Source organism: Manis javanica, chromosome 14 (assembly GCF_040802235.1).
Source record: "Manis javanica isolate MJ-LG chromosome 14, MJ_LKY, whole genome shotgun sequence".
In the NCBI taxonomy this organism is placed as follows: Eukaryota; Metazoa; Chordata; class Mammalia; order Pholidota; family Manidae; genus Manis; species Manis javanica.
The window spans coordinates 2,602,364-2,724,259 of NC_133169.1; the positions used below are offsets into that span (position 1 = coordinate 2,602,364).

Genomic DNA, 121,896 nt, shown 5'->3' on the forward strand with positions numbered 1-121,896 from the left:
ATACACAGAGAATTACTGCAGTTCCTGATAAGCTTACTGTCCTTGTCCACTCACATTCCAGAAACATGTTTCAAGTTGAAAACCTAAATGTCACTTTCCCTGCCACCCATTTCATTCGATTTAGCTTTGTTGCTAAAGGACTGAGCCTATATTCTATTTATATTTAATTTGTCTATTAAATGGTATTCAGATGAAAGCCAGCTATTCAAAATAAAGGTTTTGTTTACTGGTCTTCACACAAAAGAAGTCTTTAAAGAATTCCACTGCATAAAAATAAAAAACAGGTATGAAAGGAATCCACAATTTTCAGTGAGAATCCTATGGGCCAAAAATTTAAGTCATTTTTTCAGCAGCAGAACAAATAACTTCCTAGATAGGAACTACGAACACAGTAAAGTTCCAAGGTTCCTATTGTCCAGATAGATAGATGCCTTTCTACTCTGGGGCCTTCGGTGCATTGAGAGCCACAGGCTGAAGACTCCAAGCAGTAATCCTGAAATGCAACAAGTAAACCATTCAGTGCTCCCGAATCATTTGTAAATAAAGCTTGTGGAAACTGGATGGCTAGACCTCTACCATATCAGAAACTTAAGAGGGAGGCCTGGGCCTTTGGGCGCTAAACAAGTTCCATGGCAAGTCTTACCCCAGCAAAGATTGAGAACTAATTTAATCAATTGAGCATTACTTGCTAAATGTCTATTCTGTCCCTAGCAGGGTGTTACTGCTCTCAAGGCTCTTAGAAGACATGATTTACTTACATAACTCAATTAGAGAAGAAAATAAGACTGTGTATAATGAACTGATGAAATGAACTTAAATTAAGGGCTAAATTCAGAGAAAGTAGGACAAGACCAAGGTTTGAGATGAGGTATTTGTGGAGATTGAGTATGGATAGACGGGTCCTTTATGATAAACAAGGCTAACAGTTTTCACAAGTGCGCCCAGCAGGAGGGCTACGGAGCCTGTGAAAGGGCCTTGGGGGCGGAGGTGAAGAGCGGAGGAGGCAGCTTTCCCACCCACACCCATTTCAATCACAATCGCTACACTCTCACTGTTTATACATTAAGCTTCTGCCTAATACTCATTTTAAAAAGAATTCCAGTGGCTCTGAAAAGTCTGAAAACTCCTTATTTACAAATGCAAAACAAAAATCAGTGAAGTAATTTGTCCAGAAGTCACAAAGCTATTTACTGATGGAGAATCCAGGTCTCTACCAGTGTCTTTTCACTGTACCATGTCACATACCGTGACATCCCAAAGGAGGGTGTAAATCCGGGGAGAGGAAATCCTGGGGCAAAATACCTCTAAAAACCGTAATCAGTCAAAGGGAGAAATAAAGTTTAAAACCCATTTATTGCTTACAAAACTGCAGCCCAGCCCACCTCTCTCTCCTGCTCCAGCAGCAGCAAAACCAGCCCTCCCCTCACCTCTCAGGCACAGATAAGCCCTCCCAGCCCAGGCAATTACCCATTGATACAGAGGTGAACTTCTCTCCACCTGAGGAATGATGCAACTGCACTAAAGCCACATTTCTTCCGCCTCCGAACACCTACTGATATGCAGATGTACTGAAGCCAGGCGAGATATTCTGGAAATGTTACAATTTTACCCACAGAGGGCACCATGTGAGCACGTGAGCAAAGGTTCCCACAGGGCATCCCTGATGCCTGCTGGACCACAGCACAGGTTCACTTTCGGGTCCCTTGTCTCACACTGGGGTAGGGCTGTGGAGGAGGAGAGGAGAGTCCAGGAATAAAATACAGCCACCCTCCCACATCAGCTCTTTAACACAAAGTTCAGGGAGATTTAAAAAAAAAAATTAAAGCCTGTTAAAAGAAACACTATGTTTATGGTGGTCCTATTAAGGGGACTTCCTGGGTGGATTGTGGAGTCATGCTCTTTAAGGAAGTACAGTAAAAGATAAGAATGCACAGGCAAGGGTGGGGGCTAGACAAAGAATTTGAAGAAGTCTTGAAATTAAGAACAAGTAGGCATTTGCAAGCATGTATAAAGCTTCTGGAAGAGTACCAGGGGAGTAAACTCTCTTGCAAGGTGCTGGCTGCACGTGGAAACGTACAACCCGGAGCAAGGTGCCCCGCAGAAAATCCGAAGCTAAAGCTTCTCCTCCACTGCAGCACCAGCAATCACATTGCTGATTTTACTCGTATGCTCATGGAAGAAAAACTATTCCAGTACTTTAAACATGCTTCTGCTATTACTCTTTTACTCCCCACAGCATCCCTCTAACTAGAATTGGTATTGCCATCATCTGATTGTTGAAACAGCCACGGAAGTCAGCGTCAAAGTCAAAATGAGGTGTCCTGAATTTACAACGCTCAGACCACACACACAGTGGCATGAGCATAAATCTCAATCTCAGTATCTGTTTACCACACATTTAATCCAGTAAAACTTGTTTGATTTTCACAGTAATTTATAAACTAGTAAGATCCAGCCAATCAAGCCTCAAACTTCACGCCTAAGGTTGAATTCACTGCCTAGGCCCCAAATGGCTCCACCTTCCAACTTCCCTGCTTCTGTTCATGCCCCTCGTCTTGATCATCGAAGCTCAAAACCTCGGCATCCCCCGTAAGTCTGCCGAGCTGCTAAACACTTCAAGTTGAGGGCTTTGATCATGGCTTGCCCAGAACAAAAAAAATCCAACGGCAACCCACTGCAGAGCAGATGCGGCCTGAACTCCCTGCACACCGGGCCCTCAGAGCTCCCCATCCTGCCTTCCCCCGCTCCCCAGGGCACACGGAGCAAGAGCCAACCTGGAGATCTCGCTGTAAGCACATGACCTTGGGCAAGTCACTAATCTGGGCTTTATTTTACTGAACTACGGAATGGGTGTAATAATACTGCGTGAAAGGGCCATCTGAAGTAATGAAAATGAGAGGGCTGCTGTAAATTTCAAGGCATTATAAAAATGCAGACATTATCATTATGTCATGGTTGTGGTAATTTTACTTATACCTACCTTGCTCCAGGAAGGATATAAGGTAGCCCACATAAAACACAAAAGAACAGTAGTTTAAAGATGGAAGCAATAAAACAAATACAAAACAAAAGGTAAGGACATAAAATGGAACTGGGAATGAGTCTAAGAAAAATGTGTGCCATGATTGCCTACCTAACCTTTTCGTTTAATAATTTGGTCTAAACATTTAAGTTTGATTTGAAAAGGAACCTAATTCAATTAGACAATTCAGTGTCCAGAAGACTAAAAACAAAAACCACTAGTCAGAAATAAAACAGTTGCTACTGTAAAGATCAGGCAAGAATTTCTCCCAAAGGTCCTTATCCTATGTGATGTCTGACAACATCTTTATCATGGATTATCTGTTTCATGACATCACTACCTGACTGAAAGCCTCTTGAGGTCAGGTAATGGTCTTACTATGCTGTATCTCTAACAGAACTTGAAGCAGTCAGTCAACAAAACCACATGTTTCAATGTTTATATACTGGTTTCCACGGATCCAACCTCTCCCCCCCATTTCACACCATCTCGCACACCACCGTGTTAATCCTGAAACCTCCCCTTTATCACAGAATTCATTTCAAAAACCTCCAACAACCTCTCTACATGTGGAACAAAGGCCCCGCTTTTCCCCTCCAGCATGACCTTGAACAAGCTCCTGGGCAATACCTTTCCCTGTCTTCCCATCTCTCTAAATTCTTTTTGCCCTTCTAAACTCATCCTTAAATCACACTTTCTACTTAGTCTTCTCAGACTAGCAGCAATGTGGCAGAGGGAGAAACTGGGGACATGGGGAGGAGACTGAAAGTCAGAATTCCAGAGCTTTCATCCATTACTCCACAGTTAGGAGACCGTTGGTAAGTCACTACATTGCTGCGAGACTATTTTCTTACCTGTAATGGCTTTAGGATAGATTGTATCTCAATTACCTTCTACTGTATGTAATGGTTCTAGGGTGCTTTGGGTCCTACAAACTTGAACACACCCTGATCTCTATTCTGATCATCATTAGCAATTACATGTTTTAATATGTAGTTATGTACATTTTAAGAAACGTATATAACTGCTAAGTGAACATACCAACTCCTCCACAGCAGTCTTACATACCTTGGTTATCCCCAAAGGCAACTGGCATAGGATCAGGTACACAGGAGATATATTTTGTAAGCTAAGAAATGTGTTTAAATAACTACTTTTAAAAGATTGATCACAATAAACCTGCTTGTTGCAGTATCAGCCAGCCAACAAAAAAGCATTTTTTCATTAATCAGTACACAAAAACAATAAAATAAGCATACCAAAACAATAAAATAGGTAAGCCAATTTTCACTAAAAAATATATTCCCTTTGTAAGTTACAAAAGCCAGTCAGTACTCCATCTTAAGGTGACCCATGCTAAATAGGAACAAGCTGATTCACATACACAACACAATGTTCTGGTCCCAGCCATTCCTGCTTCCATCTTCTTTGGCAAAGAAAGGGCCCTAGTCCCCACCCTCCCACATACAAAAAACACCATAATTATTATTATTTTATTGATTTAACTTTATACATTATTGTTATAATTCCAACATAAACACCCATAAAGTTAGAGAATCATTAAATAAATCACACAAATTAAACTGTACTTGAAATGACTTCCAATACGGCAGACTAAGTAAAGCTACCAACACTCATGTTGAGCTTAGTTGTGTGCTTTCCATATTATCTCTTTTTAAATTAATATTTTGTATCCTTTTCTGGATGAATATCCTTTCCTGGACAGTACTTTAAAAGAGAATCTGAAAATCTAGAGGTTTGCTGATTCCTCTTTTGTTCATTACTAGTCCTGTCAGAAAAATTTAGGCAACACTGAAAACTTAATTAGTCGCTTAACTGGAAAAAAAAATTACGAAGAAGAAAAAAAGGAGCTATATCAGTCACTGAATATAAACAAGATATTCTATTAGTGCTCAATAAATTAACAACATACAGTAAAAACACACAGAACTCTAACTATGTGGATTATATGTAGAGAGGTTCTTCAAATCAGAGGTTCTGAAACTCAAAACAATACCCATATTTCAAATTCTAAATATATTGTGAATGGATCAGTAAGTCAGGCAATGGCTCCACTCATGCTATTTTTGTTTCCATTGCTATTACTGCTGGAAGGGTTTACAAGGGCTCACTGCCAGTTTAGAACACAGTTAAAAAATATTTCAGTACAAACCAATTTATTCCTAAGAAATACAAACCTACAAAGTTATTCAATTATCTTTATTCACAAAATGTCAATAATGTGCAAAAACATTCAGCAAAAGATGGATAAGGAGCAGCTATTCTCTGTGAATTGTAATTATGATCTCTTTCAACCTTGATTACACTTAAAAAATGTTTATCTTTTTTAAGCAATAAAGATAACAACTAAGCAAAATTCTGGCCCAAAGAATTTCCTAAAAAAAGGAAGAGGAAAGAATTCATAAAGGAGGGATACAGAAACTCTAGCAAGGCCTATGTGTAACAATCAAATCCACAATCTAAAAGCTAGTATTAGATTTCCTTGAAGATATAAATAAGTATTTTTGCTCAGGCATGTAACATTAAAGGAGGCAACGGACATAGAATGCAGGCGACCAGAAAGGGCCACGTTTTGTCTGTGACTTGTTCGGGTCTGCAAACAATAATTATTTGAACAGTCAATGTAGTTGCTTCGATTAGGAAAACGCGTCCCTGGTTAAAATCAGACTTCACAGTTAGGTCCTACTAATCACAAAAACTAACTGAACTGATACTGTTGTATAAAAGCAAATTAATGACAGTCACACACCAGTATTTTAAAAAAACTAATTTTAGTAGTTTTGAAAGAAGAAGCCTTGAAAGAAGAAGTTTTGAAAGAAGAGATGTGGGTTCTCAACATTTAAATAAAAAAACAAAAATAACCAATAATAAGGCAATCACCACTACATAATATATAGTCTTTCTAGTACAAAGGAAACAGATATTCATGAAAGTGACCCATTTTAAAAACACAATTTACACGCACACACACCCCTAAATTCAGAAATTTCAAATACGTCCTTTTTTAATGAAAACACTTATGAAAGATAGCATTCAAATTTCCAGTTGCATCATTGTAGGCCCACCTGCCTAAGATATTCAAGACTCCTTTAAACATCTTTGGTGGCTTGTTAAGAGAAATTTAACACTCCGAGCCTTAAACTTATTCCAAAATCTGCTGACCAGACAGACAAATAATAGATCAACCATTACCTTAGAGAAACACATTTTATTTATTCTGCTTTATACTGCCTGTGATGCAGACAACTAAAAATATGGCAGAGTACTGTACCATTTAAAACGTGAATAATAGTCACAACTTTTGTCCTTCAGTATTGGAATTTTTGACAGTGACCAAAATGAAAGGAATTAGAATTTAGTTTGAAAAGGAGATGAAAAATTATGTGTGTATTAATGGCTTGGCAGAAGAATGGCCCTTTCAAATATTAAAAAGATTTGGTGAGTTGTCACAAGAATTTTCAAGACCTAAATTCAAAAGTTAATAGATGGGGCAAGTTAAGGAAGTAACAATGGGTTTTCTCAAAAACTGTGGGAAGCCATCTGACAGAAGCAAATAGAGACAGACAGGTTATAATCTTAGGAAGGCTCAAAAGTAACCTAAAATACTCTATCAAGTTTGGCTCACAAGTTAGAGTTGAGAATAAAGCACAGCAATTCTACCACATTCCCAGGCATTTTAAGGGTCACTCTAAGATAGACTAGTTTAAAAATATGATGAAAATGTCTAACAGGAAGATCCACTAATATGTAGAAAATAATACATGGAATCACTACTTCACAATGGAACAATTTTAAAAATCACTAATCAGTCAAAATAAAAAGCACAAACTTGTCCAGACTAATTTAAGGCAGACCCAAAGAGAAATTCGGAATTATTTTTTAAAAAGCTGTTTGCAAAGAATATGTTTGCTTTAAGAATTCTATCTTCTTTTAAACACTACAATGCCAACCTAAAAGAACAGACAGCCCACATTCTCTTCGACTTTGCTTTATTCATTGAAATAGATTCCAAGGCAAATGATCTCTCCTTTAGCACGGGGCATGCTCTGATCAAGGCAAGACACACAGCTTCTTACTGGAGTTCAGGGAATCACAAAGACCCTATTTAAAAGAAGCATGCATATGGATCACTTCTGTGATTATATTTATTTAAAACCCATAGTCTCCAACTGAGAATTTGACAAAATGAATTTTTACAGCACGGAAAGCTAACCAAAATATAATGTCATGTAACACTATTCATTCTTTTCTGTATTACAAAAATTCTATCAGTGAAATTTTGTTTGTAAAATGCAATATACGTTTTATCATCTTAGATAAAATATCTACAGCCTCGGTAGTGGTTAAATTGCAGCTATAAAGGAAATTGTCCCGAGATAAATGGTTTCCCTATGAGAAGGTTTCACTGCTACACTTCACCTTAGGACAATAAATCAAATTAACTGCACCTTGTCCTCTGTCCAATGACATCATCAGGTTGACCACATCTTGGGAATTGGGTGCAAAAACATACGCTATTTAAGGCATGAAATCTTATTAGTGCTTTTTGTCCATCCGACCTCATGCTTCAGATCTTTGAAGCAGTCATTCACCTGAACGTTATCACGAAAGCTACAGATTTTTTTCCTGCTGCATTCAGGGCCTGCCAACTGGGGGCGAAAGAAAAATGGTGAGAACGGATTATGTGAAATTGGCTTACTTTTAGCCCATCAATCTAGAATTGTGTTACAAATTAAACTGCAGACTAATGTCTCACCAAACATGTAGCTAGCACCTGACCTCAATGGGCCATACCGTAATTTCAAAGGATTAATATATAGGTGTTAACATTTCTGTTATTTTCCTCAACTAGCAGACCAATGAGAAGCAACACTGTTTTTAAAATAACTGTACAAAATAAGACTGTAAAACTATACAAAATAAAAAAACTTAACCAAGGGAAAGACAAAAAATCAAAATCACTGTTTCGTCTCTACAGCAAAAGTCAGTCTGCCTTTAACAGACCAACTTTCCTAAATCTACATAATACATAAGATTAATTCTGCCAACTTAAATAAGAGGGGTGGGTGTGCTGGAAGAGGAGTAAGTTCCAAGGTCAGGGTAGACACATGCCTGTGTTTCTTCTTCCGTTTTCACTCATTTAACCATGGCACAAACACGCAAAGGAAACACAGCCCACTTCTGTTTTCAGGAGTGCCACAATTAAAATAAGCTCGCCTACGGCAGGGATAGCACGACCTTAATAATTATCATCTGCCCCATTTTAAATCAGAATGAAGACACAGAAAAGGGAACGCAGCACAGGCCTTCTGGAAGTGTTAACTAGAATTCCTAAAATGTACAAGTAGAAAAAACTACGGGTTTTACAAATACTGCAGATCTTTACAAATGTTTAACGGGGTGGGGGTGGAGGGTTAGAAGCCAATAGCCTGGGGAGAACCGTCCCCAAAACAAAGTAACTTAACGTGTACGAAACCAAAATAGGTGTCACTCGCCTCTGAAAACGAGCAGACTTTCTTTCCCTAGGCCTGACATTACTGCAAAGTGTCAGAAAGTCTTTTTATGAGAAAACAAAACACGACACAGTTGGTGCTTTAGCTAGGAACTGTCTAATGCCGGTGGGGCCCCAGGAGGGTTTGTTTGGCCCGCGGAGGGCCGGTCTGTGTGTGGACGCTGGTGGGGGGAGTCATTTTGGTTATTAGTAAATAAATCAAGCTGCAGAGAGCGTGAGGCCTAGGCAACTGCTGGAGCAGCCGAGGCCTCGCTCCCCCCCTTCCCCTCCCAGCACGGCCTGGGTTTGATCTCACAGCCCTGCGGATCGCCAAGGAAAAAAAAAAGAATCATATCGAACCACAAAAGCACATGGGGCGAATGTAAAATATAAACACGGCGTTGGGCTGTGAGTGGCTGTTATTAAAGGTCTGAATTACTAAACATGAGAGGCGGGGAAAGTCAGGCGGCCATTTCAATAATATAAACCTCCCCGAATTAGACATTATTCAAATGAGAGAGGTTCGGCTGAGCGGCGCGGAGGGGACCCGGCGCCCGGCGCGCACCGCCACCGGCCGGGAGGGGACCCCGCTCGAGCCGCTCCCGCCGGGGCGCGCACCCCGGAAGACCGGCGGCTCGTCGGCCGCCCTGGCGGGGCCCTCGCGCCGACCCCCGAGGCCTGGGAGCGCGGCCCCGATGAGCCTTCGCGGGCGCCTCCGCCGACGCCCGGGACCGCGGCCCGCGGGGCAGAGGCGCGTCCGGGCCAGGCAGCGCACGGGGGAGCCGCCCGCCCGCCCCGGGAACTTCCCCCGAGGCCGAGGCGGGGCCCCCGCGGCCGCGCACCCCTGCCCGCAGGGTCGGGCCGCCACACGGGCACCCGCAGGCGCGGCCGAGGTTCCGGGGCCGTGACCCGAGCGGCGGCGGGAGGCTCCCCGGGGCGGCGCCGGGCCCCCGCCCCCCGGGCACGCGTGCGGCTGGCCGGCGGGGCTCGGCGGCCCCCGCCCGGCTTTGTGCTCCCGCCGCCGCCGCACGCCCCCAGCCCGCGCCCGCCGCTATGAATATGTAACCCGCCCCCATTGTGCTTCCCGGCCCCGCGCGGCGCGACGGCGGGCCGGGGGCCTGGGCCCGGGGCGAGCGGCGGCCGCAGCCCCCTCGCCCGCTCTGCCCTCCGCCCGGCCGCCGCCAGCCTCCGTGCCCCTCCGCGCGGCGCCCGGCGGGGGCTCGGCGCCGCGCGGCCCCCGTCTGCCCGCCGTTAATTATAATAATCCTGAGTACTAATAAATTATGCTAAGTGGCGGGGGGGCCGCGGCAGCCGGGCTGGAGTATGAATATGAATATGTAAAATGCCGTAATGATTACCTGCTGCTGCGGCCGCCGCGGCCGAACTCTCATCTTGACTCGCTGCTCCTCCGTCCGCCATTTTGAATATTTTAACCAAAATCGCCCGGTCGATAAACCCTCCCTCGCTCCGGCTCCCCTCCCCCCGCCTGCCCTCCGCGCCTCCTCCCTCCTCGCCGCCCCTCCCGCTCCTTTCTCTCCCCGGGCGCGCGCCAGGGGGCGTGCGAGGCCGTCCCCTCGGAAGACCCCACCTTTTTGGGCGCCGTGCGCACGCGCCTCCCGGCCGCCGCGGCTCTTCCGTAGCTGAAGCGCCCTCAACCTGCCAGTCCTCCCATGGCTTCATGTTTTCCGCCTGGGCTCTGCACATGCGCGGTATGCTCCATGTGAAACGCAGTCGGCGCATGCGCCCCCCCCAACCCAGCGCTGGGGTTCCCCCAAGTGTCGCCCGGTCGTGAGGTGGAATGGGGGGCCCTCGTGCCTTCTCAGAGCCCCTGCTCCTCCCGCCTGCCCTGTGGCCGGCGGCGTTATGAGCAAGGGCAGGGGCTATGGCGGCCGGCGCGGGGGGCGCAGAGAGCCCGGGCAGAGCGGGCCCGCGCCGCGGAGACGGTCACACAAAGGAGGGGCCGCCCCGCCGGGAACTTCCGGCCGCGGGCAGGTGGAGGCAGTGCCCAGGCACCTGCGGAGCCCGCGCGCGCCGCCCGCTCTCGGTTTGGGTCAGAGCGGGGCCCGCCCCCAGCCCCGGAGGGCAGCGCTACCCACCTTGGGCCCCAGCCAGGCCTGCGCAGCGCCGCCCCTCCGCCCGCCCGGGGACGTCTTCCAAAACCCAGCGGAGCGCCGGACGCCGGTGACCTGATAACAGAAACGTCGAACCCGGCAGCAGCTTCATCATGAACTTGATCTCGCTGTTTCTCGGTGTCAATACGATAGTAGACGTTTTCCGTTGTTCAATACCTGTCTTTGTAACGAGTCCTCATGGCCTAAGAGTTCTGATTTTTAATGGTGAATTTCCCTGAGCAAGACCCAAGTCTATTTTACAAATTCTTAAATAGAGCCCTAAGATCCCAGTTTTTTGAGAGAGAAAGAGTAAAGAAAATAAGTTCAATGCTAGTGTGTCTGAAAGAGAGAAATTACGACTGTACAGTTTAAATTGGGGATAACTGCAGATTCTACACTAAAGAAAAACTGATGTCTAAGAGACAGTCATCGGTTATTAACCGCTAAAGTTTTCATCGCGGATCTTCGCTTTCTCACCGAATTCCTTACACTGCTAACAGGGTTAAAGCTGTTGTCAGTGGCAGCCTGTAAATTTGGGGTGGGATTGGTTTACTTACGGTAATTAAGCCCTAGGGTGTATGCATGACTGTGTAAACCAAATAATTGGGCTACCCTTAATCTAATTATTTCAAGGCATGCCAACCAATAGCCAGTTAAGAAAATGCAAATTTTAATCGCGTTACAATTAACCTGGAAATAACAGCCCAAGTTCTATTCACCAACATTACTATATTGGAAGACTCGGAATCAACCCATTGGCAATGAATTTGAAATTTGAAGCAAAAAGACTCAAAATACCCTTACTTTAAATTACTATCTTCTGTTTAATCCTTGTTTTGCTCTTTCTTTCAAAAAATAAACACCACTTTCAGGAAGTAATTGAAGCCATGTGCTATTCATTCTTTATTTTGTTTCCATGAAAAGAAATTTTCGTGGAATAAGTTTTTTTATTTAAGGAAGAAATACCTCCATAAGAGAAATAATTTAGAGAAAAATAAAATAGACTCTATCAATGATTAATTTTCCCCTTAATGAAAATATTTATGTTTCCAAATGAGTGCCAAGGGGCTAGCCCATTGCCTGGGCATGGCAGGTACTCATAAATATTTGTTGAATACAAAATAATGAATAATACAGTTATATATGTTAGGATTATTTTAAAAATTGATAATGTCATTTATTCAACAAATATTTATGAACATCTGCATTCTGCCGTAAGCTTTACTAAGTCAAAGGATAGATAGAAAATGTGTAAGATGTGTAAGAAAAGGTGTTTATTTTTTGAAAGAAAGAGCAAAACAAGGATTAAACAGAAGATAGTAATTTAAAGTAAGGGTATTTTGAGTCTTTTTGCTTCAAATTTCAAATTCATTGCCAATGGGTTGACCTCATTGCCAACTGCTTTGACCTCAGCAAACTCATGTGTATTAACTCCTTTTTTAATCCTTAACTCTGGGAGGTAGGAATTCTGTTTATCCGAATTTTCCAGGATAGGGAAATTGACATGTGGAAACATTACACAACTTGCCTGTATTGCCTGGAGTCAGGGTTCTCCAGAAAAACAAAATCAATAGGAGGTATGTATTTATGACTTTAACTGTATATATGAAAGAGTTTTTATAAGAAATTGGCTCACACAATTAAAGAGGCTAAGAAGTCCCAAGATCTGGAATCTAAAAGGCCTGAGAGCAAGGGGAGCCAGTGAACTCCTGGTCTGAGTCCAAAGGTCTGATCTAACTATATTCCTTCTATACCATTAATACCCATTCCCATACAGGTACCCTAGACATCTGTCTGTATAAATTAGAAAACTCAAGTAGTCCTTCTAGAGTGTAGTGTACCTGCTCATGAGTCATAGCCCACCCAGTCAGTTCATAATGGACAGCTCAGGTCTCAAGGTAATTTGGTGGCCCATGGTTAAGCATTCAGACTCTACTAAGGTCCAGTAGCTGGCCAAGAACTAGTTCTCAAAAGGAGCAGTTATCCTTAGAGAATGCAGGGCTTTACTCTAAAATCCTGTCTGAGCTGCAACACACCTGTTGGGACCTGCCAAAGGCTCTCAGCAGCATGTCTGTCAGCCACTGAGCAAACACCATTGCATCGGCTGGATCCTAGGGCCTGAGCAGCCGAGCTTGCAAGGCACCTGACCTAACGCAGAGCCTTCTCTCTCTCTGGGCCTCATTCAAAACGAACAGCTTTTTGGGTCACTTGTTAAATGGGTTGGAGTAACATCCAAATGAGGAACCTGTTGTCCCCCAGATCCAGAGAGGCCCAGTAGGCACTGTGCTTTTTGGTTGTGGAGGGGCCAGATGCAATGACTTATCCTCTACTTTAGGAATATCTTGACATGCCCCACATCACTGGACCCCCAGAAATTTCACTAAAGTAAAAGTCCCCTGAATTTGTGTCAGATTTATTTCCCACCCTTCCACATGCAAAAATCTTACCAATAAGATTTTAGTTGCTACTTCTTGCTCACAAGGTCCAATCAGCATAATGTCATCAATGAAATGGACAGGTGTGATAGTGGACCGCATCTCCAGAGAGAGGAGATCAAGATGCCTACAAACTGCATTATGACAGGTTTGGATAGTTGATACACCTCTAAGGTAAGATAGTGAAGGTACCCTGTTGGCCTTACCAGCTGAAAGCAAAAAGCTTCTGGTGGTATTTGCCAGATCAATAGCTGCGTACCCGTTTCCAGGGGATGTGTTAATTTACACAAGCAATGAAACCGCATCTGTGCAGCAGCTGCAAGTGGAGTCCCCACTTAGTTACACTTACAACTCGTTATCCGCTATCATTGTCCAAGATCCATCTGTCTTCTGTACAGGCCAAGAATGTGTTGGGAATGACCACCCCTGCATTGATGGATTTAGTGGATTTGAAATTCCCTTCAGGAATGCCTTGTTGCTTTTGGTTTTCTATTTTCTGAGACAAGGGCTTCTACTTGGCCTTTCCCACTGTAACAGCCCTCACCGCATAGGTCCGAGAACCAGTGTGGGGATCTACCAGCTGCTTCAATTTTCCAGGATGGGAGAAACTGAGGCGTAGAAGTGTTAAGTAGCTTGCCCAGTGTCATACCACTATTAAACAGTTCAAACACAGGTCAAGAACTGTGCTCTTAAACATAACACTATGCTGCTTGCTTTATTTTAATTGAAATATAGTTGATTTACAATACTATATCAGGTATACAACATAGTGATCTGATGATTATATACACTACTAAATACTCATCACAGAAAGCACTGGGACCTTCATCTCCTTTTCCTCCATGTCTTACACTATACCCAGAAGTTTTTCCAAGGAAGATTTTGACCCCACCTCAGATATTTCTATGGCCCTTCTTGAACAGGTGGAGAGGGCTTCTATTAAATTAGCGACTATATCCTGATCACACATCTTAATCATACAAGGATGTCAACCCCCCCTGACTGTAGCTGATGGCAGTACTTTATGTTCCTTAAGAGTATTTGTACTTCTCAGAGAATGTACACTGAAATCTTTACAAGTCAATATTGATCAGAAAGCTCAACATCATTGATGGAGAACTATTTGATGAATACACAGCCCATTTTCCCCTCTGGTTCAGGGTCAGCAAATTCATGACACATCTCTACCACCATCTGTTTCAAGCCTCTGGCCAACTTCTTTAATCCATAGCCCTTTCCTATGATGAGCCTGGACTTTTGCTCAAACATGATTCTTCCCAGCCAGTGCTTCAGGCAGTCATGGGCATCTTATCGGTGCTGGCATGCAGGATGAAATCCACTTGTAATTTCAACTCTAGACACTCTTAAAAGCCAAACTGTCAGAAAGCCATGCACTTGAAATACATCATTTTGTCCCCAGGTAAGATTCTTTCCTAGAATCGTGCTTTGGATTTATGTCATCAGCCTACATTACAATCATAAGGAAAAAAAAAACAACTGTGAGAAATGCATCATATTCACTGTAGGAGAGTTTTTGGAGTGTCTATGTTCTTTCTGAAGATTCTTTCTTAATATCTGAAGGGCAGAAATTAATTTGCCCAAGTTGACCCAGTAAGGGTCAGAGCCAGGAGTTAACCCGGTGGTTGCTGGATCCCCTGTTCTCTCTGCCTTTCTTCTCTAGACCCCCAGATTCGTTCCCTGCCTCGGCTGCCGTCTGCATCCCTAACTTGCCTTCCTCCTACACGTAGACATTCAGCCCTTTGCTTCGTTTCCAGGAGTTTTGGTGCCTATTCTTTCCCCCGCGCTCATTAATGCCATTTCTGCCCTTCCTCTCTTCTCCTGCTTCTCCTATCCTTCCTCATAAGCTTTTCCTAGATAAACTCTTTCCTGCATTGTCTCATCAACCCATTATAGGCTGACATCTGCTCCAATCATTTTCCTAAAATTACTTTATTGGAAGGCATTCATGACCTCCAGCTGCCGAATCTGATAACACCTCCACTCCTCACGTTGCCCCCTACCTCTCAGCAAGCTGACAATGCTCATCGTTCCTTCCTCCTTAAAACCATCTCTGACTCTGGCTTCAGTGACAAATTGCTCTCCAATTTCTCCTCTTGTCTCCCTGACCACGTCTCCATTTCCCTCATTGGCCCCTCTTCTTCCCATCTAATACCCTCTCCAAGCATCTGCCCTGGCCCCTCTCTTCATTGCAGCCAGCCTGTTCGATGTCGTTATCTATCCCCACAATTTCAACTGTTTTTTTCTCTGAAGACAGTCCCCAAATCTATAACCTTCAGTCCTGACCTTCCCCCAGCATCCGACTCTGTGTTCTGCTTGTCACTTTGACTGAACTATGACCTCTTCAAGGCCTGGGCTACATCATCCTCATTATCTTTTGTTATCTTTTTATGCTCCATGTTACAGCACAGGGCCTGGACACTGTCTATGCTTAGTGATTTTCTAAAACTGAGGTTTTTGCATACTTCCTCCTACATTTTAGTGTCCAACCAATGTCACGTAAGAAGCCTTTATTCTCTCACGAGCCTTCATGGAGTTCCTCCCATGTCATTGGCACGGCTATAAGCAAAGCATTTTCTTTTGGTTTTTGGAACATCTTGGTATCAGCACACATTTACTTCAGCTTTTGAATCTTCAAACTCTGTATCTCTAACTCTATATTTTTTCTACTGTGAAACGCATTTTTTTTTCACATTTCAATATCTTTGAGATCGAAGGTGCACCTAACAAGGAATGGATAAGAGAGCCTTGTGTTATAGATTAATTTGAAGACGTAAGGCACATCTTACAATTGACAGCATTTCAAATTCTATGAAATGTGGTATTTCATATTGAAAATTAAGGTTTAGAAACTTCATTCTAATGTGTTTCATCATCCAAGACATATTTAATGATTCTGAATATACCAGACTTTCTGAGGTGGGGAACGAAATATTTTCAAGGGATTTTCAGTAAGAGTGGCTAAAACAAGAGGAAAAGGACTTCCACGAGCACTGACACTCCTGTAAGTATACAGCAATGATGACATGCAAAGAGAGACAACTGAAGGGAAACGGGCTCAAGAGCAGTTATCATTTCCACGAGTCAGGAAGAGCCCAAAACACAAAGCATGGGTGGGTCTGCCGCTGGAGCCTGGTGGACGGCTGGCCGGGAGACAAGCAGAGGCCCTGGACCCGGAATCAGGCTCACGACCTGAAGCCTCCCTGCCCTCTCTCCCCTCACCCGCCCCCACCCCCCACATCTTTTGTAACTAGTGGGGTTTTGTCCTAACTTTATCTTATTTTATCTTATGTAAACTACCTCACACAGATCATCAGACAAAAAGCAAAAGGCAAAGCCACAGCATTTTGTGATACAGAGAATTTTCATGTTGCTCCATTCTCCACTTCCCCTCCTCTTTAGGAAATCATTTTTATTAATTTGTTGCTTATAAACGTCTCTTCTTGCCACTCTATATATTATTTCTCTCCCCTTCTTACATAAAAGACAGCATACCAGATACACTGTTCAGTACCATGCTTTTTTTCACTTAACTTTTCCCCTAGTGTCTATTCAGAAGATCGTACCATAGCAGGGGCACGGCGAGTCCGCTGTTTCATGGCTGCGTGCGCTTCATTCTGTGTGTGGACCATGGTTTACTCAACCAGTCCCCTCTTGCTGGACACAAGATATTCAGAGATGCTCCCTGTTACTCACAATACCACAATGGCAGCCTTCTACCCTGTGCCATTTCACACTCCCACATGCCTGTGTAAAAGGAGGCTAGTAAAATCAGCAAATTAGTAAAATGCCTGGGGGTACGGCTCTATAAGAAGTTGAGGAGTTAGCCAAGCAGGAATACCAAGACATGGCCTTGCAACCAGGGAGCGAATGGACCTGCTCCCTGGATTGTTCTAGTATTGCAGGAGCCCTAAGCACCATTGGAACACCTGGTTGTGACTAGAAGCTTGGGAGGTGGGATGGAGGTAATTACAAAACTATTAACAGCAAGAGAGAGAGAGAGAGAGAGAGAGAGAGACTTGACAACAAAAAAAATACATATATGTGCATATAAATACACAGATTTCAAAAATAAAATGCGTGCATGTATTAATATATAACATTATTTTTAAATATCAAATTTATATTAATTTATTATAAAATTAGATTTACCTTATATTAAAGCAATTTATCCAGTTTTTAAAATTGGGTCTGTACCTCAGACCTAGACCAGGAGCAGTTCCCACTGGCTCAAAGATTTAAATGTAAAAAATGAAAATAAAAGTTCTAGAAGAAAACATGAATGAATCCCTTTATAAGAAAGCTATTTAGAAATATTATTAACAGAAAAATGGAATTTAAGGCAAAAGGAATAAGTGCGTGATAAAAGACTAATCCATCAAGAAGCTATACTGATTATGGATTCGTATGCACCTAGCAAGCTACTTGGAAATGTACAAAACAAAACTGACTAACTTACAAAGAGAGGTTGGCAAGGTCACAAGGACAGCTGATTTCAATACCAAAGGAGTTTTTCCCTTATTATCTGGTTATTACTACTTGACCAGAAAGGTAAATTAGCCAGGACGGAGCACATTCCAGGGAGTCAGACTGAGCCCAGCTCTGGACCCTATTATGTCCGGCCGTGTCTGGATGTATCTAACAGAGGGAGGCGGATCAGCAGATGTCTGTTTCCTTGAAGGCCTAAGGAAGCTTCTGGGAGAAAAACCATCCTACATGATTCTGACCATATATCCAAATCCATCTTTAAAGGGGATAAGCAACTATGATTTGGTTAAACTCAGGTTGAACACCTGGCTCAGATTCCCATGAACACTTATCTACAGATTCCTGTGAAGGGGTAGCCCTGGAAGCAGAGGTGACATCCAAACTATTTAACACCCAGTTTGGTACCAGCATTGACTGAACAGAACCGACAATCAGCCCATCACAGTAGATTCCAGCTGCGTCCCAGGCCTCACCAGGACATACCTGACAACTTCAGCTCTGTCTATAAAGATCATTTCATGAAACTCTCTGTAGGACATTGAGACAGAAGGAGTTTTGATGCTCCTCTGATAGAGTTTAATGAACAAAGGAGAGAGAGAGAACTCTACCCAACTCTGGTAAATCAAGCGAAAGGGACCATCGGTGCCCCCCCCAACAGCAATAGCAGTGCTCGGAGAGGGGAGCTAAGTGGCCCAAAGGGCAGAAGATGGATCAGACGTGTTTGAGGAAGAGAGAGGATGTGATGGTCAGGTGGGTCCATGTCACTGCAGGTGGTAGAAGGATCATGAGACATACCCATAGGTCCCACCAGAAATATCTGCAGACACTCATCCTGCATGGGTGGGTGGGCAAGAGCCAGTGACACGAAGGCCACCCAAGTCAGCCTCCTGAGCACAAGCAGGGCAAGGAGAGAGCCTGCTGGGATTTATTGACCTTTTGCTCTTTTACTTCCATTCAGTTGCATACATACCATTTCCGGACATAAAAACTACAATTCCTTCCCTTAAGACAATGTTAGGTTACTGAGCATTCACCAGTGTGGGTTCAGTGCACTACTGTGAAGTATGTGTGGAGCCGGCAACACCATAGTAGATGCATCTGACTCCAAACTCAGACAGGAGTGGGGGCCAGGGGTCATCTAGCACTGGCGGGAGGCTGGGAGGGGCAGAGTGTCCCACAACTGTGAGCTTCCTGGTGAGGAGCCTGGGGGTGCTGTAAAGATAAAACAGGCAGGAGGGGAGCCGGGGCTGGAGGTGAGGACCAGCATGCTGTGAGCGCAGGACTACAGCTTCCAAAAAGAGGGGATGTGGTAGGAGGAAAATGCTAGATGTGCACATTACCTCATTTAAATATTATACCATCCTTGGGAAGAAAGGATCATTTCCCACTGCTTGATGGTCAGAGGGACTGAGGTCCAGAGAAATTTAGTAACTTGCCCTAAGTCACACAGTCACTGAAATCTGAATCCAGGACCCCATTCCATCAGCTTTTCTCACTGAGCTAGGCTGCCCCAACTCAGGAGATAGAAAACCTAGAATTTCTCATTGCCAGATAGCTCTGATTGCTATTTACTTTCTCATCTATTTCTTATTATGATAATGTTTTCCTGGAATTGGATGATATAATACTAGAAATTGAAGATGTTTATTTGCTACAAAGATTACATATGCAGGCTTCTTGTCATAGTCGAGGGAAGTTGCTCACATCATTTATGATTTCCAGTCTCCTCTGTATATGATAATGCTTATTTTAAGAATCTGTTTTTACTAAGCCTGCTGATCTTCAAACAGAAAACACGCAGAGGTGGGATGGTGATATACCCTTTTGATATTTATCAAGTCAGGAGTCTTTCTTAAATTAGTTTGCTGGGAAGCATTGCATGTGATGAATGGTCTAGTATTTCAGTGATGCCACAGATGCTCTCTCTTGTAATAAAGTGGATTACTCTAACAAAACTATTTTGTTTCAGTTCTTCATATAAAATTCATGTTTGAATTTCATCTAGGCCCTAAAAGTTTAAGTTTCCATAATAAGTTTTATGCATTATTTAAGTTTATACACCACTACATTATTCTTTTGAAACTGATTGTACGATCTAATTAATTTGGAATATTAACTGCAGTTTCCATAAAATAAATAGGGTAATGTTGATTGGGGTGAGACAGAGGACCACGATCATCTCTCCCCTTCTCCCAGATCTGCGTTATGTACTCTAGAAACCGCTGCTCTGGAAGGTCCCCATTCAGTAACTGCAATTTGGAGGAACACAGCCAAGACCAAAACTTGATTTAAAAGGCCTCCAAATAGACAAAATAACGATCTTAATGACTTACACTTCATTCCTAGGCAAACCTTCCTGACCCTCTGTTGGAAGTTAGAACCCAACCCTTTTAAAAATGTTTTTTTTTGCCTTTTTTAGGCAGTATTTTCCCAAAAGTCATGTAACTTCTAGATCCAAAACAGACTGAATATCAAATTAAAAGGATGCTAGGGGTAAATAGGTTTCTAGATACTGTCTCCCTGAGAGAAGCAATAAGTGTCTATTGACAGCCTAGTCAGAGCGGAAGAGAGAAAAAGCATCAGAAGTGGATACGAAACTTGGGAAAGCGTAGCAGTCTGGGCGTGATCGGTCTTAGCAGAGTTCGGCCTCACGTGTCAGATCCTGAGCACTATGGCACGGGATAGCTGATGTGTGATACATCACACACATATGAGACAGGAACCGTAGCACCTTACATACTGTGGTAACAAGTAGTTAGTGCCCATGATGAATTGGAGACACCAAGAAATGATTAAATTGATCTTTTTTCTCTATTTAAGAAAGTAGCAAATTGTGCAGTGTATTCTGTCAGGCTTTCCATCAGAAAGATTATAATGTTATAAATCTTAAAAGGGTTGTTTCAATCATTTGGAAAATTGACTTACTTGGCATATTGCCTTTACTAACAATGCGAAGTAAGTGAGGGTCTTATTATATATTATAATTGAGTCCTCTTTCAATTTCAACAAAAACCATGAAAACCCCATTGATATCATATACACCAGATGTCTCAAGACCCTACTGGCCTATGCATACAAACAAGGTCAAACAATCACCTCTAGTCCAGAGGCCCTGTTCACAGCACCCCTCCCCGTGACTGTGGAACAGCAGCGCCCCCAACCCAAGGTGTTCTCCCCTGTTCCTCTCTGCACAGAGCCTCCCCTGACCCCCACTGCTGCCAGCGCAAGAAGGCAGCCTCCTGGGGCCGTCCCAGCCACGAGCCCTGGGCACACCCACAGTACGGGCCCTGTGACCTTGCCATGCTGGTGTCTGGCTGACATGGAGAGAGGATGTCTGCCTCCAGCACTGTGTTGAAATCTGTTGCCTGGCCACTGTTTGCACCCCACGGGCCCCCTTAGGAAAACTGCTCCTTCCGCTTTGAATCATCCCTTGGGTCTGGCTGGGGAACAGACACCATTCTCAGCACCCTTTCTCCTGTCTTCTCTGGGTACTTACCCCAAACCTCCTTCTCAGATGCTGCACCCCAAAATGCATACAAGGAACATAGATTCCTGGGGGTGCCAGAGAGTGGGTTCAACAGACACACTCCAGTGGCAGCTGGACCTGGGGTTTGGCTAGAGTGTCATGCCCTAAAATGTGTGCTTGAAATTCTTAAACTGTTTTTTTAAAAAGGCATTACTGTGCATGGAGCACTATATTTTTTTAATCATGGCAACTTTCCCAGAAATCAAATCTCACTCCGGACCTGAGCATCATCTCCCCTTTCCCGGGAGCTGCCGTGTTTCTTCACCCAGCGGCAGCCTCCGGCCGAGGGCAGTGGTCCAGGGAAATCGGACTGTCTTTTCCCTCACTGTTATCTCATTTACCCTACTGGATTCTGAATTCAATCTTTGCTATTTCACTGGGCACCACTTCACTAAAATAATCTCTAATCACTATTAAATGGTAGTGTTGTGTTCTTCTCTAAAGGGTCGTGCCCAAGGGCTCCAGCCTCTCCCAGGTCCCTGGCAGACACGTTTGGTCCACACCTGGCAGGACGCGGCACCTGCTCAGGAGCGCACGCTGCACAGACGGAGATGCTCAGACATGGCTGAGGGCAACAGGCTCACTGCGGGCGTGAGACTCCTGGCTCCGTAAAGCTGAAGAACCTTCCTATTCATCTCTAACATACTGAGTTCTGTCTCAGGACTTAATGAAGGCAGCCAAATGGATTCATTGATAAAACCCTCATTGTGGCATAAACTGCAGATAGTTTTTGAAACGACTTACGCATAATTATGTCAACTGATTAAAAATAACATCCAATAAGTACAATAACGCGGTTCTATTGTTAGCTGTTTGGGAACTCCTCACGATGTGACAAAAAGGAGAATCTTTCCCCTGATCCTGCCTGGATCCTCCTTCGAGTCTGACAGAACCACGTTGATCTAGAAAGCACGGGGCAGTTTCCTGTCAGGGCTTTAGTTTGCGTGTTCCTCATGACTTACCAGGTGAGGGACTTGCAGTGCATTTGGTGGCTATTTTGTGAAATGCCTTTACGAGACTTTTGCTGCTTTTACTGTCTCTTGTCCTACTAATCTGCAGGAGAGCATTATATACACGACCCCGTTGCTGGCTGGATGCACTGCGATTATCCCCACCCAGCCCGGTGCCTCTGCATTCTCTTGATGATGTGTTTGAACAGAAGTTCTTAGTTTTAGCGTAATCCACTTGGTCAATCTTCCCTTGTGCTTTCTTAGGGTGACCAACCATCCCAGTTTGCCTGGAACTAGGGGCTTTCCCAGAACATGGGGTGTCAGTGTGAAAACAAGGGCAGTCCGAGTCCAGAACAGTCGGCCACCCTAGGCTAGGTGTTCTTGTTGTTTGGAGGAAAAGGTCCTATCATGCCACAAATACGTTTTTCATGTTGTTTTCCAGAAATTTTATTGTCTCCTCTTTCACATGACCTCGAACACCTATCTGGAGCTGACTTTTTGCTGTGGTATGAGGTTGACGTCAACATTCCTATTTGCCTCTTGAGGATGGACAGCAGGCAACCCAGCAGTGTTTATGGAAAAGACCAAACTTTCTTCATTGCTTTGCTGGGATACGTTATCACAAGATGCGGGTCATAAACTGGCTGTGTGGCTTTGTCTCTGTATTTTTTATTGTGTTCTAGTCATCTGTTTGTCTCTCCTGGTGCCACTATTACAGTATTTTATTTAGCTTTACAAAAAGTCACAATCTCTGATAGCATAAAAGTCCCCTTGCCTTCTTCTTTTTCTTTAATATTACTTTGGCTGTTCTTGGCCCACTGTATTTCCATATACACTTTAGAACCAGATTGTTGATTTCCTGAAAAAAATGTGCGGGGATTTTGATTGAAGTCACATTAAATTTTTAGACTACTTATGGGAGATTTGACATCTTTACCAAACTCAATATTCCAGTTTGTGAGCATCTTACAGACCTGTATATATTTAGGTATTTTGTTTCTCTCATCAATGTTCAGTACCTTTTCTGAATAAACTTTTAAATATACATATTCAGGGGCCCTGTTCCAAGCCTAATGAATTAGAATCTCTAGGACTGAGTTGTGGTTATGACCAGGAATCATTCGGTGCATACTCTCAGATGTGATTCACTGCTTAAACAAATATAAGTGAGTGTACTTGTCAGCAGAGGTTATTGTGTCCTTTGAGATTTAAATATTATTATCTTAAGACTCCAGCTCACATTTTGTGCTAAATCCAATGCCTTCCATTCCCTCAATGTAATATTGCAAATTCCTGGAAGCTGATGGTCTCGTGGTCGTTTCTGGCGCCGAGCCCCGCTCTCGCAGACCTCCGGATCTCACTTTCATCCCCCAGACAGCATCTCTTCTTCACAACAACCCAAATAATCCATGGACCAATCGGAGTCTCACATTTTAGCAACAAAGAGGAAGAAGATTTAAAGTTTCTGTTTTTCTTTTCTCCTTTCTTATCACTTCTGCTTCCAAAAGTCTCTTTAAGTAGACAGGACTTATTGGAGGTATAGAAGGCTCCCAGCTTAGATGGTTGGACTTAGGACTTTTCTGCTTTACAATGATGCAAAAGTGATATGCATTTAGTAGAAACCATCCTTTGAATTTCGAATTGCGATCATTTCCTGGGCTGCAATACACAGTCCAGTCCTCTCTTGTGATGCTGGGCAGCAGCCAAAGATGCTGGGCAGCAGCCAAAGCTCCCAGGCAGCTATGATCACGAGGGCAAAGAACCCGCACACTGGCAACCGTTTTGTATCCACGCGGCTGTGCTGTCTCCCTCCAGCACACGATTCCATCAGTCGCATGAGGTCGTTGGCACTTTATTATGAAATAAGCTTTGTGTTGCATGATTTTTTCCCAACTGTAGGTAATGTGGCATTCTGAGTGTTTCTAAGGTGGGTGAGTCTGAGCTACAATGCTTGGTAGGCTGGTGTATTAAATGCATTTTTGACTTACGATATTGTCAACTTATGATGGGCTTATCAGGATGTAACCTGGTTGTAAGTCATGGAAGATCTGTAGTCATTTCCTGATGCATAAAAATGACTTTAGAGTTATTCCAATTTTCAGAGGTATAAGACTTCTTATATTCATATAGGCACAATACACATACATATATATGTGTGTATATATAATGCATGTATATGCATATGAATATATATATATATGAACATGTATACACACACATTCAAATTTATTTTTAAACTAGTCTGCACACTGAATCCAGTTATGGTTATTTTTAAAGTGATTTTCTAATGCTATTCAGGTATACAATCATGTTATTTGCCCATAACAATAATATACAAGGGACAACAATTATAGGAAAACACTACAGACTTTTAGAAAAGTGATGAGTACTTTATGGATTTGGGGACTGCATGCTACCAGCCTGGCAGTGGGTCTAATTTCATAAAAAGCCAGAATAAGGTGTTCACTTTCCTTACTGGGTCTAGATATTCGTATTTATTGACTACAGAGCAGCCCTAACTTTATTCTGAGTTTATGCCATTCTTATGAGAAAAAAATAAAGGTATTTGCATTTAGGAAGAAAGTGAGAGCTGTTAATCTTTTACTTTATGTTTTTATATTGGTTCTTACATAAAAAGATTGCTTACCAAGGGTTTAGAATTCAGGGAACAGTTATATCCATTTGCATTTAAAAAAACACATTTGCCCAAGAAAATACTGAAGCACGTCTTCCCTCAACCCTTGGGAGACCCCACACGCGGGACAGATACTTCTGGCCCTCAGGGCTCTACATCAGCTGTTGCTCCCCAGCAGGACCATTGCTTTTGGAGAAAATGGAAAGTTTTGCTACCAAAATGGGCCCCCGCAGAAGCAAGGTCCGTGCATCAAGCGGCTCCAAGATGGATTTCAGACTAAGTTATATATTAGTAATTTTAACCTGCTTTATACAGCTTGCACCCTCAAATTTTCCTTCCAGTGTAATTTAATGGCTTGGCCTCCTCCAAAAATGAGGAAAAGTAGGTACTACTAATAAACTTGGCAGAGGGGAAGCGCAAGGATGAGAAACAGGGGTGGAGTCAGAAGAACGTTGCTAAGTGACAGTTTCAAACACAATCCTAATCTTTGGGGTGGAAATTGCAGGAGGATCCAGATCTTGAACATCCGAAGCCTTCTACTTGAGGTGCGCAGGGCCCTGACACAGATGCTCCGAGAGGGGGTGCGCAGGCATTCCCAGAGGCAGCTGTCGCGTCTCACCTACGCGATCCAGCGCCCTGCGTGCCTCCCATGACAGCGCGAGTCTCAGCACCGAGTTAGAAGCGTGGTATCGCAGGCCCCGGCGTTGGTCTTTTACGGATGTCATCCACCCTGCGTTTTCAGCTTTTGAGTTATCGCTCCCTTGGAATTTTCTAATTGTTTTAAATAAAAAGAAGTTGCAGCATCTCCTTCCTTGCAGGGGAGGGCTTGTGTTGCGGTTCCTACCTTTGTTTTGAAGGAAAATGCTGATCTGAGTGAGTGCAGGAGCTTATCTCTTGTACTAAAAAATAGAGTGTTCCTGACAGAAAGTGTTTTCTGACTCTTAAGGTTTATCAATCTTTTGCTAAAATAGCAAGTGAGTTAGAAGTCCTTGGCTGTTTGTCATAAACCAGATTTTCAGCCTCAGGAACAAGTATTTATAGAGCACAGCTTATGGATTGTGTTTTCTGCTTTTCGTTTTGTACCTGTCAGCTCATCTGAACTTTCCAATCACTGTGAGAAGTTATAGAGCCCACTTCAAAAACAAGAAACCTGAGGCTCAGGGAGGTTGTGTGGTAGCCCAGCATTCACACGGTAGCAAGTAAAGCCAGGCTCCGAATCCAAGTCATTTTGCCTCCCTGACAGCTTTCCAGGCAGTCCAAGGTGGTCCTTGCTCTGTCTTTTGAAACTGCTTTCATAGTACGTGCTCATTTAAACAGTGCCAGGAGCATTTAGTGTGTGCTTTTAGGATAATAACTGATGGTGGTGTTAGCAAGGTATGAATCACTGTCAGTGCCTGGATACCCTGAATGCAATCTGCACAGATTTTCTGTAACAACAGCTAATGTAACAGTAATAACGACAATCAAAACACCTTAAATTTGTACCACGCAAGAGTTTGCAAAGTGCTTTCATATACTGTAGATCAAAGTGATCTCCATATATTGTAGATAATCTAGGCCTAGACTTTGACATAGAGTTCAGATTAAAGGGCAGTTCCAAAGCCTGGTAGTGGCTGCATGGAGTTCGGTACTGAAAAGGATCCCGATAATCACTCCAGTATTAGCAGGAATCAGGGCCATGATCGATTAGTTATGCCTGCCACGGCCAAGTTGTTAGGAGTGGTGACATATTAGTCATAGGTCTGCTGACTCGTCTCTGGTCTTGTCCACTCTTTTACAAAGGAATCAATGACTTGTCTACGGACACATACTAAGTAGCTAAGCTGAAGCCAAAGCTCAGGTTTTCTTTAATCTCTGGTCGTTGCTATGAAACCATACTATATATGGTAAATACGTGAGGTTTGTTATTCATATGGACTGAAATTTATTATAAAGTTTTGAGCTCAATAATGTTTAATCTAGCACAAAATCAGATGCTTCCTTATAGAAGAATGAAAAAAAAAATCGCTACAACTTATAACTAGTCAAGTAGGAATGCAAGTGACGTGGCATGTACACACACACGGGTGAGGCTAAAACATGCCGGGCTGTCTTCAGCTGTGTGCTGTCGCCTAACAGGTGATCTCTGGAAAGTCCAAGAAGCTCAAAATCCCATTTCGAAGGCCACGAACCTTTTGGTAGTTGTGGGGTAGCACCAGCATTGAAGGCCTCACAGCAAGTCTCCAAGCGGACACAGCAGGAAGTGTGACCAGTCTTTCAGTCCATTTAGTTTCCCTCCGGCCTGTGACGGAAGCACACCCAGCTTCCTGAAGGATTTTACGGGTGCGGTGTTCATGTCACCTGACACGAACAGGACAGGAAGATTAGTCACTGCACACCTGCACGTGGTGACACACAGATGGCCTTTGGGAATGACGACACATCTCCCAGGCTCTTATGGCTTATTCAGAAAGTGGTACAGGCTGGAGAAGCTCTGACTGCGGTGCGACTTGTAAAGAAAAGCCACACAGCAGAAAGACTACCGTCCCCAGTCCCCAGGGTAGGTCACAGGTTTGGACAGTGTGGCCATATTGTCTGTCAGTGTTATCTGTGAATACAAAAGGCAAGGAGGTGCATGTTATGTAGTCAGCTGCGGCCATCAAAGGCCAAACCGCTTTTTCTTCCAGCTGGAGCAACCTGCCTGACTACACACACCCGAGACCCGGGGCGGCTGAGTGGCAGAACACCCCACCCCATGACTTAGCCCCCGGCCCCTCTGGGAGAGCAGACGGGGACTGCTTACAGCTTTGCACTCTGCCTTTGTTAGCTGTTTCCAAGGTGACACAGCGTTCTGTGCTTTGCTGTAAATAAAGACAGGAGCAAAGGGCTCCAGCCTCTCCTCTGTTAGCGTCTGTCACGTTCAGCTGCATGCTTCTTAACGAGGCCGTGTGTGGAAGCCCTGCTTCCCAGAGTCAGGCCTCCCTTGCTTTGTTGTTTCTGTTTGCTTGTTTGTTTATGTGCATACAGAACTTTGCTGTCAGTCATGGGGCCTCGTAGCTGGTATTCAAGGCCCTAGGATTCGCATTCCTACTACACCAGAAGGCTCTCTTCTCAGCGGCAGAATAGATTCAAATGCTATTGAAGATTGTATCATATGTTCCCAATTAGTCACTGACCCTCCCTGGGAAGGAATTATATTGTCCCAAAGGACTGACACAGGCTTGGCCTGTGACATGCGCTGGCCAAACGCACTTTCAGAGGAAGTAACGTACGTATGCCGGGTCTGAGCAAGGTAGCTCTGTCACTGCCCTTTCTCCCCCTGCCATGAGAACGGCACACCGAGGGGGCTGCTCCTTCAGCTTGGGTCCCAGAACGCTGGGGACACGCAGAGCACAGCCATAACCACCCACAGCTGGTACGACATAGGAGGGAGAAATGACACTCGGTAGTCGTGGGCCACTGAGCTTTGGGGAATATTTGTTACCAGCGCATAACCTGACAGACTGACTAAACAGATATTTGTAAGCTAAGACATAGAAAGTAAACAAGCAAATGGATCAGGCGAGGATGGCAGAGAAGTGGATCCCTGCTCAGGACCAAGGGGAAGGCAGCAATTCAGCTTCAAGTGATGGCTGCCTCCCAGGGACACAGGCCTATTGCCACCCAAATTTCCAGTTTTTAAGAGAGTATCAGGAGTCCAGATTCTGTGTGATGTCTACCAGTTTTTCAATCTTCAAACTCAATCCAGTAGTTCACAGGCTCCAGCCCCAAATCAGGCATCAGGCTCCAGTTTATAAATGCTGTTCTACGCTAACCTTGCACCAGCAAATCTGGTCTGTTCCTGCTCTCCTGCCCAACCCAGAGCGCCCCTCCCTGCTGTTACCTGGGCTGTGCCCTCCCTTCTCCCACCTCTCCCCTAAGTGCCCCTCTTCCAAGGATTTGTCAAGTTCCCCTTCTTCCATTTCCCCAACCGGACTATCCACCCTGAACTTACAGTCTATCTTGTACTTAGCATGTGTCACCAATGATACTTATTTTCTCATATGTATATTCTATGCTTGGAGAGTCTGCAAGCCCAGAGAAGAGAGACATCATAGCTTATATTTTGGGGCATCCTTAGTACTTTGCAGACACAATAGGTACAAAATTAATGTTTTTATATTGATAGCTTTTTGGTTCAGATAAGCACCCCTTGTCAATTTTTTGCTTCCGAGGTTCTTGAAAGCAAAGGAAGATGTCCAGAAGGAGCCAGGTCCCCGACACTTCATTGCCTTTTTTCTCACACTAAGGGGTACAACTCATGAACAAACAGACAAATCAACAATAACTCATATTTGGATGCTGCACAAATAAATCCTGTTAACGCCTGAGCTCCACTAAGTTCTGTCTGTAGCAATATATGAAATTAGGGATATAATATGGGGTTAATCCAATCTGTCTGGGATTGAGTTCAGCTTTATGCTGAACATCCTGCTAAGGTCCCCAGTTATAACATGTTTCATGCCTCAACAACCAAGATAAGGCATGACATTTAGGTGAGATTTTAAAGAAGGAAATTAAAATTTTCAAGCTGCTGGGACATGTTTTCAAGTATTTTTTAGGGGATCCTTCGGCATGCCATGGCCCCTGCAGCAATTTCGGTGAGCCTCAGTATAAGTCTGTTGAATGAACAAATGAATTAATGAAATGCTTTAATTCTGCAGGTGCTATTTCTCCAGGATAGAAAGATTAAATTCCTACAACTATCCCCTCTTCTTTCATAATCCAAATTGATTTAACCCCTATAATTTTCACTGCTTTCCAAGTCATTCTGCACTAATAGCCCCCTAATTTCCCTAAGAATCTAAACACTAGGAGAATCTAATTCTTTAATTAGCCAGTACTTATAACAAGTGTTTCCTTCTATTTTAAAAGTAAGTCTTTCAGTGTATATGCGTCAAAGGGCCAAATAACACCCAAAGGTATTAAAACAATTACTAGAAGACAGAGGAGCAGATCTGTGCTGGGAAAATGGTAAGAGGGTCAAAACAAATCACTTGGAAGTGAATGCTTCCCTTCGGCAACCGAAATGAAACAATCCCCCCACCACATCCCCATGCTTTTGCTGACATTTCTTTAAAATACCAATGAGCACCTCACGTTGTCAAATTAGATCAATCCAAGCTGCTGGTATTTTGTGACATAAAAGCCACATGACTCTAGGTCTAGGATGTTTCAGGATATTCTCATTATTTTAATCTTTTTAATAAAGGCAGTTTGTTAACTCTATAACTAAATATGCAATGATTTATGTAATTGTAAGACTTTGTGTAATTAAATTCACCAGAAGAAAACATTTTCCATTACCATTCGACTCAATTCAACCAATATTTACTATAGTATACCAGTCCTTAAATTAGGCCAAGGGGATCTAAAGGTAAATATGACATTATCGCTGCCCTCAAGGATCTTACAGAGTAAATAATAAATTAGAATTTGCTTATTCATGTGTAACAACCAAAAGTTGTTCCCACTACAGGGAGCATGGAACTAACTTCATTTTACTCTGGAGGTGGGACAGTTGCAGGGGAGGCTTCCCAGAAGAGGTGACTCCTTGGCTGGGTTTTGAAGGATGAATAGAAGTTCACTAGGTGCATCAGGGGACGGGCCCTGGCATTCCAAGCAGCGGCATAGTCTGTATGTATCCTGATTTCTTGTTTAGAAACCTAAGATCATCCTTATAGAGACACCTGAAACAAAATCCTAAAAGAGAGTTATTGGCCTGAAGATATTTATTGTACTTCAGGAATGTTTTTGGAATTTTAATTTTGGGTTAAAATATTCTCTAGCTAGTCTCATTTGGAGAAAAAAATTATTATTGGGTACAGCTTTCTTTGTTTAAAAACTATGTAAAAATCAGTTCTCAGATTTTTGTTTGTTAGCTGGGATCACTATTTTCTTAAACTACTTATCCTGAACAACAACCACTTCTACCCATTCAAAAGAGAAGCCACCTCTCCAGGCATCTTCAGTTACTCATATACCATGCATACCCTAGGCGCCCACTGGGCCAAGACACCAGTCGGGCATCGTGTTAAATGCCAAGTCTCATGTGACCTTTTTCTGTCCTTGAGCAACTTCTCATCCAGGGGAGAGGGGAAGATGCCCTGCAGAGGTGATCTGGATCCCTGTGCCCGGGGCGAAGACCTTTCAGAGGCCACAAGACGACTAGACACGCTTCTAGGCAGCCTTTGGAGATCTTGCATGAGGCTCTGCTCTCCCTGCTCTGCTCTCCCTGCTCTGTGCGAGGAGGAAGAATCTTTCCCCGTCTCGCTATGAAAGCTTCCTCAGAGCTGCCCTGATGCAACTCTGGCTACAGAGGACCAGGAGGAGCAGCCCAATTCCTGGCCCTTTCCCCTCTCCCCCCCTCCATCCCTGGCAGCCCGGCTCTCCCTGCCGCTCTGCCTGTCGCTGCCCCCTCCCCGCTGGGAGGCTCTTAGAGCCTGAACAGAGCCCAGGCTCAGGTCACTTCCACGGCACAAAGCAAGCGCCACAAGCAGCCTCCGAACTGATCTGAAACTTACCTGCACAGAAGGCAGAGCTTGGTCTGTTTACGTCTCGAGCTGGTAAAATCACAGCACATTTCCTCTCACCTGACACACCTGACATTTGCTCTTACCCTTTGTTAAAAGGGAAAGAACGGCCTGTCCAGGTGTTGATGGTGCTGGTGTTGGGGGCAGGGGGAGAGAGAATCCACTGAATCTAATCTGGAGTTTGCAACAGCCTGAGAGTCCATTAGGGGTCCATGATCTCAGACGCAAAGGAGAAGTTGAAAGTTTGGGGAAAGACATTTTCTTCCAGGCTAGAGGCGTATGACAAGCCCTCCTGACCCAAAGGAGAGTCCCCTGCTGTACAAACTCAAAGTAGTCACACCTACAAGGTTCTCTACCCAGTACAAATGCATCGGAGCAGTGCCTTAATGCAATGAGTCTTTGAGGACTGGAAAGGAGCAAATGAAGTGTGTCTGTCATTGAAAAGGACAATTAGGATGATCTGGTTATTTTAACCAAGCTACCTAGGCTTTAATACATGGATTTCCCCACCCCCACATAAACTATTCCTTAAAATCTGCCTGGAGAGTAGACATAAGACATATAATAGAGACCAAATGGACTTCTGTGCACAATGAAAGTTTCATTTTCAGAATGTTAAAAATATTCTAAAGACCATCATTTTATCCTGCCCTTTAGGCAGAATCTTTGATCACCTAGTTCAAGAAATTTATTCTGATGTTTTTGCTTTGTCTTTATAATTCGACACATTGAGTTGGGAGTTTGTTTTCCTTATTTTTTACTTTGCTTACATTAAGTTCAATAAACATCTGTTTCAGACTAAAGACAATGATTTTCATCTTTTTCTCAAGTCCATTAAATTAGTGAGAACCCTGCCTCCTTTAACTAACAATAACACTTTCATTCTCTATTCTCCAGTCATTAAAAAACTTGTTAGTGTCAAAGTAAGACATGTAGATGTGTATACTCAGTAGTATTATATCTCTTAGGATTTAAGCACATAACCACATGCCATCTCTCCCCATTCAAGGGCCTGTTCCTGGTGGCAACTATGTAAACATCTCTCAGCTGTTCCCTCTGCGCTTTACTCCAATATTTCTAAATATGCTTCTCTGCTAATTTCTTCGAAGTTTCTATTTAGACATTAGTTACTTCCAATCATAGGTGATGACTTAGTTTCCTTAAACTATCCCCCCCACCAAACACATAAATTCTCATTTTCTGTCTACTAGTAGAGCTATGTCACTATTATTTTTATTCAATCAACATTCAAAATTACACTAAACAATATAAAAACCAGACCTGACATTTTTATTGCTAGGCAAACATAGGTCAGAGCTGAACCATTTATGCAGATTATGTTTACTGTCAGAAACTACCTTTTTTTCCCCTAAAGTAAGTCATTGCCTTGTTTTCTTGGTTTGCTTGGGTTTCCACATACTTATGAATTTCTCCTCAAGCTTTCGAAGAGAAATATGAGAATTATGATATTCTTCTCAAAAGTACACATCAGCACATTTATTTGTTTTTTCCCTTGAAGCTACCCCTCCAGGGCCCCCAAGTCCTGTCTGACTTGCAGTGGGTGCTCTTGAAGCCCACTTGCCCTTGGACTTCTCGCCAGCGTCCTGCGAATCCCCTTCACTCGGCTCCGGGTTGTATGCCCCCCTCACTGAGCCCACGGTTCACTCTTTCCTCTTTCTTGGCTTAGCCCCTCATTCCTTTGGAACAAATCCCAGTAGCTTCTGGAGAAAAAGTACACAAGAAATACTTTTACAATTTTATTTTATCTATTTGAGATCTCAACTACTGTTAATCCTACCCTCCAACTTAAATGTTTAGGTGGGAATAAAAATCCTGGTTGGAAATAACGTTCTCTCAGCATTTTGGAGGTTTTGCTCCGGTGCCTTATAACTACCAGCTCGCTTTGCCCCATTCCTGATCCTTAGAATTATTCTTACTTTTCCACTCTGGAAATTTACCAAATATTCTCTTTCTCCCAATAGTGTGGGAAGTTTTCTTTGATTATTTTATTGATAATTTCCTCTCCTTTGTTCCTTCTTCTTTCTCTGCCTGGATTTTTTGTACTTCACAGATTATCTAGATTCTTGTCTTTTTTCTCCTATTTTCTATTTGTTTGACTTTTTTTTTGTTGTTCTGTTCTCTGGAATATTTCTCAATTTGCTCTCCTAGTCCTTCTATTGGACTTTGAACTTTCGATATCATATATCAGTCATTTTATTATTAAGAGCCCTTCCTCATTTCCTAAATGTTCATTTTCTGTAACACTGATACTTAATAGATGAACTATCCTTTTATCTGTCTGAGCATATGAACACGTTACTTATACCTGCTCTGACACTCCTGCTCCCTGCATTTTCTGTCTTTCTTCTTAGATCCTTTTCATGCCCTTTTTTTTTTTCCAGTCTTTAGAGTTGTAGGCTTTCCTTGAATGTCAGGTAGTCAATTCATATTTAAGAATGACGCACTAAAAATCAGGCTGAAAGTTCTATGTGCAGGTGCAGAGATCAGCTAATGAGCTGACCACAGGAAACTACTATTCATTAGGAGACCCCAAATCTTAGCATCATTAGGTCTTTTTTCTTGGGATGGTTAATTTCCCCAGAGGGGGATCTTTTCAACTTCTCCTGGGAGTGGTGGATAGGTGCAAGGTACATGTTTTGCTAAGAGCCTTCTGGGATTCAATCAAAGACTACGGGTTCTCACCATTCAAACGCTGTCCTTCAGTTAGTCCCTCTGACTTCAGGATGGCTGCCCCCTCCTCCCTCTAGTGACGCAGGCGTCCTTCAGCTCAGAGGCTCTCTGCTTCCACCTCTAGGCAGCAACCATGGCCCTGCTTTTGGGGTGGAGGGATGCCTCATAGTTGCTTAACTGTAGTTGCTTATGCATAGTTACTTACATAGCTGAAGTAGCACAGGGGTCTAACTGCTCTTCGTACAGAGTTTTAACCGGTGTTGTAGTTGGGAGTCCCATCTCACATTTAAGCCTTTAGAACTACCTCTTGTCTCGAATGCCTTAATTCCGTCTCTAGAATAAGTACGCTCTTTCAGCAGACCTCTGTTCTGCCAACTCAGCAACCGTTCATGTATTTACTGTGCCTCTCCCAAAAGTTGGTCTCTAAACTCTTGTCACATTCTCTTCCATTTTCCTTTTGTTTATACCTTTTTATTTCTTTAACTGTTATTTTAGTTGGGTTTTAGGAGGACACACCAATAGAAATATGTGCTCAAACACTCATGTTTGAGTGGAAGTCTGTAATGTTCTATTTGCTTATAAAATAACAAAAGATTTAAATAATTGCATGACCAAAACAATTGCAGAGCCAAAATGCTGTTGTTGAAACTGAACAAACTGGGTGACAGGCGCCCATCCCACGAGAGTTCAAAATGTCCTGTTAGCAGCCAACAAAAGTCTGAATTCCACATAAAAAAGACTGCAAGTATGAGTGCGTTAGCTCTAGGGAAGCCATCATGAAGTTGGGTCATAATGAGCAATTTATGCCAAAGCAATCTGAGTTATTTCCATGATTGAGTGATGGGTCATATAAATAAAATATAAGGTGCAAATAAATGATAAAAGTTGGAATTTTATTAAGTTTTTCTCATGGCTAAACTAGGAAGATATGGTCTATCCAAGTTATACTCAATATCTTTACATGCAGGAACCCTTAAAAATCATTTTCTTATTTTTGAAAAATTGTATCTCCATATTTAAAAAAATTTACACACATTAAAAAAGTAAAATAAAAAATAATAGTTCCACCCAGAAATGTTTGATACTTTTCATATTAATAAATATAAATAGAATCATTTTTAATAGTTGAAGGGTACAATAATACCATTGCATTATGTGCTGTGATTTACTTAATTTATAGCCAGGTTATTTCCAAATTTGGAGATATTATCATTTGGGGCATATACACTATTGCTCAAGGAGTTCCACAAAATAGCAAATGTACATTAGGATATCTATTGATTGAGAAAATGCATACTGACCAATTCTCATATGAAGTTAATAACAATCTTAAATGAATTGGTGATTTATTACTCATAACACCCTTAGGATACATTTTAAAAATAAAAATACACATATGCATGAAACACTATTTATAAAAATCTACAAACAATAAGAAATATACAGAAACCTAGAATTAGCTCATATCTCTGTGCCTAACCCCCCAAAACCTCCATGACCTACTGCTTTGGAATTATTAGGCGGTGTGTTGGATGGTACCCAATTGGTCTGAAGCCATCAACAGAAGTATATAATGTTGACTGTCGTACAGAACTTAATTCTAGGCATCTAATATCTTCAACAATTTAGACAACAGACTTTTAGAATGCTCATTACTTTTTCAGAGGACAGGTTGAATAGGGTTGTTTGCGAAGGTTTGAATAAAAGACAATATTATCTTCTCAAAATGGGGAGGAAAATGGATCTTGAGCAAAGAAGATCCTTCCCTTTATCAAAAGCAGACATGCATAAGAGAAAGACCTCCTGGCGTCAGTGCTCTGCAAGCTGGAAGAGGGGGGTGCTTTTTGAGCTAATCACGGTAACAGGATACAGTAACAGGAGAAACACTCAAAGCCAGGGTGCAATCTATCCAGTATATTTCCAGTGGCCCAACAGGGGCTGGTGGCATGAGTTTTTACCAGTATACCTGACTCCCAAACAAATACATAGTCTAGATAAATTAAAACTAATCATGTTATATATCTCCATATGCATAATTTCTTCAGTGATGGTTTGATGACAGCAGGTTATACTAACTGATTCTCACTCCACCCTACAAATGATACAAATCAGTATTTTTTGTTTGTTTGTTCGGTTGGCTTGTTGCTTTTCTCCTCTCCCAGCTGATGATCCAACTGGCTCTGGATGACCGCCCCCCCCCCCACAAACCCACAAACCCCTGGATGCGGGCAGTGCCAGCGTATGTGAAGCTCCCTTCACCAAACACATAGGTAAGTGACGCGGAAACGGCGCTGAGCTGCCAAATGGCCCCAGCCCGTGGATTTCGTGGCGACTTTAGGTTAGACCAGCAGGTGCCCAAACCAGCAGGTCCCTACCAGCCTGCCTCATTTGGGGACAAGATCTTCAATCAAATTTCAAATTCATCCAACCCTGGGGAAGATCAGCCCTTGTGTGGTCTGGGCGGATGCAGGCCCCTGGTGCCAGGAGCCCCCTTAGCCTCACAGCCTGACCTGAAGAAGCCAGAGGTGCCCCGATAGCTCCGGTGACTTCCTGGGACTGGAGAAGTTGGTGCGCGATTATCCTGTCCTGGTCAGCCCGAGCTAAGAGGAGGGGCTCTACCAGAAGGGGGGCCTGGGGTGGGGTAGAGTGCAGGGCCGCATCCTGCGGGTCTGGGCCCAAGCACTACGTGAACCAAGGACTCACTCTAGCTCGTGCTGTGCAGGTGCTGCCTCTGGGACCTTGGGTAGATTTTCTCTGGCAGGACAGCCAGAGCTGGCGGCTCAGGGCTCCCAAAGACCCAGGTGGACGCTGTCAGTCTTCTTAATGGTCAGGCTCCAGCTGGCCCAGCGTGACTCTGCTGCTCTCTGCTGCTCAAAGCAGCCAGGCCTTTCTTGATTCAAAGGGAAGAGGAAATAAGCCCCTTCTTTCAACAGAAGAGTGTGAAGCATTTGTAGCTGCCTCTGATCTTCCTCTGCAAGTCCCCTTTCATTGGCCAGGTCATTAATTTTGGTTGCTAAGGGAAACTCAAAACTCAGGACCCAGGTCCCTGATAATGACGAACAGCTGCATTTCCCAATGTATTTTGTTTTTAATATTGATGGCAATAGTTGACAGTCAGTAAGTGTTTATTGAGTACCTAGGAGAGACAGAGCTTTACAATAACAACTACAGAAATCAGCATTGCAATAACTAGAGAAATCGGTCTTGGCTTTGTTAAATGTGACTGGGCCGTTCTGAATGTGAATGGGACATGCATAGAAGGCGAGGTCAAGGGCAATGCTATTCTGAGATCTGAGATAGGAATTCATCTTAGAACGGGGGTGGGGGTTTCTGTGATGCTCTGAGACTGGTGCTTGATCCCCTTGACTCCTGACTCCCTGCCTTGACACGTGAACATTGCACTTACCATGACCTTCAAGGCCTGCAGCCTCCTCTTCGGTTTCGCATTCCACAGCACTCCTGGAGTGGCTCCTAAGCCCCCTGAGGACTGAGCAGGCCTAGGCTGTGCTGTCGGCAGAGGCAGGACCTTTGAGAAATACAGCAGGAGAAAGACAGCTCCTGGGTTAGTGACGTGAGCGGGAGAGAGATGTAGCTGGTGAGCTGTCAAAGTAGATGGTGTTCGGCTCCCTGCCCAGAGGAGGGCAAAGCATTGCCGCCCCACTCAGGTCCGGCTCGGCCACAAGACATCCTTTGGCCGAAGAGATATGAGTGAAGTGGCCTGGTGGCCCCCAGGGACCCTTGCGTGCTGGCATTCACGCCCTTGTATAACCCTCTTCTGTACTGAGTCAGGGCTGGCCCTTCCGATCAACAGGATATGGCAGAACTGACAATATACGCTTTCAGAGACTAGGCCATGAGAGGCATGGCAGCTATGGGATCACTTGATCTGGGAAAGGTCACCCACTCTGCTGTGAGGATGTCCACGCAGTCCCACGGAGGCGTGTGGAGGAGACCCAGCCAGCTGCCAGCACCACCTCGCCAGCCTTGTGAGTGACCCGCCTTGGAAGCTGCACCCTCCAGCCTTAGACGAACCTTCAGATAATGCAGCCTCAGCTGCAATCTTATGAGACCTTGAGAGAACCACATAGCCTGAGATCCTGATCCCCAGAAACTGTGAGACAACGATCAGTTAGTGACTTAAGCCACTCTATTTTGGAGTGACTTGTTATGCAGCAACAGGGGGCTAATCTAATGAGTGTAAGTGATGTGAGATGTTTCCCCCCACGTGGGCATGGTAAGAACCAGCTTGGTTTAGTCAAACTCCTTTTCTCCTACCACGGCCCCAGCCGTGCCCGACAAAGGATGATTCCTCAGTTTGGGTCCGAGAGCAAAGGCAGCTTGGCCACCCTGACCCAAGATGGATGTGATGCCTGAACAAGAAATAAGCCTGTGGTTGTAAGCCCTTGAGGTGTGGGGGTTTTGTTGCAGCATAAGCCAGCCCATCCGGCTGATACAGCTACAGATTGTCTTTATGACAAGCTAAATTCAAACTGTTGCTTTAAAGATGTAGATTAATGGAGGATTCCTGGAGGTAGGAGAGAGATCTGATGTATATTTGGATAGTAAGTTCGGGAAGAGAGCGCTGGAGATTGCACAGTCCTGTCCTCTCTCTGCCTCTGCCCTGGGGCCTGACGCACTGATCAGGAAGCACCCAGCGTGCCAGCCCGTCCTTCAGCAGCCCGTGTGTCAGCATGGCTGCGTGTATGATCTGAAGAGAGTTGGCAGTTGGTGTCCTGTGGTTCTGCCTTTAAACTAGGGACATAACTGGTACCTACAGTCGTCCTTCCAAGGCTGCCGAGATGAGAGAATGGAGAGCCTCCAGACAGCGTGTGGGCACTGCTCCATGAGTGCAATAGCCGGGTAACAGCTTATGGGCAACTTTGCAAAAATCCAGATTTCACTGACCTTACAGCTAATTATATTCTCGTAGGAAAGGAACCAGCTGGTGCAAGCAGAAGAGTCTAAACTCATTTGCAAAGTAATATGAGTTTTCCCAGCTTAGGATTCATTGCTTACATCATCTCCTGAGAGAACAGCCTAGAATACCACACATGCATCAGTTTCCTATGAGGGCAGGGGGAGCCCCTAACAGGTAGGCATTCCCGCCATGTTGGTCTCCAGCTGATTTGTAAGGCACAGCAGGCAGTGGAAGATCCAGGCTCCCAGTGTTCTGGAACCTTGAGGAAGGGCCAGACGATATTGCTCGGAGGGACAGAGAGAGAAGCAGAGGGCCATTTGTCCACTGATGTAACAAATCCTTGGGGAAGTGCGGGAGGAGCTCTCTGGCCTTCTGGAGAGAAGCACGATGCATCGGCCTTTCCTCTCTAGCCCTCCTGTCCCCAGAAGGGACCCGATCTTATACACCTCTGTCCAGGGCACCCCATTCTGAAGACTCTGTGGCCATTTTGACGCCCGTCTTTAAATCCTCTTTCCCACAGCTGACCCTTCTGAGTCCGGGGCCTGAACTTCCAGCTTCCTCTGGAGGTCTCCGTGTGACTGTCTCTCCTGCACGGACCTCAGGCTCCTGCACCCAGACCAGCTTGCTCCCAGTCCTTGGTTCCGGTTCCTTCAATTTACTGCTCTTGCAGCAGCCCAGGCTAGAAACACCGCAGTCCTCTCTGAGCATTTCTGCAGAGGCTGAGACACAAAAAGCCTGCCAAGCCCACAGCTATGCTCCAAAACCTCTCCTCTAAACAGGGTGCCCTGCTGGCACCACATGGCTGGGCTCCTCGGCCACAGCTTTTTGGACCTGAGGCTCTGGCAGCTGAGGAAGCTGCCTTGCGGAGACACGGATATAAGCTAATTGTTGAGACCTTCCCTCCCACCCTTTGAACCAGAGACTCAAAGAGCCAGGCACCTACCTAGTCAGGAGGGAGGAGAAGCTCAAAGACACAGAATAAAGCTGGGCAGATGTCATGAAGGCACATGGTCACAGGCTGAAAGCTAAGAGGAAGCAGGTCATGAGAAAAGGCAGTCCACGTAACAGGCTGTAGCCAGTAGGCGACCTGAGTGCCGGGGCTGAAGGGCAGCGGGGCAATTCAGTCTTCTCAACATTTACTTCCAGCGGCTTAACAATGTTTGTGGAAGGCTTGTCCCCTGTCCTCTTTGCCCCGGACCATCGTAACAATCCCTCTGGCCTGGTGTGGGTCTGTGAGCCTCCATTCTGCACCACCCAAGGGTCTAATAGCCTCTCCCTGGGCCCTTGTTCTCTTCACTCTCTCAGGCTGTTGTGTGACCCTCCTAACTTGTCACCCGTTCATCCCTCACACACATTTTAATACACCTGTCAATGCTCTGCACACCATTGTGTCCCATGCTTCCGCAGGGCCTGCAGGTTCTGAGCACGTCAGGTTCCTGACCCCAGGCTCACGTCCGCTCTCAGGCACTGGCCGCCAAGGGCGCAGGGCACGGCTTACCCGGGGCTGGGTGCAGTGTGGTGGGAAGAACTCGCACAGCTCTGGGAGTTCCTGGCTCTCACATTTACCAGCCGTGTGATCAGGAAAGTTCCTTAAACTTGAAGAGCCAGAGGCCACTAACTGTAAATTGAGCAACTTCCTACCTGCTACAAAGCTTTTGCACAAACGCCTGGTACATCATAATCATTCAGAAATGATGTCCCTGCTCCTTTGAGAGGAAACAAGATTTAACAGATGTCTCCTGCTATGGAGAGCACACACGTGTCCCCTCAAATTCAGGTGGTGAATCCTAGCCCTCAAAGCGATGATATTAGCAGGCAGGCCTTTGCGGAGTGAGTAGGTCAGGAAGGTGGAGCCTCATGAAGGGGATCGGTGCCCTCATAACGGGAGAGACAGGAGCCTTGACCTTGTGCTCTGTTCTCCACCGCATGAGGGTGCAGAGAAGGTGGCTGCCCGCTAACTGAGAAGCAGTCTTTCACCAGACATCAGATCTGCCATCACCTTGATCTTGGACTTCCCAGCCTCAGGACTGTGAGAAATGCTGTTGTTTAAACCACCCAGTCCATGGTAATTACTCTAGCAAGTAACTGACTCACACGGTTTTGCTGACCTCCCCTCTGGACTGCAGAATGTTCCTTGCTAGCCCTGGGTGGGCTGCTCTTCCTGGGCTTTTCATCAGCTCAGAGAACTCGCCTTCCAGCAAAGGCTAGGCCACTAGGGTGGAAGCCCTACCCTGTTCCCACCCCGCCTGCTGGCTGGTTTTGCCCTCTGCAGAACAGCCGTAAGTGGGCCAGAGGGGGAGGCAGCTCGCGGGGAGTGCAGCGCACAGTCTGGAGCTGGACTGCCCAGGGCCGGGCCGGCCCCAGGATCTCCTTATCCCGAGAATGCGGGGTGGTGACAGTGAGTGCCTACCTCCTAGGTCGGGCGAGAGGCTTAAAGGAGTTTAGCAGATGGAAAGTATACACCACAGTCCCTGGCACATAAGAAGCCTTCAGTATGTGGGGACCAGCTTATTCTGTGCTCTTCACGGCTTTAATTTAATTCTCAGAATAGCCCGAGGAGGTTCGGAGGGACTTGTTCAACTCCAGAGCTCAAACTCTCTTCTTAGGACATGCTCGCAGGCCAGCCTGGACCGACCCCGGCCGAGCTGGGCGTCCCCTCGCCTGTGTAGCCATCTCACTCTGGGCTGAGCTCTTCTCACTCACTGAGTCACAATGAGCGTATGATATGCAACTTACTTTAAATTGCTCTTTCACCACAAAAGCATCACATATTTATTACAGAAAATGTACTTGTTTGTCATACAGAAAGAAGAGAACAATAATGTGTATCTTAAATGTGGCCCTTCCAGAGGCAATGTCCTCATCTTTCAGTCCATTCGATCAGTGACTCACATATTTTTTTAGTGTTTTAGTTTAGAATAGTTGCAGATTTACAGAAAAGTTGCAAAGACGGTACAGGGAGCATGCCCCACGTCAGTTCCCCCGCCTACTCACTTGTTACATTCACAGTGAATGAACCAATAGCGATACATTATTATTAAGCCACACCCACATTTATTCAGATTTCTTCGGACACCTTTTTCTGTTCCAGACCCCCACACTGCCTTTAATTGTGGTGTCTCCTCTTGGCTGTGACCATTTCTCGGTCTTTTTATGTCTGAAAAACACCTCGTCCCTGTGTAGAGCAGGTCATTCTCCCTATACGGCTCTAGTTGAATGCACTTTCCTCGAAAGGGAATTTTAGATGAAGCCTCGGAGGCGAAGAGGGATTCATAGGACTGGCTTGGACTAGTTAAGCCCCAGGCCCCTCCACCTTCCAGTGGTGAACATGTCCAGCCAGCCCGGGGGGCGCAAGGAAGGCGGGAGGGCCAGGCGAGGAGGGGGCGCAGCCCAGCTCAGGGCCCCCCACGGCCAGCTGCACAGCTGCTGTTCTCACTGGGCCAGAGTTCTCATGGCCCCCCGTGCCCTTACCTCCCCAAGCCAGGGCCCTGCTCTCTCAGGCGAGGGTGGTCCCCCTCTCAGTGGAGACAAGCAGGCTGGCTCCCTGCTTTCCCCCAGCCACCCAGCCCCTGCCTCACAGCCATGTATTCCCATGGCAGGCATAAATCTGGGGAGATCAAAGCTAACACCCCGTCTTGCCTGTGAGCCAGACTCCTCGCCTCCTCACACGCACCTTCTCCTTTCAGAGGCTCTTTCTAGCCCTCCTTCCTTCTCTCTCCACTCCCTATACCCCAGCTTCTTTCCCAACTCTTGACAAGGAGAGAACTGCAGCAAACAGAAAAAGAATGTTTAAGCTTGTCCCCTCTGGCCTGTTTCATCTCCTAAGCTAAATTCCAAGTGGGTAATTGCATTAGCCACCCCCAAATCCAGCCTTCCCTGGGGGCTAGCCCCCTGACCTCCCTCTCCCTCACGGGGCTGGGACAACAGTTTGTAGAAGCCTCTGCCCCTAAATTCCTGGTCTGTTGTCTCCCTGAAACAGGGCCTGTGCCAGAGACCAGCCGTCCTGGTCTGACCTGCAACTGCCCAGGCTTCCAGAACATAACCTTTCTCCTGCCACACTCCCTGCACGGCTCAGAAAGATGAGCTTGGGTGCTTAGCTCCAAGGAGGAGAATTGAGTGAACGCGACAGGGAGGGGCCGGGCCAGGCTGGGCTAAGATGGGGCGGGACATGCGAAGGGATTCAGGAGGGGATTCAGGAGGGGACACGGCACCATCACACCGAATCACGGCCCTGCTCATCAGCAACCAACAGAAATGTCTGTCACTTTTCCCTACGACCTTAGCGTTCTCTCCAGAGAGTGGCTGTGACCCTGTGTGCTGTGGGCAGGGCACCGGTGACTGTCCTAGGCAATTCCCCTGGCTCAACACCGAGATGCGCACTGAGGTACTGGAATTGGTACCACCTGCCTGAGTTTCTATCGTGAGACAAACACATCTGAATCTCCGCTTGGCATTTTGTTCCACGTGCCCATGTTCATTGTGATATTTATTTGCAGTCGCCAAGATACGGAAACAGCTGAAGCGCCCATTGATGGAAGATGAATAAAGAAAATGTGGTACATACACACAACGGAATGTTATTCAGCATAAACAAGAATGAGATCTTTCCATCGGCAACTACATTGTTGGGACTTCAAATAAGTCAGACAAAGACAGTCCTGGGTGACCTCACTTATATGTGGACTCTAAACACCAAACCAAACCAAACCAAACTTTGACTCATAGATACAGGCAACAAACTGGTAGCTGCCAAAGGTAGGGGGTGGGGGTGGGGGTGGGGGTGGGGGTGGGTGGATGAAAGAAATGGGTGAAGGGGTCAAAAGGTACAAACTTCCAGCTATAAAATCAGTAAGTCCTGGGATGTAACAAGCAGCATGGTGACTGCAGTTTATAATACCCTATTGCGTATTTGAAAATCGCTAAGAAAATTACCTTTTAAGGTAGCTCTTAAATGTTTATCTCTCAAGAAAAATCCTTTTTTATAACTATGTACGGTCACAGATGGTAACTAGACTCACTGTGGTGGTCACCTCTCAATGTGCACAGATGTCAAATCATTATTCTGTACCCTTGAAACAATTACAACGTTATATCAATTATACCTCAATTAAAAAAGAAAAAAGAAAATTGCAGGCAATATACTTCGATAATTTCCAAAATGCTATCCAAATGTCTAGGCTGGGCTGAGTTAATCACTGATGAATTTTTAAACATAACTCGGAGTTTCAGATGTTTATACTGGTTAAGTCAAATAATCTTCTAAAAAAATGTTGCTTCTCAAAAGATGTTGCTCTTATCTGGTAGTGTAATTTGTTTTGAAGATTCTTAGGCCTCCTTTTTTGCAGTTAAAATAAAAATTCACATGAATCAAAAAAAAATTCTCTGTGCTGGTGGTTTACAGTCATTTGAGGAAAGAAAAACAAACGAATAAATATGTAATATGGCCAGGGGTGAAAATTGCTATGAAGAAAAATAGAACCGGTTAAGAAAGTAGAGGTCATGGGAAGGAGTGGATTTTATAGGGAGGTCAAGGATGAAGCAGGTTGAGAAAGCGAGACACTGAGGAGGGAGAGTTCCTGGCAGAGGCGGAAGTGCAAAGGCCCTGAGGTTGCAGTGGCCTTAGTCCTCAAGACAGCCCCAGAAAGTCAGTGCATGCTGTTGCTATCCCCTCACTTTGTTTCTGTTTTTTTTCTTTTTTAACTCATTGCTTCTTGTCTTGCCTGAGGGTTTCAGCCCCAGGCAAGCTCTCTATGAATTCCATGAGATGGAAAAATGACAATGGAATGTTCTTGGGGTAAAAGGGTTTATATCACTTACGGTGGTTGGTTGAGCCCTAGAATGATGTCTACACCCAGCAGTCTGCAGGTCCTTAATGCACCTCCATCTCTACCTCCACGCAAAGCACTGGGCAGAGCTCTTTATATAGTGACTCAGTCAGTAATAGCTCATTGCCTACGGGTGTGGGAACAGCCGCCTAGCAGTGGGCCAGTTACATCATCGGGTAGTTTAGGGTCAGGTGAGGGTCCTGGCCTAGGCACTTGCATTCTCCCCACACTTCTCCAGTTTCTTCATCCTCTTCCGTCTTCCCTTTCTCCCATCCCTCCCCCACCTTTTTCTTCCTTCCTTTCCTTCCCTGATTTTCTCCCTCTTAACAGCAGCCTTATCTAGCACTTGGAGGAAGCCCAATCTCATCCAGAAAATGCTAAATGTTTTAAGAAGTGGGAAGAAGGATACAAAGAAAATCTGTCTCCGTGAGTGACACTCAGTCTACAGGTAGCCACCACGTGCTGCTAAGACAGCCCTCCCTGGCTCCGGGCCAGGCAGAGAGGACCTCAGCTCCTCCGACCACCGGGCTTCGCTGCGTCAGCATCTACCGTCAGCTCAGAGCGCTGTGGGCGGCAGGACGTGGGATGGGCACGAAGCGACTGCAGAGAGCACATCGCACTGTCTGTCAGCAGCCGATGGAAGACTCACCAGGACCTGCCAGGAAAGATACCCTGGTTCACAATTAAAATCAGAATGCTTAACTCTGCTCAGCTGCTTCAGTGATACAGGAAAAATCAGTTGTTGAGCCTGAATGCAGTTTCAGAAAATGCATTACATTTTATTAAGCAAAGTGAAAAGTATCACTTAACAAGGACATGCTTTCCCATCCTCTTCCTTTAACCTTATGCCAAAGGTGCGCAATGATTAGGTTTCTTGGCCTTTAAAGAAACACCCCGTTTGTATGCGCAAAATAAGCATTGCCACAAGTGTGAAGTCTGGGGTGTCTTGAGAGGCACTGAGGGAGCGAAATGCCTGGTGGGGTGGGGTCAGTACCTGCCTCAGACAGAGACTGAAGATGGATTGAAAACCGATCTCTCTCTAGTTTGTTTCCTTTTCTCCATATGCATATTTTCCCGATCTTGCCTCCGAGGCGCTGCAAAACTTGCATGGATTCGTGTCATTCCCACCTACAGTCTCTCCACCACCTTCTCTGCACCGTCTGTACCTGATCTCTGCTAAAGTTCGGGCCACGTCGTAGGGTGACGACTCATTTCCTCCCAGCCCCGGGCCCCTCTCCCACAGCCTCCTGGCCGCCTTCATCTCTGTGTGGTCCCATCCGCTTTGCAGGCCGGAAATGCCCAGTGGACGGCGAGTGGGCAGCTGGGCAGGGCTTCCCTGCTCTGCTCTCACGCCTCAGTCCCAGAGAAACTGAACGGACTTGTAATTAACGCTGACCTCTCCTGCAGCTCCCCCGCTACTCCCTGCTCAACCACTTGCACCCCAAAAGGAAGACCAGCACTGTGGAGGTGAGAGGTGGGGTGTGGAGAGAGGTCCGGGAGGGAATGAGCCGGGAGGTGGCCCTCATTCATTCATTATCCTTCATTCACTGGACTCTTGCTGGGGACCAGCACCCTGCTGCTGGAGTGCTATGTGCTCTGAGTTTTCAGGGCGTAGGAAAGTGTATAGAGATGTGGAAGCACAGGAAAAAGGTGGGAAAATATGACTGGTTTGCATAGAATTCTGTTTTCCTGAAAGAACAGAAAAACACAGAAGTTTCCTATTTTTCCCCAAATCTTTTCTCTCCTTTTTCCCCTTCATCTTGCTGAGATGCCTAAATTGTTTAAAAAATAGAGATGAATTATTCTGATTTCTTGACAGAAAGTATATGATGCAACAAGTTCCAAACTGACTGTAGTTTAGGCAATGGAAGTGATAAGTTTTAAATTCTAGAGGCCAAATGGATAAACCAAATACTGGATAGCCACATAATAGAATATTATTCAGCCAGTGAAAAGAATAAAATACTGATACATGCTTTATGAATGAACCTAGAAAATGTTATGTTGAATGAAAGAAGCCAGTCACAAATGACAACACATTGTATGATTCCACTTACATGAAATGTCCAAAATATGCAAATTCAAAGAGACAAAGAATAATGGTTACCAGGGTCTGGGGGGAGAAGGGAATGGGCAATAACTGCTAATGAATATGGGGTTTCTTTTTGGGGGTGACGAAGGTGTTCAGGAATTAGATAGTGGCAATAATTGCACAACCTTGCAAATATGCAAAAAGCACTGAGCTGTATACTTTAAATGGGTGAATTTTGTGCTATGTGAAATATATATCAGTGAAGCTATAAAAGAGGATTCCACAGACCCGGTAATGAGTGTGATTCCAGGGTCTAGGTCACCCCACAGTTTAAGTCCAGATGCTTCACAGCCTATGTAAGGGATCTGAGATCTGAGATAGGAAATAAGTGTTTACTGCTGGGGTACATCTTTAAAACACTACAGTAGATGAGCAAAGTAAGAGCACCGCGCCATTCATGCGAACTGGAAGCACATTTCCTGGGAGCATGTGCGTCGTCAGGGATGCACACGTATTCCTAGACATGTAAATACGGGTGCTGAGGACTGGGTTGGAATGCTGATCAGGAGTGAGAGGAAGGGTCATAAATGGGTTGCTGAGGAGAGTAATGTACAAATGAAGGTTTGCCCTCAAGTTAATAAAGTATGGCAGGAAAGATTCTTATAAAAGAAACTGGGGAGATAGATCATCTACAATATAAGAGAAATGTAACCGGGAGTAATATATTGCTCAAGTTATAAGCCCATTGGGAAATTCATTCGCTTTTTAAAAAAATAATTATTTTCTTTATGAAAGAATAATACATAAATTAAAAATATGAATTAATGTATTTATTTCTACTGTTTTCCCTAGCCTTTTATTTTGAGTTGTTTTTAAAGTTGTCCTTACACGGCAGCCCAATCTTGTAACCTGCTTTTCTCAGTTCACGGTATAATGATCTTTATTCCTGTCATTATAAATTCTCAATAAACATCACATTAATCGGGCAACTTTCTCATCATGGATGTTGATGGAAGGGGGCAGATTCAAAGTGGTGATAAGAAAAATCTACACAAAGAGCTGGACGAACTTTGACTCATCTGAATACCTAGAGAATTAATTCTCATTGATGGAGAAAGTCTTTCCTTTAAAAACCGTGTAATGTTCTACCTGGGCAATGGGAAATACAATTAAAAAGCTGACAGCCCAGAGGTGAAAATACTAGCTTTTCCCACCAGTTCCTCTGCAATGGTTGCTGAAGACCGTCCTCAGGAGGAGAGCCCGCAGAGGCAGGGACAGAGGAGCCGACGGATCCTGGGACGGGGCTGTTTTAAACTCACAGCTGAGACAATGATCTTGAAAGACAAAGTACCAGAGGTGGGAAAGGTTTCTTTAGATCCCACAAGCTGGCTTTGAGCATCAGAAGCTAAAGCAAAGTAAAGCTGCATAACATTTATCCACAGACCACAGAACAGGTAGGAATGCCTGACAAAATGGGATGCCACCCGAGAGCTATTTATTACTGAGATAAAGAGCTCATAACAGGATGTAAATCAGCTGTATCGCTCTGCAGGCTACACTGTTTAGGTCACTGGCACTTCTGTTTTGATAGGAAGGCTTTCCTGATGGAGGAAGCAATGTGTGGATTTGCATGCTGGCGCTGTGTCCTTCTCTGGCTGCAAACCGGCTCTCTGAGGGCCCAGATGGAAGGGATAGCTTCCCATCCCAGAGGGAGAGGGGCCACAGAACTGGGAAAGGGGGGTGGTCGCAAGCAGCCCTGATATTCCCAGGGCTCTGCTGGGACCCTTCCAGCTCCCCAAACCGAAACACAGCCCGTGGACTCGGGGTTCACTCTCCAGAGACGGCGGGGCCACCTGATGGCAGAACCCTCCCCGGGCAGACCGAACATCCGTGTCGGCTTCAGGTGAGGTGGCCGAGATGGGGTGTGCCTGCCTCTGCTGTTTCCTTTGTGTCCCCCTCGCCACCTGTGCGCTGAGATTGCAGCCTGGACCGTGGAGCAGAGAGGGGACTGCATCCCCTGTGATCTCTCCTCCGACCACTGCCCCATCCCACTGCAGGCTCCAGGCCTCCCCAAGGAAGGGGGAGGGAACCGGGCCCTAAGCTTGGAGACGTGTGCACACATCACCACAGTCTCCTTGCCTCGAGATGGAGGTTCAGGTTCGGGCAGAGATAAAAGGAATACCTTTGGAAGGCATGCTTCTCCGTGTGTGTGTATGTGTCTGTGTGCTCATGTGTGCATGTGTGGGTAACAAGCCCCTGTGTTCTTTTGAATCACTGGGGACCAGGCATGATCGTTCAGACACTAAGAGTTACCATGAAGGTGAATAGGCTTGGCCTGAGACAAAATGATGTTTTCTGCAGAAAAAGTGGCTGACATTCCAGAATACCCACTGCTACCCCTGGTTAGGCTGCACATGGAGCTCAGACAGAGAGTGAGGCCACTCTCTTCTGGTTAGTTGTATCTTCAGGTCGCTCATCGCCCAGACAGCCCCAGGATTAAACAAAACAGAGGCCCAGAAAGAAGTTTTTTCTGTAGACCAGTCCCCAGCACACATTCTGCAGAGGGAATAAAAAATGTCCTTCAAAAAAGGACAGCCTCAGAAATTGTGTTCTCTTTCAAAATTAATTTTAAAACCCAGTGTCAGGGATGGGGAGAAAATCCTTTAGCATACTTTACAAAACACAGGACAGGGTCGACCGTGAATAGCAGAATCGCTCTCCTAACTTGGTTTCAAAGAAGAGTGGGACTGTGGGAGTGAGACACACAGAATAAAAGAAAGGTTTCACAAGAAAGGGAATGCGAAGCAAATCAGAGGTGCCTGCAGAAAGAGCATTTAGACCTCCTGTAGGACAGTGAGGTCGCCCTTGAGTCCTGTCTGGAAATGGTGTTGGAAAGGTGAGATTTCAGGCACCCGGAGGTGCTCTGCTTGCCGGAGCAGCAGAGCAGAGCCAGGGGAGATTCCTCAGCTTTACTAGGTGGAGCCTGGAGTGTGAGCAGCTGTTAACCAGGAAATCAGCACCAAGGTTGACCAGCTGCCTGGGAAATAGCTGGGGTCAGGAACAAAATGCGTGGACACGTATGTGTGCACATGATCATCCATACATACCTGACAAGGTCAGAGTCCCACTGAGATCATTCTGTGTGTGGGGGGAACGGGGAGAACGGGGAGAGGGCAATCTCACCTACTTGCTGGCCTGTCCGCTCAGGGTAATGAACCGTGGGTGCAACTATTGCCTGGGTCCAGTTAGACCTGGTGTCTCTCTACACCACTGACTGGGTTTTGTTCCCTTGCAGTTTAGGAGACAGCAAAATGCGTCACTGAGAGGGACCGTGCCCACCCGACTGGCGCTTCTGATAGCAGGTTGTGTCCATGACTGTAAACGTTGAACCAGATGAGTGAATGTGTTCTTCTATTACAGTGATAGTTTGAAATGCTACCTTTTTAGATGATTATAAAGTGACCTACGTTCTTCAGTGTGGCTTGATAGTAATCCTCACTTCCATCTCCTCCCAGGTTGCAGGAGACATGGGGGGCCACGCACTCTCCTTCGCCTTGTGGCGGATGGCCCCTGTCTCCCAAGCCTGGGTGATTCTGCACCGCTTCCTGCGTCTCTGCTGCCCCCGAGCCCATTAAGTGGAAATAGAGGTGCACGTTCTCATGCTCCAGGCTGTGGCCATCAGGTGCGGTGGGCTACTCCCCCCCCCAGCTGGGCCTAGGGTGAGCCTTAGTTGAGCTCCCGTGGCCTACTGTGGCCACTCTTTGGAAATGGGAGGCGGCATGTTTTGGCAGCAGCCTGTGTCTGCTGTGGCACAAAGGAGGAGAGAGAGACACTCATCCCCCACTCTGCGTGCAGACCGTGTCAAGGTGAGCTTAGCAGTGGGTAAACCTGGCTTTGGCTCCTGGAGGCCCCGGACTAGTTTGTGCAGCTCTGGCCCCAACTGGAGAAGCAGCAGGAAGAGGGCCTGGCCGTGGGCATCGCAAAGAGGAACCTGGGCAGCAGATACAGTTGACGGGAGGGGAGCCAAGCAGGGCAGAGGCAGGGATACGAGAGGAACTCCTCAGCAGCACACGAGGATGCCTTGGGAAGGTCCCTAAATACCCGGTGGGGCTGCCGGGGTGTCGGGGGTGGCCCTTGGGAAGATTCAGGGCCCAGAGCAGCAAGCTGTAGCTAGATCCAGAGAAAGACTGTTCTTCTGTTAATGTGATGCTGTCTTAGACTCCAGGCTGATGTGGTTTTGGACACACAGGCTATCACTTCAGGGCTTTTTATATAAAAGCTATGCAAAAATACTTTATTCTCTCTGTTTACAATTATTTTAGGCCACCTCTTTAAATGTACAGTCTTCCTCAACTGTGATTTTATAGATTTAAGAAAAACAAAAAGCTGCAGAGCCAACTGCCCCAAATACAGATCAGACGTGGGTCTGGCCATCACTCACAGGCGCTGTGAAAAATGAATCTTCCCAGGGTCCCGGGGGTGATCAGACGCAGCGGCGTGACCCACACTTACGAAGCTCATAAAACACGGATGTAAAAACACAGACGCCCATTTACTAACGCTCATTTAGATTTATATCCACCAAGGTGACTGGGTGCTGACTCCTGGCCTACAAATTTTCTCTCTGAGGGAAAACTCTTGGGGAAGCACATTTATAATCAGAAGCATTCCAGGTGAGTGTGGGTCAGGGGGAGTTGGGGACGCGGCTCTGCTGCCACTGGCAGGCTGAGTAGCAGGCTGGCCTGAGGCGTCCGTCTCCGCAGCGGAGTGCACGTGCGGCAGAGAGAATGGACAGGATCTTTAGCGGGCTGTGCGCCGGTGGGTCATCCCAGCCTTGCTTCTGTCACTCTCATTTCAACTCCCTTCTGGCAGTCACACCACTTCTTGAGGGAAACAAACTAACTTCCCAAGATCCGCTTTACCTGTGTGCTATAGTCATGACTTGGATCATTATTTTGAAAATGATAATTTACCTAATTATTGATGCACCCGATGCTCACTTCTGTTAACCTGCTCTGGACCCTGCAGCTGATTGTTTGCATAGCATCGCTTCCATAGTCTTGAGGGGTCATTTCCCACTTTTGGTATGTGTGGCTCAGGGAGCTCTGTCACCCCAGCCCTTTCCCTAAGAATCTGCCCAGCCAGCTCGGTCACATGTCTGTTTTATGTTTTTCACCTTTTAGATCCTTGCCCTTCTCTAATGCATAGCATTTTACACATTAATGGGTGGTTTACTCCTCAGTGCAGATTATTTTGCGTTTTTTCATTTTGAGGCCCGATACCTACCTTGGATTTTGTAGGACCACATGCCTAAGTTTGTATATAGAACTCTTTTTTTTTTTTTGCCTTTTTCCACATTTATTGTGGAACTGTAAAATTAAGAAGCAGGCAGAAATCTTTGTTCGAAAGCTGATAAAGTCAGCAAAAATAGGGAAGGGCAAAGTAGTATAAAACCGTGTTTAAAGGACACATCATTCTTTCACATACAGGCCATGAAAGTGGAGAGCCTGAAATTTGAAACATGAGCAAAATATTTGTTTGAGTGTCTTCCCAAGGCCATGAGCTACGAGTAATAGGAAAGGCAGTGGGCTCAATGCGGCTGCACAGAGAAGCCTACCTTACAATTTCTGCAATCCCTGACGTCGAGGGCAGGCATGATGCATGAAATCTGAAGTGCACACGTCCTCTCTTTACTTGGTGACATACAGCCAGAGTGCCCAGGACACCAGGAATTGGCCAGCCTCAGGGACACAGGGTAGCCAACTGGCTTGTGGTGAAGTCACTGTGGTGAACGGCTCTAGACCTGGTTTCAGGGCGCTTGGGAGTGGATAAACTATTCAGCAAAATTTCCAATACATTGGCTTTCTGTGATTCCATCATTTAGCGACTTGACTTTTGGCAAATCTGATCTTTGACAAACTGAGTTTCATCACATTTACCTAAAATTCCTCTTTGGGTTTGTTACCGCCATCACACTGGCATTTTTAAAGTTCTAGTCTTAGGCATTCCTAGCCCTTTAAGACGATTGAGCAAATCCCCCATGAATCCTACTTTGTGAATTTTACAGCTAACCCTGAGGTCAGACACACTTTAAAATTTTTGGGAAACAAGTCACTAACGTACGTCTGAATTGTTTATCAGTATTTTCTGGGGTTTCCCCCGACACTGATTCTCAGTGAGGGCCATACCCCTAGGAGTATTTGTGCGTGTGTGGGGGGGGTGTCTGTGACATGACTGGAGGGTACCATTGACATTTTAGGGAGGGGACCGAGGCTGTTACACTTCCTGAAATGCGTAAGGTCAGTTCCCCATGAGGTCAGCCACCCTGGTCTCCCGTGGCTTTTGGAAACTGCACTAGACATTTGTGTAGTTGAAAATCTCGCAGATAACTGAGCCCAGACTGTAACTGTGTGAATGAAGGGAAGGTGGTATGTTGTTTTGTCTGGAAGTTCACCAGAAGTTGTGCCCAGTTGGGGAAATGCCTGTGGCTGACAGCAGTACTTCCTGTCATGCTGAATCACCAGTTCAAGCACAGCTAGATCAGCCTGTCTTTGCTGCACGCACAGTGATTTTCAGTCACGGTGAAAGCACCTGGCTCTTCGCTCTTCTAGGGTAGCTGTGTGCTAGGATTTACATATTTAAATATGTTTTATTAAGCATTACTTTCCTTTTATTTTTTCTTTATGTTATAGGTAAGCCATTATAGTGATTTTGTAAGTTATACATGTAGGTAGGGGATATTAACTAAGAATTCCTTTCCAGATAGTAAGGGATATTATGAGCTATGTCTTTCGAAAGGGGAGCGTTGTGTCGCAGAGGGCTGCCCTACACTCTTTTTCCTCAGCACTGATCCATCTTCAGGCCCTGCACTCTGCCTTCTGTCTCTCTGATCGTGCTCTGGGGGGGGAAGGAGCTCTGCAGTCAGCCCAGCCTTTCTGGCAGGAAAAAACCGCCTCTAAGATGGACTGAGCTCCCCAGTCTGCAGGGGCTCCTTTGCCGCCACACGGAACACCTTCCCTCTGGCCCCAGCCTGACAGCTCCAGGCCTCAGCCAGTCAGGGATGGCGGTGTGCTTCCTGAGACCAGTGAAAGCCTGGCCCCCTCAGGGTGCCTTTACCCTGGACTCTCAGCTCCACCCCATAGTATCTCTCGGACATTCCTGGCTATTTAGAAACATACCTTCTGCAAGGAGCAGCCTCCTAAAGCCTCAGTGTTATTACCTGAGATGATCAGGTGAGCCAGACTGTATGCAGGAGAGGGCAGGCCCTGCGGAAATAGGGCCCTGGTGTGGGAGTCAGGCCGTGGGCCTGGTGGAGACACGGAGCTGGTGTGGGCCCTGCAGGGGTCACCTGGAGGGGCAGGGGGCACAGATTTTACCAGGCACTGGTCAAGGCTCGTCTGCAGATACACCCCCAGCAGGGAGGAAGAGAGACCATTTCCCGGGGAGGGCACCTGGGCAGGCCGCCCGTACTGCCGCACAAAGGCAGCATGTGCCGCACGAACAACAGGTAGGAAGTAAACAGAGTCGCTTACAACAGAGGTGGTAGAATCAGAGGGTGCTCGTGTTCTCCTGTGTCCCTTTTCCACATTTCATAGAAAACAGTGAACAACAGCATCCTTCTGGGGTGAGGCCCCTTCATCCCACTCATCTCAGAGCTGCCGCTTGGGCACGGTGACCTGGGACAGGAGACTTAAGCTGTCTAAGTTTGCACCTCACATGCAAGGTGGGCATGACAGAGCCAGCTGCAGGGTGGCATAAACGAGCTAATGCACGCAGGCACGTGGCGCTCAGCAGCTGAAACAACTCCAGTGGTGGTGACTTTGCGAGAGCGGGCTTCTCCGGGCTGATCTGGACTGCCGTGCCGTGCGTGGGACCTTCAGAGGTGGTCACCCCCCTTGTCACCTCGGGCGGACTCCCCTGCCTTCAGGAGTCACCGGCATTTGGTGCCACGGACATCCTGGTCAAGCCCTCTCCTGCCCTGAATGAGCAAATTCGGGAGAATTTGGAGACCCCAGGACTGGTGGCAGAAGCAAAGAGGAGAGAGCGGGCTGCAGCCTGCAGAGGGGTCATCTAGGAGAGAGATGAACACCGCGGTGGCCAGGGCTGGCCCTGCGCAAACGTGTGGCTCAGGGAGGCGGGTCATGTGTCCCCTTCCGCCCTGCCCCCTCTTTGTTTCTTTTAAAGTGGGGATGTGGGCAGGGCCCCAGAGCTCCCTACCCGGGGCTTCCTCTGCCTCCTCTCTACCAACACAAATGGAGGGCCTCGTGCATTTTTGAACACCATTCTCCTCAGCCTTTCGCCCCACCCTTGGGACTTCCGGCCATGCTGACTTTCATGATTCCTTTTTTGTCTCCCGCTAGCTGCCCAGTCTTTCCTGAGCACAGGTTACATACGGGACAGCAGTCAAATCCCGGACTGCCCATCTCGGGGGCCCTTCAGGCGCGACCAAGTGTTGACGGGGCAGGAAAGGAAACTTACTGCCTGTCGAAAGGTCGGTGTGTCTGCCTGCCAGCTCCCGAGGTGCGGGCAGGAGCGAGTCCCAGGCTCCTGGGGCTGTGTGGGCACAGTGGTGGTGGGACGGGCAGGGCCAGATTGGGCTCCCGTGGAGATGCTGAGCCGCCTCCTGCCTCAGGCATCTCGGACCCTCCTACCTTTATGGGCAAATTCAGTTTCATCTTCAGAGAACCTGCCCTCTACCACTTTCCCTTAACTAGAAGCCAATTCCAATTCAACGGCCATACATAGCGCTTCCCTCACTGTGCTGCTGCGAAGAACCTTCTTTGACCTCGTACTTTATGCATCTCAGGACCCAGGAGTTCAATGTCATAGTTCATGGGAAGTGCGGGGGCCTTTAGGAGCTTGTTTCCTACTAGCCAAACTCACAGGAGATTTGGTGTATAAATGTGTACCACCGATAATTCTTTTGCAAAGGAAGGCAACACCTAACCGGCGACCTGCAGGGCATCTCACCCAGCAGACAGGGTGTCAAGAATTGCGTTTCTCTGTGAGCAACAGAGTTCTGGACGAATGAGGGCTCCGAAAAGATAGAAGTTTCTTTTTCTCTCATGTCAATGAAGTTTGGGTGTGGCAATTAGGGGCCAATCTGCGGGCTCTGTAGAGTCACTCATGCTCTGATCCTCACCGTGTGGCTTCCACTCAGGGTCACTTCAAGGTTATGAGTTGGCCATTGCACCTCCAATCATTGACTCCACAGTTCTGGGAGGAAGGAAAGGACAGGGGAAAGCCAAAGGGGACTCCCAGGGGACTCCACACTCCTTTTCTTAGGGCATTTCCCAAAGGCCAAATATGTTAGAAGCCAAAACTTCGGCATAGTTACCTGGCCTCTGTAAGGGGGGCTGGGGGTCCAGTTTTGCAGCTGGGCACTTCAGGACAGCCCCTCCTCCCCAAGCAGAATCATGCAATAAAGAAGAAGGGGAGAGAACGAATATGGGGGAGACAGCCAGCAATCTCTCCTGTTGTTGGGGAGATGGGGCCGACTATTCAGAGCAACTGTAGAGCCAGAGGTTCTTGGTGATACTTCGTTCGGGCTACAGAGAAGAGGGGTGAGCATCCCTGCCCAGGGGAACTCGCCCTGGTGCGCAGGGCCCACTTCCTGTGTGCAGGGTTGAATACACGCTGCTGAGCTCTAACGACGTCGTGCCCCTCACACAGCCCGTGGACTGCACTGCAGTGGAACTGGTTTGCTCACATGCATGTCGCCGCTCAAGTATTTCCACTGAAATACCCATACTGGTCAGGAACGGAATGTCGAATTACCAGTCAAAGGTCCCAAAGTTTCCTCTCTAGCTGGTGGATTCGCTCTAGGAGGAAAAAGCAGAGGCTTGTGACTCTCTGAAGAAGTTTTGTTTTTTCTTCTCCCCATGTCCTTTCAGTCAGAGAGCAGAAATTAGGGAACAAAGGAGATTAAGAGGACATAGCAGGGGTCCTGGAAGAGAAGGTGCTGGAGAATTCTAGCTTCCTGGGGTACTGGCAGAAGGGACTCTCCCTGTGGTCCTGAGATGGAACTGGGAAGCTGCTCACAGCTTTTGCACATCCAGTCGGGACATGATGTAATTGCTCCTTAGAAGCGCAGCCCGTGGGTCTCAGCGGTTTGCATCCGCAATGGGGACCCTGTGACTCCTGCCTGTCCTGTGGGGGTGCTCTCCCTTCCTGTTCAGGACTTGGAACCTGGCCTTGACTAACCGTTTTTATAGTATTAGGTTGAATTTTCTTGGGCTGCTTTCCAGATTTCCAATTTCTGCTTCAACTTCAGAACGTTTTAAGCAGAATGCTTTCTGGGCCAGCCTCATAGATACTGAGGAGGTGAACTGGGAACTTTGCACACCCACGTGAACACATGCTGATAATTATTACAAAGAATATCCTAGTCTCACACCACAGTTCCACAGCAAATTTCCCAGGCTGCATAGGTAAAGACATCCTCCCAGGAGCCTGGGTGGGGAGCAGTGGGTGTACAGGCTTGGCAAGGAGGTACAGGGTGTCATGGGGGGGCGGCACAGAGATGCTGTGGCCAGGGGGCTGACACGGGAGCACGGCCAGGTGAAAGAGGGGACCAAAGGCATTGGGGTGTCGTTTGCAGTCTCCCGAGAGCAGTGGACCATGGGCTGGGACCAGAAAGTTGGTCTTACTTGGTTGGGCTGACAGACATGCACGAGCTGCACGGAAGCGCCAACATAAGGCCCTGCCCAGGGGCAGCATTAACAGCGTCAGCCCTCATTAATGCCGCACTGCTTGCACTGGCCAGAGGAGAATGCTGGACACTGCCCAGCACACCGCGGGCACTATTACCACTGCCGATTGCAAATTTGTGCAGACTTCCTAGAAGGCAAATGGCTATGTGTTACAAAGAAGGTTTTTTAAGTACTATGCATTGAGGTAATAACCCCATAGGAGTTCATTCTAAAGAAATAACTGGTTTTCTTTAGACAGATACACAACTGTGTATGCATAAGGTGCTTCATCTCATTGTTTATAACAGGAAAAGCTAGAAAACATAATTGTTCAGTAATAGGGATTGGTAAAATATATTAGTCTGCCTGAAGATAAAATATTATGAAGTTTTTAAAAACTGTGTTGTAGGAAAGTGTCTCATATGGAAAAACACTGAATGAAAATTAAATATAAAAAGTGTATAATATGATCTCAGCTACATGAAAAGCATATATTTCTATACACATAGAATAATATCAGCAGAGATCATCTCCAGGTGGTCTGATTACAGTCATTCCTTTCTTTCTGTGTTTTTCTGTATGTTCCAAATTTGCTTCTGTGAAATTTTCCTTTCTAACTTTTTTCTTTTTGGTTAATGGAGGAAAAAAGTCAGTATTGTTATAGAACAAAGTATAAAGGTTTATATCACCTAAGGTCACACTTCACTATCTGCTCTTAATATTCTCTAACTGATCGATGAGCATTAATTTTGTCTCTTCCAACCCGGAAATTGGACACGTTACAGGACCCCCTTTGGACACAGAGGGGTTTCCCATTTTAAATGTCTCTTTCAGAGCAGCGCAGCTAACCCCCTTGAAAGAGCAGCTTTCTCACACAGACTGCAGAAGTCTGCAGAAGTCACTGAGCTCACCGGCATCCTTTAGCTGCAGGCCCCCATAACTGCATCATGGCACTGCCCACCATCGGCAAGAGGTGCAGATCTCTGCACCTGCCCGCTGAAGAAGAGCTTGGCAGGACCTCCTTCTCCCGCTGTCTCCTTCAAAGTACCTAGAACATCGAGTACCAGCAGCTTAATTAAGAAAGCTGATAGCGAGCGGCATTGCTGACAAAGGCCATTCTCACTTTACAAGAACATTCTCAGGCAGTAGGTAATTAATAATGTTTGCAGCATGCACAGACAATTGGAGAAAGCACATCTAATACCTACAATAAGCTTAAAGCAAAAGGGGCAAATTATTCCAGAAAGTAACAGATGGTCTCAGATCAAATATGTATCCCTGGGGAAAAAGAAAGAAACTGGAAAATAATCCCAAACGTGCTCAGGACGTCCAACTGAGGAAACATCAATTCTATAGACAATTCAATTAAAATTACGTGCCCAGGGTTTATTTCTGACATTAATCTTTTATTCGGGTGTCTGAAAATGGGAGATAAAATAAATGAAGAGTTCCAGAAAAGTCTGTGGATTCCAAATTCCCATGCCACACACTCATGAGAGCATTTTGCAAGCAGGGGGCCAAGCAGGGAGTGGGAGAGGTGCTGCCTCCCCAGTCGGGCAGAAATGTGTTTTCAGGTCAGTGCTGCCAATCTAGACATGTGACCTTGAGCAGGTAATTATAAACATCTCTGAACCCATTTCCTCATCTGTAAAATGGATGTAGAAACACCTATCTCACAGGATCGTTGTCAATATGAAATAAAAGAATATATAAAACTATCTGGCACCTGTAGACATTCTTCCGAGGCTGACACTGTGTATTATTGGTTACATCCAGGGACCGAGCACAACATCCTATAGAGAAGAAAACCAGACTTTGATAAGCAAGTAAACACGAATCGTTGTGTGCTTGAAAGGGGCACCCAGTTCCTTACTAGAGAAAATAACAAGGCTTTTGTTTAAGACTAATCACGGGGTTAGACCTGGGTTGTAGCTGCGTCTAATCAAACCGACACTCCTAAATTTTTTGGAATCTTGAGTTCAATTCTTCCACACTCGAAATGTGGCAAAAAGGTATCATCAACCCAGGAAAGGATTGGGGGAGACAGTGTTGTCCAGAAATTTTTAAGATATTTTTGAGGAACACCAAAATTTCATTTAAAAGGGAAACTTTAAAAATCACCCCAATAAAATTGATGAATTTCTAGAAAGTTCCCAATGGCTAGAGGGTGGGCATGGCAGTGAAAAACATGGAAAATCATGTTGCTGACCTGTAACACTAAAAGAAAAAAAGTCTATGATGCTCTAATGGGCACATTTTAATTATTAATTAGTTATTCTTTAAGTAAACAATCGAAATGCCTTCACATCCTGCTGTGGATCTAGAACTCAAAATCAATCAGAGAGACACAGTGGAGAAATTGTGAGATCTGAGGTCCAAGATAAGACGGATTCCCTTCTGTGTCTTTCCCGGTGGTTTGAGCTTGAGCAGTTTAACTCTTGAACCTGTTTGTTTCCATCTGCAGAATGGTGATTAAAATGTTCTCCTTTGCTTGTGGCTTCATCGCTGAGGTGATGTGGGGTTACAGAGGCTGAGATACCCCGGCTGGAGCCTTGGTGAGTCCTGGACACCTGGGCAGAATACAGGCCTTCAAGCACAAGGTGAGGGACCTTGTGGGGAAACACGGGGTCACCTTGGAGTGCAGCCAGGGCAGCTAAGGCGAGGGGGGATGTCGAGGGGGAGTTTCTGAAAGTTGACTTCAATCTTCAGACTTGAAAAATAACCTTATTTAACAACAAGAAAGGATGAAACTACAATGTCTGATGCCATTTTGCTGCAACATTTTCTTGCTCACTTCCTAACTTCATGATGACGAAATAAACACAGTGTGGTGATCATCTCATACCGAGAGACACACAAGTCAATGAAATGACGTTTTATGGGCTAAAGGAAGGAAATGGCGAATGCTCCCCATGGACATAAATCGCTCTGCTCACTTGCCTTCCATGGTAAACACCACTGGCTTTGCCAGGCATGCGGGAGACGGTGGGGGTACCGAGGGGAACTAACCGCCAGCCCGGTCCCGGTCAGGCAGCACTCGTCTGGACAGAGCTCAGTCCTACAGCTGAGAGTTCACTGAGGCTCAGGGCTGCAAGGCCAGACTTTAGAGCCTAGTTCATATGGTTTATTATTATGGGGTGGTAAATTTTGTTACAACAGATACAATTTTTAAAAATCAGTCTTAACAGAGGCACTATTTCTGCGTCCAGTAAACATCACCACCTAAATTTTCATGATCAGAAAAAAAGACTTCATCAGCTTGGCTGAACTGCTGACACCCAGACTTAAAAAAAAGAAAATCTTTTTTGTGGCGAGGGGCCAGTATGGCAAACGTGATTCGCGGCAGCATGAATGGAGATATGCGTCTTAAAAAGCCTAAAACAATAGAGAAGAAAGGAAGAAAAGGAGATGGTCTCGATTTGCGAATGGCCTCACATTGCCCTTGTTATCCCTCCGACACAGCGTAGAGGCTCCTGGACCTTTTGATATTCCTCATCAAAACCTATGTTCTCCATGGCTTTCGTTTCAAAGGGACACTGGCTAATCCATGCCACTGAGTTATCTTCAAATCACAGGCATTTTAACTGTAGCCAGTGCCTTCACTCAAAGGAATGAATCTTATGCTGGGGTTTCAAGCTAGAGTCGCCTCTGGGCTCCGAAGTCCCTTCTTTGTCCGAGAACTCAGCAGGTCGCCTTCAAGCTCCTCTGAGAAAGCCATCGTGCTTCATTCGTCTTTGCATTTCCAGCGCCCACAACAATTTTGTCCTCTTGCAAATTGTCCAGAAATGCTTGTGGAATGAAAGAGGGAATGAACGTGAGGGAGATGTCCTACGGCCGGTCCCAGTTATTGTCGACCAGTAAGCTAAATAGCTTATTATTAAATAATACACACGAACTGAATAGGTCTAGTATCAGACCGCCTGGCCTACGTTTTGGCTGTATCTGAAGGCCTCCTTCATCCTGGCCCCACTGCTATCCAAGAAGGGGCATTTTCCTTCTTTTTGAGAGACTGAGCATGAGCGATTTGCCTGATCTCTGTCCGTCTTTCTGTCCCTCACACACACATCCTCCAACTCTCCGCTGCCTCCCAACCCCCCGCAGTCTTTGCAATAAAAAGAGAGCACGGAACTGCCTGTGCCACAGAGCTGCCTGAAAGACGCACAAATACTGTGACTCCCTGGATGCAAGCTTCCCCCGCCGGCAGTCAGGAAGAGAGAGCGTGCGGAAATCTTAACCTCTCTGAACATCCTGTCCTTTAGGTAAAGCTCCTCTTGGAGAGCTGTCCCTGGAGGCCCCCGACTTGTCATATTCCTGACACTCTCTCCCGCCATGCCGTTTATCAGCGAGAGGAAGGCCCGCCCGAGCGCCAGCTTTGTTCAGGGACCACAGCTTCTAGACGGCAGCAGCCCTGCGGTCAGATTCCAGATTTCTCTGCAATTGAGGTTTTAATCCCTCCCTGGGTGCAGATCTTTCTTAAAGGCAAAATGGAGTGGTAGAAAAGTAGCTTTCAAATCACACATACTTAGGTCCAAACCCTTGTTTCCCTGCTTCCACTGTGACTCTGGGCACATTACTTACCCCTGTCCATCTGACTTTTCCCACCCGTGAAGTGGGGATTTTAACAACTGGCTTGGCAGGGCTGTGTTTGTCTGCAGAGCCAAATGGAACTTGGCTGGGAGACAGTCGGTCGCCTTCCCAAATGGAATTTCAAAAAGAAGAGCAACACGACTTAACTGGAGCTGAGGAGACTCGCCACAGTGGGTACAGAAAATAAACCAAGCTTTAAAACATGAGCCCAGAATCAAAACCGGTAAAAGCACATGCTCCTAAGAACAGGTGTGACTTTGTATTCAAGATTCTTCTCACCAAGGTAACTGCGGACTGCACCGTAACGCAGGTTGCGGCAAGAAGCTGTTATTTGTCTTTGGTTAATGATTCCCCCAAGCGAGATCAGGATGAAGGTCCCGGGGAGTCCAGAGAAATCCGTATTCCCCCTTCCCGTGTAGGCCAAACACCGAAAGCAGAGCCCTCACAAGGCAGTGTCAGCGACTGTCACAGGCAAGTGGCCCTGAATGTCGCGTTTGCTGCTGGCTGTCTTTCATTTGCCCTTGCAAGTCCCCACCCTGCGTGCCACCCGGCTCTGTGTCCTTGAGGATGCCCAATGGGCTGTGTGCACCAACTCCCTCCCTCTGGGTGGTGGTGGGTGGGGAGGCGAGCAGGAGATGGGAGGCTGGCCCTTCCTTGTGGGGTCCCACCAGGCCAGGGAGACTGCCCTTCCTCCATCTCGAGGCCTCTCTGCATCTAGGGTTCCAGTTCAGCTGCCCGCTCCTGCCTCTTCAGCCTAGGGGTGCACCCCAGCCCCGGGCGCACCCTGCGCTCTGCACCCTGCCACGCCTAGTAACGCCTCTTAGGAGACTGCCCTCTGGGTCACCGCAGCTTGCCAGAGCCTCCCCACTCCTGCAGGAACCCTCAGATGTACCTTTTTTCTTCACAGCCTCCACGTTTTCATTCCCTGCACACAAGGCCTCACCTTCAAGAAAGAAAAATCTGCTCTCCTCTCTCTCTCACCCCCACCTCAGAATTCTGTGCAGGGCTTCCGTTTTGGGGGACCCTTTGTGCTTACTACTCTCTCCTTATTGGGGGAGTTTTCTCCTACTGAACTCTGTGTAACTCAGTAGACAGAGGCCGATTCAGATCTGTCTCCTCTTTTTCTTTCCTGTAAAAAAAAATCCCTGCCTCTCCTTGTTGGTTTTGTGCAGCTAAAATCCTATTCCAATCGTGAATTAATTCTTAGGGTCTCGTGCTCTCAGCCATTTAAACCAACAGCACTGGAAAGGTTGTCCCGAGATGGCCTTGGCATTTATACGTATCAGCCTCTGTGCTGGCGGTCTTGGTCCCTCCAGACCCACTTGGCCTTCTCCAGCCTGCTGGGCTCTCCCCCGGCTGGACTCCAGTTAAGACTGGCTAACGAGCTCCTGGGCCAAGAGCACACCTAGGAGGGGAGGTCAGGGTATTCCTCCCTGTCACGGCCAGGTCATCAGGTGGCCCCCCCACGGCTGTGGCTCTCGCCGGGGTCTGCACACAGCACCCTCACCGTGTCCCTCCAGTCCCAGGGCAGCGTCCCTTTCTCTCTATTGCCAGTGCCTAAGGCACTTTCCTTTGCCTTTTTGTTCCCTTAACCCTGCCCGTGCCTCTGTAAACAGTTCCTGCAGTAAACCCTCGTCAGCTGCTGCTCTGGGTGTGCATCTGCCGGGACCTTTACACACACCTCGGGGCACAACACATGCCCTTTAACGTCATTCAGAGACTGGAAGGATGGAGTGCAAGCTCTCATCCTAGGTTGACTCTAATTCAGAAGGCACGCTTGGGATCCTGACTCGAATCCTGGCTCTTCCTTCAAGTCCTCACAGATCACATAACAGGTCTGCTGACATGGTTTCCCAAGAGATGGTCTGGACCCAGGACTCTGACTCGTCAGGCAGACACGGCTCTGGGTACAGGGTCCTAAAGGAGCCGAATGCAGACACAGCCAGCGGAGGCCCTTCTGTGGGTCTTGAACCTGACGCCTCTCTGGTGTCCTCCTCTAGCGAGCTGGGCTCATCCCCGCCGGAGCCATGAGGGCTGCTCGTGCCCTCTGACCTATAAGCTCAACTAAAATTGGTCTGTTTGCCCCAGGCCCACACCCGGGGCTGGAGGAGGACTGGGTGACCCTTCAAACCAATGCTTCACATTTACTCAACATCCGTTCAGTGGGGGATGAGTTAGGATTGACTAGGAATGTGTTTTAAAATTTTCTTTTCTGCCTGGATGTGATTGGGATCAATATATTTATTTTTCAGATATATTTTGCAAAATACACGTGTAGAGACCTGAGTTAACTGGCTCCTTGTGGATGGAAAGTGGGTATAGCTGCTCAGCTGGCCTGTCGGTTAATTTGATTTGTTCATCCTGCACTTGGCTGTCTAAGTGTTTATCCTTACATTGCAAAATAACTCAAGGTAAGACCAGGAAAACCCAAAAAGAGCCGTTGTCCCCAGGATCCTCTCCTTCGTGCCTCCAGACGAGCGGCCTTGCAGAACGGACCCACGGCCCTTCCCCACGGAGCGGACAGGGAGCGGAGACTGGCGCCTGGGAGGTGGACCAGGCCTGGCCTGCCTTTTGCTGTGGGTGTCAGGAGGACGGCCCACCAAGCATGGGAGACTAGGGACCAAGGGACTCAAGTAAAATGAGCAGAGGGACAGACGGGACAAAGGCCGAGCAGCGCGTTTCAGGCCTCGTTCCCCACCGCCAGCCCGTGCGGGCCGAGCGCCGTCAGAGCTGAGGTCTGGGAGGGAAGGCGGGTGGACGCCTTCGGCTGCTCTGGCAGCAGGCAAGCGCAGTTCTGAGCCCCCGTCTGCTCTCTTTCCCTCGGCATTTTCACCTTTGTGCCCCTTGGGACGTGCAGCGCTGAGCTAACCCACACGGGAAGGCTGCCTGACCTCCAAGCGCCACCAGAGTCAGTGTTTAGAAAAAGCGGTCGCGTGGTTAACGGCCGCGTGCTGCTGCCCGAGGTGGATTCCGCCATCGTCTTCTTCCCTCCCAGCGATCATCTCGGTGCCCACGGCAACTCCTGGATGGGATTTTTTGAGTGGCCATGACATCCGAGGCTCGTGCGTGGTACGTGCCTATTTTTGAATCCTGTGAGATGCTGCCGCTTAAAAGGAACCGTAGAAACCAGCCCACTGATGCTTGTAAGGTGCTCAAACTACATCTGCCTTTTGTTCGCACCCCAACCTGTGACTTGGAGGGGCCGAAATGCCTCGGGAACAAAGGGTAGGGCATCCTCAGCAGCCTGGCCCATGCAGACCGCAGGGAAGGGTCCAGTGGGCTCCCCAGAGCACAGTCGCCAGGGATCCCCGAGGAGTGGTTTTATAAAACTCCATCTCCTCCTCCTTGGACTGGGCTTCTTCCCTTCGCTCCCCCACTGCCAGCTGTTGTTTTTCTGCCATTCCAGAGAGAGGCCCCCTCCACCCACACCACTGTCATCACAGTGAAACCCGTCCTCTCTAGTTCCCTGTTACTCCCCCGGGTCCCCCAGCGTCTTCCCACTGCCTTGTACCACAGATGAGAACCTGATTATTTTTTATGATGCGATGATCGTGGTATTGTCTGGAGGCCCAGTTTTTGTGGGACAAGGTGAGACTGGCTCATGTTGATCCATCTGTGTCTTTTAAAGTGGGTTTCCTTTAATATCCAAAGACCTAAAAGTGACCGGAATGAAGAAGAAAAATTTGACAACATATCACTTTAATGGGGATCCAGAACATTAAAAAGAAACAGCCAGAACTCTGCATCGCTGGGAGAGGTGAGACTTGCTGTGGGAGAGATTCCTGGGTCTCCTTATTAAACCTCTGCAAACAGAACCATGTCCTGGGTTCACAGCCTTGCTGGATGTAAGCTGGAGTCTCTGACAAACGGGGGTGCCTCTGCAAGCTCACCTCTCCAGTCTGTGGCGAACACTACCTAACACACGAGGGAGGCACCAAAGAGAGGATGGTGGGCGACAGAAAACAGCACCAGCTGGCCCGGCGTCCAGACCTCACGCTACGGCCCGCCTCCTCCTCCCCCTGCCCCGACCCCCCTCCAAGCCCTTCTGCCTGGTGCCTCCGTCTCGGCTCTGCCCCCGCAGGACCCCCTCTGCACCCTTGTCGCTGATGGGCAGTGGTAGTGTGTGTCCTGAGCCCGGTGCTCAGGTCAGCGGCAGCTTCCTCCCGAGCCATCGGCGTCTCCCAGGCCAGCCTTGTCCCGCTCAGTCCTCCCTCCTCCTCTGCAGCTTGGACCTGGTCTCCTCCTGCCGGCGTCTCCAGGCGGCGATGATGGCTTCGTCGCCCACCTCTTCCTCTTCCTCCCTGTCTGTGCTTCTCCGGTACTGGGACCGCCGCCCGGAAGCAAACCTGCCCTCTTCTCTGTTTTCCATCCTCTCCCTCTCTCCCTCTTCTTCAGACCTCATGAAGCTCTGGGTGAATTTCCTCTTGGCTCCAAATTCGGAGAAGTCTGACGTGGATGACTCTGCCACGTCTTCCCAGTCCCTGGGCCTGGCCCAGTCTGGACGCCGTGGTTCCGGGGACCCTTCCCCTTCAGAGGGCTCGGGGGTCCGGCGGAAGAAGTAGGGCTCTGGGCTCTCCCCCCGGGAGCTCGAGGTCTCACTGAACGTGGACCTGGAGAACGTGTGCGTCTGTCTGCCCTGCCTGGTGGAGGAGCAGGAGAACCGCGACGTGCTTCTTGCAGAGCTGCCACTCGCCTCGTGGTAGGCGGACACGTCCTGCTCCTCTGATTGGGATTCGGAGAACGTGTAGCTGGAGGATTTAGACTCTGTCTCGCGGAGCAGGGAAGATCTGGTGAACCTCCCCCTGGAGCTTCCTGACCCATTGCTCTGGGGAGGAGATTTTCCCTCTGTCCTGAGGCCACAGAGCCACTTATTAATACTGCTCTCTGCCTCTTTGGTGGCTCTGCCACCACTTCCGTAGTGGCCGGAGACAGCGGGGGACGAGGAGGTGTCTGTGTCCGGCTTTTGGGAATTGCTTGGGGAGGAGTACCAGACGCTCCCGATGGCGCTGTCAGCATCCTCATCCCCGCCACCCATGTCCTCATCTTCAGCCTCCTTGACCTTCTTCTTCTTGAAAAGGGAGCTCCGCTTGTTGTCGGAGGCCAGCTTCTCCATTCTGTACTTGGACATCTTCTCCCTCAGCTCCAGCTGCAGCTCCTTCTCCTTCCGGCCAAGCTCCTTGAGGTCCACATCGTCGGCAAAGAGGCTATAGATGGGCTTGCTGGTGCCCCCCGCCTTGCTGCCAGGACCTTCCGCCCTTGAGCTCAGTGTGCCGTGGGAGGAGAGCACAGACTGTGTGTCCGAGCTGGCTCTTGCCTGGCTTTGAGGCAGCAGGCAGCCACCCAGGCAGGAGCCACTCTGTCCACTGAGCATGGAGACCTGGTCGTCCCCCAGGCAGCTGGCCGCCGGTGCCACCTTCGTGCTGGCGCTGGATGGCGAACGCGACAACAGCAGCATTTCATGTTGCTTCTGGGCGAGAGTTTCGCTGACTACGTTGGCAATCCAGTTCTGGATGCTGGCGATGGAAACGGTGTCTCCAGGCCCCACTGGCAGGCTAGGCAGCGGTGGGGTGGGACCGGAGGCCAAACAAGCCCCTGCATTGCTCGCGGCCTGAGATGGCTGGGAGCTGCGGCTCTGGGTGCTGAGTACTGACGCTGTGTCCCCATCAGCACTGAGCGACGGGGCTGCAGACCAGAAGGCGGACAGGGGGATGCTCCCGCCGGCAGCAGAGCCGTCTGCCTCCCAGCTCCCCATGGACTGGCTCTCCTCCAGCGTCTGCCTGCTTCTCTCCAGCAGCTCCAGCCTCCGCTGCCTCTTCTTGGCTGAGGCCGAGTCCTCCCCCCGGCCGAGCTCCACCACCTCCTCCTTGTTTCCACCGCCCACCTTCCTCTGGTGTCTCAGCTTCCAGGCCTGGTAGGCCGTCAGGTTGATGTCTGAGAGGCCCTTGCTGTCCCCCTCCGCCTCCCCGGTGCCTTGCTCGCTGCTGCCGTCTCCTGCCTCCGAGTCTTTCTTGTGAAACCCAAACTGGATCCTCTTGATCTTCCATCTTTCCAGGGCAGTCAGTTTGTCCTTGTTCCTGCCGCAGAAGTTATAGAAGGAGCTGGCCTCAGAGGACACGCTCTGCTCGTCGTCCTCACGCGCGCTGCTGCCTGCCTCTGGGCCCGCGTCCGCCTCCTCTCTCCTGCCCCGGGAGCGGTACCTTCGGGAAGCTTCCCTCTCGATCTCCAGCAGCCTCTGGTTCCACACGTCCCAGGTGCTGCCCGTGGACACCGAGTCGGAGCGGCGTCTCCCGCCTTGGTTCAGGCCGCCCGCGTCCAGCTGCTGCATCAGGACCCGGATGTCCTGGCTGCTCACGCTCTCTGAGGTGCTGGTCTCGCTCAGGGTGCGGCTGCGCCTTCTCCCCAGGAAGCAGCCAGGACCACCTTCCTCCTCCTCCTCCCGACTCCACCTCTGGTGCCCCTCTGCCTGGTACCTCTCATTTCGGCTCTGCCACTCCCAGATGATCCGCTCCACGTCTTCGTGCCTGGGCTCCCTCCCGTCCTGGCCAGAGGAGGCCGAGCGGCTGCCATCCTCACCCTGGGGGCCCTTGCCCGTGGGGAGGCCCTGTGCCCTCTTCCACTCCTCATACAGTTTCTCTTCCTCATCTTCATCAATGAGGGTGCAGGGCCCGGAGGCTCGGCGGGCCTTCCCCACGGGGGAGCCGCTCAGGCAGCTGGTGGCGTCGTCCTGCTCCTCCACCGAGAGGGCGCGCACCCTGGGGCTCCCTGCGCCCTCACCTTCCTCAGCCTCACCCCCTCCCCACTCCTGGCCACGGTCCGCTTCCCTCTCCTCCGCCAGCTTCTCGTTGAGCTCCCAGAGCTGCTGCAGGAAGCCGCTGTTGGGGTAGATGGCCCGCTTCCTGCGCATGGTCATCAGGGCGTCGAGGACGGCCATGCTGTGGAAGGTCATCAGGTAGGCCGCCACCAGCACTGCCGACCGGCTGGTGCCCATTTCACTGCTCACCAGCACTTTCCCTGGAGAGGACACACAAGCGGTGACACTGTCACTACAGTGGCTTCCTTGGAGCTGTTTTCCTAAAGTACCGTTTTGATGAGCTAGATTTACTATGTTTACTTGGCCTCGATACCCAGAGGGGCGAGCCCTGCCCCCATACAGCAGACGCCAGAGCAGTGAGGCTGCCCTGTGCCTGTTACACGCGCTCTGCATTGTCTGCACGCGGCAGGGAGTGGCTGCTGAGAGAAGGAACCAGCCACTGTCCCCATTTTTGAGACACAGGAGGGTATTTCTCTGTCCCCCTGCCAAACTGAGCAGCAGAAGGAGGAGAGGTTGGTAGGAAGCGGGGAAAGGGTAGAATGGCCACGACAAGGAATCACAGAGATGGAGAATTTCAGCGTCAGAAAACACAAGCCACAGCCGGAACTTGAAAATTCCCTTTACACCATCCGTGATGCTGGATCACACGTCCCCCGGCCTCTGTGGGATGCTCCCAGTGACGGGGAGCTCAGGAGCTCAGACGCAGACGCACACACACACCCATCACTCCATATCTGGATCAATCTAAGTGTTGAAAATTCTTCCACGTTAGGGCAAAATACAGCTTGCTGTGACAGGCATCCTGTGCTCCCGTTCTGACATTCTGGGGTCATAATGAACCCATCTGCGTGAACCATGCCTTTTATATGAACATCCTTAAGATCACTACCATATTCTTTAGTATTTTTTTCTGTTTTCCTGGCTATTCTGGATCTTTCTATCATTATTCAAACATCTTTTCATGTTCCATCACTATACTAGCCACTGTCTTTAATTTATCAGCTTTTGTTCTTAGGAGTTTGCATCAGGAGAGAGGAATTTCAGGCTTGGATGGAGCCCCACAGAGCAGTTCTGGGTCCTGACTCCTCACTGATGCCAGCTAAGCTTGCAGTGTGAGTGGACTCGTCACACAATGAACTCAAGTGACCTTTAACATCAACTGAAACCTATAAAGCTATTCAAAAACACTGCTATTAAGTCATGAGTTTTTTGTACCATTTTTTAATCTTAAGGGTAACTGCAAACTCCTATTTACGTTTTTGGACACTGGAACCTGTTCTTGTGACCTAACAGAAGGTTTGGCAAGTCTTGACTCTCAGTCAGTAGATGAGTAACCCTCAGCTTCCGCCTCTGCGTCCTTCATAAATGCAGCAAGCATGTTTCTATGCCTTCCCTCTAAAGGCAGTTTACAGTGCAGGCTGGGACCACTAGCGAGCTCCCTCTAGGCTGTCCTGTGTCTATTTGCCATTTGCCAACAGACTTTGGGGGTGTTTGTTAGATCAGGGAAGAGTCCTACCTAACAACATGGGATGGGGGTGAATTTTATTACTATGTCCTTGCACCAGTTAAAACGATGTCTTTGTCACAGGGGAGGTCAGACACCATGGCAAGACTTGGGGGGACCTGAGGCCCAGTAATGCTGAAAGGCATTGTCATCAGGGCCAGCAGTCATGAGAGGGACATACGCAGTCAGACTCAAAGCATCTACAGGTTCACCCTCTCATCTCCTCACCCCTCCAGCTCAAGGCTCTGCTGCCCCTCACTGAAGACCTCCCTTTACCGGCTGGCCAGGCCACAGGTTACTGCCATTCGTATTATAGCCTTACTCCTTTCTTGGGAGTGGACTGCCCAGGTCAGCTCACTGAAGGACACTAGCCGGGCTTGTGTAGGGGCATCAAATGCTACTTAGCCTCTGACCAGGCTGGGGGTCGTAAAATGTGCCAGGCCTTTCTGTGCTGTGTTCCCGGCAGCCTGCGGATCGAGGGGGGAGCCTGGGTGGGTCAGACTCCGGAAGACAGCCCTGTTTCCTCTGTTCAGCACAAGGCCACATGAATGTTGTATAGCTTGTGCTCTGCCCAGCTTAGGGGCTGCCTGTCCCGTCAAAGTCAAACTTGGTTTGTTTGGTCATGATGAAAATTTTCCAGCAGTAAAATGGTTTGAGGATGGTGGTCTTTTTCTAATTTTCAGTCACCATTTTGATAAGCAGCCGGGCTGCTTGGGGGTGTCCATCTAGATGTGGCTGCTCTGGTTTAAGGACGTGAAGGGTGCAGCTGGTGGAGACAGCGCTGGGCTTGGGGGCTGTCCCGTGGCGCCCTCAGCCGCCCTCTGCGGCGGGCGTTCGTGCGCGTCCACCCAGCTGGTGGTGCTCCTTTACCCCAGGTCTCTGCCCCATCCACACCCTAGGGAAATTTGCCCAGAGGCCACGGCCCCACCACGATGGACACAATGAAGGGCAGGTGAAGGGAGGGCCCGCCAGACCGACTGTGTCTGCAGGGAGTCCGGGGCCGGGCTGAGGCGGCCAGCTCGCCGGTGTCCACCAGGCCCAGGACGGCCACGCTGCCCGAGGCGGAAAGGGGAGCAGAGGATGGAAGCCAGGAGCCCCGGGGCTGCCCAGCCCGTGTTCCAGATCGTCCTGGAGCCACGTTCCTGTCTTAGGGCTCCTCTTACACTGTTCTGACCACTGTCTGGCTAATTGTCAAGCAGTCTGAGGTGGTTCCTGCTTGCTACCAACCACGAGCATCGTGACTATGACACAGTGGCAGCCACGGAGCCTTCCGAGGCCTCAGCTTCCCACTTTATAACATGTAGGTGACCCCCTTGGGGGTCATCATGGTCCCTCCGTAAGCCGCCCGGTGCAGGGGCTGGATCTGCCTCCTGCCGGTAGGAACGGGCTGAGGCACCCCCGAGGGGAGGGCGTCAGAGAAGAAGGCTGCGGGCTCCTTGTCAGGGCGGTGACAACTCTCTGCCCCTGTGCAGGAACTACCCACAAAGGTCACCTGAGGCTGAGGCCCTTTCCTGCCCCCAGGAGCGCAGAGGAAGGGGCCGAGGGGCGAGGCTGGATGCAGCAGGTGGGTGGGGACGGCCTGCAGGGCTTACTCCCCTCCTGGTAACCTGGGGGGCTCCATGGGCCTGCCCAGCAGTCCGGGCTGGGCCAGTGCACTCACCTCACACTTGACAACCTCTGACATTTCCCTGCTCCTTTTCCCTTCCATCTTCTCTGCCTTCACTGCACTGCAAGGCCCAAAGGCCAGGAGCCGTCCCCGGGTCCCGTCCCCCAGCGCCTGGAACAGCACAGGGCTCGGGCGGCTCTTTTGACCGCCTGTTGGACGAGCGACGACCCCATCCCTGCCCCTCTTCTTCGACTGAGAAGACAGCCTTCTTGAGACAGACAGGCTCCAGGCACGGCAGACGGCCGGGGGGGGCCCCTCACGGTCCCCACAGTGCTGCTCCCCCCCCCAGCGGATGGTGGCGGTTGGCGCCCTCACCTCTGTAGGTCAGCAGGGCTTCGTCCAGGAACTCGGCGGCCTTCCGGAAGTGCCGGGAGATGTCCACCTCGGGGAAGTCGTCCACCTCCACACCCAGGTACTGGATTTCCAGGCCGGTATAGAATTCAGGCCCAGTGTAGACACCAGCGCCATGAGCAGCATTCAGGATGTGAGTAATTCCCAACCTCTTCAGCCGCCCCTTGTTCACAGCCACGCTCCTGCAGGACAGAGGCAGGGGACATTTTATTTTGCTGGAGTCAGAGCTAGAAAGGAGGCCTGTTTTGGCCAGTCGGGAGGACCAAGGCTGGGTGAGTGCCCCCTCTGGGCTCCTGGACGTGTCTGGGGCCCACTACAAACACGTTATGAAAAGGACACTCCCCAGCGAGGGACAGAAAGGCTGGGGGCTGGGCCGGGGAGGGCAGGATGAAGGGGAGGAGCCCACGAATGACCGGGACATCTCTCGTTTAAAACCCCGTGCTTGGGGATGGACAGTCATCAAAACGCAAAAGTGGCAAATGAAAATGATAATCAGCTTAGGTGTGCTTCACAGCAATGTGGCATTCTGTATTTTTAAAAGTACTTTCACATGCATTATTTCATTTTTTCCTAATAATAAACTTAGGAGAAGACAGGGCAACTATTTTTATTCCCATTCAAGGATTATATAAAATGAGTCAGGGAGCTTTTACGACTTCTCAAGACCGAAAGGGGACGAAGACTGGGCAAAGACCGGTGCTGTCGGTCCCCAGCTCACAGGTCTGAAGAGGCCCTGGGGACAGGGCTGCCCAGGAGGGGGCAGAGGCCTTTAGCCAAAGGTGCCTGGAGATGCCTGGGGTCCATGGTGACTATGGTGTGAATGTTTCTGAGACTACAGAGCTCATTAAAGATCACTTAGGACTGGTGTCCAGCTCTGGGAACCAGGGTCTGGGCAATTGATGGCTCCACAGTAGAGGACAAGACTCAACATCCAAAGCTCTTTTCCATCCTGCCTGCCCCGGGGGCCCCAGCATCCCTCCTTCACTTCCGGAGATATGGGGATTTACCCTGAGAGAATATTCCACTACGTTGTCGGTGGATCAGCAAAAACCAGTCTCCCAAACGGGCTTGTTGGTACCAACTGTGCCCGGGAAAAGCCTGAAGGAGTAGGGTCGGATGTGAGCAAGCTCTGTTTGGTTTTGTTCCGGAAACCACTAATAAACTTTGTTAAAATGACACTTTTTCTGATTATAAAAATAATAAATGTTTACTCTAGGAACTCTATACAGTTTGAAAGAAACCTAGAGAAAAAAATAAAAATCACTTGTAGAACCACCTCCTAAGAGAGAAGCCCCGTTAACGTTTTATTACATTTGTTTCTAATTTATTGTGTATGGGAAGGTGTGCACGCACACACACACTCCATATACTACTCAGTTCTCATCATACTGTATATATGCTATTTTGTGACCTATTTAGCCTCTTACTAGATTGTGAAGATTTTCCTAAGTTGGTAAATGTGTATAAAAATCAATATTGTCAATGGCTTTGAATGTCCTACTCTGTGGTTGTTACGGGTGTTGTGAGATGCTGGTGAGAGCAGGGTGTGTGTGGCAAGGGTCTGGGCAGGAAGAGGGGTCCTGACAGGTTGCCCAGGGGCATGGCCACAGCTGCGGAGGATGAGGACTGTGCCGGTGCGCCACCTGGTGGTGTGTGGGCATGCGGATGGGCGGGCGAGCCCCTCTCCCAGGCGGGGCTGGGTGAGCGGTCAGGCAGCATGAGCCTGGGGCCTTGTGAACAGGGGGGCTTGGGGCTTTCATCTCCCAGGCACACCCAGGGGTGGGACAAAGGCCCTGACCCCCAGCTGTCAGACTCACTTCTCTGCTATGAAGACGTTGGGCCAGACCTCATCCACCTCGTTCCAGGGGATCTCTTGGCGGTCTTGGACCAAGGCCCGCTGCAGGTCCCGGATGCAGGGTGCAGTGTGCGGGTCCGTGCCAGCCATCCTGGCCCCGATGCGGCCGGGCAGGTCCCCCAGCAGGAGCTGCTCGGCGGACTGCAGCATGCCTGCACGGTCGTCCTCCGGTCTGGTCCCCGAGGGCCCGAGCCCTAGAGGGGCAAGCAGCATTCTCAGCAAAGGGTTAGGGGCCCCTTGGCTTCCCTGCCACTTGGGAGAACCCCCCTCCTGGCCAAGCTCTCTCCATGGGCTGACGTGGGAGGGCTTGCAGGGTGGGGGGCTGCTTGGCCCGGGCACTGGGGTGGGGATCAGCAGCGGAGGTCTGTAGGTGTAGGTTAAGAGGCACCAGTCCCCGTACTCCCACCCAGAGTTCTCTCACGCTGGCTGACGATCTCTTAGATCGAGGCCCTTACGTAGCCGACATATGTCCGAGTCGTACTTACAACTTTCACAGTGCCCCAAAGTAGAAGCCTTTACCAAATGAATAAATGGCATTATTTATAACATAATTCCCTCTATTAGTTTGACTTCTATACATACGGACTACAAATAACACCAGAGAAAATAAAACTTTCAGCAATCATTTATGCTACATTGCCTTCTAATTTACATGTAATTTACTCATTTATTTCATTCCTTGTCTGCTCTCCCTGGGGTGCAAGCGCCTGTGCGCTCAGCCTCCCAGCTCTCAGCGGGCGGCAGGTCTGCCCGGGCTGTGCTGCCAGCCTCAGAACAGCAGCCAGGGCCCCCCCGACAACAGGCCAGGAAGGCCCAAATTCCAGCAGAATTCAAAGCCTACTCACCCACACCTTGAGTGACCTTTATTTCTCCCTCCTAATTTATTTCCTCCCAGTTTATCAACTTTGCAGGGAAAGTAAGATATTTCCTTTCTCTAAGAAGGTTTATAAGAACAGGCGAGTGAAACCTTTCCACCCCCTTAGTAGCTGAAAACGCTGAATAGAGAGAAGGAAAAAGGAAGATAAGTAGGAAAGGGGCGTCCTCCGTGCTGGCCACCACGTTGCTGGCACCATCTCCCTGGTGGGCGAAGAGCACAGCCACGTTTAGCAAATAGACTTGACGGAGCCCTTGGCAGAATGAACAGGGGCTGTGAGCCGGGCTTCCTGCTCGAGGTCTGCGGGTCCTGGGAGCCCTGGGGTCTGCGCAGGACTGAGGACTTGCTTTCCCTAAAGCCCCTCTCTTCTCCCACCCCTCGTCCAAACCCCCCAGTGGGACCCCACACCCCCACCTCAGGTCTCAGCCCTAAATGCTCTCTGATCTCCGTTTCAAAAGCAGAAAGAAGAAAACCCCTGCAATCCCAGAGCTCTGTTTTGTTTAAAAATAGATGAAGCGCTCCTCCGTTTTCCTCCACTGCTGTTTTCCCTCTTGGTTTTCCCAGGATCTTGCAGAGCGAATCCAAGAGCCCGTCTCCTCTGCGCCCCTACTTAGACCACTTTCCTTTACTACCTGTAAAAAATAAAGCTCCCCGAGGCCTCATGAAACCCAGAGCATTGTCTTCCCCAGCTCTTTATTTACAGGCTGTCGTTTTGATTATTCCCTTTCCAGCTTGAAAGCGATCGTCCCAGCCCCTCATCTACACTGGCCAAGGCTGCTTCCCGGGTCTCTGGTTCACACCTGAGCCTGTTTTGATTGCATCTCCCTCCCTGCATCGATTGCTCTCTACTCACTGAGGTTTCTGCAGAAGAAAGTGAAGCCCATACATGTCTTCCCTGCACCGTCTCAGGTGTGTGGCATATACACAGACTTTCATGAAAACAGAGGGGCCTTCCATGTACATTTTTACCCTCCGCTCAGATCACTGGTGAGCAGGGCAGCGTTTTGAAATATCACCTGACACATTTTCCTTTCTCTGTAATATATTATCATTTTCTTTCCCCGCCGTCCTTCAGCTGCTAAGACTAATGAAGTGGGCTCAGCGCCCCAGAGGCGGGAGAGGAGAGACCAGGGGGTAAAGGCCTGCCCAGCTGTCAGCCTCAGCCCACATGCTGAGTGTCCAGAGCATCCCACAGACCTGGAAGGGAGGAAATGGTTTTCTCACAGCTCCTGAAGCTGGCTTTTTACTGAGGACCAAGGCCTGGGGAGTGGATCCTAGAACAGGGATGACGTGGGAAGGAAGGTGAGAGAAATTCCCACCCACGCAGGCAGGAGGAGGACTTCAGGGCTGGGGTGGTGCTGGCAGCAATTTAGAGGGAACTAGACCAGCAGACAACACCTTAGCCTGGCTTGGAGCAAGGTCATCAAGAGCCCAGGTAGGGTGGCAGAATAAGTCAGAACAAAATTAGTTTGCCTTGCCTGAGGGTTTCAGACCCAGGCAAGTTCACTATGGTTTCATGAGATGGAGAGATTACAATAGAATGTTCTTGGGGTAAAAGGGTTTACACCCAGCTTTATTCTCATGGCAGTAGGTGGAGCTCTGGAATCCTGGCTGCACCCAGCAGTCTGCACGTCCATGATACCCCCCCCAACCCCCCCACCCCCGCACTGGGCGTAGCTCTTTATGAAGGGACTCAGTCAATAATAGCTCATTGCCTGCGGGTGTGGGAGCGGCAGCCCTGCAGTAGGCCAACAGGTCATCGAGCAGTTTAGGGTCAGGTGAGGGTCCTGGCCACAGGAACTTCCACTTTGCCCACAGAGTTCTTTGAGAAGACAGGGCTGTCCAGGGTGCCCAGATCAACAAGCAATAGCCAATAGAATTTCTGGTCCCTCCTGAGGCGCACAGGTGGCCCTGATGTCCTCAGGGACTCTGGTGGGGACCCGAAGGGCCAGGGGATGGAGAAAGACCTGCGGTGCCCTGGGGGAGGATGTGGGGTTCTCATGCCTGCAGTGCACGGAAGGGGCCACAGGCCCCGGGATGGAGACCAGCTGAAGCCCCAGGGCCGGGCCTGCCCGCCAGCAGTACACCCTTACCCCACCCCACCCCACTGGCAGTGAGAGGGCCCCCAGGGCAAAGGGAGAAGAAAGCGGAGGGAAGAAATCATGAAAGATTATTGCCCAAAACTGATTAGGAAAAGAAAATCCATCCAACCAGGATGAGTACTCATGACTGACGTACAGTTATGTTTTCCGCTCTGAAATTTGCTGGGTAAATATTAACATCTTTCCTACCCCACTGTGCCCCCCACCCCACCTCCTCCCACACGTGTGTCGGGTTGCAAACCATTGTTGAACGCCAGTGGAAATGCAGATCTAAATCTAAACATCCCTTCAAACACAACTCTCTGGATGCTTCTCGTCATTCCCTGGGTTCTTGGGCCTGTTCTAGCATTTGCTCTGCAGGAACGGGAGGCCCTGGGGACAGATTGCAGCTGCTCCCTGACTGTGGATCTTAGAGAATTTCTGCCTGTGCCAGTAAAGGTTGATGAGGAGGGTTGGCAGGACTGCCTGCTTTGGACCTGCTCCTCCTAATGTGATGGGCAGCCCCTGAGAAGCTCCTTCCAGTGGGCCCTTCTGAGGGTCTGCAGATGCCCATGGCCTCTCCCTGCTCCCACCAGCTTCTGATGGCATTACCTTCATGGATGGTCGGTTTAGCTGCAATGGCTGAGGAGAGGTGAATGGGCTCCATGAAAATGCTTTCTGTTTCTGTGTCCGAGACCACTGAGTACCTAAAAGAAGAGGGCATGTTCACGTGAGACATCTCGGCAGCTTCCAAACGGGGGGCTGTCTTTTTAGACAAGACACCTGGACCTGATTTTAGCCACAAGTGAAAAACAGTGAGAGGGTCAAGGGACTGCCTTCCGAAGCTTACGGGCTGAGAATGCAGAGGCCCGGAACCTGCTGCCCAGTGGCCCAACTGTGTTCAGACCAGAGTTGGCACCTCTGTGAGCTGATGTCTGACATGGACGTCTAGGTTGTGGAGGGAAGGGTGTCTGTCTCTGCTCGAGGGTGTGGCTTTATTTTCTCTCCTGTGCCCACCCTTGGGCATACCGCTGCTCATTCTTTCTCCCTGTGCCTGTTCCTGTGATCAGTACCCTCAGATGCCCCTGACTGTGCTCGGATCGGTGGGTCGCTCCCTATCTTCTCCCTGCCCCTAAGGGAATGCTCTGGTCACGAAGGGCCGGCACAGCCCCAAATGTGAAGGGAAATGTGAAGATGTTTTTCAACAATCAGTCCTCATCCTGAACTCCTGGAATCAAGGTCAGCCTGAGTCTGGGGATGCGATGAAGTAACTTAGGCAATTGCCCAGAAGAATGCAGCAGAGGTGTCCAGAGGGACCTTTGAGGAGCACGGTGAATCAGAGGCAGAAACAAGGGCTGGGGCCCGGCCGTGGGGGGGCCCTCCTCCCTAGTGGGTTCTCCTCTTTTCCAGGTGTTGGCTGAGCTTTGGGTCTTTTTTTTCTTTTTTTGCCTAGTCTTTCCTTTAGAGAGGTTTGAAAAGCAGTGAGAGGATCTATGAACATTATTTTTGTTTCTATCACGAAACCGCCCTCGCGCTGCCCGTTAGTCGGCACTGCCTCGCACCTCGTTCTCAGAAATCACTCATCTGTTTTCTGTGGCCTTTTCCAGAATGTTACAGAAGTGGAATCATAAGATAGTCTTTTGAATCTGCCTTATTTCACTTAGCACAATGCATCTAAGAGTCCTCCATTCTATTACATGAATCAGTAATTTGTTCCTTCTTGTTGTTGAATAATATTCCACGCTTTAGCGCCTCAGGCTATGGCCCCCAGTCATTGTCACACTGCCCAGAGTCAAGGCTGGGTGTCCAGAGTCAAAAACGACACTCACACTGCTGGGCCGATGCTTCAGATTCTGTCTTCCTCCTCGATCCGCCTGCAACAAGGGTCAGAGCACGTGACAGCTGCTGTACTGACCCGTCAGGTCACGGAGGGGCAATCCACGGGAGAGTCCGGCGGAGGGCGTGGAACCTCTGTATATTGTCTTTTTGCTTTTAAAAGTCAAGCAAGTATGTCTCCTGATCCTTGTAATTGGCCTGTTTTCTCTTTATGGGGACCCATAAGATCGTTATTTGGTTTTCAGCATTTAGAAATTCCCCAGGGACTATTTTCACCCTTTGAATTGGCAATGGATCCCCTTTCAGAGTTGCCTTCTATGAATTTAATCCTGACAAAACTCCCACAAAGTAGGTATTACCATTATTCCTGCTTTAAGACAGGGAAGCTGTGGCTCAGAGAGGTTAACAAAATCACCCAAGGTGGTAACCAAGCAGTAGGCTAAGTGGCAAACAGCGTGCTACTGCTCTAAGTCCAATCTCCTCTCCGCCGCGGCATCCTGGCACCGTTTAGATGGGGCAGCAGAGGCGAGCCAGGTGGTGTCAGCAACCCTGGTTGGGTCCCCAGGCCCAACAGAGACTCTGACCCAGAAAAATCCTTAAAAAATACTTGTTGAAAGCACGGACAGGGTGGGCTGAGTTAAACTGAGCTGAGCCCAGTGGAACAGAATGGAGCTACCAGGCTGAGAGAAGCCCAGCGGAATTGATGAGCAGGGCGATTCTCTGGCAGCAGTCACCCCCATCAGAGTGGTGAACTCAGGGCCAGCAAGCCTATGGAGAAAGAAACGTCATGCCAGAAGAAAGGAGGAGCCCATGGCTCTACCCAGGGCGTGGCTAGACCTGCCCGCGCAGCGTACGGGACCGCAGGGAGGCACCCTCCCCGGGAGGTCCTCAGGGATTTCCAAGAGCAGCTGCGCTGCGTCATTCCCATTCCAGCATCACACACTCCTTGTGACCAGAAGATACATCTTAAAATAAGCGAGACTGAGGAGACGGGGTGGACTAAAGGTGAGGTTTGTGGGCTATTACCCTTGGATGTTAGAACTAGAGAGTGCACTGCCTGGTGAAGGTAAGAGCCTGGAACACCGGGGGGCGGGTGTGAGCCCTGCAAAGGCACAGGCTAGGTGGTCTTACCCCTGGATCCCCGGTACAAGGAAGGTGGTCAGGCAGATTGATCACTGAGTGCATGGTGGGTGGGCAGACAGGGAGAGGGCTGAACAGATGAAGGGATGGGATGTGCCAGGCGCTGGGCAAGGTGTCCACATATGGTCACCTTGGTGGTGAGCAGACGCCATGGTGTGCACGGCCCTGCAGTCTGTCCCCTCTCGCCTCTCCAGCTGCAGCCCGCGCTGACTTCCTCTGGCTCCCTCCTTCCCAGCAGACGGGGCATCTCCTGGTTTCCCATCCTCACCAGGTTTCCCTCTGCCCAGGGACTCAGCAGAAGCCCGTTTCTGATGCTTGGGTGCCCAGTCCTCCCCCTCTGCACCCATCTTTCAGATCTTAGTCCAATCATGACCCCTTCTTTAGGGGAACCCTCCCTGACCTCCCCCCACCACTGCACCTTACACCTTTCCTTTACGGCACTTCCATCAGGTGCAATTTTACATTTATCTGTGAAATCACTTGATGAACACCTATCTCCTGTTCTAGACCATAACCTCTGTGAGACAGGGCCCGTGGCCGGGTACTCCGATGACTGTTGTGTTCCCAGTATCCAGCACAATGTCTGCCACAGAGTACATGTTTAGTAGATATTTTCTGATTCACTGGCTGACTGAATCTGTCCTCAGTATAGTATCATATATAAGAGAACGCAGCAGTTACAGAAATTAGCAACGGGTATTTATTAAGTATTTGTCACTTGATCATTTTACCGGGACACCAGCAGCAAGCTGGCAAGCAAAACCAGAGCCCCAGCTATGTTCTGTCTATGCCGCTGTCTCTGCCCGTCTGAGGATAGGACGCATGTGCTCTCAGAGGCCTATGCTGGCAATTTGCAGTTCTTTCGTAGGGTGGATTGAAGGTGGCTCCAGATATGTGATACACCTTCGTGGAGAGGCGGGGTCTCTGTCCACTTCCCTTGAAGCTGGGTGGTCTCTGTGGTCGCCTCACCGACACAACATGGTGGAGGTGACATTGTGCCAGTGTCAGAGCTCAAGTCCCCAGGGTGGACCCCCCTTCCTGGCTCTCCTCACCTGGAAGCCCTGAGCTGCCATATTAAATCAACTACCCCGCGACCACCAGTCTGGAAAGGCTACTGGTCAGAAGTTCCAGCGAGCTCCCAGCCAGCAGCCCAGCCATGTGGGTGAGCACCCCAGAGGTGGGTCGTCCGCCCACCAGGCCACCTGCGCTGCCACCACGGGAAACGGGAGGAAAATGAAATCATCACCTTAACTCATTGTGATAATTTGTTTAACAGCAACAGAAAATGAGAACAGTGCTATTCCGAGGGCTAAGCGGTAAACTTGGGGCAAACACTAAGCCAGTCTCCTCCCTAACGGTGATGCAGGACCTGACAAACACCAGGGACCCGAATTTGTTGCTGTTGGGAAGTCACAACGGAATAATATCACCACAGGAGAGCCAGCCCTGCCTCTGGGCCGGACCCTGTGGGCATGCTGGGCCCGGGGTCAGGGCAGTCTTGGTTTTAAAACACAACTTTTCCTAAAACTAGCATCAGAGCCTCAAATTTCATATAAATGTGTGTCACATTTCCATTTCAACAACATTCATTAAGGGAATGTTCTTCTTTTATTAATAGTTAATAGTTATACTGTCAGTAGTAAAATAATCATTTTGTTTATTGAGAGTCAGTATTATGTAAAATGAGGTTTGAGGGAGAAAAAATCAAAACAAAACCCTGACCGGGTAAGTCGCTGAGAATTCTTGTGTTGCTGTGGGGATGGCAGGGGCTTCCTCTGGACACATTCCCCCCACAAGGTCAGTTTTCTTTGTTCTGAGGGCGTCCAGGGCCCTGCATTCTCCTGTCTGTGGCCAGTTTTGCAAACAATGGGACAAACAGAAAAGAGACCTGGGTGGGGTGGGGGGAGCACAGCTGCCAGGTGTGCAGAGAGGCCAGGTGAGGCACCCAGAAGATGGCATCACCAGGATCCCAGCCAGGTACACTCTACCTGTGAGCCGTTGATGATGCCATTTCCCCTAAGCAACGATGCCTTCAGATTGCGTGGGTCTGGTTTCATGTGACAAATACCCAGAATGGAGAATCCGTCCTAAAGATACCCACACTCTGAGGCTGTAGGTTTGATAGGGAGAATTTGAACAACCTTGTGTGTGGTAAAGACTGACTTCAGCTCATGAGTCAGCAAATCTGAGAAATCATATCTGTAGATTCTACGTTTGAGAAGCTGGTGGTTTTATGACTGAGAATAGAGGCGACCTAGGAACAGAGGCCCTCTGCTCTCGGCTGCTGCTGCAGAAATGTGAGCCAGAATAGACTCGGCCTGGCATCACCCGGGTCCAACGGAGGATGTAAATTCCAAGTGCTTTTATGAGTCAACTGCTTGGAGAGGAGATGTACACCTCGTCGCCATAAAACTGTTCTGCCACACACGCAGTTCACAAAGTCTAGCAAACAAAGGGTGGGGGTAGGACCTGAAAGGACCTGCCTTCAGGACAGGCTTCCTGCAGCAACCTCATTCTCCATGGAGAAGCAGGACTGCCGAGAAAGGGAGGAGGAGAGGGAGACCTGCACAGCTGGCCCTATTCCTGTTTGCAAGGTCAGGGAGGAGGTGGCCCCAGAGGTTCTGATTTACCACCATGTCTGTGCCTCCGCCCGCACACCTGAGATGGAGTGGAATGACGCTCACGCCCTGATTGGAAAGCAGCAACGGCCGGCTGTTCAGAAGACGGGCAGGGAAAGAGAGGGTCTAGGATCGATATTCACCTCATCATAGGATCGGGAAGCAGCAGCTAAAAAGCCTTGAGGGTGAATTGAAAGAGAGACAATAAAGCGGAGTTTGATGGACTTCCTAGCCAAGCGCAAGAGACTGATGCAGCTTTCTTTAAACCTGTGTTTTTCAAAACTGCAGACTGTGACCCATTAGTGTATCATAAAATCAATGCAATGGGTCATGCCCAGCATCTGGGAAAGAAAGAAAAGTAGGAAAGGAGAGAAGGAGGGAGGGAGGGAGGGAGGGAGGGAGGGCAGAAATAGAACAGCACCTTCCATTGTAAAGCTAAGGATAATTTTGTGAAATCTTTTTTTTTTTCAATATATACCTGTATGCATGCTCTGAGTTGAGATGTAAATGGTACGTCCTACTGCGGATTTCAGTCGGCCAAGTTTGAAAGCCACTGCTTTAAATCATTTGCCAGGTTGTCATGACACAGGATGGAGTGGAATTCGGGCCCTTCCACCCAGACCCCCTGACAGCTGATCACTTCCTTTCCAGGAGTCGCTTGGAAATGAAATGGGGGCAGAGGCTCAGAAGGGGGTGTCTTTCTTGATTTGGCTTTTTCAAAAAAGGAGCAGGTTTCTGAGCCCCCTCTTTGTGTTCATGGGCTTCACGGGAAGTGACCCCACACAGGCAAAGCTGAGGCTCCAAGGAAGAAGGGCAGTCGGTGCACTAAGGGGAACCAATTTTTAGTAGGCCGCTTCCAGCAGGCACGGGGAAGGGGCCCAGACAGAAAAACCTTCACAGAAAAAGAATCACAAAAGAGAAAGGATGGCAGGAGGGGCCGTTTCCCCAGGATACGTGAGGAGGACACACAGACGTGACACGCCATGCCACCACCAGGCTCTCAGACCTCACTGTGGAAAGGCACGCAGGGCAGCCACGCACCCTTGCTGAGGGGGAGGGAAATGTGCCCGGGAGCGGCCTGAGCAGCTGGCCCGGTTCTGCAGCACCGCAAGCCGGGAAACTCCAGATCCAAAAGCCGAAGCAAGAAATGAATTTTGACTCGGAAAGAAAGAAAGGAAAACCAGAAACCATTCGTCTTCAAATTGGGTCAAGAGAAGGATACAGAAGTCGGATGCTTAATCTGGAAAGGGGGAGAATGCCGGTCCCAGCCGAGGGGGCAGAGAGGAGGCAGGGGCGGGAGGGAGCTCCGGGTCACCTGCCCACCTGCGTGGAGGAGTGGGTGGGTCCCCGGGGGGCGGGCAGGGCCTGTGCTGAGGCTGGTCGGCACCCCAGGCACCTGGAGCTCTTAGACTGGGCTCACTGTGGCTGGGAGGTCTGCTGGGGGGCTTTACGGATGCGGCGAGGGCCCCACCGAGCTGCCCACTGGACGGGGGCCTTTCACTTTAGTGTTGACTCATGAATCACCTGGGACACCCGCCCTCCTGGGACGGGGATCAATGAATCTCTAGCGGCAGGTTTCCCTCCAGAGAGACTCACAGGGAGTGATTAGCTCTGAATTTAAGGTGATTGAGGTCAGGGCCCAAGGCAAACGAGAAGAAGATTTGACTCCACCCACTGTGCACACCCTTTTCTCGGGTTCTCAGTTCTCCCCCATGAGATTACAGGTAAGGCTGGAAACGTGAGGGCTCTGTGCCAGGAGAGCCAGCAGGCTTCGTCCGAACTAACCGGCTGAGGGGCAGTGGCTGTTGGCAGCCCTGGGCGGACTTGTGCCAAGTCCTAATCTGGGTCCACAGGAAAAAGTAGTCGGGTCTCCCTGGGGCCAGATCTGGCGCCTACTGGGGCGAATGGTGCCCCCCGCAAAACGTCTCCCAGAACTTGTGACTACAGTCGTACTTGGGAAAAGGATCTTTGCAGAGGAGATTAAGGATCTTGAGAAGAGATCCTCCCAGATTAGGGAGGACCCTAAATCCAATGGCCAATCTCCTTAAAAAGGACACACAGAAAAGAGAAGGCCCCGTGGCGCGGAGGCGGGGTCTGGTGGCTGCTGCCCCGCCAGGGAACTCCCAGGGCCCACAGCGCCAGGAAGGGGCAGGAAGGGGGCTTCCCTGGGGCCCGCACGGGGACGGTGGCCCCGCCAACCGGATTTCAGACTTCTGGCCTCCCAGACTGAGAGAGAATATATTTGTGTTATTTTTAAGCTCCCTGCTCCCTTGCGGTAATTTGTTACAATAGCCCTGGGAGCGTATCTGGTGGGGTATCTGCTGACTCTGCGTGACTTAATTATAAAAAGGCTCAAGCTTTTAGCTAAAGAGATAAATGAGAAGGATGGCATTTCAGGCCCTCAGTACAGGGAGGACGGGGACTGACAGCAATGATGACAGCTGCTCAGAGTACAGTACTGGCTTGTGGCAGAATGAGAGGAACACGGTGTTTTAACTAAAGTGTGTGGGATGCTGGTTAAATAAAAATTTCTTGACATCCTGAGTTGCTGAAAGAAACTGGTTGTCAGATATCTTTCTCTCAAAGGAAAAAGGAAGAGAACCACCATTTATCAAACGCCTAATATGCCTATATATGTTTATGTTATATTATTACATATAATAACATATGCTATATTGTTATACATAAATATGTTTTATTACTTTTATTACTTAATCTCTACCAGGCTAGAACTGACATTCTGATTTTATGATTAAGTAATTGATGCAAGCTTCATGGCTCCTAAGTGTAGAACAGACCTGACCACAATTTTGGCCTCAGTTACACCATTTTAGCTCTTTCCACCAGACCATACTGACTCCTAGAAGAGAATTTTATTTTTACTTTCATAGCTTTTAAAAAAAAAACCCACAGCTTTATTTGAGATATAATTGCCATATCAACTGCTCCAACTTGAAATGTACAGATTGGTGAGGTGTGACAAGTATAGACACCTGTGAAGCTGTCCCCACAATCAAGACTAAGAACTTAGCTGCCATGGTGCAAAGTTTCCTCAAACCCCTTTGAAAGCTGCCCACGCACCTTACCTGTACTCCCAAGGCAACCACTGATATACTTTCTGTCACCATGAAGACTTTTTTGCACTTTCTAGAATTTTCTATAAATTGAATCATATGGTAGGTACTCTTTTTTTTTGTCTGACTGCTGTCATTGAACATAATTATTTAGAGATTCATCCATGAAGTTGTATGAATTGGTAATTCATGCCTTTTTACTGCTAAATAGTATTGCAATGTATAAATATACCACAATGTATTAATCTATCCACTTGATAGATATTTAGGTTGCTTCTAGGCTATTACAAATAAAGCCACTATCAACACATTCAAGTCTCCATATGGACACGGGCTTTCATTTATCTTGGGTAAATATCTAAGAGCAGAATGACTCCATCATATAGGTAGAGGTATATGTTTGGGTAGGTGTCTGTTCAACTTTTTAAGAAACTGACAGTTTATGAAATGGTTGTACCATTTTACATTCAGCAGTGGGATTGGTCCAGCTCTTCCACATTCTCACCAGCATCTGGTTCAGCCAATCTTTTTACTTTTAGATATTCTAATATGTATGTAATGCATCTCATCATAGTTTCAGTTTGCATTTCCTTAATGCCTAAGGATTTCGAGCATCCTCACGTGCTTATTCCCCATCCACATATCTTCTTTGGTGAAGTATCTCTTCAAATTTTTTGTCCATTCTCAAAGTGTGTTGTTTCTTTTTGGGGGGGATTTGAGAGTTTTAAAAAATATATTCTGTTTAAAAGAATTCTTTATCAGATACGTGATTTGAAAATGTTTCTTCCCATCTGTGGATTGTCTTTTCATTTTTAAAGATACTCATCTGGACAGGGTTAGGCCTGGCTCTGTGTGATGCAGTGGCTGGTAATTCAAAGCCAGCGCAGCTGTTCAGAGTTTATGCCTCACATCTCACGACGATGACTGTAGGAAGGGGTGGTCCATGGAGTGTCACTGTGTGTCTGCCTTCCTTGAACATTTATGAAACAGGAGAGCGTATTTGGAGTCAGCTTCTAAAATCTTTTTTTTTTTTTTGCTAAGGAGGATGCACAGATCAAGGAGGGTTTCAAAACCAGTAGCATTCCGCAGCGGTCACTGAGAACCCGGCGGAAACGTGCCGTGCACGGGACCAGGACGCCTACACACGGAATGGTCTGTTCTTGCCTATGAGGGATACTGGCAGCTGGAAGGCTAAGGACCAAATGTTGTGGAAATTTCTCTATTAATAAATGCTTTTGTCCCGTGGCAGGTCAACTTTATTGAAAACTGAAACCAGCAAAATTGTATTCCTGCCTCCCACATCCCCTTGCAGGGCTCACTGTTGGCCTTCCACACCCAATAATCTGAGAAGCTCTCAGTCACACCAAAGTGATAGGCACTCAATACAAAGTCTGTTTAAAAGTGCATATAGTAGACTTTGTTCATCTCCCCTACTGCTAATCAGACGGTTCATCATGTTTAAGCACTCCACGTCCTTAATGACTGTTCGCTGCTACAGCGTCTAGGACCTCTCTTCTGGGCACAAGTGTACTGATTCATATTGAGTATGTATCAGGAATGAGCCTGCTGGGCTGTAGGACAGACATACGCTTAGCTTTAGTAGATACTGAGAAAGCTCTCCATGGTTGTACTAATTTATACTCTTATCAGCGACAAACAGGAGTTCTGACTGTGTCCTATGTTCATTAATAGTTGCTATCATCAGTCCTTAATTTTAGATGTCCTGGTGAGTATGCAGTAGTATAGAATTTGGGTTTTAACTTGAATTTCTACTATATATTTTTATTTTTGTTGACTTTTTTAGCTTAGTTCTCCAATAGTCAAAGAACATGTCTTATATGACTTCAAACATTAAAAATCTGTTGATACATGTATGGCCCAGTACATGACCTGTTTTGGTAAGTGTTCCATGTGCATGTCATAAGAATATACATCTTGCTGTTGTTGGGGACATGTTCTATAGGCAGAAATTAGGTTAATCTTATTTATTGCTTTGTTCAAACTTCCTGTATTCTCAATGATTTTTTTTTACCTCATGTGATCGTTGCTAAGACCCCTTTTAAAAAATATATATACATTTGACTAAGATCATGGATTTTAACTTTTTCTTCAGTTCTGTCAATTTTTCGCTTTATATGTTTTAAGGCTATGTCATTATAGAAATTTAAAATGATATTTTCCTGGTGAACTGAACCCTGGATCATTTCAAAACATCCCTGTTTGTCTCTAGTGATGCTTATCTTCAAGTCTCTGATGTCAAAAAATAGCTTCACTAGCTTGCTTTCGGTTAGTGTTTGCGATTGTGGCCATGTGTATTTTCCAGAAATGGCCACAGTATCTCCCATCCCACTTGCTCTCGTTACAGTATGGCCTCGGTGCTGCTCCAGTGGAGTGGTGGGTGCTGCCTCCACTGGAAGCCTCGTGGTCCTTTATGGGACTTCTGACGCTAGATAATGAAAATCAAGGCTCTTCCGTCTTCTCTTGGGTGCTAATGCTTGGGATTCAGCTACCAGGCCATGAGAGGGCCCAAACCGGCTCACATGGAGAGATCCAATGGAAAAACCACGTTAGGTGTTCTGGACAACAGTCCCGCCCAAGTCAAGCCTGTAGAGATGCCTCCATGACGCAAGCCCCCAGCTGCAGAGTCACTCCCAGCCTGAAAGTCACCCCCAATCTTCAGGTCTTTCTAGCTGAGGCCCCAAACATCTCGGAGCAAAGACAAACCACACCACTGTACCTTGTCCGGGTTCCTGAATGTGGACGATAATAAAATAGCTGTTTTATGTCACTAAGTTTTGAAGTTCTGAGCAAAAGTAACTAGAACGTAGTATGTTTTCCATCCTTTGTTAACCTTTGTATATCCTTATTTTTAAGGCGTTTCTTGTAAACAGTATATAAGCTTTTAAAAGCATTGTGTCTGACAATTTTTGTCTTTTAATTGTTGTATTAGGTCCATTTATGTTTAATGTAATTAAGTACTTGCATATTTGGGTTTAAATCTACCACCTACTGTCCTCTTACGTCTGCTGTGCCCAGGCTACACATCTCTTCCCTTGCTTTGCCTCCTTCCGGATTGACTGTATTTGATAATCTCCCCTCCTTAGCTTGTTATACCTTCTGCTGGGAGACTCCCACCGACTACACTAAAAATAACAACACGCCCCTGGACTTGCCACTCCATTTCAAGCTTCGGATAACCTATCAGGATAACTGAGGGGGAAGCATGCCGACACGACAAGGAGGTGAAGAAACAACCAGGTTGAAAAGTGTCCCTCAGAAAGCGCCTTCCATGTGTGTTCCGACACACGAGTGGTCTGCTTTATGTAAATCATAAACCTGTTATGTTTTTGAAGGGGTCATATTTTCAAAGAAACCATGTACCTTAAAAGGACTTTGGGCAAATAAGCCTTGAAATGACCCTTGGGCCCCCAAACTTCATAAGCAGGACACGTTCTGCCAAAGCAATACAGCCTTCAAGGAGGCACATGCCAACCTCACTTCACACGTGGCTATGGATGTAACAGAAGAGGAGAAAGGCCTGGGGGTGCAGATAAGGCCACAGGGAGCAGACGAGGTCATGTGCAGGGGATGGCTCCTTCTGGGGCACGCATGCTCAGCACGCCCACTAGTCCTGTGAACCAGGCACCGCGGTACCTCCCCGCCCTCCCTTTATCAAGTGAGAGCTTTTCTGCAGTTCACCTGGCCGGACCACGAGGGGCCGCGCTCAGACCTGAGGGAGAGGATGCATCCCCTCCGAGAAGCCAGCCTTTGAGCTGTGTACGCTGAATCCCAAGCATTAGCACCCAAGAGAAGACGGAAGAGCCTTGATTTTCATTATCTAGCGTCAGAAGTCCCATAAAGGACCACGAAGCTTCCAGTGGAGGCAGCACCCACCACTCCACTGGAGCAGCACCGAGGCCATACTGTAACGAGAGCAAGTGGGATGGGAGATACTGTGGCCATTTCTGGAAAATACACATGGCCACAATCGCAAACACTAACCGAAAGCAAGCTACACAGCTGGTAATGGGATCTGGGTTGTCTCCCCTGGGACACACCAAATGTGTTCTCTGAGTGGGGAGAAAAGGTAGCAAGAATATTACCTGCCTAGAGGGGAATACTGTGCCGAGACAGCTACATGTCAGCAAGCCCCTTTGCTCTTTCTCCTGGGCTCAGGGACCTCCTTCCCCACCCTCCCTCACAAGAAAGCATGGTCCTGCACGTTCTGGTCAACAGAATATGAGTGGAAGTGAGCAGACAGATTCAGGCCTGGCCCATAAACCCGCCGAGAGATCCTCTGTGCTCTTGCCCATTTTGTCTTGATGCTGAGAACACAGTAACCTAGGAAGCCGTGCCTGAAAGCGTAGGATCTGGTTCCTGACTCACTGCTCAGGTGCCCATTTCGGAACATATGTGAGTGAGAAAGAAATGTCCACTTGCTCTAGAAGCTCATATTACTCCAACTATTAACACAGCCACCACCTACTGCAGCCACCAGGAAACTCATGTCTGGTTGTGTAGAGAGGGGATGGAGCGCATTTCACATCTCTCAGCCCTGACAGTTTTCCTCAGGGGGAACATAATGCTGAATTTTAAAGGAAAAGTCCCCAGGGCGCATTGGGACAGAGTGGCCCGGCCCATGAGGGATGGGCACCCGCCCACCCCCCAACCCCACTCCAGCGGAGAAGCCTTTCGAGTCCTGAGCCAGCAAGACCCCAGGAGGACAAAGAAAAAGTGAGGCCAAGCAGGGCTGGGTCTTCCATTCCCTTTTCATAGATGAGGAGATACAGACCCAACAACTGAAGTCATCCTTCACATAGATTTGGTGACAGAGCTAAGACGGAAGTCATGTCCCCTGCTATTACTTAAGGTGCAGCAGCTGGGCAGGCGCAGACACTAATGCTGTAGTAGTGAGTGAGCATTTCTTTGATGCCCCCTGGATTTTATGACAATTGCATGCAAAATTTTCGATCTCCATCACAATATACTCTCAAAGATTTTACGTACAAGGAGGTTTTTGATAACTTGTCATAATCCCGGCCACTTATCCCCAGGCATGCACATACACCAGTCTGATGACACATGCAAAATCATCTTGACGCTAGGGCCTGGCCCAGGGGCCTCTGCCTGTCCCACTGCCTTCTGTTCACAATCTGTGGTCCTAGAGACCAAGCGCCATCCCCCAGGGACACCTGCGGACGCCTACCCGTCCTTCGAGAGCAGTTCAGGCCCAGCACCATCTCCTGGAGAAAGCTTCCCCTGACCCTTCCAAGCCAGCTGCTCCTTGGCCTGGCCTCCCCCTCACTAGACCTTCCGCCCACTCACTCTGCACCTGCCATGCCACGTGCAGCACCGTCTGCCCCACACTGACCTCCTCCAGCAGCACCACACATAGGAAGGACTCAGTGGCCCCGAGGCCACTCCCTGGCATGCTTCTTAGCCTGCTTCTGCCGCAGCTGGAGGGGTGCGGAGCTCAGCAGGGGCACACTTACTGGCTGGGGGAGGGGCTCCGGAGGTACTGGGCCTGCACGGCCCTGAGGTCCGCTTCATCCTCTTTGCACGGGACGACCTGCTCCTCTGCTGGGTCTCCACTGGTCGCCATGACAGCCTGTAGCCTCTGTAAGTTTGGCATGAAAAAGGCAGTCAGGGAGTATGGCTGTGGAGGTGTTGAGGGGGGTTAGTGCCAGTGAAGCCTCCTCCACGCAACTAGCAAGGGAAGGTCCCCTCACGCCAGTGCCTGGTGGGGAAGGACCCAGACTGGCGTGGTCACTGCTGTTACCAGGACACCGAGACGCACACCCTAGCTGCTTAAACAGCCCACCCTGGAGCCACAACACGTAGGAACTGTCGACCTGGCTCCTCCCGAGATGCCGGCAGGGAAGCAGGGAGAGGAACCAGACATTCGTAGGTGGGAGCCATGAACTCCCCAGACTGGCAAGGTCTTTCTGCTGGAATTCCTGGGCGCACACACGCCCGCGGGCCGCTCTGCACAAGCACCCACGACCCCTTTGTCCCTGCGGGGGAGGGCGGCTGGCCTGCCTCAGCCTCTCTGACCAAGGCCCCAGGGGTCCTTCTGCCTCTAACCCAGGGGCCACCCGCAGCCAGCCAAGGGACAGGAAGTCCCCCAGGAGCCGGGCCCTGCCCCTCAGAGCCACTGCCGCCTGGCTTCTAAGTCCTGGGCTCACAGGCCGACATAGACAGACGCACACCACTGACCTGCCGCTGTCCCCACACCAAAGGGCAGCCACTCAAGGGCCCGTGGACGAGGTGGAAGGGCCAGACGCTCCGTCCAGTGAGAGGAACCAGCCTCTTCCCTCCCCGGCGCTCCTCTGAGGGGCCTAACAGCTGCTAGCAGGAGACCTTAGCTGCCTTCTAAATTTAGCCTCTGGCCCCAGAGCCTGGCAGAGCCCCTGGAGAAGGAATGCGGCTCAGGACGTGGACCCAAGCGGGCCCCTCTTAACTCCTTCCCTGCCGGCTGGCTGAACAGATGCCAGCATCAGCCGCAGGGCTGGGGGAAGGTCTCGCTGCGTGGGGGCAGATGCCCACCGGAAGGCACGCTGGGCCCTCTGAGACCCCTGCCCGGCTGCCCCTCGAGGCCTCCCAGGAGATGGTCTGCAGCCAGGGCTCTAAGGACAAGGCAAGCTGTACCTCAGCCCATGTCGGCACGGAGGGGGCAGGAAAAATCACCCTGTACAGAGTAGGCAGGACCTCTGATGGGCTGGGAGAGCCTGGTGCCACCCAGGAGCCCTCACTGCTGTGACCGGGGTTACATGGCTCACAGCAGGGTGACTGGGGTGGTAACTGGCCCTTGCATCCCCTCCACAACCCCTTGGCCACATGCCGGGGGATGGTCAGTGGGCAGTCCCAGAAAATGATTCAGGAGCCCCACATAGGTCTGGGGAGCTCCCGGCCTGCACCCCCCGCACTTCCCCACCTCCCGCCTCACATCCTCTGACCACCCTTCATCCACCCGCCCACCTGCCCAGCCCATTCACAAATAGCTGCTGATGCCGACTCTGCGTCAGGCACTGTGCTTGACCGAAGTTAGTAAGACATGTAACTACATGCTTAAAATGGTCTCTCTCTCTGGTGAGGTGGATCAATGCCTAGAAGACAGTACCATTAAACGCCGGCTGGATAAATGAATGAGCTCACAGTTTATCAGGAGCCATGAGACATAGATCAAAAATAGCTCAAGCTAAGGCAGAATGCAGTTAGTGCTCCAGGAGTGGCCAGAGGGCTGTGTGAGCATTAAGGAGGGAGGGCGCCCTTCTGCTGGGGCAGTCAGGGAGGGCTGCATGGAGGGAGGGATGGGATGGGCGCCAGCTTGTAAACGCAAGTCAGATGTTGACAGCAGGCTGTGGGGGGCAGAGGGACTCCAGCAGGGGTGGCACAAAGTTAGAGGGCAGCACAATCAGTTTCAAGTGGCTAGAGCTGTGAAGAAAGCTGACAGGATGGGTGGCCGGGGCGGGGGCTCCCTTGCAGACGGTAGTCAAGGAGGGGACCTCTGAGGGGCACACAGTGCCACCGTCGACCAGTCACCAACCTACCTCTGGGGTCAGAATAGGGAATCAAAAGTGACTTCCGAAGAACAACTGCAGCTGAGAAACCGGTGGTGTTCAGCTCATGTCTGTAGACACCAAGGCTCGTGAAGACGGGAGGGGGTGGGTGGACAGGGACAGGGGGGAGGACAGCAGCCGAGCAGGAAGGGCAGGGAGGGACCGAGGGCCAGGCTCAGGCTAATGGGCACCTGGCTTAGGGAAGGAGGGGGTGGGGGGGGCGTGGGAGACAGAAAGACGGACAGCTGGCACATGTAGGGTGGCAACTGGTGAGGACAGGACTGCTCGGGACAAGGCACCTGGGGCCTCTGTCTTCTCCGTGCCCTCTGTCACCTGCAGAGGGTGACATCTGGGCCACCGAAGTGGTGGCCTAGAAATCAGAAAGCCACTTGCTAGCTGTGTGACCTTGGAGAAGTCATTTAGCTTCCCAGAGACTCGGATCCCTGTTTATAAAACAGAATCATAACACTCATCTCCCCATTTTGTTCTGAGCACACAGTCAAAAGCGGGGACTTCGCCACCCCAGCTTCAATTTCTGCACCCTTTCCCAGGCCAGGCTCCCAGCAGCACAGTGAGTGGGCTGACCCCCCCCACCCCCAGTTTGCCTGGGAAGGCCAGGTGCCAGGGGCTTTCTGATTTAAAACTGGAACACTTCCAAGCGAACTGAGACAGGGTGGTGACAGTATTTCTGAGACTGTCTTCTTTGTTTACTTCATGCTGTCTGAGGGTAGAGACCACCTGTCTTGTGGCCACAGCTCCAGTGTGGGCAGAGGGGGTGTGGACTGGGGCGGTGGGCGAACAGCTCCCCTGGAGCCTTGGAGCTTTGCCACAGCTGTGGGCAACACCCTTCCTTTATGGGCTCTGTGACCCTTCCTCAGAGATCACTCGCCTGTTATTACGAGGCGGTACCACATCTGTTATAGAAGTCCACACCCAGGCGAGAAGCCCAGGACTTTGTACACCTGCTAAGTGTGTGGAGGAAGTGACTGGTGCAGGAGAAGGTGGGGCGGTTCCCGTTGGGGCCTTTGGTGGCGTAGGCAGAGCACAAACCCAGCCCCACAGGTGAACTCACCTGATGGTCCAGGTGAGGGGCAGGCCGTGGGGGACAGGCTACGCACAGGGGCACGGGAAGAGCAAAACCGCAGGGACCTAGGCTGGGCCAGGCCGGAGCTATTGTAGCATCATCCAGTCCAGGACCCAGGTGGAGCCCCCAGCACCAGGTGGGCTTGGGGCAGAGAGGACGCAAGAGCCCAGTGGGGAAGATGTGGCCGGCGCTGTGGACGCTCTGTGCGGGTGAGTCGGCCCCGGCCCTGGTCAGTGCCCAGAGTGGGCGAGACGGGGCCGGAGTGCTCGGGGTCCCCAGGGCCTCCGCAGGGAGGGCTTCCCGCTGGACAGAATGGCATGTTCCACCGCGCAGGCAGCAGGTGCCAGCCGGCAGCAGAATCAGGGTGGTTTTTATTTGCACATTAGTAAATAAAATTCCAGCCCGTTTCTGGAATAAAGAATTCATACATTCTCGAGACTCCATATTCTGATCCCGAATCAGATCTAGGATCAGACACAAGATCAAACAGCAGGGACAAAGCAAAAGCATTTGAAATCAAGATTCTCTCAGAAAAGCCAGTGTGTGTGGGAGACATGTTCCTGTCTGGGATTTTATCTTTGCCTTAAAACCAGAGAGGCAAGGCCAAGAGTGATAACATGCGTATCACATTCAGGGACACTGAGGCAGAAAACAATGCAACTTTCCCAATATCACCCCCAGAGCAAGAGCCGACGCACACTAGAAAGGCCAGAGCTCTTCAGCCTCCAAGGCCCTGATCGTTAAAAGCTCGGAAGATGGGGAAACCCCACCAAAGAGAAGTCGGATGTTCGCTGATCCCAAGGTTAAACCCAAGTCAAACGCTAAGGAGCAAAGGCGCCGTGTGGGCAGCCAGGGAACAGCTGGAGGCCGGAAGGGGGCCGTGGCATTAGGGTCCTGGGCACAGGCAGGAAGCTGCTGGGGATGGCAGGTTGAGAGGTGGGGAACTTTTGGAAGCATCTGTAATTCACAGTGAGCAATCCCTTCAGCTTTGATCTAGAAACTGCTGTAGGCTTCGGGGACCTGACATGTGCTGGGAGGAGGCGAGAGGCCTGCCAGGAAGCTTGGGCCCCAAGGCCTGGGAGGTAGAGCCGGGGGCCCTGATGGGAGCCTGCTGCCCAGCCCCTAGAGCAAGCCCCAGGCGCCCAGGCTCCCCTGGCCCCGTTGCTAGAACCCGGCCTTGGGGCTCTTGGGTGGCGGAGCCACTGGTGCCGGGGCAGGGCTGTGCCGGGGCTTGGAGGCAGCCTGGAGAAAATGGGCTAGCTCGGGCTGCTCAAGCCCCTTCAGGAGGCCCAAATGACCAGGGGCTGGTTAGACGGACTGCTTGGTTCATTCCTCCACCCAGACAGCTCCTTCCTGAGCACAGTTTGTACAGGCACCTCAGGAGGGGGGGGTCTGGACTGACAGCAGCCATGAGGACCTGCCTTGGCCATCAGGCCCAGACGGGAAGGATGTTCAAGCCCCAAGGGAGGAGGGCAGGAAGGAAATGAACCCCCCCCAACTGGGCCAGTGACCCTCCAATCCTCTTCTCCAGAGCCTGTCTCCCCAGTGCACACCCCTGCATTTGTAGTCCAGCTACAACCTGTGTATGAATAAAAAAGAAAAGGTTATGGCTTAGGAAGAAAACCCAAAACAAAATGCTCATTTGGCTTAGAATGAAAGTGACCTTAACTCTGAATCGCTTGGACGGGTAATTTTGCCTCCTCCCCTGACCCCTGGGTGACCTCATCCAGTGCAACCAGTTCTTGGACCCACGTTCAGTGCGTCTTCTGCCCCGGCCCCCTTCCCTCCCCGCCCCCAGCCTGCCCAGCAGCACCACAGCCCTGCCACCATCGCCTCCGCACCTCACACTAAGTGGGGGCCTGGAGCAGCAGGGCGGGAAGCCAGGCTCAGTGGTGGCCAGCTCGGGGCACACAGCCTGTCAGGTGGAAGCACTCAGGAGAGAAATAGCCATCTCCACGCGCAAGTGAGCAATGGAGGCCTTCAAAGGTCAAACCTAAAAGCACCTGGGTGGCCTCATGACAGGACACCAAGGGAAGGAGCAGGGAAGTCAGGGAGGGCTTCCTGCGGGAGGTGGAGCTTGAGCTGGGTTCCGGAAGGCCTGCAGGACTTTGACCTTCTCCCTTCCTCTGTCTGAACTTGCACAGCAACAACTTAGATTTTGCTGATGTCCTGGGCAGAGCAACACCAAGCTGACGAGCATAGGTCCCAGAACTCACTGACTTTGGGGGGACAGATGATACCTCACGTAGATGGGCACAAACAGAGGCAGAGCATTAGACAATTTTAAACCAAACTAAAACTGCCTAAAAATCAGCCACAGTTCTCAACAAGGTCAGTGACAAAATGCTTCTTCGTGCTGGGGAGATGCTCCCACCCACCCACTCCTAACTGGGGCACTCGACTGCACTGAGAGGGGCGGCTCTGTAACTAACTTAATGTGGGGCATATCTGTTCACATAGGTAAACCTCAGGTCTGCATTCTGTGAAAGGGAGAGGGTACTCCACCTGTGCAAAAATGCAATCTTATGTCCCATAAAGTTATGACTAATGATAGCAAATGAGGTTATAAATGTAAAGATCTTGCAGCCATGCCTGGCACGTAATGCACATGGTTATTATTAATGCGGGCAAGTATAAGTTACAGGAAATTAACTAGACTTTGGGAATCAATTGCTCTGGCCTGGCGGACGTGCCCCAAGGAAGTCAGAATCATTGTGCAGGAGCCCTAAGCTATCATCCCTCCCAAAGGCTCCTAGAGAAAATGCTCCAACTTATGCACAAAACCCTGGCTCTTCCACGCTGGGGATGTTTTCAGCCAGCAGACTCCACGGAAGACTTGATGTGATGGCAGGTACAGCTGCAGGAAACAGGTACATAATGAGGAACCCACCAGAGGGCAAAAAAGTCCCTAAGCAGCTGAGCCAGGAGTCACTAAAATCTTTGACGGCTTGATAAAAAAAAAAACACAAACAAAGCTTTATCTTCCTGGAACCAGAGGAAACCTTAGAAAAACTTAGAAAAGTACTGTTTTGCACAGAGCAATAAAGGAATCCGTCATCCCAAAATGCACCGGATGAGGAAGTATACTTTTCTCTTCTCCCTTCTAAAAATTTTCAGTAAACCCATGGATGCTTGATTCATGACAGGTTTTTGATGGGAATTAAGTTCCCAAGCTCTTGACCTTGAGCCATTTTAGAATCCTTCTTGAGGGGTCTTTGTTAGAGCCCCGATCTCCAGCAGGATTTTCCCTAAATGCCTTACACCTACGTGCCTCCTATGAAGGTCCAAGTTTCTGCCAGTCTCACAAGCCAGGAGGCTCTCTGGGGTCACAGTGTGCTACGTCTGAGCCCAGGGTCACTTGCATGTCCAAGCTCCAGGCAGTGACCTGGCTCAGGCTGTGAGGTTTATGGGCTCAGCCTCAGATGTGCATATCTGATGAGAATCAAACAGGAGCGTGGCCTCGAGCCCACTGGATCTTGACCCCGAGAGCGCAGTATTCACACCAGAGCCAGGGTGGTGTCAGCCCGCAAGTGCACTGCAGATGCCTGGGCAACACCTGCTAGTGCCTGAGCACAAGTCCAAAGCCAGCATTTGTCCGGAGGGCTCACATCCTGGGAGCTACGCTGCCTGCCCATCAGAGATGCACTCGGGATTAAAATGCCCCGTCCCAGCCCCGGCCTCACAAGGGAGAACATAATGATTGGTCAGCCTCAGGGGCGTGTGCGTGCAAAGGGCAGGCGTGGTGGGTTACCCGGCTGCCCTCGGCATCACTGAGGGAGTAAATGCACAGATGCCCCAGCTCCTCCGGGCCTTCTAGGGCAGAATCCTGAGGGGCAGAATCTGGGCCCTGTTCTGCTTTTGAACAAGTTCTGTGGTGACTCCTGAGTCAGGCCAGGTTGAGGGTTACACAGTGGAACCCGAAAAGCAGGTTTAACAGACAGTCTCCTCTGTCACCAAGGCTGGTTCCCTGCATGTGACTTGCTGCTCGCACCATCTGGCTGCTTCCCTGCTGTGGGTAAAATTGTACTATTTCCAGAATATCTCGCCTGGCTTTCGTGAACCTGCATATCAACAAGCACTCCTCAGGGGTGGAGGACATCATCTCCATACCAATGGGTAATCGCAAGGGCTTGTCTGAACGAGAGGTGAGGGGGAGGGCTGATTTGCTTCTGCTGGAGCAGGAGAGAGAGCCGGCCCCACACTGTAGTCTGTAAGCAATAAACCAGCTTTAAACTTTATTTCTCACTCTGATTTTGGTTTTAGAGGTATTTTGCCCTGGGATTTCCTCTCCCTGGAGTTACTCTCCCCTCAGCTCGGGGGTCCAGCTGCATGCATTCTTGCACTTCATGTGCATAGAAGTCCCCTGGGACCCTATGCAGATGCAGACTGATTCAGGAGGCCCAGGCAGGGCCTGAGAATCTGCATTTCTAACACGCTCCCAAGTGATGACACTGCTGGTCCAGAAACTACAGTGGGAGAAACAAGGCTCCAGGGAAGACGTGGTTGGTGGGCCCAGGAATGACCCCATCTTGCTTTGCCCTCCAGACCCCACCCCAGCGCTTCCTGGTAACCCAGCCTGCTGCCATCCTGCTGTTGGTCACCAGAGGCCTGGGGGCTGCCTGGTGGGCATGCCCTGGTCCTGCTGACAGCGCCTGGCCTTGCTGATGCCTCCCTGCTGCAAGCGCTCTGCTTTCCTGCTTCTCCTCCCGCCTCCCTGGCCCCATCTTCTCACGTCTTCCGTGCAGTTTCGCTCCCCTCTGCCTGCGCGAACTGTCCGAGCTCCTACAGACCCACAGATCCAGCAGCCTCCATGACTCCCCAACTTAGACGAGAGACTCAGGCTGCGCCGAGTGCGCGGCAGTCTCTTTGTGACGGGGACTGGGATGAAGACCAGCGCCCCATGTGTCTCCTCGCTGCCCGCTGAACTTCTCTCCCCTCCCAGCTCACTGTCCCTGGATGAGCCCTCTCTGCCCTGTGCCACCAAACTGCCGCACTTGGAACCCACCTCCTTCCTGAGGTGCCTCCCTCCCCTCTGCCACCCAGCGACCTTTGGGCGGCTGCTTCCTCATTTCCTGCCCCGGTGAATCAGGGATGCCATAAACACCTGGCAGGGGCAGGACGTGGCGACACACAGACACCCAAGCTCAGACTGGTCACGAAGGTCACCAGAGGGATGCAGGCAGGGTGAGGGCAGGGCCCCGGGCAGAGCCGGCCACCCCACCCCACCCCCTGGCTCACCCACCTGGGAACGGCTGCCCTTGGTGGTGCCCTGCCCCTCTCCTGCCCTCCTGCCCCCACCATGCTGGGGTCTCACTCCATCCAGCTTCTCTATTTTCACTCTCTTACTTTCTAGGAGCCCCTTCCCCGTAATCTACAAGCGGCTCAGGTTTCTCCGTGGTTTGATCCAGAGGAGATGGCAGGACCCTTCTCAAGAGCCCTCACGGGTCTGGTGCCAGCTCTCGCCCATCTGTTAGCGAGCTCCTTGACACGTAGGCTGCCCCCTCTCCACTTCCGCACTCTCGCCTGACTTACAAGCGGCAACATGGCTTTGTGGTTACACAAGTACCATGTGTCTGTTGCAGAATGGTTAGAGGAAAAATATACAAAAGAACCCCCAGGTCGCACCATAATCCCAGAATCCAGAGGTAACTGTCATTAGTACTGTATTGTGGCGTATTTTCTTTCAAAGTTTGCGCTATCTCTGTGGCTACATGGAAATGGGACACTGTCCTGCATGCAGCCCTGAATCCTGCTTCATTCCCTTATAGTCCAAAGTGCGACACAGGGAGTTGAACCCCCTGGGGCATATTTCAAGCCCCACCTCCCCAGTAAGCTTTTTTCTCCAACTCAAGAGAAGTCTGAGACACAGACCCTGCTGCAAGGAGGGAGCCATCTGTGACGGGTGGAGCCACACCCTGAGCACCAGATGCACTGACCCACATCGGCCTGTGAATCGCGTGTGCCTGGGACACACTGCCGGAGGCAGGTCGGGAGAGCCGGTGGGCAAGCCAGGGCGGGGAGGTCCCCGCGGGCTCCTGGAGGTGGTGAGGCAGGAACACAGCTCTGATCATTTTCCCTATCATTTTCCCGGGGCCATGCACTGAACTGGCCTGAGGAAAAATTCATTGGATTGATGGGATTTCATAAATTCCTGGAGACGCATGTTGAACAAACAGTTCAAGAAACATTCACTGAGTCTAACGCCCCCCCTGCCTCTCAGCCCTCCTGCCCTAGATGCCCGTTGGAGAGCCTGCAGGGGCCATTCCCACCCGGGCAGGCAGGACAAACCAAGATGCGTGTTTCCCTCCCCCCTGCCCTCAGACCAGCCCTTTGTGGGCGCCAGAGCCCCTTGGCCTGGGGCAGCCGGGTCCCTTCCAGCTTCCAGCACCGCCTCCCTAACTAAGAGTGCCGGTGCTCTGAGCAAATGCATTTTCCTAAGTGGAGGCATTGCTGCTGGTTTCCCAAGGGTTCCCGTGATGTGCTGCGTATGCCTCCCACAGCGGCTCCAGCAAGCATTTCATCCTCCTCCTTAGATGTACGACTTTCTGGTTAGCTCTCAAGAGGCAGTTTATTATCTTCTTAACAAACCTTGATTATTTCCAAGCAATCCTTGAGGCTTCAGGCTGGGTCTCCACCCCCACCCCCTCAGGGACGTTAAATGACCTCCTTGTTTGTGTGCGCCTGGGGCACCTTGCAGACCTGGCTTCTCCTCTCTGGGCCCCTTGGTCCTCTGTTGGGTCGTTTTGCATCTTGCAGAAATCTGTGGGATAGAAGCTTCAACCAAGTTTCTCTGGCTGTAAATCCTACCCATCTTTTTTATGTTAAATTCTCATTCATTTGCTGTCAAAGAGCACTTATTTGAGCGCCTCTTACATCTTAGGCTCTCTTGAGTCCTGGGGATGTGAACTTGAAGAAAACACAGCGTAGCAGAGGTGGGGACATGAGTGCAGACTTCTGCTCCCGTCCTTGCTTCTGGGCGTGGTAAATACGTTCAGCCTTCCAACCTCCACAACAGCTTTGAGGTAGATAATGCTGTTGCTCTCCTTTTATCTTTGAGGAAGTTGAGGCCCAGAGAAGTTAACTAAGTTTGTCCAAGGTCACACAGCTAGGAAAAGTGAGGGTGAGGATACCAGCCTAGGCAGTCTGTCTCCACTGTCTGCGCCACACTGTGCAATAAGCTTTCGTGAGAGGGAAGTACCAGGGGGCGGGGACTCAGGGATGGCAGGTGGCACAAGGACCCAGTAATCCACTCCACTTGGGAGAGTCCGAACACTTTCTCTAAGATGAGCTGTGCGCTCAAAACGTCTTCTTCACAAACTACTGCAGTGACGGGTTTTGATTCCTTCCGAAAGCACCTGCTTTCCAGTGGGTTCATCCCTGGGAAGGTTAACCATCCCTGAACATGCGTGATGGCACCTGTGGGGAATGAGCTTGTCAGACGGATGCTGCTCAGGAATGTCAGCAGAGCTCAGCCTGAGGAGGAGAAAGGAGGGCGGGGAGGGGAGTGGGGAGCAGGAGAGGCTGTGGGGCCGCAGGGGCAAACCGCTCAGGAGGAGAGAGGACGGGCGCGGCCACTGCTGCGGGGAGGGCGGGTTCCGGGTGCCGAGAAGGAGGTGCCCCCAGTAGACCCGACCAGGAAGTAGAGAAAGGAGGCACTGGAAGGCTCTAGAAACGAACCCCTCCCCTCCCCAGTTTTCTAGTCTTGGATTGGGTGTCGCACCTGGTGCTTTAGCCTCACCCCCCAAGTGGGGAGGCAGAGATCCCACAGAGGAGGTAAATGAGGGCTGCACAGTCAGAAAAATTTTTCAAATTGTCAAACATATATTTTTTTAAAAGCCCAAACCTCTCTTGACCTTACAGACGTTAGCTCCCAAGGCCCCTTTTCTTTTTCCCCTTTTTGGCAAAAGCTGCCCACTTCCTCTCCAACCCACTCTGCCCAGGCGCCGTGGAACCTGCTGTGCCGAGGCCCCCCAGGCCGCCGCACCCCGGGCATACCTCGGCCCCCAGTTCCCTAGCCCCACAGATGGTCGGCATCGGGGGAGGCGAGCCCCCTGCTCTCAGGACGTGGAGACACTGCCTCTCGGCTCCCCTCTTGTCTCTGGGCCAGTTCTCCTCCCTTGCCAGTTCCTCCCCATTTCTCTGACCCCAAACACTGGGGTCCTATGTGTCTTCCCCGTGCACACACTCCCAGTGACCCTGCCCATCGCCTGCTGTCAACGGCCTCTCGTGGACACCAGACTCACACAGCTGCCCCCTCAGCAGCCCACGTGGGTGTCGGATACTCATCTCCGACTTCACGTGCCCATGGCCCCGCCCCAGCCTCAGCATCCTGGCAAGCGACAAGTCCTTCCTTCCAGCTGCTCAGCTAAACCCTGCATCTCTCCTGGACAACTCTGTCCCTCTGACACATCAGACGTGACCTTTGATGAGCTCTACATTCTCTGCACATTCCAGCTCAGGTCACTTCCCTCCTCCCCTGCCCCCACGATGTGCCCAGGCCACCGCTGGCTCCCGGACCAGTGAAACGACCTCGTGCACGTTCCCCTGCTCCCACCCTGTCCCCCACCCTCCTCTTTCTGTTCACCTCACCTCAGCCAGAACGAGCTGCTCAGAATGTGTGTCAGGTGTATCGCCTCTGCTTACATCCCTTCAAGGGCTTCCTACCCACTTCCAAAAAAAATAAGAGTTCAAAATATAGGCTCCATAGGCCCAGGGCGGCCTGAGACCCCTCCAGCCCCGTCTCATCTCTCCTCCGCCCTCCCCGTCCGCGGCTCCTCACCTGGGCCAGGCCTCCCCCCGTCTCCCCGCCTTGCCCTGGCTCTGCCCCGCCTGGAATCCACTGCTGCTGCTGCTACACCAACCACCCCAAAGCTCAGTGGCTTACAGCACATTCAGTATGTATGCATTTTGCTCACAAGTCATCCATACGGGCAGGCTCTGCAGTACAGCCCAGCTCTGCCCCGAGGCAGCTGGGCGTGTTCACCCACAGGTCTGGGAGTCGGTGTTGGCTGTCCCCAGGCGCCTCAGCTGGGGTGCGTCCCAGCACCTACATTCGGTTTTTCCATGTGGCTTCCTTATCCCCTCCGAGTGCTGACTGGGTGCCCAGGGTGAACACCACGAGAAGCCCAGGCAGAGCCTGGTTCGGCCTCAGAAGCCACACGGCGCCACTCACGCTGTAGGGACCGGCCCAGCCAGAGCCAGGGGAGGAAGCAGCCCCACCTCGTTTCGGAGGGGAGGCGAGGTCTCCTGGGGACAAGAGCACACGTGATGAGAGACAGGTGTGGCCCCCTCCTTTCCTTACCTTCTGATGAATCTACAGAGAATAACTCTCCTGGGAATCCCCCACCTCTTTACCTCAATTTAATCTTATTCATTAAATTCCTTACAACATTTAAGTGCTCTATAAATATTTGTTAAATAAATGAGTAAATCAGCATCAAAACAGAAAAGATGGAGAAAACATTTATCAAGAGCTTTCTGTGTGCCTGGCCCTAGCGAGGTATTTGCACAGATCGTCTCGTTTAATTCTCCCAGCACCTCTGGGAAGGGCTCCTATTTTATGGGTGAGAAGACTGAGGCTGAGAAAAGTTGACACATGTGGTAAGAGGTGGGGCTGCGGCTCACAGCCCCTGCCCGATGCACTTGACCTCTTGGTGGTGCTGCCGGCCAGGCACTGGGAGACTGAGGTACCCGGCGCATGTTCACCCCGGTCTGGGAGGAGAAGGGCTGGTGTCCCAGGCTGCATGGCAGCTGCAGAGTTAGCTGGGGTCAGAGGAGGAGGGTGTCACTGGGCATCCCACAGAGGCCCTGCGGGCAGCGAGTGGCTGTGCCCATGTCACTCACTCCTTCCTCCCGCCCTCCGCTTTCCTTCCAGTCTGGGTAGCGGCTGGTGCCATCTCTGTGGAAACCCCACAGGACGTTCTTTATGCTGCCCGGGGAGCAAGCGTTACCCTTCCGTGCACCTATCAAACCTCCTCCCCCAACCGAGAAGGATTCATCCACTGGGACAAGCTTCTGAGGAGCCATTCGGTAAGCATCCTTAGGAAGTTGGGGGTCCCGTGGGAATGAGTACCGCCTGACCCCGACCTCCTGGGGAAGGGGCACCATGCAGGCTGGGCCGGGAGGGTCGGGCCCAGGGGAGGCCGTATTATGCCATCTTTATTTTGAAGAAGTCACCTTCCCTACAATATCTTTCTACTGGCCAGGCTCAGGTTTCTTTGGATTAGTATAAGGCTCTCCCTGAGGCCACCTTCTATTTTATAATGTTTTGGATTTCTTTTCCTGCTTGGGTTCTTTTGGGGTGTTTTGTTTTTATTTATATTTTAGAATATATAATGTAATTCCATGGTTAAAGTAGTAAAACCGTATGAAAAGTGAGTGTTGAGAAGTCTCATTCCCATCCATGCCCTCCTGTCCCACCTCACCCCTCTGCCCCCAGGCAGGGCTGATTTTCACCGGTCCTGGCTGTCTGGGGCCGGCTGGCATCCGCTATGATTGTTAAGTATTTTGACTCTCACTCTCAGCTAAGAGAATCGGTTGAGTTTCTGGGGTACCCTCCCAGTGACTCTTTATGCAAAGTCAGAAAATGTGAATCTATCTCACGTGTGTGTGCGTGCTCCATTTTCCCCTTCTGTACAGAGAAGGTAGCAAGCATATTCCAGGCACTGTTCTGCCCTTTGCAGTTTCACAAACCAGTAGTTCCTGCAGAGCTTTCCTACTAGTAGAGGGCACCCCATTCTTGGAGCCACTCAGGAGTCCATTGTGTGGGTACTCTTACTACCTAACCAGCCCCCTGACTACAGACACGTGCTTATTCCCAGTCCTCCCAGGGACAGCCCTTTACCTGTGCCACTGTGTGTGTGGACAGGTACACCTGGGAAATCCACTTCCAGGAATGGTAAATGCCTCTATAATTCTCATAGACATTAGCAAATGCCTTCTGGGGGGCATTTTTTGCTCCTAGCAGAATACAGGAGCGCCTGTTTGCTGACAGGCTCGTTTGTGCCATACGTGTGCACATGACTAAAGATTTAACCACACAAAGACCCACAGAGACTGCCAGTCCCTTATTCCCCTCACCAAAGGCAGTCACTCTGAGCAGCTTTTTGGGGGGCCTTCTATAGAACTCCACGTATATACAGATATATATGTATATGTGTGTACGTATGTGTGCATGAATATGTATGTTTACATGTACCACATATACACTGCTCTGTACTCGGCTTTTTCTTTTACCAATACATATCGTGGAGATCTTTCCTCATGTCAGGACATTTATATACATTTCATTCCTCTTTAACATTTGCACTAAGTATTCCATTTTATGAATATACTGTATGCACCAATGATGGACATTTGATTTGTTTCTTATATTTTCCTGCTACAAATACTCCTTCATATATGCACATCGTTATAAGCATATATATAGTATCTTCATATGCATGTCTCTGGAGATACATATGTGTGTGTGTGTATATATATATATATATATATGTATATAATAAATTATTAATAAAATGCAACTTCTGGGTCAAAGGATGTGACTTTAAAATTTTGATAAATAATGCCAAATTGCTCTCATTAGATGTCATGCCAATCTCAACTTCCACTAATAAGAACAAAGGCACCTGTTTCTTCAACACAGAGCATTCTCAAACTGACACTTGACAATTTCACAGGTGAAAGAAGTCTGTCATTATAGATATACAATACAGATTCCCATTTCTGTAGTTGTAAGTGGAGCATCTATTCGTAAGTTTAAAAGGGAGGTCCACTTTTAGAATGCAGACATGCCTGGCCGAGGTAAGCAAGCGTTAGGTCCCCGAACCCTCGCAGTGAAACCATGCAGCTTTTCTCCTGACAAGGAAGAAAGGGTGGCCCAGCACCCAAGTCCTAGGGCAGGAGGGCCGATGGGAAAGGGAAATAAATCTTGGCCTGACACACCCAGTTGTCTGTCGCCCAAAGGGCTCCAAGGGTCGAGGGCATGCGTCCTGTCTGTTTCCAGATTCTCAGGGTGAAAGCCTAGACAGGGAAGCTGCTGCCATCAGCTGGCAAACACGAGCCATCTAACATCCTAACCTCTGGATAGATCTAACATCTGCCCATCCTAGAAGGACAACTTTCGCCATCACGTGTGTCCTGCAAACAAGATGTACAGTCTCACCCTCCTCTGAGTGTTGAGACAAGTCCTTAGGGTTCTTTGTTGACTGATGGATCGCTCACTCCCAAAGGATTTGAGGCAACCCCCTCAGGGTCAGGCAGGGGTGCAGAGGGATTAGATCTGTGCCCTCAAGGAGACTGTTGTGACAGGTCCCAGCAAGAGGGGGTGCCCAGGGGGAGACCCGGGGAAGAAGCCTTGGGATAACCATGATTAGGAGGAAAGGTCAAGGTGGAGCCAGCAGGTCACAGAAGAGCTGAGCTGGGAAAGGCCAGCCTCTGTGGCTGGTCCACAGCCCAAGGTGCCTCGCCTCCCACCTTGTCGCACTCAGCCAAGCTTCCTGAGATATCTGTTCCTACCATGCATACCCAGCATGTGTAACTCTGCACAAGTGTATCCAGCCCAGGGGGCCTGCACCCCATTAGCCAACTCGCCTGCCCTGGCACAGGCTGTTTCCCTCCAGATTAGAGTGCCTTTTCTGATTTGGGCATACGCAGGTCTCAGACCCAACACTATGTCCCCAGACTGTCTTCCGAGGTCCCGTAGCGAATCATAAGCTGCTGGAATATCGGGCTGCCTATCACTAGGTTTCTCCTTGGGGAGAAGATTGTGAGCTACTCATCTTGGAATGTTAGGCGCTGAGCGTAACAGTGCTGGGAAACCTCCCATGCTGGCTAATGCCTCAACTGTTCTGCATGTATTATATACTTAAACCCTCGCACAAAAATCCTATGACATTGGGGTTACTATGTTTTATCTCCATTTTACAGAAGAGCAAACAGAGGCACAGACAGTCAAGCATTTTGCTCAAGGCCATATAACTAGCAAGTGGCAGGACTGGGATTTGAACTGAGTCAGTCTGGCTCCAAAGTAGTGATCTTAACCATGTTCTGTCTGATAAATAATGAGTATATTGATGAATAATCAATTCCAAAGATGAGAGTTAAATAAATTATGTGGGCTTGGGAGCCAAGGGTGACTGCTAGCACAATGCCTGGCACATAGTAGGTCCATAATGAACACTGGTGACTGATGGACAAGGATCGATGTGGGCTGGAATGGGTAAGACAGATGCCTGAAGTAACAAGAGGCGCAAGTGCTGGGGTCTGAGAAAGCCCCCTTTCATCCACACGTGCATCTGCTGTGAACTGCCTGCCTGTGCTAGGCAGCCGGTATTTTCATTAGTGATACAGACACATTATAAGAGGGCCCCACAGGCTGACTGTTCTGAGGGGCTGGTGTGTCAGCGCTTCTGGGCCTGGGAAGGGTGGGTGAGCACAGCACCACACCAGGGTAGAGAGCAAGTGGCATTTCTTCCTCCTCCCAGGAGAAGGTGCTCACCTGGACCTTTCAGCACAAGGAGTACATCTACGGGAACCTTTACAAGAACCGGGTCAGCATATCGGACAGCGCCGAGCAGTCGGACGCCTCCATCACCATCAGCCAGCTGACCATGGATGACAATGGCACCTACGAATGCACGGTCTCCCTGCTGGCGGACCTGGACGGCACCACCAAGTCACGCGTCCGCCTCCTGGTCCTCGGTGAGTGGCTGTGTCCGTGCCCTGGGAGGCGGGAGGAGACTGGGCCAGGGAGATTTGCTGGCGCCCTGGCAGGCAGATGAAGCAAGCCAGAGGCAGGGTGCCTAACCCTGAGCTGGGCCGTGCCCGGCCAGCCTGACCCAGGGTAGTAGGACTGCCCCTTCCCTGGTAACCAAAGATGGCTTGAGTTCTCCCCGATGGGCAGACGCTCCCCAGGGCAGAGGGCAAGGCCGATCTGCAGTGATCCTGGGGTGCGCCTGGGAAACTGCCCACGCGCAGCCCGGGCTCCTTCCCCACGCCTACTCTCCCCGTTTGCACACCTAACTTATAAAGAGGAGAGAAAGGGAAATCCTCAAGGCCACGGGGACGACTCTCAGGGTGCCGAACTTTGATGCTGAGCACCAAGCCCCTCCTCGCGAGCGCATCCTTCGCCGTCGCCCACCAGCTGGGCTGCAGAAGCCCTTCACCCCACTATCCCCACCCCAGCCCCCAGGAACGCACACTCGTCAGGGCCCACTGCCTCTGAAGTGTGTCCCAGGATAACATTCTTTTCATACACATAACCTGTTATTGGAGCTTTTAGTTTGGGGAGGATCTGAACAACCATCGACGAGTATCTTCATTTTGTAGCTGAGGCCCAGCGTAAGGGGCCACCTGATGCGAAGTCAGATATGGGAAAGACAGTCTGAGCCTCCCCCGAGTCCGGAAGAAGTGGCCCCACCCTGCCAGGGGGCAACACTTTAAACCAAACAATGATCATTTTCCCTTTATTTCCCCTTTACACTACATAGTAGCATTTTATTTTTAATTGCATACAATGGCCGCCTGGCTTTTTGAAAGCACTGTGGTGGGTCAATAACAGAGCCCGAATAAGGAATAAGGAGCCATCCCCTCCCCACCCCGACCCCGAGGCGGCCAGCGCGATACTGACGCACACCCCTCCCCGCTTCTCCGCACATCCTCCCAACACACATGCACTTTTCCTTTCCCTTTCTTTCCTTTCCTTGAAAAAGAGGACATCATATTATAAAGATCACTCTGGGACTCTCTTTTCCTTAATGTCTCACGCACACGTCCCCTGATCAGGTCCTACGGATCTATGGTTAACAGCCTCTGTTCCACGCATGGACAGACGATTCACGCAAGCGCTCCTTCCTGAGGACATCCTCAGGCTGCTCCCACTTTTGATGAATCGGACTAATGTCCATATGCCTCTTCTTTTACCGTGCTGTCTTTATTTCTGCAGGATAGGTTCTTAAAAATAAGATTTCTAGGCCACAGGCTGCCTTTGCTAAATGCTAATTTATAACAGCGAATTACGTTCCCCAAAGCAGCCTACACGGCCGTGAGCATCATATGAGCACACCTGTCTGCCCATATCCTTATAAGCACTGAATGTTAGCAATCTTTTTAATTTCTGTAACTTTTGTTAATTTGTCGGGGGGAAAAAACTCAGTTCAATCTATACCAAACTTGAACATCTTCGAAGCTTCACCCCCTCACTCCTCACTTGGGCCTGACCCCCTGAAGCTTGGGGACAGGCAGTGGGTTTGTTCCCTCAGCTCCTCAGTGCACCCCATCCCAGCCCCATGCCTGGCTCCTCCGAGGTCATGGCCAAGGGAGGGAGGGTTAAAGGAGAACAGAAAAGGCCTGGTCCCTGAGCCCGGCTGCTCAGTGTCCCTGCGGCTTCCCTATAATCTCAGGCAGCGCAGACATCCTACCACAGGTCCTTTTGTGGGGTGCATGAATGGGGGCTTCAGAAGTTCCCAGGGGCCTCCCCTGACACAGGCAGTGTGTGCGGCCCTGGCTGGACTCTCCGTCCCCCACTAGGGCTCCCCTTGGCCCAGCAGCAGTTACCCGGGACAGAGTCCCTTCAGCGTGACAGAATCAGTCCCATCCTTACCCCGTTAACCCCTGCGCCTGCTAGTCCCCATCCTTGTCTCAGCTGCTTCTTGTCGCCACCCTGCCACCCGGCCTCCTCCAGCTAGCTGCTCTGGGCAATGGGCAGGCAGCAGAGTCTGCCCCTCGGGGGCCCCCAGACTCCCAGGGACATCTGTAAAGCCCTTCCGTCATCACCGTCCAGGAACAGCACAGGCTTCTGTCACTCAGCGAGCCTCAGCCAGAGAGTGAGAGGTGCCAGCCCCCCCTCTCCTGTGGGATTCACTTGGCGTCTCCCTGGCTTGGCCTGACATGGGGAAATTCCCGTCCCCCAGGGAAGGAGGAGAAATGCTCACAGATCCCTATTCCCGAGAACCCCCCGCAGAGAAATCCCCCCCAGCCTTCTCAGCTGGGCAGGAGGGGGCAACTGACAGTCTGAGATCTGTTCTCATGGAGGCCGCTGGGACGTTTCTCCTGCCTCCCTGGGTACAGAGGATGGCTGCCGTCTAGAGCCCTCAGCCTGGAGGCCTGGGTGGGAATCCCGAGACAGGAAAAGTCCCAGTCTGCAGCCTGTCGTCTTGTTATGGTGGTTGGGTCTCTTGACTTGTTCAAGGTGTCACCACCACTTTCTGGGTTATAAAAATGAACTAAACAGTCTTCTCTTACATCTGTCAGTCTTGCTTTTTTACCCTTAGGCCCTTATTCCATCTGGAATTTTTGTCTTACATACATTTTTGTATGTAAGATGCTAAGAGTCTAACTTTGTTTCCTTCCAAATGGATAGCCAGTTCCATCAGCATCGTGTATTCACTACAGAAATAATTACCGTTCGGCTGGAATGCCACTTTTGTCACATAACAAGTCCTTACATATACAGGCTGGTTGTTTGCTCCTTATTTTATTCATTTTTCTTTTGATTATTCCTATGCCAATAGCACGTGGTTTTCATTGTAGTATGTTTACAGTCAGTGTTGATATCTTCTTTTTTTCCTTAGAGTATACAGTTGGCTATTAATATCTGTGCTGTGTAACATCTTGTTACTAAACTTTTCCAAAAATTTTTGTCAATTTTTACGCATTTATTCTCCCATATTAATTTTTAAATCATTTTGCTTACTTAAAAAGAAGTTGACTGGAATTGTATTTGATTTGCCTATTAATTTGTAAAGGAATAACATTTAACAATGTTAAATCCCCTCACCTGGGAACATGGTGTGTGTTCCTTCAAGAGATGTTATGAGCTTCAATAACGAGGAATCTTTCATGGTAGTATTCCAAGCCTCCTGTGAACAAATAAGGAGTTTTACATGTATTTAGTTGTACAGAGCAGGGCAGGGAACCCCCTTCCCAAACTGCCCCCACCCCACACAGCCAGATCTCCAGTCTGTGTCCCCAGCTCTGTGACCCCAGGGGGTCTGTCTTCAATGAAAGGAAACTGCCGTGATCTTGCAGTGACCTTTGCCTGTGTGAGAGTTGTCACAGGTCCCACCAAATTCATAGTCCTAATAACTACCATTTATTAGGGCCTGCTGTGTGCCAGGGTCTCATTCAATGCTTTGCAGAGATGATCTTGTCTGACCTCTGCCATCCACCTGTGAAAGCCAGCACACACACTAGTGTTTAATAGAAGTGAACACTGAGGCCCGAGAGGGTAAATGATCACCAGGAAGTGTCCAGGCTTCCATGGACGCAGGGCTGCCCGAATCCAAGCCTGTGGCCGCTCCACCACGGAAACCTGCCATTCCCAACCAACAATCATGCCAGTTTGGGACGATCCCCAACCTTCCAGATTTGCTTAGCCTTTCACTGTGCCCTCTCGCGCTCTGCAGCAGGCACAGGCTTGCCAATTGCTTTATGTAGCCAGGGGTGAATTTGTGTTTCACCGTTCCTTAGGCCTAAGCCAACGAGAGAAGTTTGGAGTGTAGAACGGTGCCAGCCCTGATGGGCCCATTCGCCCTCATTTGTCCACAGAATTCCTGCCCCTGGGACACATCACTCATTCATTTATAGACCAAGATTCTGTCAGGTCTTAGGAGACACCCCCCCTGCCCTATGAGTGAGTGGACACTTGTTGCTGGGCTTCCCTGGGGATGCTGATGGTTTCAGAGCTTTAGGAACATGTCCACCCCTCTATCTCACAGACAAGGCAGTCCATGAAGTCCATCACACTTCATCCAGAATTTTTACAGGCGTTTCAGTTGCCCTGCCTTCTAGGTGGAGTGCGGGGATGTGTTTCCTACCTACCGGCTCCACTGATCCGGGGCCTGCCTGTGTGCAGAGTGCTTCTCAGGTCAAGGCCTCCCATGCAGTGCGAGGCTGTTAGTATGGAGTCCATTTCTGCTCCGCTCTCCCATCCTCCCACCGCGGCAACCTTAGTCCACGCACAAAGAAACAAATAGCTGTGTTTGGTAATCCTTTGCTTCTTTAAAGTTGTCATTTAAAAAAAAGGAAACTAAAAAAGAGAAACATTCGCCCATACTGTTTTATATTTCTCCATGTTTTCTTCCAGCAGCTCCAATCCACGGGCTTATTAATGTGCATAACTGAATTGGTAGTGGAACGGGTCAGGACTTTCTCTGTCCATCCATTCCACACCACATCACCCTTCCTGCTGTCTGAGAACTTGCTGTTCTCTAAACTCCGTGCCATCCCAGCCCATGCACGTGGAGTCCGCTGCCCCTGGACTGGACACTCAGGCTATGTCCTGAGTGTTGCAACCAATCGTTTTGTGTACGTGGCTCTTTTTATTTGCATTAGCTCCTTGGAGCGATATTACGAAGCCAGAGCGTGAGCATTTCATCTTGTTTCTCTTCTATACTGCCCTGCCTCCCGTTGTCCTGCTTGGCCGCCCGCTTTGTTTCCCTGGACCTGGTCCTTTTCTGGGGAAATTTGTCGCTTTATGGCTTCCCTTCTGTGGTTCCCACTTCCTTCTGGCGACAAGCTGGTTGGGGGAAAGGCAGCAGGACCCCCCAGTTAGGAGTGAAAGTCTGATTTCCCCTCCCCTCCCAGGCCAGCTGCATTTTAAGAGATGAACTAGTTAAAACTGGGAAGGTAAAGGATACAAATGTAATCTGAGATTATGGAATTTGGTGAAACTGATGTCTTGCCTTAAGAGATGGTGGGAGACGGAGCGCGGCGGGAGGGACAGGAGAAGGTCATTTTGTACTGTGTGTTACGAAATCCAGTAAATACCCTTCTGAAAAAAGTTTTCTGAATGGTTTTGCTGCTGGGCTGTTTTTAGGCAGGTTTTTAATCACGCGGGGCTGCCTACTGGGCCGGGCGACCTCACAGTGAACTGAGGCGAGCGGGGAGTTTCTGGGCAGAGGCGGACCCCGCGCCGTGGGTCACACGCGCGGCCACCTGCCGGGACCCCGCGCCGGGCGGACACGCGCGGACACGGGCCTCTAGCGCCCCCTTGCGTCTGCGGCGGCGCCGTGGCTCTGGGAGGCAGGGGCGGGACCAGGCGCCCCGCCCCGCCCCTGGCTCCGCCCCCGGCGAAGGCGCGGGTGGCCTCGGGGCCGGTGGGACCAGCAGGCTGGGAAGCCGGACCACCGGGTGCGCGGGCCTCCCCGCGGCGGCGGAGGGCTGGCCGCGCCCAGCTGCCTGCCGGGGCTCTGGGCGCGTGGGGACCGAGCGGGGCGGGAGGCCGCTGGGCCCCGAGGCTCAGGGCGCGGGGACAAAGAAGCTGGCCTTCCTCCCAAGGCCGGGCCCCTGGCGGTCGGTCCCTTGTTTGCGTTGTCCCTACCGCCCCCTCCCGAGGGAATTACCGGTTTGCTTTGAATCAAGTCCCCTTCGCAAAGGGTGTGGAGGCAAAGCCCGCCTTCGGACCTGTCCGGCCTCTGACGCTCACTGGCGCCGGCCCTTCCCGCTCTGTCCTGTATCTCGAGGAAACCTCGAGGTCCGCGCAAGGCCGCCTGCAGGCTCGCACACTTAGGACTCCGGGCTGCCCGAGGCTCCTGGGTGGTATGATAACGTCAGGCCGGCCCTCTCACTGGAGTAAAGGCTTAGCCTTCTGGGAAACAAGGGTGACAGTTTTGAGGGGTGGAGAGGGGCGTTCCCTCTGGAGAGCTCAAGAGATAAGGCTTGGGTCAGCAGCCCTGATCCAGAAGGGGGTACACCTCCCCTTGACCGCCGGGCACCTGCTTTCCCTGGCCAGCAGGATGGCCACAAGCAGCAGCCTCTCCCCACCAAGGCTGCTTCAGTCCTGGCCTGGGTAGATGACGCCCGCCTTTGCACCCTGGGCCTCTTAGGGTCAGGGATTGTCCAACTGGGGGTGGCTGTGGGGAATGACTCTACTTTGCCCTGTGCTAACCCACACCTGGCTGGCCCTCCATAAAACAGGGGGGATTACGGGGCACACCCACCAACACCCGTCTTTTCCAAGGGGAAATACTGCTGGCTGCTGGGCCAGAGGGAAGCGGTGCATCCCAGATAGCCTCCCCCCAGCGAGGCTGGGTGCAGGCAGAGACTGGAGATGCCCCTCCGTGCTCCGGGGCCATGTCGGGGGCCATGCTCCTGTGCAGGCGGGATTGTGGAATGCGCAGCACGATTTGCTGGGACCAGTAGACCATCCAAGGGGCATATAAGGAAGACCTGGAGGGGACAGGCCCGCCCCGGGGGATTCACACTGTGTGCCCTCCCCCTTCTCACTCCAGAGGACGCTGCCTGAAGCCTCAGGCATACGCCCTTGAGCTCCACCTTGCCTCAGAGCCTCTGCACATGCCGTTCCCTCTGCCTGGAGTGCCCTCACCTCTCTTTCTTTGACCACCGCCACCTCCATTATCCGTCTCATTCACGCTCACTGTTCCTCAGGTCACAGCCCAGGCTGTGCGGGGTCAGGGTCCCCTGCTCGTGCCCCCTCCCACCCGGTCCTAGCAGCCTTGCCCCCTGCCTGTCCAGAGACTTGCCCTTTGACTCCTTGAACACAGGGACTCAGCGTGTCATCCCAGTACTCAACAGTGTCAGGCATGCAGTAGGTACCCAGGAACATGCATAGTGTACCACTGTACACGGTGCTATGTTAACAGTGCCCAGGGAAAGTCCTCAGGAATTCTGGGGGATCAGGTTCAGCCGTCACCAGGCCCCACTGTGATTTGAGGGGGGCCCTGTTCAATTTTGGACCCCCTTTCTGTGGGCTTGCCTTTCCTTATCCCTGCCCTGTCCCCTCCCATCCCTTCGGTCCTCATTCCCACCCGGTGGGAAACCTTGATGCTGCCTGGGGTCTCTCCCCTCACCCAGTCGCTCAGGGCAACCGCATCCTATACACACAGCACAGGAAGTGGATACACTAAAGGGGACACTCCTAAGAAGCTGGACGCAGGCTCTTTAGAAAATGGGGCTTCGCTGAACCCCGGGGCAGGCAAACCCTGGCAAATCCACCCTGCAGCCTGTGGGTATATGGCCCCATGCCAAGAAAGATCTTACGTTTCTAAAGTGTCAAAACAAAAGCAGCGCAGTGACAGACCATAACGCGGCCCCAGAAGTCTGTTACCCTGTGGTCCTTCCCAGAAGGAGCCTGCTGTCCCCTCACCTTACAGGTGGGGACACTGAGGGACCGAAGGATTACCCTAAAACCGGGCAGATGAGTGTCTGTCAGAGGGAGCGCCAGTGGGTGGAGAGGAACCCTGGACCTGTCACAGCCATGGGGCGGGTTAGGCCGCAGCCCTGCCAGGACCCTGGCCAAGTCTCCTCTCTGGGCCTCAGTACCCCCATCGTTTATAATGGCAACGACTCGGAACCGGCTTTCAGGATGCTTCCCACTGTGCAGGCCCCTTCTCCGGGACGGTGACAGGCCCCCGAGAGGATACTTCAGGGTGGACTCATCTTCCAGCGTTCTCGCCGCTGGGCTGTGAACTCCCATGAATAAAGGCAGGATGCGTGCGCGCTCGGGATGGGAGGTAGGTCATCACCGGCCCCACCTGGTTCATGCCTGGTGTTTGCTGTCTTTCCTACACAGTGCCACCCTCCAAACCAGACTGCCGCATCGAGGGGGACACGGTGATTGGGAACGACATCCAGCTGATCTGCCAGTCAGAGGAGGGCTCCCCGGCCCCTCAATACAACTGGAAGAGCTACGACATCCTGCACCGCGAGCGGCCCGCTCCCCCAGGTAACCGGGCAGCGGGAAGGCGGCCCCACGCCAGGCCAGCTGATTGCCTGGGGTTGCCAGGTGGGCTGACCAATCAGGTCCCCCGGAAGGCTGCCCTCTGCCCCACCCCGCAGTGGCCCTGTGATATCCCGGATCATCCCTTGAAGCTCCATTTTCTCCTGATAACATCCACCTCAGCGGTTGTGAGAAAGGAAAGTGTTTCAGGTGAAGCAAGTAGTGGAAGCACAAATAAATGCCCACCTGCCCTCCTCATTCCCCGTGACTCAGCTCCTTGGGAGAGCATGTGGCGGTGATCAACTGCAAATTGAATCCGGGCGGGATTTCGGTCTGAATTAGGAGTCTGTCCTAAAGTATATATTTGCAAACACTATGCACGTCTACAGCATATACGTATAAAGCACGCACGGAGTCCTACGCTAGCTCCACCCAAGGGTGGGATTTCCCATCCCCATTCCCCACCCAGGCCTGTCCATCTCAGTCCCCTCTGAACCCCACCTCCCCAGACACACTGCGGGACCAGGTCTGCTGTCAGGGTCCCCCATGCTCAGGGAAGAGGCGGTAGGTTCAGCCGACAGTGCCAAGATACTGTTTTGTACTGGGAAGCTTAGTATTTGGCCCTACAGTCAGGAAACAAACTGAGCAAAAACCATCCTGTATAATAGCCTATGGTCATTACCTTGGGGCCAAACGGTGGGAGATGCGCTGGTGGAGCCCCTGGGCCCGAGGGCCCACCCGGCCAGGCCAGCGGCACCCAGCCTTCCCAGACGCCAGACAGACAAGGCCTGAAAGGGGCCTGTTGGCGTCACTCCCGGCAGGTCTTCCAGTTCAGCGTGAGTGGACAGGCAGGCGTGGTGGTGGAGACAGGGGCTCTGAGAAGACGGGAGGGGAGCGACGCGCCCCCAGGCCCAGGGAGCCGCCGCGTCAGTGCACAGACCCAGGCTTCGCTCAAACCAGGATGAACTTTGCTCTTCTACCCGCTTCACTCATTTGGAGGCAAAACAAGAACTTGTTAAAAGAACATCAGTACAACCTGCTCCACCGAATGTGAAACAGGTGGAATGTGGGTTTCGATAAGCTTCCACTTTTGTTTACATATTTCTGGCTGGCAAATTTTAATTGAGTATGACAGGAATTTCTGTTGAAACCACCTGGCAGCTCTCTGACTCTACGGCCTCCAGTCTCTGGCCTGTGAATGAGCCAGTGGCTGCCCCAGAGGTGACCAAGGTCTGCCGTAGACATGGGCTGGCCTAAGCTTCCTTCCAGCACAGTGTGTGCGGGGACCCCAAAGCTGAAGGCTGCAAAGTGGTGAATGCTACAGTCATTTTATACCCTGTGGTGGTGTAACCCAGGGAATACATAAGGGGATCAAAAAGGTTTCTCCAAGGAGGGAGCCTTGAGCCGGCTATACAGCGTGGGGTCCAAGAGCGTGATGTGCGCTTGGATTCTGGCCCTGCCACTTGTTAGCTGTGTAGCCTTAGCAAGTTAGCTTAAACTCTGTGCCTTAGTTTTTACACACCCAAACAATGGGCCTAAAACTAGTATGTACTTCATAAGGTGGTTGCAAAGATAAAATGAAAGTACATGTAAACAGACAGGTGCCTGGTTAATAGTAAGCACCTGATTAGTGCTAGGTATTCCCAGCTGTTATGTGAGCTGGACCCTTAAGGATGAGTCGGCTAGGCGTGGAGGACCGTGTTCAGTGTGGCTACAGGGTAGGAAGCCCGTGTGCGGGAAGGATGGGAGATGCTGCTCTGGGGAAGCAGCCGTGAGAGCGTGAAGGGGCTGCCAGGAGCTCAGGAGACACAGGCACCTTCTGAGGAGGATCACAAAGGGCATCCGTCCACTGTGGAAGGACAGTGCTGACTCTGGGAGGAAGCCACATGTTCCCCTGCCCTGAACATGGCCAGGAGCCCACAGCGGGGCTCTGATAACTGGAAAGGTTCTGGGCCAATCTGGAGTGTTCCACCTGCTTGCCTGCGGTGTGCTATGTACACCTCACACACAGCTGTTTCACACCCTAAAGCAGAGGGACTCTGATAAGGCTATACATCCCCTGAGTGTGTCCGGGGTCACGGATCATTTCCCAAAGTATCTTCCTTCAAGATGCCTCTTGACAGTTAAAAAAAATCCAATTAATTTAGGAAATGAGGCCATTAATACCATAACCCCCTGTTAGAGATGGTCAGTGCTCATTAGCATATTGGGAGTTCTGAGAATCCTGTCGTTAAAAATCTTATTTAACCCAATGATTTCTAAGCTGGTTCTGGTCATGGACCCCTTTTTCAGTACCATATATTAATATCATACGTGAGCAATATTCCAGAAAACACACTGAGGGATGGGTCTAGAATAGAAGGGTTAGCGTCTTACAGAGAAGGGGCATCCACAGAACGGTGCCCTGGCTTCCATAGGAAGAATCTGCAGAAAGTACATGGTAAACGATTAGAAGAAAATAATTCAGATCACCAGCCTCTGTTTCTAGCCAGTGAGGTTATGGATGGTGTTTATTATATTCTGTTCTTTCGAGAGGCTTTCCCTGACCCTTCCGATGAAATTAGATCCCACTGGTATGAACTCCCTGGTAGACGGACTGCCAGGAGCACAGGGAACCTCTTCATCTTGTTTAGGGCTGACGTGATCAGCGTCTAAAGATTCTCTGGATTGAACTGAATTGAAACAATAGTTTTATATCACTTATTAGTTCTTACAATGAGCATACGTTCCTTTTTTTAATGATGTAATTTTTTAAAAAAGAAGGTAACTGCTCCAAGGACTTCTAGACCGAAGGCAGGAAATCTGTGGCGCTTTGTCATTTCTTAATTTTTTGACCTTGGGCAAGTTGCTTGGTTTCTTTAAGCGTCCTCTGTGACATTTCAGATTGAAATATTATACCAGCTACCGTAAGATTGTTGGAAAAAAATCAAAGGACAACATATCTGAGGAAGTGTAGTGAGTTGCACATCCAGACAGGGAAAATCGACACTGAGGAACAGTCTTCCAACATGGGGCCGAGGGAGGGCTGGACATGGGGGGAACCGAAAAGAAACCAAGTTGGGGTGACTGCCCGGGCCAGAGGAGAGCCTGTGACCACGTTAACAAGCCCTGACTTGTTCCTGAAGATTATAGGCCAGCGTCTGGTTCCCATTTGCAACTGAGACCTGCTCCTCGGGAGGGAGCGTGACCACCTGGTGGCAGCAGAGACCATGAAGCCTGGCTCTGCAGCAAGTAGGACAAAGTTCTCTGCCTCTTTCCTCAAATAGCAGTTAGGACAGAGCATCGCTGGGGACAGAGCCTGTGCATGCGCCCAAGCATAAAGCTCTCTCCTTCAAGGTGAAGACCTGGGGTCATGATGTAGCAGGAAGGTTTCTCGTGAGGGCGATGGGACTGTCCCCTGGATTCAGAGGGACGGCGGGCTTGGCCTCCCACTTGCAGATGAGGCGGCTGACGGCTCACTCAGGGGTGGAAGATGAAGGGAAGAGCCTAGTCCAGACCCCGGGCCGGATGCGCAGCCACACGCCACCCACGGCAGGGAAATCTGGTCCAGAGGCCTGGGGTTCTGAAGCCTCCTGAGTCCCAGCCAAGGGACTCGGTTTCTGATGATCACGAAAGTGGTTATAATCATATCCTCCAAGTATAAAGCATTTGCATGTAATACACAATGTATATTTTGCTCCCTGAGCACTTACTGAAGGTCAGGCGTTCTGCTGTGGGCTTATATCGGTCGGTACTTCATGTTATGCTCACTCACCCTCGGAGGCAGGTGCGATCAGCATTTTCTTCTCTTAATAAAGATACTGAGGTTCGGGGAAGCTAAGTCACTTGCCCAAGTCACAGAATCAGTGTCAGGACCGGGCTTCGCACCCAGGGTGCCTGATGCATCTGAGCGTTTCAGGACCGCACGTGCTGCCCGGTCCGGTCGCCATGCAGCGGGACGTGGGTGCTTCCCCCGGTGCCCGTGAGGCCCAGGCGGGCTCAGCGCTGGGCTCCGCCCGGGAACCAGGCCTCCGAACTCCCAGCTGCTCCCGCCCTGCCGCCGCGCCCCACCCTCACCCTGGGGTCTCCCCCTCCCCAGCCTCAGGGCAGACCTTCTCTCTGAGGAACATCTCCACGGACATGTCGGGCTACTACATCTGCACCGCGAGCAACAGGGTGGCGGCCGCGTCCTGCAACATCACGGTGGCGGTCAGACCTCGTAAGAGGGGTCGCGGGGCGGGAGTGAGGCGGGAGGCCGGGTGGTTGGCTGTCCGGGCAAGGCCCCCCGGGACGTGCACTGGGAGCGGCGCGCCAGCGGGTGGGCGGGGAGGCCTCGGCCGGCCGGCCCGCATCCTGAGCCGCAGCCTGGGCGCGCCCCACCCTCTCGCGCAGCCTCCATGAACGTGGCCCTGTACGCGGGCCTGGCGGGCGGCCTGGTGGCGGCCCTCATCCTCGTGGGCGTCGGCGTCTACTGCTGCTGCTGCAGGAAGGCCGAGGCCGAGGACGCGAGGCCGTGAGTGGCGCGGGCGCGGGAAGGGGCCCGGGGGGCTGCCCTGCCCTCGCGTGGGCCCCGCAGGCGGGTGGGCTGCCGTCGGGCTCGCCTGGGCCACGTGGCGCCCTGTCCCCGGCTGTCCCTCCCTCCTGGCGGAGCCGGCCTGTGCCCCGACGCCCTGAGCTGGTGCCCCTCCTGCCCGGGCGCCGACGGCAGGCCACCTGATTGTCCCCTTCTCCCCGCAGGGACCGGGCCGCCTACCGGGAGCCCCCAGAGCAGCTGAGAGAGCTTCCCGGGGGGCACGACGAGGACTACGGCTCCGAGGACCGCAGGAGCACCGGGCGCCAGTCCCCTGACCGCGCCGGCCGGTGACAGCCGCCTGGGGCTCCTCCCCAGCCTCCTGCCCCCTCAGCGCCCCCAGTCCCATTTTCCCGACCCTCCTCTCCACTCACTGGGGGGGACACCGACACAGAAAGGGCTGGAGGGCTTGGCGTGGTCCGGCTAGGGGGATGTCACTCGGGACTGCCTGCCGGGCGCCGCTACCTGGGAGCCACCCGGCCTTCACCCTGGAGCTGCCCAGCGGCCACCCGCTGCGGGCAGGAGGTTCAGGCAGCTTGTCTGCAGCGGGCCCGGGATTCTCGTGTCGTGGGACTCTCTCCGGGCCAGAATAACTGGCATGCCGTCGCCGGCTTCCTGGCCCCTGACCCCGGCCCGGCCCGGCCCTTCCTGGCTGGGCACTGGCTCTGCCCTGCAGGTTGGGGCCACGGCGCCGCTCTCCAGCCCCCGCACTGCTGGCGCACCATTCATCCCCGCATAGGAGCTCAGGCGTGGAGGCTGCCTCGGTCCCCCGGCCCCCTGGCTGGGCCTGCCCGGTTCACTGTTTAACATCACCGTCTTTTCTGGATGATCAGAAAAGCAATGGGGATAAATCTATGATCCATGTATAACTTTTTAAAAGTAAGTATTTTATATATTTTGTTAAATTTTTTGCTTCATTCAGAATGCCATCAGCAATAATAAAATTGTCAGTGGAAATTCTTTCTTTGATGTGGATTTTGTTGAAGCCGAGGTAGAGCTCGTTTCTTGCGGGTTTGTGTCTACTTACCATGGGCCTCGTCTGCGTCCAGGAGAGGCACGTGAGGGGAGCAAGGGTCAGAACCTGGGGGTCGCCCCGCCTGAGGCCCAGCAGCTCGGGCCCCACCTCCAGGGGCTGCTGGGGACGGGACAGGGCCCTCCCTGGTGGTGGGGGTGTATTCCAGGGCCCGCGGTGTCAGGAGGGCCACGGTGGGCCTGGCAGTGGT

At 49.9% G+C, this 121,896-nt stretch overlaps 3 protein-coding genes across 11 annotated transcripts in view; 1 reads left to right on the forward strand and 2 right to left on the reverse strand.

Moving 5' to 3' along the window:
- Nucleotides 1-10,859, reverse strand: part of POU2F1 (POU class 2 homeobox 1) — a 177,108-nt gene extending 166,249 nt beyond the window's left edge. For 3 of the 8 annotated variants that reach the window (XM_037023719.2, XM_037023718.2, XM_073221618.1), the window contains exon 1: nt 9,893-10,103. In XM_037023719.2, coding sequence (XP_036879614.2) covers nt 9,893-9,953 — 61 coding nt within the window. In that variant the 5' untranslated portion in view covers nt 9,954-10,103. The other 5 variants (XM_073221616.1, XM_037023721.2, XM_073221617.1 and 2 more) reach the window with 5 other exon arrangements.
- Nucleotides 10,860-65,674: 54,815 nt separating this feature from the next.
- STYXL2 (serine/threonine/tyrosine interacting like 2) lies at nt 65,675-92,172 on the reverse strand. 2 transcript variants are annotated; one of them, XM_017680313.3, is made up of 6 exons: nt 92,019-92,168; nt 91,295-91,419; nt 77,747-77,841; nt 74,142-74,373; nt 72,289-72,506; nt 65,675-69,003 (listed from the first exon to the last, which is right to left on the reverse strand). In XM_017680313.3, exons 2-6 carry the CDS (start codon nt 91,402-91,404, stop codon nt 66,194-66,196), a joined length of 3,465 nt encoding a protein of 1,154 aa, XP_017535802.3. In that variant the 5' UTR covers nt 91,405-91,419; nt 92,019-92,168; the 3' UTR covers nt 65,675-66,193. The 2 variants fall into 2 exon arrangements, with proteins under 2 accessions (XP_017535802.3, XP_036879848.2); XM_037023953.2 differs by lacking the exon at nt 77,747-77,841 and having other exon boundaries at nt 92,019-92,172.
- A 2,201-nt stretch (nt 92,173-94,373) lies between these two features.
- Nucleotides 94,374-121,633, forward strand: GPA33 (glycoprotein A33). Its single transcript, XM_073221562.1, has 7 exons — nt 94,374-94,654; nt 104,320-104,474; nt 107,930-108,146; nt 115,978-116,130; nt 120,203-120,322; nt 120,496-120,616; nt 120,841-121,633. The coding sequence occupies exons 1-7, from the start codon at nt 94,624-94,626 to the stop codon at nt 120,965-120,967; spliced, it is 924 nt and encodes a 307-aa protein (XP_073077663.1). The 5' UTR covers nt 94,374-94,623; the 3' UTR covers nt 120,968-121,633.
- Nucleotides 121,634-121,896: the final 263 nt, after the last annotated feature.

Excerpts from the sequence above, each read along its gene's own strand:
- STYXL2 (XM_017680313.3), bottom strand. The coding sequence starts at position 91,404 with ATGGCGACCAGTGGAGACCCAGCAGAGGAGCAGGTCGTCCCGTGCAAA. Across the intron at positions 72,507-74,141 it reads AACGTCTTCATAGCAGAGAA|GAGCGTGGCTGTGAACAAGG; the intron begins GTGAGTCTGACA and ends TCTGTCCTGCAG. Across the intron at positions 69,004-72,288 it reads AGCCCTGCTGACCTACAGAG|GGAAAGTGCTGGTGAGCAGT; the intron begins GTGAGGGCGCCA and ends TGTCCTCTCCAG.
- GPA33 (XM_073221562.1), top strand. The coding sequence starts at position 94,624 with ATGTGGCCGGCGCTGTGGACGCTCTGTGCGG. Across the intron at positions 104,475-107,929 it reads AGCTTCTGAGGAGCCATTCG|GAGAAGGTGCTCACCTGGAC; the intron begins GTAAGCATCCTT and ends TCCTCCTCCCAG. Across the intron at positions 116,131-120,202 it reads CGAGCGGCCCGCTCCCCCAG|CCTCAGGGCAGACCTTCTCT; the intron begins GTAACCGGGCAG and ends CCCCCTCCCCAG.